Source organism: Mercenaria mercenaria, chromosome 8 (genome assembly GCF_021730395.1).
Source record: "Mercenaria mercenaria strain notata chromosome 8, MADL_Memer_1, whole genome shotgun sequence".
NCBI classification, from domain to species: Eukaryota; Metazoa; Mollusca; class Bivalvia; order Venerida; family Veneridae; genus Mercenaria; species Mercenaria mercenaria.
This window is the reverse complement of record NC_069368.1, coordinates 49391067-49535245: the sequence shown is the minus strand read 5'-3', so window position 1 is coordinate 49535245 and position 144179 is coordinate 49391067. Positions and strand designations below refer to the sequence as shown.

Below are 144179 nucleotides of genomic sequence, written 5' to 3'. Positions count from 1 at the left end.
GTACATTTGTATTTGAAAGTACATAAAAAATCACCTGGCGTTAAACGTTACAATACACTGTCCTGCCACGTACACGTATGTTTGGAAGAAGGTTGTCCACTCAAAAGATCAGTATTGATTATAATTCAGCTGTACGTATCATCTTTAATTTTCGGATAATATCTAAGAGACCGAGGGGAGCGTTGGTCTAGTGGTTAAATTGTCAGCTATGGGTCGTGGGTTAGAGTCCCACTGGGGTCACGACCGTACTTTCTCATATGACACCAGTACTGGTTTTCACAGGAATCGGACTCGTGAGTGGCTCAAATAAGTTTGAAGCTTTCATCATAATCGATATAAATAAATCAGCTAAACTCAAAGAGACCGACATTGACACATACGGTAATTAATAATAAAACTTTTAGACTAAATATTTGAATTTTACGACATCGAATCCCTCAACATTTTTTTTTAAATTCATTTTCCAATGAAACCGAGCTTTATACACAATAACTTAATAACGATATGATTATAGATTTTTCTAAAGACTTCCTTGTCTGTATCATTTGAGACCAATGATTCATAAATGATATTGTATGCATAAACAATTTAATATACAGTACAATCGCGATCCTACGAAAAGCCAATGGACCGGCCGTTTTTTTCGTAATATCGCATTTTCGTTCGAGCGTAGCATAGGAAATTTCGCTATACAACACATAAATATCTACACGTCGTAACCCGTGATATTTTAACGTGTGATTTTCATATCGGAGTACATGTATACCAATTTTATATGTACATCTGGGTTTACAACAAATCTTATTCGAATCTGAGCTCAGATGGTATGTAGAATGTAGAACGGGCTGTTTCTTTTTTTCACTTTTTATTCACTGTACATAAAACATATACAGGGTACATTGTTGCACGAGAAAAAAAATCGCACTTGCATATTCCGATACCCTCAGCTACCCTTTACTGAATTGTCTGGTATAATAAAACGACAATATACAGACGATTAGGACTTAAATATTGTTTTATTTTATGCGGTGATTGTTTGAGACGTACAGATATCGAAGCAAGTGTGACTTGTATGCCATCCGATCGGATAGTTATAGGAGACAAAAAGAACCACTAACTTGTGTCATAGTGTACAGCATATGTGTTCCGAATTTAATTACTAAGTTTTCACACTTTAATCACTGTATACGCCCAGCTAAATGATAGTGACACTTTCCACTCTAAAGCATTTTCACGCCGTTAAGGAAGGTGTGAAAGCTTAGACGATAAATTCGTAAAATCGCAACTAAAACAAGTTGAAAACAGGCTTTAAGGGCATAACAATACATTCGTAGGAGCGCATTTTTCGTAAAAGCGCATTTTCGTAAAACCGCGACTTTGTAACATAGAAATAAGAAGGAAAGCAGCCGGGTCCACAACACATTTTCGTAGTATACCGGTATTTCGTTAAATTGCGATTCGTAGCATCGCGAATGCACTGTATATTTTTTAAGATTTAAGATAAGCTAAAACTCTTGCTGTTTTAATCAGTCGCTTGGACCTTGTATTTGCTTCGAAAACTTTGACAACTCTGTCGGGCTATCGCCTTTCCTATACATGCAGATAATCCTTGCTATATTTGTCTCTGTATCTGTTCCGATGCCAATGCGTGTTGATGCCTATGAGTTTCTATGTCTATGGGTCTGTATGCCCATATACTGTAAAAGCATATATTTTCGCTGGGTCAACATTTCGCGAATTTGAAATTTTGAATATATTTGCGAGGTTTAATATTGTAAAGATGGTATCCTATTTGAATTAAAATTATACTAATGGTGGATATTTACGCGAGAATTAATTTTCGCGAAATGTAGGGCCTCGCGAATATAGCAAAAATTAAACCCTTGCGAAAATTTCTGCTTTTACAGTATGCGTTATATTAACTTTCTACTTTCTATCTATGCAACCCCTAAGGTAACGTAGCTCCCAAAAGAACATTGATGAAGGATATGGTAGCAGGCTTAACTTAAAAGCTTCAGATTAACCCTTAGCCTGCTGGCGACGATTGGTTTTGCCTTTGCTACCAGTGCAGACCAAGATCAGCCTGCACATCCGTGCAGGCTGATCTTGGTCTGCACTGTTCGCTATTCAGTCAGTAAATTTTCAGTGAACACCCCTTCGAATAATAAATGGTATTGCCCAAACTGAATGATAGAACAGTCCATTTTAGAAATTTAGCAGGCTAAGGGTTAATATGTTGATCAACCGCTGATATAAAAGCAGAATTATCTCTTACGGGTGCGGATATTGAAATAAGCAACGATCATAGCGCTCTCATTCTGATTTCCGCGTGTTTTATATTAACGTGTATAGTACTTTTATTATAATGAAGGTCTGATCTTATTACTTTATAGAGCGGTTAGGGAAACTATTCAGGTAAGAGTCAAATATACCTTAAAACGTACTTTAAAGTAAATCAAACATATCACGTGCCTGTTTAGGACCTTCCTAAATGACTGCAATATGATATATGAAATAATGTAAGCTTACTAATCTCATGACTTTTTCGTTCTCTTGACTAAAATTAAACAATTCGTCTCTCGTCCAACCTTGTTTTCACTTATAATCCTAAAAAAACCTGGTTCTGACTTTGATTCCTTATTCTTATTACTATTATTTTCTGATCTTGCGGACTGTTCTAAGTCTAATTCAACTTCTTTTGCGTCCTTATCACATGTCAAGGATATTACATTCTTACTTGATTCTTCCTTGAAGTTCAGACCCTCTTCATATTCCTTTGGTTGTAGCTTTCAGTCTCGCATCTTGCCCATTTCTGTCCTGTTGCTTTTTCGCATGCTTTTTTTAAGCACATAACTTCTATATGTGCAGTGCAAAACGGAATGACTCGCGTCTAATGCATACGTTAACCATTATGTAAGAAACGAAGTAAGCGTTGAATATGTTATAGTTGATGTTTGAGGAATAAGTCTGCATGGTGTTTATGGACTTGTCAAGGGATTTATGAATAGAACCGAGCGAGCGTAGCGAGCGAAGTTTTCCAATCACCTCACATGTCTACAAACATCATGCAGTCCTATTCCGAGAATGACAGCTATGACGTACCTACATTTTCCTTTCTTTTAAATAGTCCACATCGGTTTCGGGTTTGTAAAGCGTTTGTTTTAAGTACGTATAATTGAAAAACTACGTAAAAGTAGGAAAAATCACCATATGTTTAAAATCTTCGGGTACTAAATATGCCCGACTTACTACGAACCTGTAAATATACGACATTTGTACTGCATGAAAATCCGTGCACATTTTATAAACATTGCGATGATTACAGGTTAGCAAACACATCCTTAGAAAATACGGATTCCTCAAGATACAACACAGATATCATTTTATCACAGCTTTAAACACCTTTGAAATAATTAACTGTAAGTTTATCTTTTTATTACGTTGTCGTATATATGTACATGTATTTATATAGATTTATCATTACATTTTAAAAGATCGTTTAGAACACATGGCGCATAAATCGCTCAATCTCTTGTATGTTCTAGCAAAAACAGTCTGATTATTACATATCCCAGTCGGGGTACATTAACTCGATCTTTGACAACTTTGTAAGATGTTACAAATCAACAATTAATAGAGTGAGATTATTCCGAAGTTACTTGTTCAGATTTATTTGAACAAAAGCAAACTAGATAAAATTGTTTGCGGGTGATAAATACATATATCAGAAGTATTAACTATATTAAAATGTAGATATTAGCATTTTTCTAGAGATACTGAAACTTTTGAACACTCAGAATATACTGAAAGTTTATTGTTGTTGTTTGGAATATGACTGAAAAAGTATTTAAAGGGATTTACTTGTCATTTTTCATTCAATGATAAACGACATTTAGATGAAATGCGATGTTTCATCTGTCCTTTTAAAGGTTTGGTCTGACTTGGGTATTGATGATTATGAGCTTTCTTTAATAAGCTATAAATTTTTATGCCTCACCATTTAAAATGGCGATGGAGAGGAGAACAGGGCATAAAAATTACTTGTGGGCGTAAGTCTGTGTGAATACAAATATTTGTCCGACTGTGAATTGTCGGATTTTGAAATAACGTGGCAAAAATAATTGCAATTATAAGACAAAATCCAGACCCCAAGATCAGAGATAAAGGTCAGATTTGGAAGTCATTATGTTTGTGTATGCACACAATCTTTAATGACGGAGAACCTTTTACCCCTTGTCAGATCTTGAAATTATATGGCATAAGCAATCACCATTATAAGATGAAAAACACCTGTTAGTAAAAACCATATACTACTTGAAAATCTATTACCCGCTGGACTAACACTATTGCGGCCAACATCACATAGTAGGGACAAAATTCAACTGCCGCCATAGGGTATTAGGCTATAGACAGGTATACATTTTTTTCGGCGGTTTCCTGCATTATATGGAATATTACAACGAGATATAAGTAATTGTGTGTACATATTTACTTAACTATTTAACATGTTATGCAAGTAATTAAAATATACTGACGTGAGTTGCCATATTTAAATACATATTTTTACACAGAGGTATACTTATAAAATTCTCTACGTAATAATTTATTCAATAATTACAATAGAAATGAGAAATTTGATTCTAATGATTCGGAATAGCCACATCTTAACTTGGACATAATACCTTCTTTGAAAATAAAATAATGTCAGTGTTATAACAAGCTTTTGTCATGCAATATAATTATAATGCTGATATTTCTGTACAATTATCCAAGGTATTTGAGAAGGATGATTTTAACTATTTTTAATTTCGTATTTCAGGTCCAAGTGAACTCTTGCCTGTAATATGATAGTGTAACCCTGTCCTGCATTAAATGTGCCATGTTCTATGTGTTATTGTCTCCTAGTTTTTATTCAGTGTCGTTTATCAAAACATATTCAGCAAAACAATCACACTTATGTTACATTAAAGTGTTAGTTAAAAGTAAAGTAAAATGAATTCCGTTATCTACATAGACAAGTTTGGGTATATTCATAAGCGTAGGAGCTGCATGGGTTGCGTCTCTGCTTCCAATTTTGAAGGGTGTGGGGAGGGGGCAGCATATGGTTTGTTGCGTCGACGTGACGTCCCTATTCGGTTACATTTTTATATGTATCTCAGTAATCATTTGTGGGAACAGATTGAAACTTCACACTTATTCACTGTGATAAACTGACTTACATTGCGCAGATTTCATAACTCTATTTTGCTTTTTTACAAAATTATGCCCCTTTTTATCTTAACAGTTTTTGGACAAGTTTTTAATGTAGGCTGGTATCTCAGTGCACACTAATGGGAAACTCCACATACTTGTTCAGTGTGAAGACTTACATTGCATATAAGGTTCTATAACTCTACTTGGCTTTTTTATTGAATATTCCCCCTTTTCGGCTTCGCAATGTTTGATTAAATTTTTGTTTGTAAGCTTTTATATGTTTTTCTGATATTCTTGTATTACCCTGATTGGGTTAAGACATCTACGTAAGACACCCCCGATCAAGGTAATATATAAAAAAGCTTAGGTTAATATTTTCAACGTTTTGCCGACTTGCATATACTAACGATGTGTCGAACGATTTCGGCAGCTTTGTGACACTAAGTTTTCTATACACCGCTCCAAATTACACAGTACGGTTTCAGGATGCATTATATGACGTCAAGTTGTAATGAATCGTTTCATTTTACAATGCACGTACACATGTTTCGTTAAACGGATTCACATTGGGCAACATGGAATAAATTTTATAAGCCGCTCCAAGTTACACAAAACGGTTTAATAATTGCACGAACTCGTGTTGCGTTTAAAGTTTTCACATTAGACTGTATATTATCAAGTTCTTTTACGTCGCTCTTAATTACACAAAGCGGTTTTAATATGCATTAGACGGCGTCAGTTAAATCATTCAATTTAACACTGCACGTTCTGATGTTTGTTTAAATGATTTTAATTCGTGCTGCATGTTACCATGTTTTGTCGGATGATATCATATTTTGATGCATCGCAACAAGTTTTTCAATGGGCGGCATGAAGTTTTATGTAAATGTATAACGTTTTCACCTATTTGTTGTTTTGTGTCGGCTAATACACTAACATTTGATGTTTTCTTTTTACGTGTTCATTTCTATTCCTATAATGTGTATATTACAACATTTGTCATAATTTAAAGGACCAAGTAAGAAACATCCTTAGTGTATGTTTTCGGTATTGGTATTTATGTTTGAGGTTTTATGTTACTAAAACAATGATACTGCTTATGTATATCATAAGAAATTACTCTGATACATGAAATGTACTATTATATATTCTTGTACTTATATATTTCAGATCTGAAATAAAGTCAATTATGTCGACCACGTCTGTCTCTTTGTTTAAGTTATTTTAGGTTTAGGCCATCTCTGATGTAAGATACGTTTCTTGTTTGCTGATAAATAATATTTAACACGTATTTGCTAGTATTTTCTATTAATCAAGTGTCTGCCTGTTGCGTGTTTAAAGGTGGATAATCAGATTTTGGCTAAGTAACGGATTTGTTTTAAACTTTAACATCTGATCATTTACACTCATTTATGTTTAGTTAGCGCTTAATACAAGTTAGGTTTTCACTGGAGATATTTTTAATAATTAGTTTTCCTATTGCAGTTGCCCAACCAAGATCGAGTTATTTTATCATAAGTATAAATGTGATAAACATACTTTACCTAAGAAAATGTATAACTAACCGATATATTGTATTATATTCGTAAAATAATTGCATTAACAATTACATATATTGACTGAATTCATTAGAAATGTAAGTTTGAAAAATTATTATTACCTCCCTTTGCCTATCTTGGTTGCGCAACCAAGATAGAATGGAAAAAAAAATGAAATTCAGAAGCTACATGCATTTTAAAACCCATCTTTTGATTCAGATTGTTAAATATTTGGTATATCTATCCAATGCGAATGTAAAACTCGGAATTATATGGAAATAAAAAGAAATACCAAGCATTTTAAATATTTTCATATTAAAGGGGAGTAATTACAATTTTTTATGAAAATCAATAAAGTATAAATTTCTAACAGGGATCTAACTCTAAGTAATGGGTATTTTTGTTTCTTAAATAAATCTCTAACAGAATATACAAAAAGTAAAAAATGTCACTAAATTTTGCTTAAATGTGATTGACCACCTTTAACCTAAAATGTGTTAAAACACCAAGGGCTATATATCATGTTACCAAGCTCATACTGAATTAAACATATGCTACGTTAGAATTTATTTGACCTGTCAAAAAATGGACCCGGCTTTCATTATATTCTGTTAGAGCCTATATAAGATTAACATGAAAGCTGGGAACATGTTTTGACAGGTCAATTAAATAGTACAATACTTCCTGGATAAAACATTTGAATCATCCAGTTATGATCATTTCTGAGACGGACATATATTTTATACGATTTATTTCCTGTGGTTTGTTTCAATTTCGTAATCCAGACATTAGGCAGAATTTCATCTGCTTCATTCATTAATAAATTCATTCCGGTATCGTTTAAGACCCGATGTCACTTTCTACCGTTTGTCAAACTAAACACGATTTTTTTGGTGTTTGAAAAAGCGGAATTCTCTCTTTTGAAACTATTATCGGCTACGAATGGAATTTTACAAGACTATTTTATTACCGACTTTCAATTATAAGCGTTTTAAATATGTTATTGTTCTAAATCAATAAAAGGCTTGCTGTAACAAATTGTTTCAAATTCCCACTATCTCTACTAAAATTAAGGGGTTAAAATACCCCACCCACCCTACTATATTTTCGCCAATAACTGTATTTATCAATAAGATATCATCAAACAATTGTGTTAAGATCAATAATTTTATATATTTTCATGAAAATGTAATATTTTGCAATCAGTTTAGATTTTAGACCACTTGCATACAATTGTAATACATACGATGGTTATTCAATATAAAGTGACGCATACGAAGTAACCCCAAGGAAGCGTAATTAAATCGTCTTACCTTATAAAACTCCCTCAAAGTTATACCCTTTGTGTTCCGTGACCGATGTCCATCGTTTCGGCAGATCTTTTATTCTCGTTGCCAAGCAACCGTGCTCATATACCCGAACATGCGTGGCCACTGCGGCTACAAGGTCTTCTGAATCACTATAGCGAATTCTTTTAGCTTCGTGGGAAGTTCGTAGTCACATGGACTTATGTCCGGGGAATAGGGATGATGGTCCAAAAGCCCCCAGTTATACGGATCGATTAGTGACGTAACACCATCCGTTCCGTCATGACCGTTATAATGTTGTTTGAAGATATCGTAAAAACTCAACATAAATACAATTTGCATTTAAACATAAACTTTATATAACCTTTTAATTAAAAAAAACAAGAACAAAAACAAACAACATAATTTTTATACATTTTATACAATGATCTTTTTCACTTGACTATTATATCTTCGTTTTTTTAACTCTCAGGCTGATACACTAAATATGTAACATCTATCAGACAGCAACTCTGATACAAATAAATATTCGTTACATTCAAAACCCTTTGAATGAAAATTGAGTGAAATGTTTGGTAATTTTTATAGAAATAAAATTACATTTAAATTGTATTATTTTGACGTCTTTTTAGCTCACCTGAGCTAAAGGCTCAGGGTGCGCTATTATGATCGCTCACTGTCCGACGTCCTTCCGTCCACACATTCCTTTAAACAACATCTTCTCCTAAACCATCAGGCCAATTTTGATGAAATTTCACAGGGATGTTTTTTGGATGTCTTCTTTAAAGATTATTCAAAGAATTTAATTCCATGTAGAATTGCCATGGCAACCGAAAGGAAAATCTTTAAAAATTTTCTTGTCCAAAACCACAGAACATAGGGCTTTCATATTTGGTATGTAGCATCACCTAGTGGTCCTCTACCAGTGTTGTTCAAATTATTCCCCTAGGGTCAAATTTGGCCCGCTCTGGGGGTCACATGGTTTACATAGACTTATATAGGGAAAATTTGAAAATCCTCTTGTCCATTGCCTTTTGATTCCCTACCAAACTTTTTAAATTGTGGCCCTGGGATGAAAAAAGGCCCCGCCCCGGGGATCTCAAGATTGACATAGACTTAAATAGGGAAAAATCTTCTTGTCTGAAACCACAGGACCTAGGCCTCTGTTTAGTATGTAGCATTGCCATGTGGTTCTCTACCAAGACTGTTTAAATTATACCTCTGGGATGAAAAAAGAGGCCCTGCCATTGGGGTCCCAAGTTTACACAGACTTACATATGAAAAAACTTTTAAAGATCTTCTTGTCTGAAAGTTCAAGGCATTGGCTTTTGATATTCAGTTTGAAGCATTGCCTAGTGGCTCTGTAACAATATTGTTCAAATTATGCCCCTGGGGTGAAAAGAGGCCCCGCCCCGAGAGTCACATAGTTATTATATGAGTTATATAGGATAAATACTTTAAAAATTATCTGATCATATTTCCTAGACTGTTTTATTATAATAACCTTATGACCTCAAGTAATTAGGAATCACTTGACTGTAACCTTGACCTACTGACCTACTTTCTTGTTTTTTAAGATACTGCCATGAAATTTGGATGACATGTACAGTTTTGCAAGCCGATCTACAAACTGACTTCATTGACCATGAATATGACCTATTGACCTACTCTCTTGTTTTCTAAGCTACAGCAAAAATATTTAGACCACTGTAATATTTTTTTTACAGATTTCAAGAGTAATCTTGCATAATCTTTACCTTGGCCTACTCTCCAAATTTTCTTGTACTTAAATCTTTAGCTAAGAAATTTCTTTAATCAAACAACTTTGCTCAGGTGAGCGATGTAGGGCTTTCATGGCCCTCTTGTCAGGAATGCTATACTTATCCGTATGTATGTTTGCAAACTTGTTTCTGGTGGCCTTCTTTTAAAAAAGGGGGTATCTTTATTAGAATTATCTGAATAACCAAAATCTTTATTCCCTTGAAATGTTACTTATTTAAATAAATGTCGTTTTATAAATTATTATCATAATAAATATTACAGTTGTAGCTCATCAATATTTGAACGTTTAACCTATTTCGGGTGGTCATTTTGTGAGCGGTAAAATCCCCTGTATCATATTAAAATCAAAAAAGGTGATATCTGCTATGACCTGCGGAGGAACTATACTATATGGTCGGATTAACTCATTTGTATAATAATTTCGGAATAATTTCAGCTTGCCAATTTTAAAAGCTTACATTTTAAATAGAGACTTATACTGTATCTCCTCCACCTTTAATGTTCTCCAGTTAGAAACTTTCTTGAAAATGTTGCGCTTGTAACAGCTTTAAATTTGTAATCTAGCAAAAATATGTCTATCGGTATGCAAATCGACAAGACATGAAATACGAACCATATTTTAGCTGACTGACGTTAAACTGCAAAGGTATCTGATTGTTTTAGTTAATTATTCATTTATTTTGTTTTCTTTATCGCAAATATGAGAAAACTCCGCACTTTTCACTAACGTAGTGGGTGGGGTACATCAACCCCAAATTTGTATATTTTATTCGGTATATGATAAATAGCTTAATATTTTGTGACAACCGAAGTATTTTTTTTAACAATTTCAGGCATTAAAAAGATTTATGATAAGAAATGTCATATAAATTTCTTTTCCTTCATCCAATTAAGCATTATTCCAATATAAGGCTTCATTGCATTCATTAAACACCAACAGGAAATGCCATAAACGTGTAAAATTCTAGTAGTATCTTCCTCGCATGGCGTTCGGCATAATAGAAGGAAACAGCCTGGTGTCAGTACGTCACGTAGGGGATATAAAGTCACGTGTCTACGATGTGATATTCCAGTGAGTCAGTGCAATATAAAAAGTGAGGCATTACGCTCACTCGTCGTTCAAATGACCGATATAGTGCAAACCCGAACGCACTATAATGAAATTTATTTGATATTACCCCTTAAAATGCAACGTAATGTTCCTTTAGATTCGCGTTATTTGACATAGTTTTTGCAGGATTTCCGATTGATTTTATTTGTAAATCCAGTGTAATTTACTTTTAAATGTTTTGTGCAGAAGTTTGTTTCAATTAATGTTCCGTCTCTGTAAAATATCAGATATGTTCAATATTTGTTTTCATTTTAAATAAATTACAAACTTTTAGAGTAGCATGTGTTTTATACCAACGTTAACAAACACTTGTCACGTAAGCATTACTTGGTATTTAAATGTTTTCATATTACCAATACTCCTAGAAATATTTTTTATAATTCGATTGATTACAACGATGGTGACAATTTTCAGAGTACCTTTGCCTGTGGTTTACAGATGAAATTCCAATTCAAATGTTTTCATATTGCCAATACTCCTAAAAATATTTTTTATAATTCGATTGATTACAACGATGATGACAATTTTCAAAGTACCTTTGCCTGTGGTTTACAGATGAAATTCCAATTCATTTTTGTTACTTACTTAATAGCCTTTAACATTTGTTTTGCTTAGCCGTTCTTTCCTTTGCCTGAGCCAGGTGAGCATTTTATTACCAAAAGGTTCTAATAGACAACGCACTGCAATACATATCTATATTTTGTAAAGACATTTTTATCATTTTTTTTTCACTTTGTATATGCATATATGCATAGGAAAGAGAACGTTTTCCAACCGCCAACACAATTTTAACCATTCAAGTTTTATAAAAGTTTAACACTAGCATTGAACAAAATTAATGTTTTTGGGAACACACTTAGGCTTTCTTATTTATTTCAATAGAGTTGAATTCAATTCAGTTTGAAACGGAACTTAACTGTGTAAGTCAATATTCGCGGCTTGTAGCATTTCATTTAAATGCTGAAAAATCTGCTTGCAAGTAAAATGTTGGTTTGTACTTATTTGTTTTAGCTTTAAACTTGTTTGAACCACTCGAATCCGCTCTTCTTGTGTCATACCAGACGGTGTTGCCATGACCCCAATGCGGCTTGATCCCACGACCCCTTGTTAAGAGGCCGACACATTTACTACCAGATTAACGCTCCGCTTAATACATAAGACGTTAAACTTTGACTAAAACTGTCAACCTTGATAATGACAAACAAGTTAATATTGTTATACGTACTTAAATAGAACATTAAACATGGTAAAGGCTCGGAAATCTTTACTGTGTACATGTATAAGAAGAGTCGTTTGTCTGAAAAAAAAGTATTGCTGATAATAAGGCACGTGTTCTCCAATGTCAAGGTGGACATTTTGCAAGTAACTGCTTGCAAGAGCAGGATTAATTTGTAGGGAATATTGTTATAACAAATGATTAGATGTTACTACAGAATGCCACATTAAATGCGGAATTTCATTAGTGATAGTTTGCATAAAATATTGCGTACATTTCGACAGATATCTTGGCACTACCACAAATAGATAGTAACTTGGTAACACTAAATTAATAAAATCTGTCAGAATATCAAATCATTTGGACGCATAGAATGTCACGAACACAAATAACAGCATACTCGGTTGATTGTGTTTGTTCATTACTTTTCAATTTCTTAAATTTCAAAGTGCAAAGGAATTTCTAAACAAAATACATACATGTATTTGAATCATATTTCTGACCATTTGAAACTAAAATAATTCAGTGTGCTCAAAACTGATCTCATTTGATCAAAGATCGTCAAGGCAATGATCAACCAGAGACCGAACAGTATGTAAAGCCCTGTCTGCATTATGAAAGCAAAAGTGAACTGCGATAATTTTTACTTCTACAGCGTGAAAGTACCGTAGTTCGTTATTCCTTTCAGCCGTTCAATATGCTACAGCTTTTTTATGTCTTTAACAAACGAATTAATTTCTCAACAAAAGTAGGGTACATCAAGACAATATTTACTTTTTGTATTACGTCACTGTAACAAAAAAAAACAGCTTGTAATACCCAGTCGCACCAGACCAGAATGGAAATACTGTTGTACATCTTATACCTTACCCACTGGTATACTGTAAGACCCATGACTATACTAGCCCATTTCAATCGCACATTGTTTCGTTTATAAAGTCTTAGAGCAGAACAAGGACAAAACGATGACAAAACTAATAGTACAAAAACGTATTGGACAGCTCATTGCAACGGTCAGTGGCAAAATCACCGCTGTGGTATTCACACTCAGTCTGGCTAGTTTTACACAAAATAGTCACTCGTTATGCATCTCATGTTTTAAAGTAAATAAAAGCTCTCCCTTCCCTATGAGTTTGTTACATGCTTAATACATGTTTATCAATGACCATATATGTAAAAGAATTCCGCTTAAAGCGGCGCAGTGGTGCGTGAGAGGTGTTGCACTTTCCATTACCTCTCATCAACAGGCTCGATCAAACTGAGTCTACTATAATATTGCTTGGTTGAATTCTCTGATTTCACAGTTATTTTTTTAAACAAAAAAGATTGTAATGACATGTAGGGCTATTATCAAGAAAACGTACATGGACTGAAAAGCTTAAATGAGCCGCGCCATGAGAAAACCAACATAGTTGGTTTGCGACCAGCATGGATCCAGACCAGCATGCGCATCCGCGCAGTCTGGTTAGGCTACATGCTGTTCGCTAACAATTTCTCCAGTTCCAATAGGCTTTTAAAGCGAACAGCATGGAGCCTGACCAGACTGCGCGGATGCGCAGGCTGGTCTGGATCCATGCTGGTCGCAAACCCACTATGTTGGTTTTCTCATGGCACGGCTCATATATTATGCTTCAGATTTTAGTATTATGATCTTTCTTAAAGTCCCGTGCAAGTTTATTATGTGGTATAATTCGAAAGAAAATATTATATTTTGCAAACCACTGTGACAATGATCACATATTCTGCAAATAAGCTCTCGAAAATAAATGTTGTGGGAGTTTTTATTATCGGTTTGTAATTAAAGTGAAAGGGAGTGGGATGCGGGGTGAGTAATATAAAAAACGAAACAAGGTAAAATTAATAAAAACAGCATGTGCCACTTCAAGCGTAAACATCTTCAATCACTGACGCAGACAAATCTTCATGTAAGACGGTATGAAAATGCAAATAAATCTGCTAGATGCCTTATTTATTCTTCCATTCGCATCACTTTAGAGTCACATTTCTATAAAATGTGTAATTTATTCGGACGAGAGTGTTACCATTTTGTCAGAGAAATTATGTTTGCCTGACAGTATGCATACTGTATGAACCATTACATTTTTCGGGATGCAGCATCGAAATAATATAACGCACTGGTAATTTCTCATAGACGTATTCACTATGAAAATATTAAACAAATATTATATAAATATTGCTTTCCTGAGAGGGTGATATGAAAAATGTTCACCGCGAGATATATGAATATATTCATATTTCGAGGGGTGAACATTTTTCATATCATCCTCTCAGGAATGCAATATTAATTTTATTATACCGAAAGCTTATAAGGGTCAAAGCATTTACTGGAAAATCAACATAATAATAATATATTTAACATTAAAAAGTAATTACTAAACAAATAATGAAGACAGAATTAAAGAGTCTTTACTTGTTAGCACTCATAATTTGTGGCGGCTTTGCTGTGTAATAAGATTTTTTTGATAGATTTAGTCGAGACGTTTACATATAGCTGACCCCTATATTTATTCTAATATTTCAACATTGCGTCAGTCAGTAGCATTCGAAAAACGGCGATAACTTTCTTTTTTCTAAACGAAACATATATATGTGTGAGCACTGATTTTCTTAGTTATATCATTTCCAAACTTATTGTTGTAGTTGCGATTCAATATCTGATGAAAAAATTGTTTTCGAAATATTTTGCAAGTAGCATAAAAAAGAAAATTCGGCCGTGTTCGCACGGTGAGGTATCTGTTATAACAACAGAGATATGACCGGTGATAGAGTATAAATTGCCTTATTCTCTAAAGGTCATTGTTCTTTTCACCTGAATACACTATGTTTTAATGTTTTTTTTCTGTGTAAAACTATGTTTTGTTTGAAATTTAGGTAAACTGTATTTCCATCTAGCGGCTTTAGTATTTACTTGATCTACATAAAATTGGTAGAATGTTTGTCTTTATATCAATAAGTCAAGCTTAAGTCAAAAATAAGGTTACTGCTAACTAATGATATGAACCTCTATAATACGTGCGCATATTACACTTAAATCATTTATTTTTAGACAATTACGTTAAATGGTGTCTAATTATTTAAACTAAACGTGTTTGAAGAGCTACATTTATTATAAAATGTCAATTTATAACAATTATTACTTGGTTAAACTTCTAGGTGTTTAGTAGTAGTGCACATATTTACTTTGATTAGCTATACATGTATTAAGCAAGTACTACTTTAAGTTTGATAAACCGGACGTAATGGCGTAACGTCATTTATCCGGATAGCGCAGATTAAAGCCTAGATTTTGTATGGAAATGAAAATCGCCTTATAAATTTTAAATGACAACCCGTGATTGTGATTTTCCCCACAGACGCTTATTATGAAAACGTGTGTAAGGTACAAACTAGCAAACAATCAAGCACTCGATCCCATCTTTTTACTTGCCGAGTTTTCTTAGTATACTAGTATTCTTAAATTTGAAAAATCAAGGTTTAATCAAATTTTATATTTTAGAAAAAGTGCAAACGTGCAGAACAACAGTAAAGCTATCACCGATTATATGCACAAATTCGTAAACTTTATCTTAATATAGTTACGTTATCAATGGACTGTAACAGGGAATGACAGAAGCCATAAGCCAGACGCACGATCATCAGTCATTACTTAGAGAAAACAATTGTAAAAGTTATTAATGACTGATAATATCCTCATTTCGTTGGCTTCTGACCGTATACGTCTGTCATACCCACTACAACTAATTTATCAAAAGAAATGAAAATTACGACTTAGTTTAGTGGGAAATGGCCATGACTTTATTTATGTTTAAAGATTTCTCAGGAATAGTAATTGGTAAGATCAGATGATGTTTGAAACGCACATACTATACAAACATCTAAACATGTATATTGAAAATTTCTTAACATCATTTGCCCCAGCGAAAACTGCATAGGAACAAACAAAATGCATTACATAAATAAGACAAGATTTGAATCCAGCGAAATAACAATTATCCCCAGCGGTGGCTGCGAAAGGAAACATTGCTAACAATACACAGAAGTCATTAGAGAGTAAAAAAGTAATTTACCGATAAAATGAAACAATAATCACCAAGGTAAGAATCTGTTAATAGAAAAGCAAGCATACGACATATTGATCTTGTTGAAATATCTACAAACATTATACGGGATGCCGATTGCACATTTAGCCTTGAAGTATGTATGCGGAAGTCTACCCAGGGAAACCGTCAGAGATGACTATTCAGCTGGCAGTTTTTAGTCAAGACTGCCTCTCTAACAGTGCCTCTTACAATTAAGTGGATATTTATGTTATTTTGACCCCTTAAACCAATATAAAGCATGTATTAGTGCCCCACAACAAAAGAACAAAGCTGCAGAGATTATGACGACGTGATTGCAGGCATTTATCTACGAAACGCATTAGTATATATTTATCATTGTAATTTTAGCTCGGCAATTCGAAGAATTAGTAGAGCTATCCTATTCACCGCGGCGTCGGCGTCACACCTTGGTTAAGTTTTTCGTACCAGTCCACATTTTGATAAAGTCTTTTGAGATAAACCATTGAAACTTCCAACACTAGTTAACAATCACTATTACCAGTTTAAGTCAAGAGTACATAACTCCATCAAGGATTATGGCTGAATTAAGACCCCTTTTAACTTACAAAACTTTGGTTAAGATTTTCGTACCAGTTCATTCTTTGCGTAAAGTGGTTGACATATGACTTTGAAACTTCTGTCTCTTCTTTAATATAACAGTCTCTATTCACAAACAAGAGTACATAACTCTGTAAACTATTTTGGCTGAATTATATCCCTTTTGGGACTTGGAAATTGGTACAATTTTCGTACATGTAAGAGTTTTGTCAAAACTACTTGACATGTGGGTTTTATACTTTGAACACTTGCTTATCATCATGATTTTAGATCTGTAGGCAAGAGCACATAACTCTCAACTATTTTGGCTGAATTACGTTATTAGTCTTATTTATTTTTTTCTTTTGTCTGAAAATCTATGGTAATTTCTTGACCCTATACTTCGATCAATTTTTCGAATAATCGAGCGCGCTGTCAACAGACAGCTCTTGTTTAAAGCTGCCATAACCGCTAAGAGGCTGTGTAATTTTTTTTGTAATACATATGGACAGATAATTCCGCAAATAAGCGTTCATGCAGACATTTTAGTCATTACATCAAAAGGTACAATAGCCCAATGCTTTAGCCCACTGCCCCACCGTGAAACTTCAACAGAACGAGAGACAGCGCACAGATTTAGAAAACGTTCCCCAGTTCTGGCTAAGCTCTCGCCCAATTAATAATGTTGACCATTTTTGTTAATCATTGATCCCAAATGAGTACAAACAAAAATCAATATAAAAAATGAAAACTTATCCTAAAATAATCAGTGCTCAATGTGTGACTTGAACCTGTGATCCTCACACATCGGATAAAAAATAAACAACAGAAAATCATGACTGGATGCGCTTCCAACTGAGCTAGCTGGGCGCTTGTACTTGTAAGGAATAAAAACGGGCTAGTGAATAAAAACAATGAATAAGGTTATACACAGTTTTCTTTCTTTTCTTTTTTTAAAGTTCACAATAAAAATACTACTACTTTTGGCTCCAAGGCTGGTAAAAACGAAAACATGCATTTACAACAGTCTTACTGGGCCAAAACGTATGTGCAAGCTCAGGCTTTTTGGTTGGGGAGGGGTATATGTCTGAGCAAACATGTACATAGTTATACATGTACAAAATGCAATATAAAACCCCAATAATAGAAAGAAATTACTTTTTTTAAATACGAATTAGAGTTTTATTTGAATTTATGTCTAATATATCTGAATTAAGTGTTGCATTTAGTACATGCCAGATATGAAATGAGGTACAAATAGGATATATATCGTTATGAAATCTTTTTATCCAGTTTAAAACAGAGTCCTGATATGATAAACAAAATATATCTTTAAACAATATTTTGGCGTTGGTGGAGATTTGATGTACTGAAAATGGTGGATTATAATGTAGACAAGGAAGAATAACGTGAATAATATAGTTATTCTTAAGTTAGATTCATACTATGCATGCTTTCTAGTAATGCCCTCTTTAATCATATGAAATTACAATAAAATCACCGTGTTCATTTTGTCCAGTCCCGCTGTTTTTATTTGATGAAGAATTATAAATTTACAACTTTTATACGTTCTTTAAGTAGGTCAAACATTGGCTTAGACAGCTGCGCCGAAAAAGTAATACCCTTAGTCTGATATTAGAAAAGCATTGTTTAAATAAGAGATTTATTCCCGTCTGAGCTGTAAAACTCATGGAAGAATTATACTGAATCGCCCAGAGCAATGGATTGCAAGTCTAACCTAATATGAAAGGTTCCAAAATTATCAATAGTACATTGAGCAGGAATGATTCTATTTTCTATGCTTTAACGATTTATTATACTAAACGGACTAGAAAGTGAGACATAAATAGAAACACTGATATTTGATATTGACATAATAAACTAGAAACTTTAAATTTTTAAGATTTTGGGAGGTACATCTTAATATAACGTGAACGAGGTATTATTTAACACTTGAAACACAGTTTTCAAATCAGAACAATCTTAATCATAAGAATGTTTGAAAGCGACCAGGGTGCATTTGGTTATTGTACAATAATCAATGGACAGCACCGTTTGTGTTAATACTGAATATAGTGTAAGGTTCACCAACGCTACACATTTCCAACGCGTCAGTTGCCTGGCAGCATTGTTTATAATCTGGTTAAACCATGTCGTATCTGAAAAAGTATCTTTCATTACTGTAACTGCAAAGTTTAATGGTATATAATATATTAAAAACCTTGCAAAGGTAGTTACAGAAGCTGTCTGATATCTCGAACCTGTCTGTTTATTATCACAATTTCTTTTTATTTGGAATATTTAATGGTAGTTTAATTGATATTGTCTTCGGTCTATTTGGTCCACTCTGCATTTGAAGATAGAAATACTAGTACCGAGGTTCGGAAATTGATTTTTTTCTCTATATTCATATATAGAACATAAAGAAGTTTCAAAAGTCTACACTTAGCTAGTTATTCTTCTGTCACATCTGTTTTCAGTCATAATATGAACACTTGATGTTTATTTTAACTTTTTTTAGCTTGGCTTTACCCAGTGCTAGAGTGTTTGTGGACTGTTATTAAAATTACACTTTCGTATTAACTCTCGTGCAAAAGGCTCGATCCGATCAAGCTTTTTATTATTTAGCTGCGTTTTATACTTAGGTATCTTCCTCCAAATTTTATTTAATCCCGCAATAACTTGATAGAGTCCCGCTGTATTACGGATCAGTGTTGTTATATTGTCTGTTTCTGTCCATTCCGTTCGGTGATAGGGGCCTTAGGGGTGTTACGCATTTCATAACCTGTCATGAACAGATTCAAGCAAACCGAATTTCAAAGAAGTTGATATTCGCAAATAGTTCTTAACACAAGAAAAATGAGTCATATTATATAATCAAATATTTTTTTTTTTCATTTATTTTTCAAGAAAATTAATTTAATGTAGAATTTGAATGTTCCCCACAACAACAATAATGCTACATGAGTGAATGACTTGGCTGTAAATATTGTTAGCGGGTTAAACTAGTTGCAGAGTTTGTTACAAGTGAAATTTACCCCTGTGAACCACTTTTATTGACGCATTGTGCTGTTAATAGGTCTCTTTTATTTAATTTGAGATAATTAAGGACTTTTTTTCCTGGAGCCTGGTTACATTGTTTGTTTAATTAGGCACTACTCATGTCTTCCTCTTGGTTTTGTTGATATCCATCTGCTTAATTTACTACAGTAAGTAGTAAGAAATATATTCAAATTATAGCGACGCCATGGAAACCTCAATTAATGTAGTACGTATACAACTAATAAGACGTGTGGACGTCATCAAATCACTTAAAGCTATTATGTAGCCCTATATATTTACCACTACGTGAATAATACTTGACAAATCCATACTAATTGCAACTTTCCCAGACTTAATTTCAGTAAAAAGCTTGTCAATACGACACGCTTGCACCTGAAACAGAATATTTAGTACCCAATAATTTAATATTGTCACAGACTCCAGGAGGACTGGTCACCGTTTTGTGATTTAATAAACTGCTAAAATAATCTGTAGAAACAAATAAGCTAAAAGTGGAAAGCATTCAGCAGAAGTCGCTTCATTATTGTTAACATATACAACGTTACAAAAGAATGTCAATATCAGATGAAACAAAATTATTTTGACTCAAATGGAATGTGGTAATATCTGTTATTAAGATTTCATTCATAACAGTTGTGATATTATCAGTTGTTCTTTTATATGTCACCTGCTTTTGATTTCTAACATTATTTTGGACCGATATGTTATGTTCTTATTTCCTACTGAAAGTAAAAGAGTGTAATGGAACAGGACATCCCGAAAGCAACTGCAGTCACCCTTTCAACCCATCCCCTCAAACTTATATGATGCAATACATTGATTGTTTCAAAGAATGTTTAAATAATGATTACTTTTTTAAATCAAGAATTTATGTATATCCCCCTCCATGCAAATGTATACATATATATTAACACTAAACAGTACTTCAAAGTGATGAACATTTCATCATGATACATATAAATCAAATACGGATTTGGTGGCCTGACAACCAGGCCATTCAGAAGGTTTAACCCAGACAAATTTTTAACAAAGCAAGTTATATACCAAAATGTTCATAAATGTCTGAAGTTTATAAGACTGCCGGCATTAATTGGCATAAATGGTGGCAATCTGAGAAATCCAAAGTGACGTCCAAAATGGCCAACACAAAAGTGATAATGACTACAGTGTTTAAACACACAATCATATCTACATGATCATATAAATTTATTTTTTTCTGTGCAATATTTTGCTACGGTATGTCAGATTTTATGAGTGTGTATTTAACAGAAATTGCCTATTGTTTTATGCAGACAAAAGGTCAAAATGTCAAATAATCATAAAAATCGATTATATAGGCATATAGAAGTATATATTTAGCACATGATTTTAAGACAATGTTCAGTTCTCATGAGTATTTATGCAAACACATGTCCGAAAGTTCAGAAATTTTGCACACTGGATTTTATAGGATAAAGCGTGTTAAAACTCTATATAAATTTACGAAATGCCGTTTATCTCATTTTTATATTCAACATTTGTACTTTTATGCAGTAATTTAGTGTAGTGCCAAATGCCATGGGTATAATTTACCACAACGCAAAAGTTAAGTTGGACACAAATTCAAATTGAAATTATATTAAACCATGCATGTAAAGAATCATTTCTTTCAGAATATTTTAAATACATTCAAGTAAACTTGTAGAAGATAAATCAGTTTTATCGCATAATCGATGAATTCCATTTATTCCCCTCCCATCTTTAATAAATGAATTGATCATCTCGAACTACGTCTTAAATGTAATTGGTAAACAAACAATAAATGATCTCCACTAAGTCTATTTTTATTCAACATTGATATGTTGTTGCAAACAACCTGGAACATAGAGAAAATATATATTTATAACAGCTACTGACAATATTAAGCCATGTCATTATTCTTGCCCTGAATGTATTGAATGCTAGATAAATATGATATTTAACGATGTTTATGTAGAGCCTTCGCAAAGCAATACATCCCATTACTTAAATGTTCGTTCTGATAATATAGCTGCTTTAGTAGAAATACTTCTGAATCACACTGCTACACTTTTAGAATATACAAAATCAGAGATATAAAATTTGCTTAATGGCAAGAAAGCATCAGAGTGAAAAAGCAAGACCATTGACGAAAAGTTTAAAAAGTGGAGGTTATTGAGACACATCACAGTCCATCAGGTAGATGATTGAAACTTTCTTCTCCCTTTGCTAGACAATACAAGAGAAGTGGTCTTAAACAGAAATGATAAAAAAAGTTCTTGAACACATTTTCTTGAGAGTGGATTCGAGAAGAAATTTGAAAATGAGCTGAAGACAGCAACTAGTTATGATGAATATAAAGAATCTTTCAACATGTCTGTTGCCTTTGATGAGTAAGAAGTTATTTCTCTTTCAAAATAAAAAGCAAGAGGCCATAATGGAAGTTGTTAATTAAAGAGTCACTGACAGTCAAAGTTTCATGTGAGGAAGCCATCCAGCTGGCTTACGGAAGGTTTGGCGGTTCTACCCGTATGGACAATAATTTGCCTTGGCATCAACTTGAACAATAAGGGATTAATAATGATTTTACTGGACGCCTGTCCATGCAATAATCACAGGCAGTGAAATGCTAAGGAAGCAGCACCTGTGGCAAAAATATATGAGATGATGACCAGATAACAAGCTATATCGAGTTCTTGAATCTGTATGCTTAAAGAGGCAACGGTGGAGCATTGTAGAGTGTCCGACATTTTTTCCAGGTCAAACAACATTTGAAGCACTTGACTATCAGCTTCAGGTGGATGAAAAACCAGATGTTCATGCTTCAGCTTCAAAGTGGTTACTGTAGGAAGCATATACGTATTGAAAACCAGAGAAAGCGATTACATGATACCGTCGGAGATCCAACCAACAATTCTGGAATTTGGAGCAAGAGATTTCAACAAACAAATGATGAGCCCTGGGCAGAGCACTACAACGAACTGTCAAAGTTTTAGATCTATATCAATATTAGTGTATTCTGCCATGGAGCGTTTGCAGGGATTAAATGAGGCAGAATTATAATAAAAATGCACGCGAAGATTTACGAGTAAACTATATGCACGGCATATCAAAATTATGAAATGACAATATTTTACCAAAATTTATATCCAAACATAGCCGATATTAGTAATGTCTGTGAAAATGTAATCAGACGTTTACTAGATCAAAAACTAATTGTAGAATTAACAAAATCTCCTTGTATTTTACAGAAAAATAGAACAACAAGAGCATTTGGTGAGGCTGGACGCTGAAGATCTGCTTCCATATATCTATCTAGAAAAATTGTAAGTAAGCAAACATTACAATTTATTTCATTTTATAATCTGTTGGGAATGTATTTAGTTTTACAGAACAACTATGATTTTTTTTTGCATCTGTTTATAGAATTTTATTTAAAATTAACTTTATGCTCGGAGTAACCATTATTAGTTATTTCAAAGGAAAAATTTGGGCAAACAATAAATGTAATAAATAATTACAAATCAAACATATAATTACAGAAGTCAAAGTTTATAATATGATATTAGTAGATAATTCCAATATCTATCATTTCAAGCAAATTTGGTTGCCGAGACATTCATACATTGATGAACTTTTTGCATCATTTTTGCATCTATACGCGCATTTCAACGTTCTTTCAATGCCGAACTGGTATCAATAACATTCGACATTCTGATCGAAACGTGTGAGTGTGAATTCTCTTCTTAGATAGATTATTTTCTATCCAGTGATTATGGTTTTGATTTAAAATTTGCTATAAAGGTCTTTTCTAAAGTTTTGACGTGGAGACCAAAAGCATCGAAAAATGAAAAATCGCTGTGGAAATATTTTAACTTATTAGCATGTTTAATCCCTGCCTTTATCATACACATTAAGCATAACACCCCTTCTAGTCTGTATTCATTGTGTACGTTATTCACAAAGAATACAAGAAAAAATAATTTAATCCTATAGTACACAACGTTATATAGGTAAATAGATAAACGCTTACTGGCCAACCACCAACATTTTTAACCGAAATTTAGTGTTTGTGTGTTTTATTTTCCTTGAAAAAAAGACCTTACTGCCACATATTAAAAGAAATTAAAGTTGAAGTTGGCTTCGTTTTAAAACATTTATTGATTATATAAACAACCACATACTTCAAACAAATACTTGAATGATCGAAAATGTTGAATAATTCAGTTCAGAACAAACGAAAATCATAGATGTTACACAGAAATCTCGCAGAATACCAAAACCTGGCATGGGGCTCTTGTTAATAACATACTATTAGTAAACAACACCTCGATGGGCTTTTGTTGATAACATACTAATCAATGCCTCTGATGACACCGCGATATGGCAATATTTTTTATATTACACTAATTAGAATATTTATGATTTCTCTATATTGTTTAGGAAAATGTGTCATTAATAACAGAACAGAACAGAACAGTAAGTTTATTATCATTTTGGATTTAAACATAGTTTATCATCCATACACAGAGTACATATATACATATATATCATGTCAAACATTTTATCATATCAAATACTGACATCAATATAATTTGAATATTAAAAAGAAAAAAACAATTCGAATTTAATGAGGGTAGATGTACAACTACCATAATACAAATGGCAAATATTAGATGCGGAATAAATACAACTTCATCCAGATTGTCGTAAAGTATTTTCTCGTATTTTCAAAGCACAACTTATAAACAACATTATTTTTGAAACCATAACCTGGTCGCTAAGTTTAAACAAAGTCAACAGTTTAAACATGTTCGAACGACGTACATAAAACTCAGGAATGTAACGTTTGCGTACAGCCTTATATTTGTCACATATTAACATGAAGTGGTATTCGTCTTCCACTTCACCATTTCCACAAATCTGACATAACCGTTCAGATCTTTCTAGTCTATTGTTGCCATAACGTGCAGCCTCTATGCGTAGGCAATGAGAAGATACCCGCATACGTGTTACATATACTCTTTGTGACCGACTCAAAATATTTAAATAGTTTTCATATACAAGATTTTCTTTCACGTGTTTATACAATGTCAGTTTATCGTTACTATCTATATCACTTCTCCATTCTTGTATAAAACAGTCAATAACTCTTTGTTTAAAGTACGGTATAAACATTTTACCGTCTATGATACTGTCTTGCATTTCCCACATGTATCCAAAACCATATTTCTCAAGTAAACTTTTTACCTTATAAGCCCAGTTCTTTTTACCTAAAGCAACATCTTTCAAGCTTTGCAAGTACACAATCTTAACAATGTAATTTTCTGTAGTCAATACTTTTATCCATTGCTTGATAATTTTCACAAAACGATTCACATACAACGGATAACGCCCGAGTTCTCCATAGACACAAACATTACTAGTTTTTAACATTTTAACATTAAGGAGTCTTTTACAATACATTAACTGCACTCTCTCAATATCTTTTGATTTACAAAAGCCCCATATTTCCGCTGCGTATCCTAAAATTGAGCACACAAAAGAATCAAATAGTTGACATTGTACCTTGGGTGTAAAATCAAAATCCATTAAGTTATATATAAGTACATTTAAAGCTTTTACAGCCTTACCAATTAACAATTGCTGGTTATAATTAAAATTGCCATGTGAACCAAAAACGGTTCCCAAGTAGTTAAAAGAGTCAACAATCTCTAGAACTTTTCCATTATACTCCCATCTTTCGTTGTTTCTTATACGTCCCGAGCGCCTGAACACTACGATTTTTGTTTTATCTTCATTCACCTTCAGTCCCCACCGGCCACAATACAGTTTAACATTATTTAAATGTGCCTGTAAGTCTGCTGGTGTTTCGGCCAATAACGCCATATCATCTGCATGCAATAGCAAAATAAGCGTTATTTCACCTATATGTGTACCGCTGTTTGGCGAGCATATTTCACTCTGTTTTAAACCGACTGCAATTTCTATAAAATCAGATACTTCATTACAGTGGCGCACTTTACTTTTTACATGTTCATACATTGATCTGACAATGCGTAAAATTTTCCCGGAGATACCCAGTTGAACATATTGAAATTTCAACAAAGTCAAATTGCGCAATAATAATATACAGCTCATTAGCACTTTTATAAACTTATAGTTTTATGAATTTCTAACGCACTTTCATATTTTGACAATATCTTTCATCATTTTAAAAGTATATTTATCAAATTTCTTCCATATTTAAAGAAATACTTTCTTGAATATAATATTTCAATTAAGTAGAGCTTTGCAAAGACATCATGTCATTTATGTCACAATCCCTACCATTTTAAATTTAAACAATACGCCTACATGATTTACAGAGGCGGTACAATGTAATATCATTTACAGAGATCCAGAGGTGAAGATGCTGACTATTTATTGAAAACTGGTCAAATAGTTACAGGCGATTTGTTCTATATCGAAAAATATGCAAGAATTCTGCAGAGGAAATATTGCACAGCTTTGAGAGCGCAATGTTATTCCGCTAAAGAACGAGTGCATATTACTCGATGCAAAGCTAATAACCTTTTTTATTACATACGTATGTACACATATCTATCATATAAAGAATATGAATGTGTTCAATAGCCTGAAAGAAAATGAAACAAACCGACGTAAAATGAAAATATAAAGACATCATTTCATTACGATATAAAATTCAGACGTCAATATAGAAAATGTTGACGTTTCCGGTTTCACTGTAATACATAGGGCCTGGAGTATGAAAACGAGTAGAGTATGTACTAAGGAACAATATTTAAATCTGTTCCAAAGATATGACAGGATAGCGAAGATAATGTTGTTTTTCATCATGGTTTTCCTGTCATATACATTTCTAAATTCTAGATATTTATGTGCATTTTGGTGACTTTTAAAAATTGAAACCAGGCAGTAGAAAAATGTATAATGATTCCATAGGAGCATTCGATTGAGTTGCAGTTTTAATGTGTAATTTACATTATATTCTTCCAAATGTGTGAAATTTATCAAAAACATATCGTTAAGAAACATGATTCAAAACCGTATATTGGTCAAAATTATCGAGCGGTCGTTAGAAGTTTCTTCAGTTGTATTAACATTGTGACATTATATCAAATATTTCCTATAATATATATAATAAAATAAAATGAAAAATAAAAAAAAAGCATTTAAACAATTTTATTTTACCGATACAAATTATATAACAATTTAAGAATGTTGACATTTCTAAGTGTATGTTAATTTTTCCAGAACCATCCAGAATTGTGGGTTACGGTACATGACAGTGGATGTGTTCCAAGTGTTGACACACCTGACTTCTTTGTAAGTTTATCTTCTTATGTCTCACAACGTACTCAGATATGTCTTGATAATCAAGCTGGTGCAAGCCGTTGGAGGCAGTATATAGCAGTTGCAGCGTTTATCTGTCCGTTCGTTCGTCCGTTCTGAATCCTTGTCCAGTAGCCTCTACAAATGCAGGTTGATCTTTCCAGGGCTATCATAAAATCAAAATTAAGATGAGATCGGAAACGGAAAAGTTAATATCGTCACAACATGACAAATCAAATGAATATTACAATAAATGGAATGGATTCCCTCTACAAATAACTACATAATATAAAACTTGTGAAAATTTGTGGATTAGACTATGGCAGATGGATACAAAAAGTTGATATAAAATACTATATCTGCTGATATCACATATGTATACATGGTAATGTGTGAGTGTGTGTATGATTATGTGGGAGGTTGTTTGTATGAATATGTAGATTTGAAAGGTTGATGTGAGATTTCAAAAGAGATATTCTTGATGTACATTAAACAGATGATAGTATATGAGCATCAAATTATCAAAATGAAATTATAGCAATAGACACATACTTGATATATAAAACTTTGTTATATTGTATATGTATTATGTAAACGTTATTATTATTGTCTGTATGATGTACATGAAGAGAAGAAAATACATAAAAAATCAAACCAAAATAAATGTCAGGCTCTCAATATTTACAATATCGAGATAGAACAGCCAAAAAGAGAACAGCAAAAAAATCCACCCCTCAAATTGCATTTTACTTTCGGATAAAAAATCTGTTCCTGGTCTTATTTAAAATATGCTTAAACCAGTGACTAGTCAGTTTTGATCTTTTCCGTCAGAACAAAATGAGTTTTAGTTATAACTAACTGCTCATTGATTTCTTTTTTGCCGAGTTTCATTTGGCTTACGCATTTTGGTGAGTGATGCCAGAACGTGCGTGCAATCTCTCTGAAAGGTCAGACTTTAATATTATTGCACTAATGTTATATAATTATACTACTATAAACGTTGTTTTTTCATTTCTAAACAAAAGTTAATATTTATAATTATCCTGTCACTTGCAGTATTTTCGACCCGATATCAGGGTGCCGTATATCTTTCTTGATATACCGTCATTTGACACGTGACCAGTGATATACGGTCAGTTGATCATGTGACTTTATGATCGAAATTGTTGTCATAAGAAATTTTGCATTGAAACCATCACCATTGTGTTGGAAATGTCCGAACTAAGAAATGAGTGGTCAAATAATGAGTTTTTATTCAAAAACGAAGAAGTTATTGCGATTTTGTCAGTGATTACGTCATTATATAAGTGATGTCATTACGTATATGACGTCATTAAAACGGTTGTCGCACACTTATTTTTGTAAAATAAATTGCCAAATATCGGAAAATGAAGTAATGACAAGATAAATAGAATAATAGGTTAGTGCCTAAGATGGAGAAAGTTTATCTGGCTCGGCTCCGGACGTTATCAGGTTCGCCTTCGGCTCACCCGATAACCTCCTCCACCTCGCCAGATAAACTTTCTCATCTACGGCACTAACCTATTACTCTCTATTTAGTCAACACCGAAGTTAATCAGCACATCCATAGAGTATAGGTCTGTTAGAAACAAGTATGTTTTGCTCGTTATAAAATTTACTATTATTCTTTATTATGAAAGATATACCGATACATACAGTCTTAGTATGCTTGAGAATTTATAAACATTATTTTTCTTCACAGAAACCTGGCACAAAACCAACTGAGCTATCTACCATGGAAAATGTTTGCAACCAGTCAGTCTAATATGTAAGTTGTATTTGTTTTAGGGAAAACGTAATCTTATTATATTTGCTTTATAGAATTCTTTATATTCTAAAAAATGTCATTTTTAAAAAAAAACCCAAACATAACCAACTGAGTTATCTAGCATGGAAAATGTTTGCAAACAGACAGTCTTATCTGTTAGTTGTATTTTCTTGACGACTAGCATCATCATATTATATTTTATTCTTTCATATTCAAAAAGTAACAATACCTTTTTAAAGACCCACTACAAAAGAACTGTAATTTGTTTGTGTCTCCAGGGTGGTGATACATAATTTGCATGAACAAATTGAGAAATATGAGTATCTGATTACAAATTGGCAGTGGCATATATTAGGTCAAAACAGTGTGTTTAATGTCAAAACATTTTATTGAACTAATTTTGCAGTGTGAACAGTACTTGTATTTAGTCAAGTATAGACCACACTATATTTCTTTAATGTAATGTAGTTGTTTATCTATATTATTAAAACTATACTGAAAGAAATTGATTGGATAACTTAGTAGATGAAGCTGTGAAAACACACTATTGACCACCTGTCCTGTATCATATGATTTTCATGAAGTTTATGTGGGGGAAAAGTAGGTCACTAAGTTGCGGTGCATCTTTAAACTTTAATTTTCCATATAATTGTATTTAAGAAATATACATTGTGTCAGGAATAAACATAACATGGCAGTGGACTACAGGTTGGAATTATGTATATATACATGTAGTAAATACAAAATTTTAACAAAACATCGTTCATTCATCTTTATGTGACTAGACCAGTATCATAATTATATTATTTGCCAGAAATTTGGTATCAGTTTTTTTGTTTACATATGGCAGGGAATAGTCTAATCGTTGAATTATTTGATGCAATTCATAAAATATTTTCAACCGCACCATTCGTCACTTGCCTAAATTTGGAATGAATAATCTGCTTATCAAGTTATTGACATTATATGGGATATTTCAGACGCAGGACGGAGGACCTGATGACCCTATAAAATTGTTTTAATTATTTCCGCCATCATTCTTGATAGCCATAATCCTTGCTGAAAATATTGCAATCAGTACTAATTGGGATTTCCTTGTCAACAGAGATTGAACCGAGTTTACTCATTGAACTTGCTTCTCGAGAACAACAAGTTTCTGCTAACACTTGTATGATTAGTGTAATGTAAGACAGGATGTTGTTGTCAGCTAACTTTTTGTTTAGAATACAGATGACATCACAGCTAAAATTGATCAACCACTTTAAATTGAAAGAGGCACTAGTACCGTTTTTATTATAAAGCTACGAATTCTCTGTCTTAAGACAGCATGGATTTTACTAAAGAATACATAAACACTGAATTCAAGTTCCCTCGGATTTGGAAAATTATTCAGTCAGAAATGATGAAGTGATGGCGTCTCCACGTCACATACGCCGAAAATTTACCGCTTCAAAATCCAAATTTCTCTAAAACAAGCAAATTCGATGAATTGGTATCCCCCACCGAAAGGGTTTGTGGTGAGGAATGGCAAAAATATATCCGGCAAATAGTTAAGGATGTTACTAAGAAACAAATAATTTCATAAGTCAAAATCAATTTAACAGAAAAAGAACGTTTTAAATGTATATAATAAATGTATGTTATGTTGATCCTGACTAATTAAATTATTTTTTATTATATTAATGGAATATGTTTACTGTAATAAGCTAAACTTTTAGAATTAAATGGAGTTATTTTAAATGTGAGCTTGAAGTGTAACAAAAATGAAAGATTGTCTTCGTGTAGTTTACAATCAAGTAAGATATCTTGAACATGGCTGGCGGCGGGATGGGTGTGGATGTTGAAGGTTTGAACATTTAAAAAAAAAAAGGAATGGAAAAATGGGGGACGGGTTGGGGGAGTAGCGAGGTGGGGGAACAGTACAACTGTTGATAAATATTCATGGAAGGTTTGAAATAAATTTAAAATAAGGAATTGTGGGGCGGGGGGTTGGGGGAGGGGATTTGACCAAGGCAAGATGGTAACCAGGTGTGGGTAAACAACTTCACATGTTTATAATAAATGGCCATGGAAAAGAATGAAAGAAGTTTAATGAAAATCTACCAATATGGCTCCGGACGTGGAATTTCCATTAAATCAAGGGCAATAACTCTAAGGATAACTGACCAATTAAAAAAAACTGACGTCATCGAAGTATGTTGGTTCATATTTATTTCAAGTTTCAAAAAATTCTACCTGCTTGTTACTAAGAAGTGGCTGCAGACGTGGATGTTTCATTAAATCAAGGGCAATAAGTCTAAGGGAAATTGACCAATAAAAAACAACAAAAAAAAAAAGACCTGACGAGCATCATCGCAGTATGTTGGTTCATGTTTATTTTAAGTTTTATGAAATTCAAGTCTACCCGGTAGTCACTGAGAAATGGCTGCGGAAGGACGCAAGGACGCACACACGAACGGACAACGCCATTTCAATACCCCCCTCCCGATTTCATTGGCGAGGGATACTCATAGTCAATTTTGGCTGATATATCACTAGAAATAGGTGTATGTATATAATAAAAGACTCATTAAAACAGTACATGGATTTTGCTACCGTGGATTTTGCAAATCGCTTTGTGGTATACAGGCCTGAAACAATCCACTCGAGCCAAAAACAACATTTCATAATAAAGATACTGCTATGATAATCCTATTTTACATTCTTCTTGCTTAAGTACTGTGATTTTTGTGTAAAATCACGGCAGGCAAAGCGAATGCTACTCATAGTTTTCTCATCTAGAACGTATTGTCTTGAGGCTGCTAAATCATTTCAGAATGACTGACAGTATAAGGCCAAAATTCCCATTTCATGCACACCGAACTAAAGTGTTTTGCATTTATAAATGCCGACAAAGCTGATTTGGCACCAAATGTCAGATTACCCTCGTGCTGTTAAAGATAACTAAAGATTCATGCATTAGTTAGTTAATTTCTCGCGCTACTACTAGAAAGAAAGTATTTTGATTCGTATTAATGATACGGTATACAAGAAGAATAATCTACCATGGTTTGTAGATTGTATACATGCGACTGCACACCGGGACAGGTTATAATATTCATCCCTTATATCCATCCACTTTTTTAAAATATTAAGACAATCATGAACTTTCACATATCATATCTGAAAGGACTTTGATAAGTCGCCATCCTGAGCTGTTCATTATTTTTGATAGGCTCAAAGATTCTGATCATGATAGAACAATACCTAAAATTGAAATTTTTCAAGAAAACACATAAAAAGACTATATCGCGAAGTATAAGTATCTTATTACAAATCAGCAATAGTTAAACACTTTCATGTGAAAAAATATGTAAAGCCTTGTCATGAAACCACAGTTACTGTAATAAAAGTTATGGTTTCAAGGCTTCAACTTCTGTTTTATCCGCCATTTGTGTATCAAGCAGGATACCGCTTTGTGTAATTAAGAGCGGCGTAAAAGAACTTGATAATATACAGTCTAATGTGAAAACTTTAAATGCAACACGAGTTCGTGCAGTGTAAAATAGAACGATTCATTAAAACCTCGCGCCGTCTAATGTGTATTGAAACCGTTTTGTGTAACTTGGAGCGGCTTATGAAATTTATTCCATGTTGCCCAATGTGAATCCGTTTAACGAAACATGTGTACGTGCATTGTAAAATGAAACGATTCATTACAACTTGACGTCATATAATGCATCCTGAAACCGTATTGTGTAATTTGGAGCGATGTATAGAAAACTTAGTTTCACGAAGCTGCCGAAATCGTTCGACACATCGTTAGTATATGCAAGTCGGCAAAACGTTGAAAATATTAACCTGAGCTTTTTTTTATATATTACCTTGATCGGGGGGGGGGGGGGGGGGTGTCTTACGTAGATGTCTTAACCCAATCAGGATCAGTGAAAATTATAGCAGGAAATATTAAAGAAAATCCTGTTATGGATTTGGTGACAGTAGGGGTTTCAGAACGAGGACAGTCACTGCAGTATGATACATGATATTCATTCATTTCATTATTTATTTTTGATGATTACTGTGGAAGACATCACTTTGTTTGTTTGTACATAATGTTATCTATAGTCGACACCGAAGACTTTAGAGCGTTTAAATGATAGGAAGACAATATATAGCCAGGTAGCCTAACATGTATACCTACCAAATAAATATCTTAGATGTTATGCTTAAACAGATAAGAGTATGTCACGAATGAGAAACCTGTTTGTTTTTAATAGAAAACAGCTGAGTGGAATTGAGACTCCTTCACTTTCTTTTGAATGCCATGTTCGCTTTATTTTATTGTACAAGACCTATGTAAAAGAATATTTATCAGCTATATTCTTATATGTGCTCGTAATACACACTGATGTGCTCATAATATAAACCGTTGGATTTGATTTAAATATCAATTTGCCCATCTAGCTTCCTCATAAAATAGTTTTATTCAAATTAGAAAACTGAACCTTCTTCTTTCGAACTAAATTTTAGTGGATTTAAAGAGATGAGAGAGATTCATTAATACCCAGACAAAATAATGTTGTTTTCGGTGACTTTGATGCATAACATCGAGATTCTTCTACTGTTATTTGATACAATTGTAGAGATAAAAACATGAAAGGGAAGTTCTCAAGAACAATATCACTATTTAAAAGAATAAATTATTGAGTTATATGACATTTAAAGACAAAAAGGCAAGATTCATAGCGCCCTTGAAATAAATTTATTTGTGTTACATGTACTGGCACATTATTTACTGGCATAGGAAATAACGCCTATTGTGGAGGTAATACATGATATTATATCTCTAGTTGTATTTAAACCTTCATGGGTCAGTCACACTATACCGTATGGCATTAATTAACGCCCAACATATAGGAAAATTGCGGCAGAAAGTATCCGGTGACGAAAAGCATCCCATGCAGCTGCTTAATGCTCTCGCGGTCGGTGTACGGGGCGCATAAAACGCACATGACCGCTAGATCAACGCACATGCACAGGACGAACAACGTTCAATTAATGAACATCACCGTACTAGTAACGGACTTGTACCGCGTAAAACGCAAACGCAACGCATGAGGAACTGACAAAACGTTCTTCGAATGACGAATGTATTGTCAGTTATCGTCCGTTGAACATACATTGTACGTTACATCCGTTGCTTGTCCGTAGTAGTCCGGCCGTGAATCATGTCCGCCGGACAAGAACGGAAGCGAACCAGACAAGTGCAGAAAAATGAACGCACGCGTACATCTAACGGACAATTTTGTCCGATGGTGTACGTTCCAAACTTTGAACTAGCTCAAAACTTTCCACCGGATGGAACGAACATCGCCGGACAAGGAGCGTAGGCGCCGCATAAGAAACAGAAAAGAAACGCATGCGAACGGACACGAACGGATTGAAAATTTTGTTATACGTTGGTCGTCCGTTACCTCTATGCGGTGTAGTGTGACTGACCCATAAGTCCTATGCTCACAGTGTAAATGGTGGCTTACTAGCTACTAAAGAAGCTATTCTTCTAGACTTATTTGATAATACTTGGCTTACCTTTGTCCATATAGTTTCAATATTACCGTTTTAAGTATGTACTTGGCATAAAACGCAATGCAATTTAACGTGAGCATATACTCAAGTATAACATTACTTTTCAGAAATATCCAAGGCAATCCGCTGGTGTGCAATTGTAGTGCCTGGTGGATAAAACAGGCTGTGAAGAACAAATTGCTGAATGGTAGCAAAAACACAATATGTCAAAATGGAAGACCTATTGGTGAAACGGATATAGCAGAATGTGGTAAGTACATTACTTTGTGTTATTCTTTTATATACGTCATCGAAGCATTTGTTAACCTAATTTCGTTTCTAAGAAGCACTAGTTGATATCAATTAAGTAAGAAACTACATTATCTTAAAAGCAAACGATGACCGAATCCAGAAATCTTGACTTCTATGGGAAGTGTTCAACAATCGTGCCGATTTATTCATTCTAGATTTTCCGAGGCAAACATATTGAGGTTCGTATCGTCTGAAACACGTACATTAACCCATACCCTACTAAAATTCTATAATGAACAGTGCATATCATGATCGGACTGTACGGGTGATCTACACTGGGTCACAAAGACAGACTCAATCGTGTCAAGCATGATAAGGGTTAAAATCGTGCAACAGCAATCGATATCAATATCCATGAAAAGACATCAGTCCAAACTGAGATGTATTGTTCGTGACAAAACCTGTTATAAAAGGTTGTTTTTGGTCTGCCATTATAACGAAGACGTTTTGTCATAAAAATATTCTACTAATCTTTTCCTTTTGAAACAGACTTCGTTTATAATTTTACAACACACTCCTTTCAGATTACAGGCACAATTTACATGCTGACTTTTAAAAATCATGTATTAATGTAGACTTACGCCGTATGAGCTTCTAACGCTTCAATTGTGTCATCTATTCTTACCTTAACTAGTATTTCATTACTTTACTTAGACTGTAGTTTACCAAGACGGACTTTGATTCCTCTATACCATGAAAAAAGGAAAACTATAATGCTTAATGAACTTAGATATATTGAAAATATATTACTGTGCTCGAGGAAAAGGAATAACGTGTTTTCGAATGTCTTCAAAACATAAATTTCAATCTGAACCAGTGCAAATTGATAGCTTCATACTTGTATGCTCTGATTAATTCTTACAAGAATAAGTCCTTAAAATAAAACTGGATTCGGAAGAAAGCATCCTTTCAAGGAATTTATGCCAAACAGATGAATTTCTTGTCTCAAAGGAAATTACTGTTTTTCTTTTAGCTATCTTCTCTTCGCTCGTATGTCTACACGTTCAAAAGTTATTTACATAAAACAGTTCGAATCAAAAGTAAATATGCATTAAAATGATGAAAAATACAGACAGAAAACTAAATAAGACAAACGGATTTAGAATTGAAACATGTAATTTAATAAAGTTGTAAAATTGCCTTTTTACACTTTTATATTGCAAAATTACGCAGAAGTGTACACTATATCTTGTAATGTGATGAACCATTAAAAACGTTCAGTATTATTCGTATGTATATGCAATTACTCAATGTTTGTTTGTACGTTCTCCAGACATTGATCGCGTAGCTAAATAGGAATTGCCTCTACTGTAAGAAATAAAACTAAAAAGGCGCTTAAACAGATGAAAAAGCACAATTGTTATACACCATATTATTTTGCTAGAGTCTCAAATTTTCAAATCGTAAAATGAGAGAAACAATCGCAAAAGCGAGATACCGTGCGATATGGACGCAGTAGTGTTTGAAACATACATGTATCATTTTGCTGAACATTAGTTCAGGGAAACTTATGTTCAGATGTTATTTTCATTTATAAGCCATTTTAGTTTTTGGTAAGAATGTACCTCTACATATATTAAACGGAGTAATACACGTTGTTCTAGAAATATTCCGACCCATCTCGAGAGGTCGATACTACGATAGGATTGTTGTTTTAAATTTAAAACAACAAAAAAGACAGAAGCGATGCTATTTTACTTGCTTGATGTATTGAACAAAATGCAATTGCGTGCAAACTGCGAATTAGTGTCGTGTTTTAGTTAGAAAGAAATTTCATTTTTGTAACTCTCGAATCCTTCATCGTTGACTTGTTTTATAATTATGTTTTAGAGTTTGTCGACTTGACTTTTTTATTTTCTGATGAAGACATCATGAATTTTATACAATTTTTTTTAAACATTTGTTACAATAAAACGAATTTAAAAGTTTAGAATATCTTTCCGAAGCTCCTATCAAATTTCTACATGATATCAGTGAAGACGAGCTTCGGAAAGATATTCTAAACTGTAAAAAACCTGCTTTTTTATTTGAACGAAAAAAAAAACAAACTGTATTTTAACAACAACAAAAAACCCCCAAATCTGACTAGATAAGAAAAGGATTTACAGAGATAAACATATCAAATCCAATACATAAACACAAATAGATTTAAACTGAATAAAAACGGTTGGCCAATCAGAGCAGGCGGAACAAACGAGATCTATATTTGAATTTAAAGGGAGAAAAAGTTTAGTCTCACTAATTACCGGTTTAAATTAAACAATTCGCCTACATTGCAATAGCATTGGCAAGCTGAGAACCAGCTATTGCAATATATAAACCCAAAGAGACTCTTTCTAAATGAAAGTTGTTTCTAGTTGGTGTAACTGCTCGATGATATACTTGTATTATGAACTAACAAATATTTCCGTCTAGTTTATGTTGAACATAACAAACGGGCTGCAGACTAACTTTTACAAAAAGCTAAACTTGTGATCAGTTTAAGGTACTGCCAATCCTCAAAAACTCATGCATGATTTAAGGTTTAAGAGTATATCATCAAAACACAGAAATATTTAATAAATCAGCAATCTACCGGACCATTACATATTCTTTCGTACTGTCTCGTACGTTGGATATATTTGAAATATTCTGAAAAAGTTGTCCCACTTTAAAAATGAATTCTATTTGTAAAGCAATAGAAATAAACAATTGTTGAAAACTATGTATTCATGTAGTTATATGAAATTTCAGAACTGAGACATTTTTGCAAATGCACCAAAACGACGATATGTTTTTTGAAAAAGGCGCTAAACTATCCGATATGTGACCCTTTATGCAGGTCTTAATATATATATATAAGGAAATTAATAACTGTTCTGTAGAGTAATATATATATATGTTTTATATGCTATTAAATTTTCACGTGAAACAACCATTTCCTTCTATGATTTGGTGTTGTTTAAATTGTTTTTCAAAATGTAAGTCTAAGCGTTAATATCAGCCTGTGCGCTTCTCATTCGTTCGAAATTGAGGTTATTGTGCCTCAGATAAGACAAGAAATGTCTTTAAAAAGGAATTCGGCGTAGGTGGGCATTTGATGTATTGAAGATATTTGATTGCAGTAAAAATAAAGCGTTGTTTACGTGAAAATGCAATGCTTCTACACTTTACAAAATAGTGTAAATATATCTATGCAATTCTAAAGTAACACTGCATTTTTGATACTTTTTGAGATATACACCAGCAAATAGACTGCATTTTGTAATTCAGTCACATCAAACACCTACATTTCTACTCCATATTACATATATAAATACCTACTACCTAGAGTAATACTTGCTCTTCTCCGATGAACGTCATTAGAGACGACAGTATATGTTGTATCTAATAATAGTATGTAAAATTCTTTTGTATTTGTGAAACATTATATTAATTTCAGTCGATAAAAGTTTGCATGTATTTATTGCCGTCCAGTCACAATGCTTTTACTGGTTGAAGAATTATAAAATTACAATTTAAATTGGCTCTTTAAGTAAGTCAAAAGTTTGCTTAGCCAGCTTCACTGAAAAAAAAAGGAAATTAGTGGCTTCATTAGATAAATTTCGGTAAACAAATAAAGAAGATCAAATACATCTGCTACACGTGGTTTTTTAATCTCCAAAGCTCCGTGACCATTTACATTACGGTCGGGCAAGACATCTGGGTGGAACTGCCGACATTTCGTGAGCCAGCTGGATGGCTTCCTCGCATGAAAAATTTAACGCCCTGAGTTACGCTTGAGCTCACATCGGTGACGGCAAGTGATTTGAAGTCAGCGACCTCTATCCCGGCCATAGACGCCCCTTTTCATTCAAAGAATTTCATTTTAGAATACATTCAGAAATGTATATGATTACAATTCTATTTGAATATCACTATTTCATAGCTTCTTCACATCATTTTAAAAATTTTCCGCATCGTTTTATCGCGCCATCGCATCGTTCAGTGTACAGTATCTTTGCATCATATGTTTTGTCGCCCTCACCAATCTTTAGAAAAATTAACAAAACAGCGCTGTCTCTACTGAAACACTGTATCTGTATCTGTATCTATAATAAGAATATGCAAAGCTGCATTTGTCATACATCAAAGTTATGCACAGTGTCTCATATTTTATATATGCATAGACTAGTAAATGATTATGTAGAATATTATAGATCAACGCTGTTCGTGTCGTATGCAAACAAATGATCGAAAGTACGGAAAAACATGGCGTCGATTTCTTCGATTCAACCCGTTTCGAAGGATTTGTCCGCAAGGTAAATCGGTTTTGTCTTCACTTTGTATCAAATGCAATTGTTCTACAAAAGATAGTCGAACTTGCCCTTTCCATGTACCTATGCATTTTGCCTTTGTTTGTTAATGATGTCCTGACAAATGAAAAGAATGTGACCTAAAATGCACTTTTACGTTGGATAAGAGTCAAGGGAAATTTCATTTTCCATCTTTTTCTCAGTAATAAGCTAATCTTTCCACTAGAAATCTTACTTGCTTATTATATGTTTTTTTTTCTAATCGTAAGGGTTGATCAAGTCAAAGAAAGCGAACGTTTCGACGTATTGGGGGAGATATTAGGAACTGATAGGTAGGACGGAGTTTTCTCAGACAGATAAATGATCGGATGTACAGATAAAATACTCCGATGCCTTTATTTCGACTGAATATTGCTTCTTAGATATGCATGATAATGCATCAAGAACTCAAGTGCCTTATTATTTTTTTATATTTTTTTTACAGGTCTTACATTCTGTCACATGTTAATTTATGCATGTTAAACGTTGTTTTTGTTCTAGCTTATTGATCTCGATTTTAAGTTCTACATTATGATACTATTTGGCGGCGACCAATTGATTGCGGTAATCATTTCTGCCAAGTTATTTAAGAACATGACCATCCTTGCCAAGTTACAGTCCAGACAAGGAAACTACATAGTTTGTCTATGTCCCCAAGTGTATATTGTTCTTTTAGGTATAACATTGACAGACTTTTATTGAGGCAACCATGTGCATTATTTAAGATTTCAATCATGCTGAGCTACATACCGGCAAGGAAAATGCCCTTTGAGAAGGACGGCGTTTGCGCACGACATCCGTCTCAGAGGTGAAAATTCACGCTAAGAAAGAAAATGCTCTAGTATCAAAGTTTGCTGAATTCTAGTCACCTTTGACTTTAGTAGCATGGGTTTGCACATGGAACTCACTCATTGAGTTAATTTTGCAAATAAACAAGATTCACGATGCATGTCAAGTTATGGGACTGGAATATTAATGACTTTGACTCGACTGTGACATGACCTTGAGAGAGAACTGGGTTTGCGCACGCCACTTTCTACTGAATTACATTCTGCCAATATGACATAATGTTTAATGTAAATATTCCAACAAAGCCGGATCGAATCACGCAGGACAGAATCTGCAGCAGGACTACACGACAGCCCGTGACGATTTCTCGCTTTCAAGGCACGACAAAATTGCAGAGTTGATGTTTTTACTGAAACTAACATTGATCCACTATCACAAACATGGATCAGACAGCTTAGTATGTTTCTCTGACAGACACATGGCCGAAGTCAACAAATAAATAAGCAGGAATTATACCGTGTCAATTCTTGTTTGCGAGAGGATTAAAGCTGCAGGTTTAGGTGCACGTACAGGAGCTGTTTTCAGAAATAAAATGGACGTTTTGAGCATGTTTCGCTTTTTAATTTTCATGTTACATTATGTGCTATATACAAGAAAATATATGTTCAACAATCCGCTTACCTTCTTAATATTTAAATCTTCCTGTCCTCAATCATCTTGGCTAGTTCAAGTCATTTCAGGGTATTTTGAATTACTGTTGCTGTAATTCAGTTCTACTTGTAGACGTATGTCTATGGAAACTAACTTTAAAGTGACTTCGGAATGTTTTGGCAATTTATGTTCATGTACTTATACCATTGTGATATAATTACTTCGCATGTGCACTCTGAACAATGATTTTATTCAGCGACAAATCACAAAATGAGATATATTATTTCTTGAATAAAAAGAAGAATATAATGCACACTGTAATTTGTTTTCGTGACGCTTAAACCATTATTCTATATAATACAACAAACAAATCTTTTGAAGAGAGCAGTTCTTTGTTTGAACGGCAACAATTTGCAGTGTGTATAGCTGGAAAAACATGGAAATGTAATAACCTACTGCTTGATGTGCACAAATAGTCCAAACTTACAAAATAAATGTTTTCTAAGTTTTTGTCGTTGTATTTGTTGTCATTAGCTGTAAAACGTGGAGTTGCCCGCATGTTAGACTAGTCTGAAATATATATCATGTTATTTGAATTATCAGATGTACTTACATTAGATCGTATTTTTGTTACTTAAGTAATATACTGTAACTTGTAATGAAAGATAAGTAATGTTTGCCTTGTTTACTCATTTAAGTTCTTTGAAGTCCGAATGGTTCATTGATTAAAATATTGCACACATATATAACTCAACTTTGATTTGAGTGATAGCAATATAGCAAGTATGCCTAAGTCCTTTAAACGTTTTGAGCACTTATCCACAGTGCCAGCACTTTGGTTGCTTCAAATGAGCCGTGCCATGAGAAAACCAACATAGTGGGTGTGCGACCAGCATGGATCCAGACCAGCCTGCGCATCCGCGCAGTCTGGTCAGGATCCATGCTGTTCGCTAACAGTTTCTCCAATTCCAATAGGCTTTAAAAGCGAACAGCATGGATCCTGACCAGACTGCGCGGATGCGCAGGCTGGTCTGGATCCATGCTGGTCGCAAACCCACTATGTTGGTTTTCTCATGGCACGGCTCATATGATAATGGTCACAGCTAATATCGTTTTGGAAATCGTTAGATGCCTGACAAATGAATAAATAAATTGAATGCACGGCCGTAATTACTTCACATTAATACGGATAACAGGGATTTTTCTCAAGCTTCTTCTTTGTGTCTTTCTTTTTAGATGCTTATAGAAACTGTCAGCAGGAACTATGTGTATGAACTATCACTGTTGCGCGAAGGATAGAAAACAGACATGTTTGTTTTGCTGAAATATACATTTTCAGAAAACAACGAGAACTGTATATTGTGGGAACAAAATTTAAATTGAGCTTATGCTTTCGTAGACAACCACAACACATACATACATACATACATACATACATACAAGGTTTGCAGTGGTAACTGACCCTTTCCTTTTGACGCTATCCCAACCTGTCCCATATCTGGAAACCGTATTTGTATCCTGTTGAAAGTTATAGTATGTTTATTTATATACCAGCTGTTAAAACTCTGTAACTCGTTTGTTTTGATGAAATTATCCCCCCTATCACATGTAAAATTTCCACAAGTTGGCATTTCTTTTAATATTTCTGAAATCTATATTTGTGTTTGAATGAAACAACACACAAATAAGAGCTAGTAATGTAAGTTTTTGAAATTAAGTTTAAAGATTTGCTTTTTTATGGCTTAAAAAGGCATGAAGTGTTTTTATTGTCTTATCTTAACCATTTTACACCTGTCAATTTCTCGTAACTGACTCACGTTCATACTTGTTCATCATGATGAACAAAACTTATATTTTCACATTAAACTGGTACTTTTCTGAACCCATTTAATGAAAATGAGGAGCTCTTGAAAAATAACACTTTTCCTGGAAAATGTGTCGAAATATATTTTTCAACAAAAAATAAACTACATTGAATTTCTTCTTCCCTGTTTTTCACTGCTTCACGACATCCATTAAGATTTCAAGCAAATGGGTTTAATCTTCTACAGTCTGCGAAAAAATAACTTGTTCTGTGTGGCAAAAAATTCCCTGTCTTTTTAATCTAAGTGTCGTGTAAAGTACATTTGAGATTGGGCTGCGGATATTTATGACTATATGATCTCATACATTTGGAAATATCAACAATCATTCCGTGTTAAAAGTGATTGATGAAAGTTTAATCAAGTAATGAAAATATTTAAAACATTACCATTAATTCATTTGCACTATTTATGTTTACTGAACACTTTAAACATGTTACATTTTCACTGGCTGGATACAATTTCAAAATGGAACAAAAATTCTAATATGCTTGTCTCTGTTAAAACTCTCTTAGGCTAGAATGACGTCACGTTAACGTGCGATGAGGTCAAAGTTTTTTTTTGCGACCAAGAAAGAGCGCTTCTATATTTTATTTAGTGTTTGGAATTAATGGCATATTAGAATCGAAATAATTTATAGCACAAGCGTGCTTTAACACTATTTATACACTCGGGTGGTAATACGTCGTTCAAATAATTTCACTCGAGCTGCGCCCTCGTGAAATTATTACGCCCGACGTATAACCACCCATCGTGCATAAACAGGGTTAAAGCTCTCTTTTGCTATAAATTATTTCTTAAATAAAACTTCTATTTCTAACAGAGATCTATAACGGTGCAATGGATGTGTTTGTTCCTTAAAATGCACGCTTTACAATATATATAAAAAAGTTAAAAAAAAAAGAAGAAAATGTTTCTAAAATATGACTGACAACCTTTGAGTAAATTTTACAAAGAAAAAAGAGGGACATAGAAATGGTCTGCGTCCGTCCATCTTTCCGTGATTCCATCCGTCCGTACATTCATTTCATGATGTTGAAATGCTTTGGTTCAAGTTTTCAAAATATTAAGATCTCGTGTCGAAGCATGACCCAGTCCCTTATTTTCAAGGTCAAGGTCTCGTTAACTGGGTCTGTATCTCAGTAGAGGGTAGTTATTTTGGTCCGTACAATATTTCTTTTTTGTACGGATGGGTATTTAAGTAACTTGGCACAATCACCATAACAAAACGATTTGTGGACCCATAGCTTGGAGGGCAAGGTCACGCGCTAAGATATACGAGAGTTTTGATTTTTGTAACATGGATGAATATGGGTTAATATATTCACAATTAAAGGACGATGTTTCACATGCAATACCTATACTCCTATCTCAAGGTCAAGGTCTCAGACACTCTTGTTTACTTTCGTTTTTGTTGGTACATGCAATTAATTCTTTTTGTGTGAAAATGTAGAGTACAAGATTTTTTCATGAACAATTTAACCAATTTTACCATTAATTCATGATACAGCTTTTACATCGCAAAATGCCTATTTCGATGAATCTCCTGTTCCAAAAAGAGTTTGAGAAACGCCTACATTGTAAAATAAAAGTCTTTACTTATGTTTATGAACATACCTGTTATTTAACAAAAATGCAGAAAATTTGAGAGCAAAAATGTAAACGTGTCATTACGCATAATGTTTATTAGAGCGGGCTGTGAATTTTGTATGATAATATTTCAAGTATCACAAAAGAAACCACCTTTCCGTATCACACTTAATGCAAAGTAATAAGTGAATATAAAAATGTTCAAAATATTTGGAAACAAATTGCAGCAATATATGTAATACTTGTACTGCTGGGCATAAAGCTAAATAAATCATTGATAGGTAGCGCAGCAATATGGTTGCAAGGATTTAGGTAACGTTACACGTTTCAGCTTTCGAAAATTTATAGTTTAAAAGACAATCCTTAGCACAAAATAAATGTTGTCATACATTTCATTTATTTATCATTTGCTTCCCTTTAATATGATAAAAGAGGCAGTTAATGTTTGTGCCCCCCCCCCCACCTCTCCGGTAAGATGTAGGAGGGGGTGGGGGTGGGGGGGGGGGCAGGGTTTTGAGGGTTCGTGCGTTATATGGCGTTCAAAACTAAGTTATTTGACTTTTCTGAACGCGTTATATTTTAAGAAAAAAAAAATCATTTAGAAAAAAAAAATAAAATAGTTCCGTACGTGGCGTAGGTCCTGAGTCTCTGAGAGATCCATTAATACGGGTTTCCTTTTTTCGAACTTTTAACGCCGGAAACAGATAATGAATATTTAAGAAAAAAACCTGTATTCTGGTTCAGTTATTTGGAATGGTTTCTCTCAGTTGTTTTAGAAAACATTCAAAATAATTATGATTGTTCACTATAGAGCAAATCATTTTATACGTCCTTGAAATGCCACCTACGTTAGCGGACAGTCTGTTTTTTCCGACATCCAGCTATTGCCATTGAATTAGCCTGAGAAAATTGACATTTAGTCTGATAAATGAGAAGAGTATTTAACAAGAGAAAATTTATTAGTTGTGTAAAAGATTAGCTTCTTCTGCTTGTGTCGATGAAAGTGACTATTCATGGAATTAATAGCAAATTGACATGCTTAAACGTGTGTCCTCGTTAAATGTTTCAGAATCTGTTATCATTATGAACAATAAAATCTACGATAAAATTTCCTGAAACCGCGTTTTGGTGCTGCGTTAGATCAATTTTCAACTAGTATTTATTAACACTTTTTAAGGAAAATGTTAATCAAACTGTTTTTGCTCGTAATAAAATGATTGCGAATTTCCTGCTATTTAACAAGGTTAACTGTTCTTGAAAAAAAATCAGTGTTCAAATGTATGTCTTCTGTACATTTAGTATATTCTTCAGATCTTTTTTTCCGATGTGTGTTGTTTTGGTTCTGATGTTGTGTAGAGTTTTACTGTCCGCTTAGTAATTTCTAAAGAGATAACTTGCACCTTTAATTCGTTTCAGCCACATATCAGTACAATCATGCCGGAAAATAAGAGAAATGAGCGGTGCCACGAGAAAACCAACATAGTGGGTTTGCGAACAGCATGGATCCAGACCAGCCTGCGCATACGCGCAGTCTGGTCAGGATCCATGCTGTTCGCTAACAGTTTCTCCAATTCCAATATGCTTTAAAAGCGAACAGCATGGATCCTGACCAGACTGCGCGGATGCGCAGGCTGGTCTGGATCCATGCTTGTCGCAAACCCACTATGTTGGTTTTCTCATGGCACGGCTCAAATTACTTTTTTAATGATCATCCTTGATACTGGAGAACAATAGCAAATTTTAAATATACATCAAACGGACATAAACATGTAATCTGCAATTCTGTCACATTAAAAAAAATAAATTTACTTTGTTGGTCTCAAATTAGACGGAAGTTTACGAAAACAAACGGAAATCACTGCAATTATTTGATAAAAATCAATTTGGTGAAGTATAACATAAAAATAGTAGGAAAAAGTGCGATAGAAACGAAAATCAATTTAATTTAGTTTTTGTTGAGCCTGAAAGCGGTATTACATTATGCTTCGAGTATATTCAGCAAAACAGCGTCAATAATTATTGCGTACCTGTAGATTTAAGCTAAGCGTTTCGAAGATCTTGATAATTGTCAAACACGAATGACTTTTTAGCAGTGACTGTACCTTTATTTTGTTACAGATTGATTCACATGATGTATTTCATTGATTTTTGAACGTGTTTAGTGTAATCTGCCCTCACAGAAAGCAACGTAAAATAGCCTTCATTAGATTCTATAGTTTCAGTGTTTCCCGTTGTTTTCAAACAAAAAGGGCTGGACTTACACATCATTTTTGTTGCATCATAAATGATTAATTAAAATAGCAATGTTATGTCAATAAGAGCCCTCCGTAATGGATTTTAGCATGCCTATTACTTAAGCATAACAGTACACGAACACTATCGATACATGTTATGATGTCCTCTGAATAAGTTATAGCTTTATCGTGGAGTGTGCACAGATTACGATCTTCCACAAACCAGGATAGATTCTTCACATGAAGTCTGTTATATTTTCTGAATAGAGTTTCGGACCAACAGTGTTAATTAAAGTGAATCTAAGACTCAAAAACCGACCTGTATGACCCCTTAAAAGATTATAAAACTTTTACTGAACAAAGCGGCTAAAACCTTTGCGGTATTGTTGGCAATCATAAGGCCTCCGGATAAAAATCAGAGTATCTTGAAAACATGTCAGAAAAAGTCTCTGGAATATGAAATTATAAACGGATATCATATTAAATTATTTTCATTGCTTTACTGCATACTAAGCCTTTTTGAGAGCTCCTGTATATATTGAACATATTTAACGAGTGGTGTTTTTATACTAAATACGGAAGACTAAATCACAAAGTTTATCACAATTACTTGCAAATGAAAAGTTATTCATTTGGTTGTATACAAAATTAAGTAAATTCAATCCTTCTATATATGATTGTGCCGTTGGTAAAAGACATAATAGGAGACAACAACGCTAAAGAATCTATAATGATTGTTTTACTTCGTAATTGAATAAATCCATGCATGTCTATGATTATCTTATACCGATACACTGTCATACGCACATTACCGCATTGAAAGAAAATGCTCGATTCAATACCGTAACAAAGCCCAAAATAGGGACGAACAAAAAATTAAATTGCTAATGTCTTGCTGATGTTGATGTTTCGTAACTAATTTTGTCGTAGAGAAACAGTTGGAAGTGTTGAAAGCACAAACAAACTAGTTGTGGCTGTCCTGTCCAGAATGGGCCTTAACACTCGACAAAGTCCGGCTAATATGCGCAGGTCCATTTTATATTTATGAAGTACAACCCAGTTCCGTTTAAATTTAATAGAAATTGTAGGAGGTGAGTGCACACTTACTTAAATATTTCAAAATCTGAAAAAGAGAAATAACTCCAAAAACGGTTGTTATTGGACAAAAAGCCCCTACAAACTGCACATGTCAACTCCATATTGATTTTTATACCATCTTCAATTTCAAGAAATGAGAAGTCTCAGAGGTAAAATTTGCATCTAAACAGTTCATGGAAAGTCCAAAGGGCCATATCTCCAGGAGAATAATATGCTTACGTCCCCTTTATGTTGATGATGTGCACCGAGATGTTTATAAACTGCATATACGATCTTATTTGTTTCCTAGTTTATTACAATTTTTTGGTCGGGCACAAACTGACCTATATTCTCTAAAACAAGTGTTCAGCCAGTACGTGTTCAAAGCACTAGATTTTTTAATTGATGTAAATGCTATCGGAAAGCCACGTTGAAGGACTTGTAGATCTATTTCAATCTTTTGAGAAATAAGTGTTTCTTATACCATTACTGACAGGACAAACGGCTTTTTCCAGAAAAGGTGGTTAATCAAAATGTACTTTTCTTAACTTCAGTATGCATAATGACATTAAAAGTAATGACTTTACAAAGTAATTTGCAAATTAAACTAAAGCATGTTTTTTCCAGACATTATGTATCTGTGTCCATATTCCTTGAAACATTTCTTTTCTTTCGATTCTCCCAATGTGCTCCTTTGCATGTAGACCAATGCTGCAAACACCCGTGAAACTTTTGAAGAGCATCTGAAAAGAAAATTAATAGCCATTGTTAAAATGGGGAATCCGTGGCTGGTTAGGGTTGCTGAGTTAAAATCACTTGCTCCTCACCGATGTGGGTTCGGGCCTCACCCAAGGCGTTGAATTCTTCATGTGAGGAAGGCATCCAGCTGGCTTACGGAAGGTCGGTGGTTCAACCCGGGTGCCCGCTCTTGATGTAATAATGCACGATGGGGAACCTGGGGTCTTCCTCCATCATAAAAGCTGGAAATTCGCCAAATGACCTACACTTGTGTCGGTGCGTCGTTAAACCCAACAAAAACAAAAACAAAACAAAAGCATCGTTACAATAGTATGACTCTTTCAGGTATCGTATGCTCATTAAAACTAAAACTTCTAGATGAAAATAGAAAAAAACGTTTTATCTTACAAATAAGACATTATCAGTCTTACAGATGTCTACTGATTAAATAAAATATGACTTGAAGAGTGCTAAACCAGTACCTCAAAAATAATTAATACGTCAAGTACTTTATTGTCAACCTGTGAAACAGTTAAAATATTTTCAACATATGATATATACTTAACAAGTTTTCAAACTCCACACCAAGCGTTTAGGTTTTTATCTGATAAAAATGGCAGATTTAAATGAATATTGGACACAATGCTTAATGATTATCTTATGTTTAATAATCGAACGTAAATTCATTGAGCCGTGACGGTTTCAAAGAGTTGACAATTGAATCAAAAGTCACATATCATTAAGGTAATATGCGCCACCTAACGAAAGTCAACGGACCGTTATGAAATTTTGCCGAATCAATATTGACGATATTTCCGATTGACTGGTATTTTTTTCATTTTTCTGTTATTCTCCATTTTGCTGCTGTAAATCATCAAACATGGCCACTAACGTCATTTTTTCAGCAGAGCGCAAAATGACGTACTTGACTGGTTTTTCGAGTATCGTTTTTATATACAACTAAAAAACGGCAAAAATTCTTTATTTTCAAGTTTATATTAAAATTATCTTTCCAGTGATTTATAATTTGTCATGTTTATTTCAACGTCACATCAGAGGCAAACGATTTATGAACGCAAAATACGTAAAACTGACGTTGAGTTTCACCCGAAATTTCGCGTAAAAACGCCTATATCTTAAAACTTGTGAAATAGTTTTTTGAATAATTTTCAACAGAAGTACAAAATTTCAATTGCTATCGATTCCTTAAAAGAAAAATGGGGGTCACGATTTAGATTTCGTCTATTTACCGTGCGCTTCCCCTACCCCCAGTAAAAATACGACGTTTTCAATACTTATTTCGTAAATATTCATTAATTTCAAATTCAGTTTCTTCTATGTTGGGAGGTTATAATGACTAATATCAGTTTCGCTGTTTGGATATAATGAAATGATATCACAATAATGATAAAATGAAGACGGTTTTTTGTTTATTTAAATTTTTTCAATACAGATGATGTTTTCTAGAAATTTTTCTTCACATGCAAAACAGACTATGCTTTATTACATGAAATTTGCCTAAGTGCCTGTGCCTTTGATTAGTTTTTCGAGATGGTGCAGTAATGATTCATCTTAACATAAAAAACAGTTTATATAAATTTAGATTACGCATACAGTACTCTAATGAGGAGAGAAACGGATTTGTCCAAGAAGTTTATTTAGGGTGTTAAGAATCACATGTACCTTCAAGACGTTCACACTGCAAAGTTTCACTCGTGGTACTTTTGATTAATGTCGAGTACTTTAACAAAATACTTGTTTTGTTTATATATCCCGGTAAACAAATGTTACAAACAAAACCGAGGATAGTTTCCGCCTGATATCAGAAGACGCAGGTTCATACATGTGCTATATATCCCGACAAAATTATAAACGTCTGCTGGAAATTAAGCAGTAAATCGAATAAATGCTCACAAAACGTGAGCACGGCTTTATATATTACCCTATTTTATAATTTAATTTTATACTACAGTCATGTTTTACAAAGTCTTCATTTTATTTTCTGTTCACATTTGCTTAATTAAACTAACTACCATGCGCATGTTTTCAATGCCTTTAAAATGAGACATTTAAAATTGTGGTATCTGTTTGGTTTGGACCTACGTCTCCTGATATCAGACGCAAACTTTCATCGGTGTAGTCAGTCTAGATGACGATCTTAACATTTGAGCCAAGCCATGAGAAAACCAACCAAGTGCGTTTGCGACCAGCATGGACCCAGACCAGCCTGCGCATCCACGCATTCTGGTCATGGTTCATGCTGTTCGCTAACAGTTTCTCTGATTGCAATAGACTTTGAAAGCGAACAGCATGGATCCTGACCTGGCTGCGCGGATGCGCATGCTGGTCGCAAAGCCACTATGTTGGTTTTCTCATGGCGCGGCTCATTTATGTTTTGACGTTTAAGTGACAGATATTGAACAGTCACTGTAGTAGTAGCATGAATGACAAAGCAACTAAAATATAAAAAAGAATGTGTAAGAACAAAGAATTAGTCTTTATGTTTCCAAACTGCACTTTTAGCCCCGATAATCTATTGCTTTAATAGAACCTATGGAAAAACTGCACTCATTTATCGAAATAACTACATTTTTATTAAGACCGCACCGTCTTCTGCGTTTTCTTATAAACCATTTCATCTTGTTTACCTCACACGAACCGGCCAACTGAACTTCCGGCGGAGAAGTTCGAACTTTTACCTGTTTCCTCTCCAGATAACGGTTCGTGCACACAAGTCACGTGCAGTATTATTTTCTAGAACGGTTTCTTCTGTCCCTATCATGCGTTGGACAGAATACCAAAGTAAGATAAAAATACACTGACATGGAAATATCCAGTACTGGCATAAAGCATACTTGCGTGAACATAAATTTAAAACGAAGTCTTAGATGAACACCAAAATATCCGGTAATAGAATCTCTTTAAGATTGACTACAAACATTTTGCTTAGAACTTTAACATTTGATGTGCTTCACTTTTCTGCTAAGGTTTTAGCGTTTTGACAAATATTTTAATTTTATTAAATTTAAACAAAGTTTGCTTAAGAATTGAAGCTGCAACTACAAATAAAAATCAGCGTATTCTAGGTGAATACAACTTTCGGCTAAAATGCACTTTACCGATATGTATATCCTGTTTCAATAAAAATGACTCTTTGTGTTTCTGTGTCATGTATAGGAGAGCAATTTCCTGAAATCATTCATTTATTTCAATATTTTCATTTAATCATATCTTCTTTTTATCATTACTGGAAATTAATAGCATTATATCCACCAACAGAAACAGAAACGGAATTAAAATTTATGAAAATTTACGAAATAAGTATAAAAACGTTGTTATTTTTACTTGGGGTAGGGGTAGCGCCACGGTAAATAGAGCGAAATCTAAAACGGTGACCCCCATTTTTCTTTTACGGAAACGATAGCGATTGCAATTTTGCACGCTTGCTCAAATTTATTCAAAAAACTATCTGGCAGTTTCTGAAATATAGGCGTCTTCACGCAAAATTTTGGGTGAAGCTCGACGTCAGTTTTGCGTGTTTTGCGTTCATAAATCGTTTGCCTCTGATGTGACGTTGAAATAAACATGACAAATTATATATCATTGGAGAGATAATTTTAATATAAACTTGAAAATAAAGAATTTTTGCCGTATTTTAGTTGTATATAAAAACGATAATCGAAAAACTAGTCAAGTACGTCATTTTGCGCTCTGCTGAAAAAATGACGTTAGTGGTCATGTTTGAAGATTTACAGCAGCAAAATGGAGAATAACAGAAAAATGAAAAAAATACCAGTCAATCGGAAATATCGTCAATTTTGATTCGGCAAAATTTCATAACGGTCCGTTGACTTTCGTTAGGTGGCGCATATTACCTTAAGTGATGAAATTCAAATGATTATTATATTATATAAATTCTGTTTTATTTTTCAATATTGTCAGTTTGAACGTGTAAATTTCATATCAGATATGTGATTTATTACTCTTCTCTGCAGAACTTGTGTATGCTTCTGTATATCTATGTAATATCCATATTCATGCGCCAATTGTCCAGTTGACGTCTTGTAAAATATTCATAAAAAACACTTAAGCACCGTCGAAATATTTTGTAAGAGTTTAGTGGTGGCTTCTTAAATTCATAGTCATTTCGGTCATTCCAGTCTTAAATAAAAAGAATATTTTGTCAAGGTCAGTCATACGTTATCTGACATCAAATTGACGTCTCAATGGCGTCCAGAAAACTGAGAAAACCATTTAACAGTGCAAGAAATGTCGACAGAAACTCCTGAAACACTGAAGAAATACGAGATTTATTTGACTTGTCTTTAGAATGTCATATATAATAATTCATTAGCAAAGATTTAAACAGCTTGGTAGACAATGTTTTATGGTATCCATAGAAATAGATGACAAACATCTACAGTTTACATGCTTCAGTTAAAAGTACGTGACTGATATCTTTGGAAAATCATCCTTTGTTCTACTGTACAAGGATGGGTCGTGTTTTGTTTTTCCACCGTATCATCCTGTAACATAAAACAGAGACAGACATACACATTTATCTATAAATAAATAGCTACAATTTCTCTTCAAAAATAATTTGCTGATACTGGATATTAAAAACAATTTTGAGAAATATATAAATCTATAATGAATAATGATAGCTTGTTTTATAAATCTTTATTGTCATATACTACCAAATACTAACAACTAACGCTATAAAGATTTAAATGGCCAATTAAGTTTTGTGTGCGGTTATTCTATAAATAGCGTACAAGGTCCTTTGTTTTCTTGTCTGCATCCGAAATAAGTATTGTACAGTCAAAAACTATAAATACAAAATTTACATTACCTTTGACATTTTTATGTTGAATGAAGTTTAAATTGTATATTTACTGCACGTAGACCTGTTGATATACACATTTAGTAGAAAAAACATCTTGCATGACATGCAATGTAAGAAATGATTATTACCCCTTTCATTTTGATTCAGAGCGACTTTGGTCACCTTTTAGTGCATGACAAGTGTCTCCCTGTCCATCTCCATCAGAGATGTTCCTTCTACTTCTATACAGATTTGGCATGGAGAACATGCCTTTTTTGTCAAATAGTATTTTTAAATAAAATACTGACATTTGTGTTTTATATTGTCTGTTGCCATTTTTCATTCTTGCTAAATGAGAAATACGCCGAGCACCAATTCTGACCAATTGTTTTGATCAATGAAATAACATGTCCACTTTGCTTTAAACTTTTCATCTAAATCCGGTTTGGTGCATTTCCAGAGATTCACGCATTCCATTTTTATCCAGGAAAATGCATTTAATTTAAACTTTAGCCATAACCCGGCATTTCCTTTCCAAATCTTGAAATTCAGACTGACTTGAAATATATTCATATGCATATGTATCGCATGTAATTTCCGGCAATCAGCGTAGAAACTAGAAAGTATCCAAAAAAACATTAATTTTCCGTACAGTGATGTACATGATGACACAAAAAGGTCGTATATCGCCGAGAACATGATGTATCGCATATATGATCTTTTTGTGTCGATTCGCCGTAAAATCCAACTTAATGTACATCATGTTAACCTAAACAGAAAATTTACATTTTTTGATCACTTCCTGTTTCTACGCTGAGTGCCGTTTACATATTCCATAAGGCCTTGTTCTGAAACCTGATCACACACACAAGCACAAAATGTATGAAGAAAGTGATTTATTTTTCATTTTAGACAGTGAATTACTTTGTGACAGAAAACATTTATGAAATAATGACACAACTTACCTTTTTGTGCATTATCTTTTTAAAGAAATTAAGGACTTTTGCTGCAAATACGCATGCGCAGAAAATTAATAATAGAATTAAATAAGAACAAATTCAAATTGTCTAAAGTGATCGACATGGACACGCTTTGAAACTTATTTGAAAATTAATTGTTTTTTCGAAAAAAAGTATATTCTTCTAGCGTGTAGTTGTTGTCGATTTTATAAAAATGGCCTCCAAAAAGTTTTTTTTCGTCGACCAGCCTTTCAGGTAAAAAACATTTATTTTTCAAAGTAATTATATACTTTAAAAAAAGAGCTGAATCCGGTTTGGTGCATTTCCAGAGATTCACGCATTCCATTTTTATCCAGGAAAATGCATTTAATTTAAACTTTAGCCATAACCCGGCATTTCCTTTCCAAATCTTGAAATTCAGACTGACTTGAAATATATTCATATGCATATGTATCGCATGTAATTTCCGGCAATCAGCGTAGAAACTAGAAAGTATCCAAAAAAAAACATTAATTTTCTGTACAGTGATGTACATGATGACACAAAAAGGTCGTATATCGCCGAGAACATGATGTATCGCATATATGATCTTTTTGTGTCGATTCGCCGTAAAATCCAACTTAATGTACAACAAGTTAACCTAAACAGAAAGTTTTTTCCTGTTTCTACGCTGAGTGCCGTTTACATATTCCATAAGGCCTTGTTCTGAAACCTGATCACACACGCACAAGAACAAAATGTATGAAGAAAGTGATTTATTTTTCATTTTAGACAGTGAATTACTTTGTGACAGAAAACATTTATGAAATAATGACACAACTTACCTTTTTGTGCATTATCTTTGTAAAGAAATTAAGGACTTTTGCTGCAAATACGCATGCGCAGAAAATTAGTAATAGAATTAAATAAGAACAAATTCAAATTGTCTAAAGTGATCGACATGGACACGCTTTGAAACTTATTTGAAAATTAATTGTTCTTTCGAAAAAAAGTATATTCTTCTAGCGTGTAGTAGTTGTCGATTTTATAAAAATGGCCTCCAAAAAGTTTTTTTTTCATCGACCAGCCTTTCAGGTAAAAAACAGTTATTTTTCAAAGTAATTATATACTTTAAAAAAAGAGCTGAATTATTTTCAAGATGGGGGAGGATTAGTAGGGGTGATAGGGTTTTCTTCTATTAAAATTGAAATTTTCGCACCGAGTGTATGAAGTCGCTATTTCAAATCACTTTCTCCTCACCAGTGTGGGTTCCAGCCTCACTCAGGCCGTTGAATTCTTCAAGTGATGAATAAAGTGTTTTAATTGAACCATCTGACATATTTCAATTTGTTGAACTGACTCAACTACATACTTGTTTTATATTACACAAAAATCACTCTTTCACATAAAATTAGTATCTTTCTAAACCCGTTAAATAGAAATGAAGAGCTCTTGAAACATAGCACCTTTTTCCTGGAAAATGTGTCATAATATTTTTTCTGAAGAGGAAATGATAAAACACCTTCTTTTTTCCTGTTTTTCTTTGCATTAATTAAGATTTCATGCAAATTGGGCTAATTTTCTTCAGTATGCGAAGAAATAACTCGTTCTGATTCCTGATTCCTCTGGTTTGAAATTTAATTGTCGTCTAAATTAATTTTGGAAGTGGGCAGCGGATATTTAATATTACATGATCCTACATTTGGAAACAACAACAGTCATACCGTGTTTAAAATGAATAATTGGAGTTTGATCACGTAATGGATTTGTTTGAAACTTTAACATTAAATTTTGTCCATTTGCACTATTTATGTTTACAATGCACTTAAAGTATGCTAAATCTTCACTGGAGGTAATTCATTTAAAACATATGTACTCTCATTTAATTAAAGGCATGTAACATTTTATATATTTAGGCAATAACTTTATTTTGTACGGATGGGTATTTATTAATAAGAAACATGACACAGTTACCACAACGAAATGAAATGATATGTGTGTGGCAACGTTAAATGTCGCAACGCCGCTAAATGTCGCAACCACCGTTAAATGTCGCAAGGCTGACGTTAAATGTCGGTACCACCGCTAAATGTCGCAAAATCGTCTCCCGATAAATGTCGCACCTTTAACGTTAAATGTCGCAAACATTTACCCACCGTTATATGTCGCAACACCGACGCTAAATGTCGCAATTCCTGTTTGACACTATAATTATCATTTCCTTGTGTATATTTACTTTTTTGGGGGAAGAAAATTAGCAGGTTTATGTAATACAAATAATTATCCTAATGATAAGTGCTGTTACGTATAAAACAAGAGGGCCTTGTTGGCCCTATATCGCTCACCTGAGTTCCACACCTTGCTTGAACAGTCACGCAAGAAAAATATTTGTGAAAATACTTTGTAATAGGGCCAGTATTTTAGGACAGAAATATTCTGAGGTTTCTTGTAACTAAATACGATTTTGGTAATAGTGTTGTATGTTTTTTGGGGTTGGGTATGGGTGGGGAACGGGGTGAATAACGACACGGAAATCTAAGACACAAACACACAGCACCAAGACAATTAATAGAAAATATAAATATTTACATGTTTGAAGGGGTGGGGGTGGAGGGAGAGGGGGTTATGTGTGGGTAGGCGGAAAAGTAGTATAATAAGGGGAATGAGACAAAAGCAAACAAAGACTAAAAGTAAAATATATCAAAATTCCCGCTTTACCTGAAAGAATGTACAGAGGGCCACATAGGATCTTTCTCCGCCATAGAAGCTTGGTAGTCACCGTATTGCTTTAAATGTAAACCTCTAAACAAAGAAATAGAACCCATGGCTGATTAATAGAAAATCTTCGTTTTCTACAGCTGGTACAAAACACAGTCTTCGTGTCGCGTAGTTGAACATCCTGTTGTGTAACAGGCCTGGATTGTTGCCCGAGCCGATTCCTCCACACCAAACCCCACCTTTGTTGGCTTACTAGTGTCTTATACTCATCAAAATTGCACCCAACTATTTTGGAAATAATATCTTCTCAAAATGTAGACCCAAAACGACCCAGAGGCGAGCATTTTATACTTATATTTCAAAATGCCCCAGGGGGAAGAACCCTTGACCCCTTAAAATGGGGGAGTACCCCTCCAGTACCTTAAAATAAAGAAAAAATGCACCAGAGGCAACCAGTTTATACCTGTTTTTCAAACTTTCCCAGGAAGAGACACCAAGCCCTCGAAAATGACAGGGATACACCAAAATTTGAACAAAAAATGCAATAAAAGTCCAGCATTCCATACCTGTATTTCAAACTTGTCAATGGGAAAAGACCCTAACCACCTAAAATAGGGGGAGTGCCCCACTATTACGTACCTAAAAAATAGACAAAAATGCACCATAGGCCAAAATTTCATACCTGTATATAAAAAACTTTCCCACAGATACGGACAGAGGAACCTCGTATCTACCGCACGTCGCCGGTGACGCTTTAGTTTTAAACTTGTGCCCCCCCCTACCCCACTCCCATCCTCAATCAACAAGTCTGGCCCCCGGCTTGTTGTGGAACGAAATTCAGGTCGACTTATGACATGCGATACAACGCGTGACAATACGGAGCGCGAGCGAGCTTAATGTCTCATCAGCTAAACAGGACTTCATAGAATTACATAGTTCAGATCTGAAGTAAATCTAGTACTGTGGCGAGTACCACGTTAGTGTTCAAACCTATAGATATTAAATATATAACGTATGTGTGGTGCAGAGCCACTGAAAAGCAAACGTGCAGATTAGAGTGAAAGGTCAATTCTACCCTTCCCAAATCAAGCATGCATTACCTAGTCTTATCTCTAAGTTATAAAGACTGTTTAACTTACCTTATTTTGCTGTGCGACATTTAGCGTCGGTGTTGCGACATATAACGGTGGGCAAATTTTTGCGACATTTAACGTTAAAGGTGCGACATTTAGCGGAAGACGATTTTGAGACATTTAGCGATGGTTGCGACATTTAACGTCATCCTTGCGACATTTAACGATGGCTGCGACATTTAGCGGCGTTGCGACATTTAACGTTGCCACAATGTGGACTCATAGCTAGAATGACAAGGTCACATGCTAAGATAAACGACATTTTTCAATTTTTTATGACATGGATGAATATTCAAATAACTTGCCAAAATTATGCATCATTACAAGACGATGTTTCACTTGCAGTACTCATTCTCCTATCTCAAACGTAAAGGTCACATGCACTCTTGTTTACTTTTGTTTTTGGTACATGTAATTGCTTCCTTTTTATGTGATAAAGTACAATACACGATTTGTTTCATAAACAATTTAAAAAATTACCATTGATTAAACCATTAAAAAATTACCATTGATACATGATACAATACATGTTTACATAGGAAAATGCCGAACTCTATTTTCGATGACTCTCTTTTACTGAAGTAATTGGTTAAAAAAGAATTTGAGAAACGCTTACATTTTAGAATAAAAGTTATTACCTGTGTTTTTGAATATACTATTTATCTAATAAAAATCCAGAAATTTTGAAAACATCAACGTGTAATTCCGCATAGTGTTTATAAGTGCGGGCTGTGAATCTTGTATGACGTAAATTACAGCAAGAGTTGCACGTGTACATGCGACAACTGGTACGTTTTAAGTACCATCTTTTCTGATCATATTTAACGCAAAGTAATAAGTTAATACAACAAAAAGTATATAAAATGTTTGGAAACAAATTGCAGCAATATATGAAATACTTGCAATATATGGATAAGCGTTTAGTTTATATATAGCTAAATAAAGCATTGATGGTAGCGCAAGGATTTAGGTTAAGTTACACATTGACATGCACAGGTTTCAACTTTAATGGATGCATAGGTTAAAAAAATCCTTAGTACTAAATAAACGCTGTCATACATTTCATTTACTTATATTTTACTTCCCTTTAATACGATAAAATACTTCAGTAAATTTTTGTGCCCCCCCCCCCCCCAAATGTAGGGGAGGGGGCTGCTAGAACTATTTATAATCAAGATTTTGAGTTTTCACGTGTTGTATTTCGTTCATAACTAAGTTGTATTTAAGGCTTTTCTGAACGCGTTATATTTTAAGAAAACAACATTTAGAAAAAGCAGTTCCTACGTGGCATAGCTTCTGAGTATCTAAAAGATTCACTAATGCTTCTTCTTATCAAGGTTTTCCTTCTTTTTACGAACTTAAAACGGCCAAGTCAGATTATAAAATGTTTAAGAAAGACCTGTATTCTTGTTCAGTTAATTGAAATGGTTTCGCTCTGTTAAAATAAAAGTTTTGGAAAACGTTTTAAACTATTATGATTGTTTGCGGTAGAACAAATCATTTTTATACGTCCGTGTTAGCGGACTATCTTTGTCTTTGCTGATATGCAGCTATTGCCATTGAATTTGCCTGAAAAAATGACATATAGTCTGATAAATAAGGAGAGTATTTTAAAAGAGAAAGTTATTCAGTTGTGTAAAAGCTTCTTCTTCTGCTTGTGTCAATGGAAGTGACTTTTTATGGGATTAATAGCACATTGACTTGCTTAAACATGTTTCCTAGCTAAATAAATTATTTCAGATTCTGTTATCATTATGAACATTTCAATAAATCTACTACAAAAATCTACTGTTAACACCTTTTGGTGTGCATTAGGTCAATTTTCAACTAGTATTTTAATAACAAGTTTTAAGAAATGTGTATCAAAGCTTATAAAAACGTATACAAATAATGTTCCTTTTTTTCTACCAAGGCGAACTATTTTTGAAATAAAACTTTTTTCACTGTTCAAATTTATATCTTTTGTAAATGATATATTTAGTATATCATACAAATATTTCTTTTCCAATGCATGCTATTTTAATTACCGGCTGCCAACTTCCCTACATGAATCAGAGGTGAAAAAATGAATTCATAATTTTTTTCGATAAAATCGTCAAAAGAGAAAATACGCCTCGTCTGGAGATCGAACTCTCGAACCCGCGATCTGTAGATCGGCGTTGTCCCTATTAATCTTAGCGGGCGGGTTCGTTCACACAAGTCGTAACAGACTACTTTTCAGTTACTGTAAATGAAAATAGTACACGGAAATGTGTTTCCAGTTGTTATCAGATATAATAAGGGATAGTTCTTTTTGCTGTTTACTTGAAGGGAGATAATAATTCTCGATCGTTGTTAATGATCCAATACCACTATTCCAGTGGTAATACTTTAAATTTCGACAAATCAAACATGGAGGATATTATTGAATGTTATGTCAATAGCGGCCCTCGGTTAGGTGTTTTAGCATGCCTATTAATTAAGTATGACAGTACACGAACAATAGTGGTACGTGTTATGGTGTCCTCTGAATAAGTCTGAGCTTTATCGTAGAGTTCATATCTGGATATTTATGCGCATAATTGGGTACAGATTACTATCTTCCACAAACCAGGCAGATAGGTTCCTCACATGAAGTATTGTCTATTTCCTGAGTGGAGTTTTGAACCAATGTTATTAATTGAAGTGAATCGAAGACTCAAAATCGACCTGAATGACCCCTTAAATGATTACAAAAAACTAGATGTATTCTTGAAAATTTTAAATAATTCAAGCGGCTAAAACCTTTGCGCTAGATTTGACATTTTTAAGACCTCCGGGTAAACATCAGAATATTTTGAAAACATATGTCAGAAAAAGTATGTGGAATATGAAGTCTTTTAGAGAGCTCCTGTATATATTGAACATATTCAACGAGTGTTTTTTTACTAAATACGGCCCAGAAGTCACTAAATCACAACTTTTATCATAATTACTTGCAAATGAAAATATTTCCTCCCGACTGCCAAGATGCATTCATTTGGTTGTTTTGCTTTCGTTGCGTGCTTCTTATACTTGGTATAAGTATTTTGATCCATATATGCACACAGCCATAGGGTTTCGTTTTACATTGCAGTTTAGAAACAAGGTTACATGAATTAAAGAGAACATACTAGCATTTACATACAAAATGTATTAGTATACAACATTTAGTAAATTCAATCCTTCTGTATTAGGTTGTGCCGTTGGTAAAATACATATAAGGAGACAACAACGCTATGTAATTTATAATGATTGTTTTAGGAATGGCATAAATGCATGCAAGTCTGCTGAGATATATGATTATTATCTAATACCAATACACTGCAACAAGCTTTCTCCCCTCCAACCCCGCAAGAAAATGCTCGATACAAATACGTTAAAAAATAGGGACATAACTAAAACAAACGAACAAAAAAAAAATACAAACTCAAAATTGTAATGTCCTGCTGATGTTGATGTTCCTTAACAAATTTTCTCGTAGAGAAACTGTTGGAAGTGTTGAGAGCACATACAAACTAGTCATGGTTGTCCAGTCCAGAATGGGCCATAAAAACTAGACATAATAATCAATATTAAAAGCCCTGATAAGTCCATACCCAGTTTCATGTAAACTCTATAGAAAATTGTAGAAGCTGAATACACAATTTTCCAATGTTATTCAAATATTTCAAAGTCTGAAAAAGAACAATTCCTCCAAAATAGTTATTATTTGACAAAAAAGTCCCTACAAAATGCGCCTGCCGACCCCATATCGATGATTATACTAACTTCAATTTCAGCTGGACGGAAAATCCAAAGGACTATATCTCCAGGAAAATAGTTTGGCATAAAAACTCAGAAAATATCCTTACGTCCCCTTTATGTTGATGTTGTGCACCAAGATGTTTATAAACTGGATTGAAACTGTAAGAATATTTTTCTACGGCACCGTAGACATCAACGTTTTATATATAAACATCACCTCGATTGAAATAGCACCCTTTTCATAATGTAGTAAGTTGACATCATCAGCATACTTTGAACATGACTAATGTTTGTAGGTCAAAGGTCAAGGTCACTTTTGAAGGTCAAGTAAAAGTGTGTCTGCTACATAACTTTTATATGCATTGACGGATTATCATAGTGCAACACAAAAACGTTCCCCATGATGAGACAGTGTGTCATCGCATTAGCTGTGCTTGTGGGTTTAAGGTCAAGGTCACCGTTCAAGGTCAGGTAAAAATTTGTATCTGCTCCATTGCTTTAAATTGCACACAGAAAGGTTTTCCATGATTAGACTATGTGTTGCGCACATGGCCCAAGCTTATCGGTCAAGTTCAAGGTCACTGTTGAAGATCAAGTAAAATTGTTTTTCACCGGTAGGAGACTTCTGTATTGCCACTGCCACTGCAATACTCACTGACTTAAGAAGTGGCGAACAAATACCTAACAAAATCATTTAGTCAAAGAAGCCCTTATTTTCAGCTCTTTTTATTTTCAGCCCTTAAATTTCAGATAAAAATATTTTCAACATATGATGATATGAGGCAATTTAATGTCAAATGTCAGCTGTCCTTTGTCAAGTTTACATTTTGTTGAATCTATAATAATACATTTTTTGCAACTGAAAATCTCTTAAACACCGTCAATTATATTTTAGTGTTGTCTCCTTAAATTTAATGTCAATTCGGTCAAACGAGTCTTAAATAAAATCGCATTTTGTCTAGGGCAGTCATAAACTGACGTCTCAAGGGCGTCTAGAAAACTAAGAAAACCGTTTAATAGTGCCAACAAGAAATATCTTTAAAAATGATGGTCGGCGAATTGTAATAAGGAAAGAATTTTTCATCTAACATTCATCTTTCATCTAACAGTTTTCAAATTGCAAAACAAAACACCGCACTTTAACAATTTAAATGGTTCTCTTTTAATTTTTCGCAAAGGTTTCGTATGGTTGCAATTTTGTTTCGTTTATCCTTAGACGAATAATTACAGCAGTAGTTTGATGAAGATTCATGAAGCTGTTCATGAGAAGAGGTCATTAAACGTGTTTATATTTTAGCTAAATTGGTCCCTATCCCCATTTGTAACAAAATAGCAGGAGACCTTACGATATTGTTACACATCGAGTTTTATAAAATTCCATTACATTTTAGTGGTTAATGCGAAGAAAGGCTATCTACTTTTAGCTATAGTGGTCCCTTATAGGGCCCAAGTTCCTATATAAATAAATTTGGAAGAGGACCTTATAATGATGCTCCAGACCAAGTATGACAAAGATCCACCAAGCTGTCCATGAGACGCTGTATAAAGGCAATTCTAGTTATAGATCTAGCAGCCCCTAAAAGGGGTCAAATGTCCCAGCTGAACAAAGTTGGCTGCGGGCCTAATAAAGATGCTACAAATCAAGTTTGATTAGAATACATGAGAAAAAAATCAATTAAAGGATTTTTTTATTTATTATTTTTATTTATTTCTAAAATAGGCCAACTGATCCCGCTATAATAAATAGCATATTCGCTATTCATGAATCTTTGGACAATGACGTCACACCTATAAAAAAGTGAAGGTCAAGCAAAACATACCTTTGTAATTATTTCAATATTTCTGTTTCATAAGCAAAGTTTTACCATAATCATATCACATAGATAAACTGTATGCAGCGTCCCTTCATTTCAGTGTAACGAGATTCAGTCATTATATAGCATATATATAATAAAACAGATTTCAACTGAGTTCAATATTTGCATACCATACTAAAGAAAAATATTCATATATAATAAATCAGTTAAATAATTTATAACAAATATATCAAAGCAAACAAGTAGTCATTTTAATATGCAATCTGAATAAGTCACAAAAGCAAGAAACCTTTTCATATACAGACGACAATTGTAACAAGGAAAATCTTTTAAAAAGCACTTCTCTACATAAAAGACTCTTATCACACCCTTATTCATGTGATACGCAGACCGTATTCAGCTCTTTCTTTAATTTGATATATGTTGGTATTGAACAAGTTTTTATCATATTTATTAAACTGACTTATCATTTTGAGATATATCAATATTCTTGCTAAATATACTGAGCCAAAGTTAGCTTTAAAACTGTGAACAGCGTCGTTTAGGATAAACGCTTTGTCTACATTTCACTCAGCGTAGCACAATCAACAGAGTGAAAGAAATTGACACTCTCGTCCAATAAGGCAGAGTGTTGCATAAATCTTTCAATTTGATAAATTATCTACAATGCGTTATCAAGTAGTTTGATTTGCAAACTGAAGTCACGTGGCATAGGTAACGAAAACGAATTTAGACGGCGTCGCCGAAAAATACAGACAGAATCCCCTTAAATTACTGTAGAGTTAAGAGTTTCAGCTGACTTATCTTGAAGGATGTCTCAACAGTTTATGGATAAAAATTTCAATAATCATACTGTAACGGAAATAAGAGACCAACATACAAATTTAACTTGAAGCAAAGATTATGCAATTTCTCTTGCTGATACTTTATATTAAAAACAACCTTGAGAAATACATAAATCTAAAATTAATAATAATAGCTTGTTTTATGAATCTTTATTGTCACATATATTACCAAATGCTAACAGCTAACATTATGAAAATGATAGAAGTTGCTTTTGGTTTCGGTTATTATATAGATAGCAGACATTTTTCCTTGTTTTCTTGTCTTGATCTGAAAAAAGTATAGTACAGTCAAAATTGTAAACATAGTACACGGATATAAACATTACCATTGACGTTTTTATGTTAACTGAAGTTTAAATAATAAATTTACTTCACACAGACCTGTTGATCTACAAATGTAGTAGGAAAAATTATTGCATGACATAAGAAATGGTTATTACGCCACTCATTGTCTTCATAGGGAATTGGGTTACATTTTTGTGCGTGACATGCTGCTGCCTAGCGCGCTGACCATCAACATCAGATGTATTCCTTCTACGTCTAGACAGTTTTGGCGTGGAAAACCTGCTTTTTTGTCAAATCGCCAGAAGTGCTCATGATGAGCAATGTCATCACATTGTGTCCGTCGTGTGTGCGTGCGTCCATCCGTCGTCAACAATCTCCTTTAAATGACATATCCTCCAAAATCACGGAATTGGTTTTTTATGACATTTAGCTTGGATGTTTCTTGGTAGGTCTTGGGTAGTCTTCTATCAAAGTTGTTCAAACAGTTTTGTTTGGTACCACATAGGGGCCGCTAAAAATAGAAAAATCTTCAAACGACATCTCCGCCTAAACCGCTTGTCCGATTTTGGAATGATTTCACACAAATGGTCCATATGTAACCGTCAACCAGGATTGTTTAAATTATTTTGATTCGCGAAAAACATAACCGCCAGAAGGCGTGGTCACTTTCCCCTATATGAATACAGTGGACACTTGTATGAAATGGCTAGCCGGATTTTAAAATCAATTTACACAAATAGTCTACCAAGATATTTGAAATCATTTTGGTTTGTCAGCTATCAAAATTAATCTTCCCATCTGAAGCGATAATAGCTAGAGCCTTGAATATTTGGGGTGTGATATCATGGTTTGACTCTCTACATTCATTGTTAAAACCACTGCTGTAGGATCCCCGGGCGGGGCGTATGTTCTCAGTGACGATTTGATAAAAGACATTGCGTCTGAAATCATTCGTCTTTCACCTCTGATAATTCATGTGGGGAAGTTGGCAGTTACTTGCGGAGAACAGGTTTGTACTCGTACAGAATCCAGGAACACTGGTTAGGTTAACTGCCCGTCGTTACATGACTGGAATACTGTTGAAACAGCGGCGTTAAACCCAAAACAAACAAACAAACAAATCTTCCTGTAGGGTCAAAATGGCCACACCCCTGTGAGTGACATGTACATATTATAGGCTTATATATAAGAAACTTTGAAAGTGTTTTCTCTGAATTCATAATAGCTACAGCCTTTGTATTTGGCGTGTGATATCAGGGTTTGATTGTCGGTAATTGTTCAAGTCATTGCCAAAGGTTCAAAATTGTAAACCCACAGAGAATCACTACTCACACACAGACACTATTTTATTATTATTATATTAATGCTATATAATTTTTCTTTTTTAATTGTACTTCTACCGTACTAGAAATAAAAAAAAATAATAATATGTAAGTCTCTTTCACAATTACAGCGAAATTACTTGTCTGTCACAGCGAGGTGTTTTTGTCATGAATGTACTTATGCTTACGAGTATATTTCCGCCATCTGCAATCCTTTTCAGAATGTGAGTTTTGATCATGGGTCATGTTGGCTTGCATCAAATATATTGGGTAACATGAATAATCATGATTGAAGGACAAACTTTTACGCACAAATACAATATGTCTGAAGAAACTGCTTAAATTTTATATTAGACAGTTAATTACTTTGTGAAAGAAACCATTTCTGAAACAATTGACACAACTGACTTTTATAAGAATTGATTAAGGATATTTGCTGTAACTGTACAGTCAATTAATAATAAAACGAAGACAAAAGGTAAAAATATATATTGTCTAAAATGATCGTCATGGACACGCTTTTAAACAAAACTTATTTGAAAATTGATTGCTCTCAGGAAGGATATATTTAATTTAGGTAAGGTTTGGTCAGACCTTTAGACAAAATACGCTAACGTGTAGTAGTCGATTTTATAAAACATTACCTCCAAAAAAGCTTTTTTTTTCAGATACAAACTGGCATTATTTTAAGAGATATATACTTTGAAATAGAGTTGAATTATTTTCAATGTGGGAGAGAAGCAGGCGAAGTGTGTGTGTGTGTGTGTGTGTGTGTGTGTGTGTGTGTGTGTGTGTTAGGGGGTGGGGGCGTTCCTTTATCAAAAAGTGCATTATTCAGTTAAAATTCGCAATAAGGTAATATTGACAAGCACTAAAATGGCAGTATTTTCTGACGGAAGAATATTCCTTAAATGCGCATCCATGTTATTGTGTTAAATAAGAGTCAATATACAATTAAAATCCTTTATCACGAACTGCAATGGATGGAGCGTTTTACTTCAAGATAACCGAAATTCGACTTAAAATGATATTTTGAGCACATGTTTTTCGGACGGGATTTGAACATTTCTTCGAGATAGCCGGAATTTTGAGATAAGCTATATATCGAGTTTCAGCTGAAGTTAAAAAAAAACTGCTCGCTCGGTCCGGCATGTTGAATATACATTAATATCATAGTCTCACTCCAGGAGAACTACGTTCCAACATAAGTCAAGTCTCATCGATTTAATGTGACATATCTCAACGATGAAGTTACGGTGTCGCTCCAAATGACCTTGTTAATTCATTTATTTTGTGCAATAAACAATTGATTCTACGTTTTCATTACTTAAAAGATGAGTTTGATGTGTGGAACCTATACTAGCTATTTGCAGCAGTTTGGAAGATACAATGAACTAGTTACAAATAAACTTATGTAAGCTACATAAATGTTACAAGTCCGCAACGATTACAGACAATATGTGACGACGTCTCACATACAGTGTTGCAAAGTCTCAATATCATAATTACCATTTGAACTTGTAGAAAATTCTTATGTTCATTTCATCTTTACGTCGAAAACATTTTTGTGACACTTTAATAAATGACTGGATGACGCGTACGCCTGAGAAAGGTACAACAATTTAATCAGTACGACAAATGTATGTGACGTCATCATTTTACACGTTATAGTCTTACGCAGGCTGGAGTAAAATTCTTTGAAATGGATGCATAAAATCATAATCAATTTCAGCATCAAAATTTAAAGGTAAAGTTTATGCTCTACAATAGAAACAAGTATCTTCAGGTGTTCGCTATAGAATTACTTTCATTTATATCAAATTCCATGGCAATGTTGTAAGCATTGTTGGTGGTTCCTACACAATAGTAGTGTTTTGCTGAACCACTACTCATGCATTCAGTTTTGACAAAGTGTATACATGTTATGCATTTCATTTTATATTTTATATTTATCAAAAGCGGTCAGAGAACCTGAAAGATTTTAATACTTGGAACAACATTACAATTTTATTGTTTTATAATTTACTGCACGTCTTTCTTCCTCGTCCTTTTTAAACAGGCGCATTTCCTGAAAATTTCATTATTTCGCGTTGTTTTCATCCCCCAATTTTCTTTTTAAATTCACGAAAATTGTGCATTTACTAAAATACGCCAAACTTATGCAGCTTATTGCATCACCTTTTTACTTTTCTTTTTCAAACTCAATTCATAAAAGTCGTGCAGAAACTCGAATCTCTTTAATTTGCTTTGTCGTTTTACGGAATCTCCCTTTTCCTTTCTTTAAATTGAAAGTCATGCAGAGATTAGCATTATTTTAATCTCAGACAGATTTGTACTTTACTGCAGCCCTTCCTCTAAAAGCAGAATATAACTTGCTCTTTATCTGTCTCGTTAAATATTTTTTTGTCTTCCCTTCATTTATGTTCGCAGCGACTCAAGTATTCATTCGTGATCATTTCGCTATTTTTCTGTTTAATCCCTTTGCTTTTTTTAAATTCACAATTAGTTAGATCTTTTGATTATACTAAAATCCTGTGTAGTTTGACATTTTTTACTTATTTCTTGTGGAAAGAACTGTTTTGTTGCAATAGATTCCTTTAAAAGATCTTGTTTTAGAGTTAATTTATATTCAGCAAGATTTATAATATGATTTTTATGAATTTTACATAAATCATTTAAAATGACATTGTATATTTTGTGCGCCCATTGTAAGTTAAAACGTGAAAGGCCAAGGCGGCCAGTTGTTGCTGACTTCGAATCACTTGCCCTTTCAACTATGTGCTTGAACTTTAGCTTTGAATGTGGGATTTTTATGTAAGAAATCCATCCAGTACGCTTGCGGTAAGTCGTTTGCTCTACCAAGATGCCCGTCCGTGTATGGAATAATGATCAGAGAAGCACCAAGGACTTTCCATCACCACGAACCTTAATATCTTTAAATGTCTCGTAGAGACGTAGACGCTTCTTTGTTACTAAATGGTCTCAAAATAGCTTTTATATTCACACTTATTAAATAGTACGTACATTCGTACGTCGGTAATCAATATTGTATTTATAATCAGGATCTTGAAGCATTACTTCCAGAACTTTGCAAATAAATTGGCTATTTCGTAACAAATAGTTTCGTCATCATGTGCAGGCGTATTCCTCATTTTGTCCGCACATGATAATCATTATTACCTGCGAAGTAATTTGGAGCCTGAGACGTCTTAACTCGCACTCAAGTGCCCTCAGGACGGATATATCTATCCAATTCTTTAACACATGACTGCAATTTTTCTTGCATATCGTATACAATTATGCATTTCTAACAGATCTTTTTTTGTTGCATATGGTATTTTACATATAATAATATATCATGTTGAAAATTCATAAACCAACACAGTTTTGTCAAAACATGTTTCGCTTTAATAAGCTTCTTCAGTTGACAATAACATACACAATTATATAATAATAGAAATTCAAAGCAAAAAGAAATTCTTTATTTGCAGTACTCTTTCTTATGGTAGAGTATGTGCGCCCAGCGCAGGACATTCCGTAAACTGAAGTTATAACAATAACAAAGTTTCACTTTAGCTTTATCCTTTGTAGCGTAACGGTATGTTCTTTCCATAATATAACGTATTTTGGACCGAGAAATATACTACATATAAAAAGTTCGGAGGAGAAGGTCTCAAGGTACATGATATTGTCTTAGTTCACATGTAAAATTCTTTTGTTTCAATGGACCGCGATTGTGCAATATTTTTCATTATTAAATATCTAAAATTATTTTCCATTTAGTTTCCTTAAGTTGCGCAATATTACCGCTTCAGAACAAGTGCATGTATCCACATAAAAAGTTAATAACCTATACATATTGACGTTTCAGTTTCATATAAGTTGCGTGTCGTCAATTGTGACGTCAGTTTCATGGATGTCATCACGTTTTTAAGTTCTTTAACTAGGACATTTTCAGTTCCACTCTAGCTAAAGAACAAAATTTCTATGATCGTTGCTATAATGAATAATACACGTGTAGTAATTATAAAAAAAGATTTTTAGAATTGCATCGACTATACATTCATTCTCCCTAAAGTCGCGCTATGTTCAAGCTTAGTTGCGTCATGTGCTTCAAAAGAATCTTTTACATACTTTATAACAATTAGTGTGCACATATAATAGTATAACTCAACTCCGCGTCACCTCGTACATATTGCTTTCATTTTGAGAAAGATATCTTGGGGATACCATTAAATGAAAAAAAAAAAAAAAAAAAAAAAAAAAAAAAAAAACTCGGTCTACACACTTGGAACAAAATCTGATTTTCAGTCACAGACTTGCTGGTATGTTTTACTCGAACATAAGTAATGCGTTAAGTCACAAGACTTCGATGAGTGTCAGTAACGTTTGCCTGTGTCGCGCTTAGAGTTAGTAACATCATCGGTTAGAATGAGAAACATGATATTAAATAAATATTGCGTGTTTATGATAAAGCAGTTGCAGAAATATATTTCTAAGATTAATACTGGCATTGCCTTTAAGCGATCATTGACTGTCTGTAAGGATTGCTTTTAAAAAAGTGTAGTATATTGTTTTATTCTGGAAAATAGCAAAATGTTTTTTTTTTTCTTAATAACAGACGCCTGTTTTAAAAATCTAAAAGTTTTAATCAATCTATGCAATTACTTTTGGAATCTGAATTAATATTCATGTCAAGACACAAGTAAATATAATCAAAGTAATTAATATATATGAAAATTATATAAGCCGTGTCGTATTGAGCGATATCGTAACCAGAAGTCGTTGAGATGTGTCACAGGATATCGTTTAGACATGACTTGCGTTGGAACGTAGTTCACACGGAGTGGTCTGGTTCAAATATTTCTTTTTTTTCTATTTTTATTAATTACGAAAGTGTTCTTGCAAATAACTAGTTAACTGGAGATGTTTGTGTGAATCAAGTATGTGCATTTGTGCTTACAAATGTAAACGAATAGTGAAACTAGGTGCCTTCTCCCAACAAATTGCTATACGCAATAGAAAAATTATAATAGCATGATCGAAACTACTAGTATAGCACATTATTTGGATACATCTGCGTGAACTTATATCTATATCCCAGGAATAATTTGGGAGAAATCAAACATCAACTTCGAAAAAAAAAAAAAAAAAAAAAAAGAAACAGTAAATGCTAAAACAATTTTAAAAACAGTAAATGAATTAATTTACAAGTTAATTTCTACAAAAGTGATACAATATACAAGTATGTTCCATCTTTTTGTAATGATATGGATTGGATTGTGAGGTTAAAATACATTATGCCCTTGGAAGGATAAGCCTGGTTGTAAATATACAACAAATGGTAAATTTGTATTCTGTACTATTCACACCATTGAAAATCCATCAATGTTAAATGTGTTGTTAACGATCATACAAGAACTTATATTTTATGGTGGGTCTACCTTCTTGACCTTATATGAAATTTTAGTGTTCTATACGTTCAGACACATATAAATTGAGTTTATTTGTTATTTTGACATTATAAAAGTTGGGACATCCCTAAACCTAAATGTCATTGACTTTAAACTGTATTCGTTTTGCGCATGGTTGATTAATTTGAACTCTTCAACGACTTATGACAGTATTACACAGTATCTATAAAGCCATAATCAAAAAAGCGACTACAAAACACTGTTTTCAGGTGCGACATTAGTTAGAAGCATTGGTTGTTAAATAAACAAGTATTATATGTAAACAAAATCTTTACCAAACAAGGACGTTCTTGGCCAAGTAGTTAAAGGTCCCTGATTTCAAATTACTTGCCCAACGCCAATTCGGTTTAAGCCTCGCTTTGAACATAGAATTCTTTATATAAGGGACCATCTAGCTTGTTTACGGAAGGTCGTTGGGTTTACTCAGGTGCCTGTCCGCGGGAGGAGTAAATTTGAAAGTTTGTTTTATCAAACCCTCAATTACTTCCTATATGCCCGTTTCGGAAAAATGGGACGTATTATGTGATGGCGCGTGCGAGCGTGCGTCTGACCGTCTGTCCGTCATAATTTTAGGTGTATTTTGACATATCTGTACCTGGTGAGGATTTTTGCGGACTTAGATTTTTTAAAAGAATTTCTTCCTTTTGTTGTTCATGTCCTTTGGGCTTCAGCACTCAAGTTTGTTAAATTTTGCCCCTATCCTCCTCTAATATAACCCTTCGGGTGTATATTGACCCGCTTGATGGAGCTCTTGTTTACTCTTAAACAGTTTATTTACAATTATGGGTGTATTAATAAATTCACGCAGCTAAAGTTACTTGCTTACAATATTATTGTGTCAACAGTAAAAACCATCTTGCACTATATTCAGCTTGTTAAATTTGTATTTGAACACGTGAAAGAGAGCAAATTTGTGTTTGTTTTGGAATCCGTATTTTCAGCGAAGTAAGACTGAACACAGAGCACACTCATTAAAACGCTAATAATTATATCTTGTAGCACTTCTAAAACGATGAAATGAAATGATAATTGAAATAACATTCTACAATGTACATAGGTTATTCGTAGGGAGTTACAAATATGAGGTGCCAGTTTTAACTTTATTAATATGCCTTATTGAGGGTATACGTTTCATATCAAATTTTGTGTTGTGTAAACATAGCTATCCGCACTGAGCTCAATTATTTTTAGATAGAAAGCCAGTAATTAAATATAAAAAGTTACGATTATTCATTTTTAATTTTGACAATAAAACCACCAGACAGGGCCTTGGGAGGACTTATTAAGGTATTGTTAAATGTAAGTAATTACAAAAGTGCGCAGGTTCGTTATCGATGTCAAAGAGTTTTAAACAAACATACATTATTTTGTCTACCTTATCAGATGTTGAAAAAGGGGTTTATCAAGTTGACAGGCTTTAGTTTATTATTATTATTTGGTCAGTTATTTCCATTCAATCCATTCAAGTTGGAAAAGTCTCAATTTCTTGTATTATATTATTTGTCAGAAATGTTAGTAAACATTTAATTTGCATTGAAACATCCTGTCATTATACATAGACCCAAACTCTAGTTAAATCATGCCATCTCTATCATACCTTGGCCAGTTCGCTATTTTTACGACAATCAAAATCGTATTTTAATTTGTTATAGGGCCACCGAAGATTGTGATTGATCCAGTATCATTAGAAATCAGTGCAGGAGAAAATATGTCAGTACTGTGCTCAGGGGCTGGTAATCCATCACCACGCGTTTTTTGGAATATTACTGACGTTACTTCCGACGTAAGACTGACGTCATTGGAAAATGGTCGGGTACAGAAGCTTCAGATAATGAACGCAAGTACTGACGATAATGGGAATATATCATGCGTTGCTGAAAACGAAGCACTGTATAGAAAGAAAGTAGTTCAACTTCACATCAAGGGTACGTCAAAAATTTCCACTGTTTTATGTTTTATTTCTAAATGCAAAAATCACGCAACCTAGAATATCATTGAAAAAAAAAGCTGTTATGTACTGTTAGGTATTTCAAAGGCTGCCTGTGACGTCGTTGGTTTTGAATGCGTATACTGTATATGATCCATACTTATACTAAACCAGCTGAGTATGACTTTGTCTGAGTAGTGCAATCCCAAATAATGTTGTTGTTTTTTTTTGTTTCAGGAGCACCAATAATTAAAGCAATGTACAAAACAAAGGGTGTCTTCGAATGTATTAATTATGTGATTATCAGTTACCCTGAGCCGAGCATACAGTGGTTCCACGACGGCAAACTCCTCACTACAATAGGCGACCATTCGTCAATAGACCACCAACGACGCAAAGTTATAGAGAATAATACAAACGGTAACTCTTTGTTATTGTCAAATAAAACACCAATTATCTTGATGACGTCTCGATATGCCTCATATGTCAAATGAATTATTTTTATCAAACAGCAAAGGTATTTAACAAAAAAGAAGAAGGTATATTCCTACGAAAGACCCGTGGTGACATTTCAACTTCATTATTTCACGATTTCTGCTTCCTGATTTCACGATTTCAACTTCATGAATTCACGATTTCACGATTTCCACTTCATGAATTCACGATTTCACGAATTCACGATTTCACGAAAAAAAAATTCACGATTTCTTGATTTCACGATTTCATGATTTCACGATTTCTTGATTTCACGATTTCCACTTCATGAATTCACGATTTCACGATTTCTGCTTCCTGAATTCACGATTTCCACTTCTTGAATTCACGATTTCACGATTTCCACTTCATAAATTCACGATTTCACGAATTCACGATTTCACGAAAAAAACTTCACGATTTCTTGATTTCACGATTTCCATTTCATGAATTCACGATTTCACGAATTCACGATTTCACGAAAACAACTTCACGATTTCTTGATTTCACGATTTCCATTTCATGAATTCACGATTTCACGAATTCACGAAAACAACTTCACGATTTCTTGATTTCACGATTTCCATTTCACGAATTCACGATTTCACGAAAACAACTTCACGATTTCTTGATTTCACGATTTCCATTTCATGAATTCACGATTTCACGAATTCACGATTTCACGAAAACAACTTCACGATTTCTTGATTTCACGATTTCTACTTCATGAATTCACGATTTCCACTTCACGAATTAACAATTTCACGATTTCCACTTCACGAATTCACGATTTCACAATTTCCACTTCATGAATTCACGATTTCACGATTTCCACTTCACGAATTCACGATTTCCACTTCACGAATTCACGATTTCACGATTTCCACTTCACGAATTCACGATTTCCACTTCTTGATTTCACGATTTCAACTTCATGAATTCACGATTTCACGATTTCCACTTCACGAATTCACGATTTCCACTTCACGAATTCACGATTTCCACTTCATGAATTCACGATTTCCACTTCATGAATTCACGATTTCACGATTTCAACTTCGTGAATTCACGAATTCCACTTCACGAATTCACGATTTCACTATTTCCACTTCACGAATTCACGATTTCCACTTCACGAATTCACGATTTCACGATTTCACCATTGTGAAATCGTGAATTAATGAAGTTGAAATCGTGAATTCGTGAAGTGGAAATCGTGAATTCGTGAAGTGGAAATCATGAAATCGTGAATTCATGAAGTGGAAATCGTGAATTCAGGAAGCAAATGGTGAAATCGTGAATTAATGAAGTTGAAATCGTGAATTCGTGAAGTGGAAATCGTGAATTCGTGAAGTGGAAATCGTGAAATCGTGAATTCGTGAAGTGGAAATCGTGAATTCACGAAGATGAAATCGTGAAATCGTGAATTCATGAGGTGGAAATCGTGAAATCAAGAAATCATGAAATCGTGAAATCAAGAAATCGTGAAGTTTTTTCGTGAAATCGTGAATTCGTGAAATCGTGAATTCATGAAGTTGAAATCGTGAAATCGTGAATTCATGAAGTGGAAATCGTGAATTCAGGAAGCAGAAATCGTGAATTCGTGAATTCATGAAGTGGAAATCGTGAAATCAGGAAGCAGAAATCGTGAAATAAAGAAGTTGAAATGTCACCACGGGTCTTTCGTACTCCAGAGCCATCTTACATGCCATCCAACATGACCTTAAAAGTATGAATTGAAGATTTGAACGTCTGTCCATTATAATTTGACTGTAACATTTCAAAGTTGATCGATAAAAACACGCTGATGTAAGTTTTAATTCTTTCCTTCATTTAACAAGGTCGAAATTATTATTCATATCTATTATAAAGTTTACGTTTTGCAAAAACAAAGACGGAATGGCACATCACTAATACACTTAAATTGTTTCCTGTTCTGGTAGAGATTCTCTGTATTTGCTGCAAGAAATATGCAGCGGTGTTATAGAGTTTATTTTCTATGCGCATCGCCATGATCTCGTATAAACCGAAAACGTTTCCAGCCTTAAATTGCCAAAAGGAAATAATTTTTGACTGTCGTAATGGCATTGACTTCCTTTTCCATTGACAAAACATTCCAGGAAAGAGACAACGGAGTGCATCTATTTACATTCACAGCGACGTTTTATAGAAATGAGAAACTGTTTCTTAGCTTCTATTTATTCTAAAAAAAATCAAATCCATTCGTGTAAATAAGAATTCTGCACGTATGCCATTTTCGAAAATAACTGGCTTTAGAAATACTCTTCCTTAGAAAGATAAAACAGGGACAGTCATCTCCTGTAAGTTTCATTTTCAAAATGTTTGTGTTTAATCAGTAATCAGTTCCTATATTTTTAATTGCTTCTTTTAAATGTTCGTAACATTGTACTTCTACATATTAAATCACTTAACAACGTGATTCGAAAGTCGTATAAAATAAAGCAGAATTAGCCCGCTTAAATAATCATCGATTTGACGGCTGTTTAAAGAAGTAGCTAAACTAATTATTCCTAACAGTACGTTGTTTATTTAGACGTAAGAAGAAAGTTAATGAGTTATTCTAGGAGGAAAAAGATAACATAATTTAATCAATTTTAATTTGTTTTGAGCATCCATGAGTTTAAGATACTTAAAACTAAATAACTTTTCATGCTGTATCATAATTACATTCGCTAGGTATTACATAAGCGGACAAAGAGACGGAAACATTTCTCGCGCAATCTGGTCAGGATCCATGCTTTTCGCTTTCAAAGCCTATTTCAATTATAGAAACCGTTAGCGAACAGCATGGATCCTGACCAGATTGCGCGAGAAATGTTTCCGTCTCTTTGTCCGCTTATGTAATACCTAGCGAATGTAATTATGATACAGCATGAAAAGTTATTTAGTTTTAAGTATCTTAAAATCATGGATGCTCAAAACAAATTAAAATTGATTAAATTATGTTATGTCTGGATTCATGCTGGTCGCAAACCCACTATGTTGGCTCATTTAAGAATGATGCCAGGTATCTGTGCTTTCATGAGGAATTGGTTCAAGTTTTAATGTTTTCTTATTTGGCGAAAGCTCACCATTATGCGATAGTTCACCATTATGCAAAAGTTCACCGAATGTTCACCATTATGCGAAAGTTCACCATTATGCAAAAGTTCACCATTAGCGATTTTAAAGCTCTAAAACATGTTGAAAACCATTTTATAAAAAATTCTTTATAATAATTGCAAAGTGGTAATTAAGTCCAATTTTGATCAGATATGATTTCGACGAGTTTAATTTCAAAATCAGTTAATATTATTACTTGATTAAAATTCTTTTTCACTTAATGCGAATAATTCAAACCCATTATATGCAGTAAGTTAAAATAATATCATTTTTTCTAGATGGAACAATAGGTATGACTTTATGCTTGAAAACAAACAGATGAACTCCAGCTTTGTTAATTGTGTGACATGTCGCACGCATGTTCTTGTGCTTTATCCAGACCAGTTAATCAAACTACTTGTTTCTTGTGCTAACTGTATTTGTTTTGTAAATATCGCCATGTAGCGCCAACATCTACAAAGTATATCTGAAATATCTTAACCAAATTTCCGTGAGAAAAAGTATTAAATGTCTTTGTAAATAAAACATTTTTATTAAACTTTTCAGTCTAATTCCCCCGTTAAAATGCTTTAGGAAACAAATTACATTTTGATATAGCCAGGACTAAAACAGGAAATCGTTTCTTTTATTTTGTTGGGTTGAACGTATTAGGTCATATGGCGACTTTCCAGCTTTGATGGTGGAGAAAGACCCCAGGTGACCCTCCGTGCATTATTTCACCACGGGCGGGCACCTATGTAGAACCACCGACCTTCTATAAGCCAGCTGGATGGCTTCCTCATGTAAAGGGTAGCGACCTTAACCACTCGGAGGCACATAACAGGAAATGGATGATTTTGCAAAACTAATATCGGCCAAAATTCTTGTAAATAGGAAAGATAAATCCAAATTAAATAATAAAAGTGTTTTATTACACATAAAACAACTTTGATACATGAAATCAGGCAATTTTAAATTGTGGGAATGCTATTCACATTTATGTTTATGTGTGTATGTGTGTACCTGTTGTATGTGTGTGTTCATTGTTTTCTCGTTTAGGGCAAACTCATTATTTTAATGTGGCACCATGGGCTTTTCATGGAACTGCATTCGTGTATCATTGAAAGTCCATGTACGTATGAATGCATCTGTCCCCAAATTGTATTTGTACTTGTAAATGTTGAGTTCTGCTCAACCCAGGGCTAGAGGGCGTGGACGGTAGCTTGCATTTCAACTACCGTCCGTGAACAGGCCCAAACAACCGACCTTTCATTTATGACGTGTTGGGCGATCTGTGGCTTTCCACTTTTACTACTTTAGTAATCTAAGTTGAATAATACGATTTTCACGGGTAAATGTGATTACTTAAATGCAAACCATTTTAACTATTAGCATAACCATATTGTAACAACGCACTAGGGTAGAGGAAGTAACGCTTATATTGCAAACACCTTGTGTAATCACGGGACGATTAGAAACTATCCTTATTAGTCCCCTACTGGTTGAAAACCAGTTTCGGGGACTATAAGAATGCGCTTTCCAGTCCGTCGTTCAATTTCGTGTCCGGTCCATAACTCTATTATCCATGAAAGCATTTTAATATTTCTTGGTACAAATGTTCCCCATGATGAGACGACGTGTCATGCTCAAAACCCGGACCCCTAACTTAAAGGTCAAGGTTCAGTTGGGGGTCAAAGGTCAACAGGGTTATCTTTCTGTCCGGTCCATAACTCAGCCATCCATGAAGGGATTTTAATATTACTTAGCACAAATGTACCTCATAATAAGACGATGTGTCATGCACAACTTTCAGACCCCTAGCTCAAAGGTCAAGGTCATACTTTGCAGTCAAGTGTAAACATGGCATGAATAAGGTCTGTTTCGTGTCCGGTCCATAACTCTGTCATTCATCAAGGGATTTTAATATCACTTGACATAAATGTTCCCCATGATAAGACGACATACATGCAGAAATCCCGTACCCCTGGCTCAAAGGTTAAGGTCACAATTGGAGGTCAAAGGTCAACAGGGCTTTTTTCCTGTCCGGTCCATAACTCTGCCATCCATGAAGGTATTTTAATATTACTTGGCACAAATGTTCCCCATGATAAGACGACGTGTCATGTGCAAAACCCGGACCCCTAGTTCAAAGGTCAAGGTCACAATTTGAGGTCAAAGGTTTTTATTTTCCTGTCCAGTTCAGAACTCTGTCATCCATCAAGGGATTTCAATATTACCTGGCATAAATGTTCCCCATGATGAGATGACGTGTCATGCGCAACACCTAGAACCCTGGCTTAAAGGTCAAGGCCACACTTGAAGATCAAAGGTCAATGGGACATTTTTCCTGTCCGGTGTATAACTTTGTCACGCAAAACAGGATTTGAACATTACATGGCACAAATGTTCACCACTATGAGACGGAGTGTCATGCGCAAGAACCTGGTCCCTAGGTCGAAGGTCAAGGTCACACATAGAAGCCAAAGGTCAGATACAAGAATGACTTTGTCTGGAATATTTCTTCTTCATGCATGGAGGGATTTTGATGTAACTTGACATAAATATTGACTACCATGAGACGGATTGTTGTGTGAAAGAACCAGGTCCCTAGGTCTAAGATCAAGGTCACACTTAGAGGTAAAATGCCAAATTCAAGATTGACTTTTTCCGGAGCATTTCTTCTTCATGCTTGGAGGGATTTTGATGTAACTTGGTACAAAGGTTCACTACTATGAGGCATCCTTGTTTTTAGAATTATGTCCCCTTGTTCTTACTACAAATAGCTTATATGTAACTTATTTATTACAGGCCGTAGGGAAAAATCGAGACCAGTTTTCTGTGGTACAACATGCATGTTACATCCAATTTTAGGTGTATTTTGACATATCTCTATGTGGTATAGAGTTTTATGTGGACTTGTATATAGATTTGTTTTACTATAAATAACTTACCTTTTTGATAATTTTTTGGCCAAAAAATGCTATATGAAAACAACTATAGGTTTTTATATAATTATACAAGTTTTAATCCAAGTGTTTTGTTATTACATATTGTATATATAGTACAATATTGTTTATAAATTATTGACAGATATCGGTTCATTATGTTATACTGCAGTAGAGAAAATTAGGTGCCTTCCAGTAGGGGACTTTGTATTGCATGGCAATACTTCATTCACTTGTTATGTTAAGGACACCCTAAGGGGTCCTTTTACATTTTTGGACACTTTTTGTTTTTCATATAAATTCAACATACTTTTCTCAACTAGATACCAAACAAAATAATTTAAAAATTCAAAATCATAACATTTATTTGAGGAATTTCCACGATTAACACTGAATATATGACATATGTTTACAATAACACCCTTCTGAAAAGAACAGCCAGGCTATAAATTTAGTCACGGTATTATTGGACCATCAGCTTAGCATTTGTTTTCCTGAATCTCAGTAATTATAATGTGGTCATCCAAGGCTCTTGCTGTCTTGGTGGAGCGGGTTAATTATTTTGGAATCATTATTAATAATGTTCAAGTTGTGGACCTATAAATACATGGAATGGACGAATGAAGTAATCTGATTCGTTAGCAGATCAATAAGGGAAGATCACGCTTCGAAAAAGATCGGGCCTAAGGACTTAGTTCTCATTATACATTTTCTTCGTTCTCTCAGAATAGAAATTCACAACTTGGTGAAATGTTTGATGTGATTCAATTCCTTTATTTGTGCAGAAACAAAAGTTGGCAGGTCTGTGCCTCTGACGGGTGTTCCATAAAAGTGTATCGCAGTTTTTTAAGAAAAGAACCCATGTTTGAATTATATCTCTTTTAATTTATTGGGGAAGGAAACAGATAATAAATTATAATTATTTTGTCTGAAACACAATTTTTCTGGCAATATACGGTAAGTTTTGTTATAAACTTTGGAGGCCAATAGTACACACAATATTTATATTTTGGCTCATTGAAGTACTGATGAGATACTACGCTTTGCAATTGAGTTTGCATTTTCCGAATAAATCAAATCGATAAAACTGGGGGTGTATCTGTATGTTGACAAAAACAGCCGAGATGAATTCGATTGGTCCATTGAACGACCATGTTAATCTTGGCTCCGCTCTTTAGTTGGTGACAGTTTTTTTTCAATACTTGTTGAACTTTAATTGTTTGGAGGCCATTGAAGGTCAAAGTGATATCGAAGGTATTAAAATCTATTATCAATATCATGGGTCGCAGAGCTGTAGCGTATTCCAAATTATATTAAATGAATTTTTGTGATTTTCTTGGACTATCTGCACGAAGAAGTTCCGGAACTAAATAAGTTAGATTCCGTGAAACGTTGCACATTTCTAGACGATGAGAACACTTATGTTGACATCACGCCGAGGAATTTTCATCATTTTCTAAGAATAGAAATACAGGAACCGGTTCGGTAGGTTAAAGGTATAGGTCATGAAGTCAGGTCAAAGGTAAAATGACACTAATTGCGGCGACAAAACCGTTCTAATGTTGCAATCACTTTAATATACACACGTGGATTATTTATGTTTGGCGCTAGTCCAAATAATTCGACGTTCAGCTTGTTTTATATTTGTGACGGGCAGTCTAAACGTCAAAACTTTGAAGGAGCAAAATAATGGAAGATAAATCACAGTACATAGTCATGTAAAGTTATTGGTTTTATCGCTTGCGCATATTGGCGAGTACACACGGTAAACGTTAATAGTGTATAGAACATACATAGGTTTAAATCACCAGAAATTTCGTAGTTTTAGATATTATTTGATAATTTTTACATTAATCAATGAGGAATTGAATCCCCTTTCGATACATATAAGTCTTATTTGAATTAATGGCCAATTCGTGAAATAATCGGCATTTAAACCTATAGCATGTAAAGCGTCGGCAGCGATGAAAATTTCATGGGAAATTGCTTCAACTATTTTGGTCTTTCGAGTGTCTGACGCGAGTGAGGATATTGCACATATGAAAAGATTATTTCAATATTTCCTAGGATCGCGTCAAATTAGTTGGACTAAAACGTATCCATACTGATTTCACTGTATTCTTGTGAATTCCAAGACTATGACTTATATTCGCTAATGCAGTGCGAGGAAGTGTGCCGTTAATTTCACTTCCACCAAATTCTTATCATTATTATAATCTTATTCACAATTGTTTGACTAACGTCACTGCTGTACTTTTTAGCTCGCGGCATGATGACATAAGATGGCTCTATCACGTATTTTGGCGCGTTTCGTCACTTGGCTGTTTAACGGAAGGGCGGCGTCAGAATTTCAATCGAGATACATATAAATGAGACAGTAACTGAATATTGGCTTTTCGATGAGACATTATATCTGTAAAGGGCAAACTCAATTGCAAAGCTGTTTGAAGATAACAATAGACCTTTACATATTTTTTATCTTCAAAGTCATGATGCATAAGATGTTGTCACAAAAGTACCATATTATAGTTCAATCTGTCACCTTCCTTTTGGTATGCTACACAGTATGTTTACTCTTCAGAAATATAAAGAAAAGTCATGTTAAAGCAGGTCACCTCTCTATTCCTTATTGTGCCCTTAATATTAGACATTGAAACGTAAATTCAGCAGTTCAACATGCACGTGTTATACATGTAGTAAAGTATTATCTACAAACTTTAGGACAATAGAATAACTATTTAAAAACAAATATATTTGAGCCGTGCCATGAGAAAACCAACACAGTGGGTTTGCGACCAGCATGGATCCAGACCAGCCTGCGCATCCGCAATACTTTACTACATGTATAACACGTGCATGCGGACGCAAAGCCACTATGTTGGTTTTCCCATGGCACGGCTCATTTACAAATATATTTCAGTTGTAGCTCATGTAGTAAAATAAACATACCGACCCTTCTTCGTTTTATTCAAAGAAATAGTTCAAAAGACCATACGAAAAAGTATCTAGCTTATTATTTCAAATTTCTTTTATCTAGTATTTTATTTTTATCTTTCAGATACAAGAAGGAGGCTTATTAAAGGATACCTTTATTTCAAAATGGATAATTACATGCACAATGGTATTTACACACTTGTTGCCACAAATGAGTTTGGATCAACAAATGGAAGTATACGTTATAATAAATCAGTACCTCGTAAGTATAGATCAGAAGGATTTAAAATTACCAAGACAACACATTCTTGCTAGTTTCGACCAGTAAGTATGTAATATGAACGCTTTATTGTACCCCCCGACAACAAAGTTGTAAGAGGGGGGGGGGGGGGGGGGTATACTGGTTTCAGGTTGTCTGTCCGTCTGTCCGTAGACGCAACTTTGTGCGCACCATCTCTCCTCATCCCCTTGACACAATTTGATGAAACTTCACACAAGTGATCAGTACCAACAGTAGTTGGGCATGGGTCATGTTAGGTTCGTTTAGAAAAAAAATTTGCAGAGTTATGGGACTTTGTTTTTTTGTTACTATACTATATACATAGACACAATCTTGTGCACACCATCTCTCCTCATCCCCTTGACACAATTTAATGAAACTTCACACAAGTGATCAGTACCAACAGTAGTTGTGCATGGGGCATGTTAGGTTCTTTTAGAAAAAAAAATTGCAGAGTTATGGGACTTTGTTTTTTTGTTACTATACTATATACATAGATACAATCTTGTGCGCACCATCTCTCCTCATCCCCTTGACACAGTTTAATGAAACTTCACACAAGTGATCAGTAACAACAGTAGTTGTGCATGGGGCATGTTAGGTTCTTTCAGAAAAAAAATTTGCAGAGTTATGGGACTTTGTTTTTTTGTTACTATACTATATACATAGACACAATCTTGTGTGCACCATCTCTCCTCATCCCCTTGACACAATTTAATGAAACTTCACACAAGTGATCAGTAACAACAGTAGTTGTGCATGGGGCATGTTAGGTTCTTTCAGCGACAAAAATTGCAGAGTTATGGGACTTTGTTTCTTGTTAACATACTATGTACATACAGTCTGCATATGCAATCTTGTGCGTGCCTAATCTACCAAACCCTTACACACAATTTAATGAAACTTCACACAAGTGATCAGTACCAACTCTAGTTGTGCATGGTGCATGTTACATTCTTTTAGATAAATATTCTGCATAGTTACGGGACTTTGTTTTTTGTTACTATACTGTATACATACAGTCTATATACATACAGTCCACATAATTATGCAATCTTGTGTGCGTCAAATTGCAATGTACTGTGTCAGTGCATGCGGGGGTACATTCATCACCTTTAGTGATAGCTCTAGTTTAAGAAATAAAATTATTTTTTTCGGTGTTCATGCGAAATGAACGACAGAATAGGATCGGCAAATCCATGTGTCTCGTCAGATTCATGTTTAATTTGCCGATCCTATTCTGTCGTTCATTTCGCGTGAACACCGAAAAAAATAGTTTCATTTCCTATATTTACATTATATTTCCTTTCCTTTTGTAAACAAGATAATATTATAAACTGCACTTATTTTGTGGCATTTAACATTAAAATCAGCTTCCCGGCCATACTGTTCACCAGACGGAACAACTACGACGACATCTAAGGAACGTTCTAACTGACTATACGCGGACACCCTCCAGACAGCGGTCGTTTATCACTAAGCAGCGACGACGTTACCTACGCGCATTCCCCTTTGCTGTAAATAGGAAATGAACGTCATAATGTTCAATGGCAAAGAATAGGGCGAATGTAAATATTAGGGCTTGTCAAACATTGCTCAACTGCATACTAGTGTTTCCAGTTCAACATTTAAAGTGTTGCTATTTCGAATGGTAATAATTTTGTTCTCTGAATCATACTTATCTCACTATCCCTGTTCTCTGTTATAAATTCATATTGTTAAGTATAAGTTTACGTTGATAAGATATATCAGTATTGTGCAAACAGTTCTATTTATGGAAAACAGGAAAGTTAACAAGAAAGAGGAAATCACACTCATTGTCATATTTATGGGATCGTAGAATTGTGCATGACACGTTTTATTACAGAATTTTCCGAATGACGTCATTATATTTCCAAATATTTGTTTTCTATTTGAACAATATGAATGTGAACTCGGTGTATAGAGATTTATTTTGAGTGTGTTTTTTGTTTCTAACAATGAAAGCAAATGCTGCAAATTTTGTGGCAATTTGCAAGTTTAAAAATTATTGATTATGGCTGTAAAACAAGGAAATTAACTAAAGTAATATTGACAATATGAAAGTTAGATATATTATAAAAATTTTAATATTTAATGGCATTAAAGAAGAAAATCAGGTATACAATACTGTGACTTCTGGTCTACAATACTAGATTATAGTATCTTTGTTGACTACATGTGTATATATATATTCGTGCTCTTTATTGATTCAAGCCCCATGTGGTTCTGGGACGATCTGTTTATGAAAAGAATTGGAACCGCTACCTTACCCTTGCATGATCATAAGAGGCGACTAATAGGGTCTTAACACTTGGTTTTGCAGTAACTCTGTTATTCCAACAGGTATGCAAATTTTGATTCCATATCTCATGTTTTTTTTTCGATGTAAATGAGATGTGGAACCAAAATTTATAGTCCTGTTTGGCGCCATATAACCTATACTGTGTTGGTGCGCCGTAAAACCCAAATAAATAAAAAAAAAATCATTGATTCAAGAAGAAGCACCTTTTTCGCCAGTAAGAGGTGTTTTATGTATATTTCTTCTCGATAATCTTTCTCTTTTTTAATTTTTAGAGTTTTATAAAGTCTAAAATGACCAAATTTGAAATCATTTCTGTTATAAGTTTAATGTAATAAAAGTCAAATCATGTAAAATTGTGATTTTTAATCTTCCGTTGACAGAAGTTTTTGGCGGGGGCGGGCATTCCAAGGGAAATTTTGTATTAAAACCATCTGAGAGTTTTGTCAACGAGATCAGACAAGAAGAGAAAAAAGAGGACAAGCGCGTTCAGGTAACCCTTTTAGCAAGTGAAAAATCTATACGATCGATTTTTTATACATTTTCGAAGTGGATAGCTTATGTGTCTTTTCTTCTGTCTGTCTTATGGCAATTTGTATAAGTCCGGCTATTTTCTTGTCAAAATTATGTCTCTTTTTAGATATAATGAAACCGAGCCTGTTCATTCTTTTCTTGTTGAGCGGTCTGTGCGGGTTCCACGTTTGGTTTTTCATATAAGGAAGTTTCTAAGAAACTACCTAAAATGTATATGAAGATCTTTTGACAGCGAAGAACGCAACCTAGCAGCATAATAACAGATTCGGGTTGACTTAGTCTGTTCATGTAAGGGTATTCTTTCAAACTCGTCACAAATCTTGAGAACTATGACTTGATTTCAAAAAGCAGGTTTCATAAATCTATTTTGGCAAAATTATGCCCCATTTTAACATAGAATGTTATAAATGTTTCGCATGTAGGTAGGTAGTTTCCAAAAACTGCTTGACCAAATGTTTTCAAATTCTACACACATTTTTGGGCATCATGAAAGGGCCCCACATATCGCTTTAAAAACAGATGTGTCCCAATGTGTCCCTTTTTCATCTAGAATTCGCATGTAATAAGGTTTCTCAGGAACTGTTGCACTTGATTCTTTCAAACTCTTCATAAGTCTGCGGCATCTTGAAATGACCATTCCAAACTAGGATCAGTATCTGACCAACAGTTTACAAACTTGCTTACAAACAAGTCCAATAGCACATTATTGAAAGTGTTGTGTGCGTTTTGTGTTACAAGTATTATGTGCTAAATTAAAATGAACCCAGTATGAACTTTTATAACGACTAAAAGTTTGGCAGTATTTTCAGAAACGGCTATTAGTAAATGACATTAAGTTGCGAATGCAGATGTATATTCACAATTATTTTCAAATTATAACTTTAGTCAGGTTAGACATGATTAATGCTGATTTTCTACATTTAAGCTGGAACTAGTATCTACTGAAATCAAAAGTTTCTGTTAGAGTACAGTATATATTCAATATAATCAATCCTTTCATTTCCATAGATCTATATCATCGTTGGTGTTGGTCTCGTTCTCTTCGCCTCTACTATGGTGATTTCGAGTCTTTGCTATATAAGATTTAAGAAACGTGATCCAACACGGTTTGCAAGAGACGTGTGTCCACATTCACCTCACAGCCACGAGACCATACCTCTAAAATCGTATCAAATAATGGAAAACATGAACTACAGCAGTAAACCGGACTTTCTACATTTAGGTAATGATATACGCAGACAATCGCAAATAATAAAATACCTTTACGTATAGCATATAGACCGGCTGTTGAGCTGCCAGCTAGTTAAATAATGGTTACTGATTGCCTTCCGGGCTGGTGCCCAGCATTGAAAAACAGGAATCGGGAAGTAATGCTGTTCAGTGTTTGTAGGTGTCTCATAAGCCAACTTGTGGCCTACAATACTAGATTATAGTATTTATAGCGAAAATGCAGGGAAACATTGTCTTGTCATAGACCAATATAGTCGGTTTTATTGTCCAGAACAATAACTGTTTTAGCCTGTTATATCTCTGATAATTATATTGTTTTAACAATTATAGGTGTAAAATAACAGAAACTTTGTTTTCGAATATTAAAGGTTTGCTACAATAATTACATTTTGTTCACTTGATTATTTCAGATAGACATGTTTCAAAATTTATGCATGAAGGAAGTCTGTATTATAGACCCCATCGATAACTTTTAAATTACCAGTTATAATGTGACCGCTGGTTGATAACAATATTCAGATTCTTTACAATAACAATTGACTGGAGTATTAGTATGAGACAAGTTTATTGTTTGTTATAGCTAGTCTAGTTAATTGCATTTGTTATAGGTCATAGATGATTCTTCCAAGTTTGTATAATGTTTTGGAATACAATCAAATAAAAAAATTCTTCACATTAGTACGTAAATCTACAAACACTGTTCCTTTACATAGGACAGATAATTTGACAAAGTTGCGTTATGAATCTTATCAGAATCGGTATGTAAGTAAGATGTATTTGTTAAGTTAAGTATGAGCATGTTGTACGTATTAGATGTGAGATTTTAATTTGTTTTGACCGGTTTTAGTAAGATATGTCTACAAATTTCTTGTATTCCAGCGATTAAGCATATCCGTCCGGAGTTCGTGAGCTGTATCGAACCACTTGGCGAGGGGGCCTTTGGGAGGGTGTATCTTGGCAGGTGTGAAAACATGCCAAATGAAGGTGAAAATGTGATGGTTGCAATAAAAATGCTCAAGAATGATATGACTGAAGACTCAGTGAAAGACTTTGAGAGAGAATGTGAGGTGCTGACTAATATGAACCATAAGAATATTGTGACATTCTATGGGGTGTGTATTCATGAGGATACGTGTATGATGATATTTGAATATATGCAGAATGGTGATTTAAACAATTTTCTCAGGTAAGTGCAGTACGATCTATTTGTTTTACACAATAACTAAACAGAACTTAGGGATGTCTAGTTAATTTCACTTTTTCATATTTCTTAAATATTTCATACTATTTCATATCATCAAATCATATGTTAATTGTTAGTATTTGAGAGGTAGCAATTTCCAAAGTTTACTTGAACTCCTCGTTTTTGTAAATTTTGATATATTCTAGTAACTGTCTGCAAAACTGCGTCAGAATCATATAATCGAGTTACTCGATACAAGTAAGACTTTGAACTTCGGTTCGTATTATCTCAGTAATGATTGACATTAATTGATCTCATCGATATTTTGAAGAAGTTTATTTGGATACTTTAGTCATAGGTCAGTTTCTCTCTTACTCGAGAAATGTTCTTAAATCAGTGCCATTTAAATATATATAAGAACATGATCTATGCATGGCCTGTTTACTGACTTCAAATCACTTACCCCTCATCGATGTGGGTTCGAGCCTCACTCGGGCCGTTGAACTCTTCATGTGAGGAAGCCATCCAGCTGGCTTACGGAAGGTCGGTGATTCTACCCAGGTGTCCGCTCGTGATGAAATAATGCACGGAGGGGCACCTTGGGTCTTCCTCCACCATTAATGCTGGAAAGTCGCCATATGACCTATCATGTGTCGGTGCGACGTTAAATCCAACACAAACATGACCTGTTTACTGTTTATTATAACAGAATCAATAAATTACGAATGCACATGTGGCTTCATTATGGTATTGTAAAAGAGGACATGTAACACAGTCATAAAATTATCATATAGCGTACCGAAGATAGTAACACTAACTTGTATCTTACACACCTCTTTATAAGCACACAATGTATTTATTTTACATTGTTTTCCAGAAAGCACGGCCCTGATGGTTCTATATTTGGTAACTTCCGTCCAAATTCAATGCTGAACGAGGCAGAATTACTTCAGATCGGTAAGATTTCATGTTTGTCAAAAATTTAAATCCATTAAGGAAATCTGTCTTTAGAATTTCCAAGATAACGATATGTTATCAATATGTTTTGTTTTTATCATGAAGGCTTATGATGTATTATCTTTTGGTGCTTTGATACCATAAATTCAGTCGGTATGTCGGTATCACAAAATTCCGCTTAATCTGATGCTAGTGGGGAGCTGGGTGTGTGGGGTGCCGGCGCAGACTAGAGTTTGCATGTTGCACATTTCATCACCTGTCATGGAGAAACTCTTTCAAATCCTTGACCTCGTGCTAGGTTTCAGAAGGACCCGCTTGTAGATTTTAATTTTATATTTGAGTACCTTTTTAAAGTTCAACGTTAAAAATTAATTGTTTGCGTAAATATTTTCGTACTGACGAGAAAGAAGTCGTTTCAGATGAGGTTTTCTCGGTGCTCCGAGGGATCTACTTTTCAGATTTAATTTCGAATATGTTCTTTGACTTCTTTGTTCTTATTAGATTTTGATTACCATACTTACGTTTTACTAACATGAAAAGTTGTTTAGGCTGTGTCTGTAAGTTCTCATTTCTGTTTTATCAAACTGACATACAAAGATAATGCTGGATATTAATAGTCCTTATTTTCGTTTTCCTTGTCGTCAAAGAAGCCTTCACAAATTTATCTTTGAAGTGGCTTTGTTACAGACTTCAAACCTGGTGCTGCTTTATAAGACACATACGTAGAGAAACTTCCCTTAGTCTGAAATTACCTGTCTTTACATATGTAATGAATATTTCCTTGTAAGAAGACTAATTAGAAGAAGAGTGATTATAACTCCTAACGTCTGAAACGTGTTCTTTACCTCCGTCCATCAGTATAATGATAGATGATATTCGGAATATGATGAAGTGTCTCGTTATGAAGCTATAATCAATATTCTCCTCGTTGGAACACCTGCCACTTGTAGCAATCATTCTGTCGCTCATTTGTCTCAGAAAATAAGAAGCTTATGCCAAAAAATATAGCCTTGACAACGCTTAATATTAAATGAATATATATAAAGAAAGTGCTTACATCTACTTCATTTAGTCTATGATATTATACAAGCAGCTGATATGTCATAGCGTCTAGATATCATTCCATAAATCTATCTTAATTTTAATGTAAAAACAAATATGTTATTGGAAAAAGCTAGTACAGAGTAATTGTATGTGCCGTGTTTAACTTGCAATACCCAAATTCTCGTAATTTAGTAGTATTTACTCTTTGCTAGAGATCTTTGTGATTAAGTTTATTCCATACAATACCATAAATAATATTTGAATTTTGTACAGAAAAAAACATTATACCTGGATGGATTCTAATGTTATACCTTTATAAATTCTGCCAAAACTATGGCTTGTATTTCACAAGTAAATACGATCAGGCAGAAAAAAAAATCCATATTGTACCTTTTGTATTGTTTGTTGCAGAACCACTAAATAAATATGCATAACCCGACACAGTTCTATAAATAGCACATACAGCAAACTTCACTCAGTTCTATTTTATCATCGGTACAGTAAATATTGAATTCAATAACAAACCAAACAAAACGTTGGAGGTATATAATAAAAGGGTCATTATAACAGTAGCCAGGGCTAGGATTTTGTATTCGGCTCCCGTGGATTTTGCCAGATCGGACCAAACTCGGCGCGCCTCATGTAATCCGACCTGGCAATATCCACGAAAGCCGAACACAGCATCCCATTTTCATTACGTAACCCTCTACCTCATTCCTTCAGAATAGTCTGAAGTACTTTCTCGTCTTCTCAAACAGCTTTTTCTATCAAACAAATGTTCTCTAGGTAATCTCTAACAAACTCCTTCACACTGCAGCTCACATAACAACGTCAGCACTAAACTTCTTTCTTCTGTCAGCATATTGTATTTCTTGAAATTGTTTGTTAGTATCATATTATCCCATGTTAATATTACTCTGAATATTACCCCACTCGCACCTCCCTTCATAAAAATTAGTAGTTTTATTACTCATAGTACCTTATGTCATCAGCTCCAACCCCCACCCCTTCCCCACACACAGACATTACCCATCTGTACTTAGTGGAGATTTCTGGACAGTGGCCTTATTTCAAAATTATTTTGCAAATATCTTGCTTGTATGACTCTGTCAAATCAGTGAGCGATCTAGGCAAGCATGGCCGTCTTATTTATAAAACTTATGACCTGTATCGACAGACAATGTGGACCGTTTTTGTTGGGCAGATTAGCCATGACTTAAATACTTCGTGGAATTGTCTTGTTCAATTTCGTTTAGGAGATCGAGGCATGAATGCAAAGATGGGATGTAAATCGTTTGTGACTTTTCAATTGTTTACCCTCACGCTTCAAATAAAAAATCTTTTATTAGATTAAAGCGGAACTTGATATACATGGCGACTTCAACATTACTGTTTGTTGCGGGAAAATGATATTTTCATTTCATATTTAGTTAAAAGAAAAAAGAATAAAAATTGGTAAGACTAAGCTGGAACCCTGTAGTTGTATATGTATGGATATGTGCATTAATGTACGCACATAAAATAACAAAAAACATATGGACAACAAGGATGGAACAAACAAGTGAACAGATACATTAATTGCGTATAATGCCTTACAATACACTACTTTGAAGGTTAACTAGTTAATTGTGCACAAACCCACACCATAATTTCCGCTATGTAAGAGCGAAATAAAAGTAATCCACAACATCTCAGCATCTCATACACAGTTTTAACTAAAGGCATGCTATTTAAAACACAAAAATGATCCTAAAGATATGATGTTCGGAAATTATGTTACAATTGTTGAAATACTTTCAGGTCTGCAAGTCGCTGAGGGAATGTCTTATTTGGCATCCCACCATTTTGTGCATCGTGATTTAGCCACGAGGAATTGTTTAGTTGGCGAATCTTTGATTGTCAAAATTGGAGACTTCGGCATGTCTCGAGATATATATAGTACAGACTATTACAAGGTATAAATATGGTTTTAACAGTTAGTTATTGCTTTTGTGCCTTTTGATACGGAATTCAGCTCGCTTCTTTTGTGTACTAAGTAGACTGCCCTGTATATACAAGAAAAGAAAAGGATTTCTCAAAAATGAAAACTTTTTTACGACATTGAGGCTAGATGTCTCTGTAATACATTAGTCAGATTTCTTAATGGTTCTTTAATGCGATAGTTACTAGTACTTTTTACACATACAAATGTATTTTAAAGTTTGTTTTCATATAACAAATGTATATTGCTTTTGGCTGCAGGTGGGGGGAAGCGTAATGCTTCCGGTAAGATGGTTGCCTCCAGAGTCGTTACTTTATCGGACATTTACTATAGAGTCAGACATTTGGAGTTTTGGGGTTGTTTTATGGGAAATATTTTCATACGGGAAACAGCCTTGGTTTCATCTGTCGAATCATGAAGTGAGTAAATTATTTGTGATTTCTTATATCAAAATGTTTTGATAGTCAATAATAGAAACATCTATTGTGTCATGTATTGGAAATGGGAATAACACAAGAGGTGTCTTAATGAGTCATATGTCAGAACAGCAGAAAATACATTAAAATTGATGATGATATTGTATATACTGATTTATGTGTATGTAAATAAACTATTACCGGTACATCATTATAACGCTTGAAAGTGTGACAATGAGCATACCTGGTAATTTTATGTTTATTCGTTATAACAGTATATAAGGTAAAATTATACGAGGGTGATTCAATGAATTCTGTCATTAATGGTCTTCCATAGAAACTTGTGAAATAACAATTTAACCAGTAACAACTGACCAAGTTACCCATTGGTGAATTATACAAACTCATACACAGTGGCTATATTGTATAACGAAACGGTTATGTTGTATAACGAAACGTGAAAGAACAGCAGAAAATACATTCAAGGCGTACTTTTAAGTGTATATGGCCATATTTTATTTCTATAACGAAAAGAAATCAAGGCGTACATTAAAACCTGGGTTTCTTTGCACGTATTTTCAAAAGGGATATTTCTTAGTTTTATTGCATCCATGGTAAATCTGTAGTGACGTTACGGGTGAAAAATTCAAGGGAGTCATAATAGTATTTAAGGCAGTAGCCGTCCAGGCAGCAAGAAAGAAAATAATTGCCCCTGTTAAAGGTATGTTAGAAGAAGCTGGTCGATATACTATTTTCCAAATAGCCCATAATATAGGCATTTCAGAAGGGACTGTCTATCACTTTGAATGAACGTTTGAAGATAAAGAGAGTTCGTGCTAGACGGACCTCCCAATTGTTATGTCCACAGTCATCAAAAGTCAAAGCGTTAAGACTGCGCCAAAATATGATGAAAAAACATAAAAATCATTATCCCGAAAAAAAAACCAACAATTTTCGCCTGAGAAGAATTCCAGTGAATTGAATTCCGAACTTATTTAAACTTTCAAGTAACGTCAAAAGTATTCAGAACAAAGCAAACGTGTATAGAAAAAAGAAGCGTTGTTATTTTAGTTTTTGTGTAAACAGATTTTGAAATTCAGCAGCAGAGAATCAGTAATTCAGTGTACTTTATTCAAAATAATGTACATATGTGAGTACAACATTAAATGCTGCACAAAGTTAATACCATAATTCTATACTGATCAGTATTTCGTTGGAAAAATAGTGTAGAATGTGTATTTATTTACACAAATATTTCATACACTCAGTTCCTAAAGAAAGTGTGCACTTGGTTTTCTGTTATTTTTTCTCGGTTATTTTCATGAAAACTTATAATGTTTGGTACCAAAATTTAAATCAGTTCGTAAACAGATTAGTGTGCATTTTAGATTTTGAGTTATACCTGAGAGTTAGTGTATGAAAAAATGAAACAAAAACGTCGGGGAATTTTTTGAAATATAAAAAGTGCACACTTTCTTTTGGAACTGAGTATATGGGCAGTCAATGTTATTCAGGAGCTACAAAGTAGCTGAGACAGAACCCAGGACCCTTCTATTGACAAAGCATTTACTTCGTCTTTAGTTGGAGAAATAGGATAAACTTACATGGTCTAAGATTGGTCAAAAAGATGGGTAGTAAGACTCCGAAAATGTATTTCTGTGCATGTACTCGTAGAAAACTTTGAACGCATGATCCGAATTTTGTATTGATCTGATTTGTAAGTTAGGCATACAAAGCTCAATTGAGCCGCGCCACAAGAAAACCAACATAGTGGGTTTGCGACCAGCATTGATCCAGACAAGCCTGCAGATCCATGCTGTTCGCTAACGGTTTCTCTAATTGCAATAGGCTTTGAAAGCGAACACACGATCGACAACTGCGATCCTTCCAGAACCAGCGACTGCAGCCGATGCTTTACCAGAAAATCGTTTTTTAGTTAACGTCCACGCCCTCTAGCCCCGCGTTGAGCAGAACTCAACATTTACACATGCTAAAAGTACAAAAAAAAACAATTTAGAGACATCGCAGATGTGTTCATACGGCGGTGCACATGGAACCTTCAATGATACACTGGCGTGTAATTCCATGAAAAGCGGTGTATGGTCCTCAGGTAAAATAATGGGCTTGCCCTAAACGAGAAAACATGGGCAGAACTAAACAAACTGGAATATGAAAGGGTATCTGAGATCCACGAAAGAGAAAAAATAAAGGCTTAATCCATTACATTAAGGGTTCATTTTTCAACTACAATTTGGAATGTTTTACTACATACTGTGTGTAGATGGATATGAGTAAGGTGTTCGCAATTTCATTTCTAGAGTGATTTTTACCAAAAATGTAATATATATTAATTTGAGACTATTGATTACACGAAATTTAGAAGTATATTCGATTACGAACATTACCTGGATAAAATTGGAAATGATTCACTTCGTATTAAATTCTCGCTTAAGGTTAAACTCACATAGTTTAGAAATTGAAATGGGTACATTTAAGGGGATAGATAGATAGATAGATAGATAGATAGATAGACAGATTTCAACATAAAATGTCTAATTACATGGCAAGTATGACATCAATAATACAACAAACAATAAACAATGTATGAATTAATATAGCCATGTCAATCCACATTATATGTCAAGGATAACACAAAAAGAGTTTGAAAAAAAATTATTTCCATTTTGGTCCTTGAGATGTAGTGTTGAATGACATAGGAAGAATCAACGAATGAGAATTATTCCGAGTTGCCGTGAAACATTAAAATGACTAGACTATACTAAAATGTAAAACTGAAACATTTAAATGACTAGACTATCTATCTGAACAAATAATAACACATGTTGAAAAGTTAAATAGAATTTAAAAAATTACCTTGACCCTGGATTTAAAAGAAGAGGTAGTTCTAGAATCCCTGATTTATTGAGGCAAACTGTTCTGATAGAACTGATTGATTATGTAAAATACGTAATGCAAATGTCACAGAAACTGAACATCATTTTTTTATTATGCTGTACTAAATATTCGCAAATCAGAAGAAACTGCTTGAATCATATATCATGGCCTACGATTAATAAATTTAATACCCAAAATGTCGTCTACAAATAAAAACAGATAAAATCTGACACGGTTTATTAAGGAAGTTTTTGAAGTTCGTAGAAATACTCAAGAAGTTATGACTTTTTCATAAACTGAACTATTTATGTATATATTCTATGTGTAATATATTGCTGTGCTTACTGTCTTTGCCATACTTCTTGCTTATTATTTGTAATTGGCCAAAGGCAAATTGTTTTTGCTGATTATGCAAATAAACCTTAAACTTGATAAAAGTTAAATGTAATCAAGTTAATCGGCATAAATTGGTTAAATTTAATTGTTAAAATTTATAAATTAAATTGTAGGTTATACAGTATATAATTGACGGTCATCTGTTAGACTGTCCACCAAAATGTCCCGAAGAAGTTGGAAAGATCATGATGAGCTGCTGGAAACGAGAGCCACAGGAGCGAATGTCTATGTCTGTAATTCAGAAACATCTACAAAGACTTTCTGCACAGAGGGATGACTACACAGCCGGACGCTCACCAGTGTTCGACTGTCAACCAAAGTAGATAATCAGCCCTATGTTGACCACCACAGTATTAATGTGTAAAGACCTCGCTACTACTAAACCAATGTATAACATTAATCATATTGTATAGAAAATAAGACGTTTATAATTTCTCAGAAATGCAAAATTTTGATACGCATGTTGACCTATTCCATCTTGTTGAAAGTCGCTTAATTCTAAATATTATAACGGAGAAATACCATCAAGCCCTTTCTATAGTATTGAGAAAATGTCGGTTTTGTAAATGAACTAACAGATAATAGCACTAGCATTTTTGTCAGACCAACAAGCAATGTATGTGTAAACGGACTATAGATACTGTTATGTACAACACATGATTAGCTTCTGTATGTATATATGTATATGGTATACAAGTTGGAAATGCAAGGGCAGCAAGTGGCCTACCCACTTAGGATTACATTTCATAGTGAATAATTCTTTTTTCTACAACGATGCAATTAAAAGAAAACTTTCAGCGTACAATAACTTTCATTTGTATAATCAAGAAAACGATATAGAGTAATCTGTTGGAAATTGCTACTTGTTTTAAAATGCCAGTATGATTAAACTTACCTATCCGTTTAAGTAATAAGATGTTTTACTACACTGCGCACCATGAAATACGAAGTGTTTGTCCGGGTATCGAAAAAAATACTCAAATAAACCCTGATTTTGCAACCAGATCTTGATATTTGTTCATAGGATCAATTCCCATTTTGACAGTTAGGTAAATTTGCAAAATGTGTTTAGTTGGGTAATATCCCAACATCAAATGTACATCTCACCGAGCATTAGCTTTGTATGGTGCGGGTAAAATCAAATCACGAACATTTCTGATAATAAGAAAGATTTCGAACTGTCATATTCGCAATGCTTATGGTGTCCTTGCAAATGATTCATGGTAAATGTCATACAAATTATACCTCAGTCAAAAGGTAATTATCTATGTCTGTTCATTGGGAGAATGTAGGCGTTTTACGCATATAATGATGGCATACATGGTTCTATTCGTTAACTTAGGCAGAATACATCTTTTATGGCTGTTAAGTGTTGAGCAATCTTGCGAATAAGATTTTTATTATTTCAAAAGATAGCTTTTTAGAAAAATAGGAAAAAATGTATAAAGAACCTATCCCTATACTCCGTATCAATACCCATATCACGTGAGCTGAAACAGGTAAACATTCTCTCTACACTGCAGAGAGAATGCCTTTACAATGGGTTTACAACCATGTCAGATTAATAACCACAGTTATCTATTTCTTACCACTTGCTAATAAATAAACAATTAGACCCTCAACATACACAGAATCCTAATATAATCCCAGTCTTTACAACATTCTACAGATAATTTCAGAAATGGCCTCTAGTGGTTCTTTAATTGGATTGGAGTAAAAATTTAATGGAATTCTAAACTATTGCTGATTACGTAAAAGAAAGAGGAAATAAAACAGGATCATTGAAAAGGGATACATCTTTTTTATTGAAAGTTATATACACGATGCGTTTGTTGTAAAACAGACAATAAATTCCTTCTAAAAGCAAAATGTTGTCGAAGTCAGAGGAAAAATGAATTACCACATACATTGTCTAAAAGAATCAAACGTTCTCGACGGACAATGCTACTGTATTGCTGGGTAAATAAAAAAAATGTGTACTTGCATTTAAACAATTGAAACTTAATTAAATTTTTCTGTGTTATTGATCCAAGATAATACTAGTTAATCTTTGCAATGTGTACATGTGGTATGTATATAAACACACTGGCTGGGAAAGCTCTGTTTACCTGTTTCGGATCATGTGATAAACTTTGTCGATATGGAGTATATGTAAATCGTTAAATTTCGTGATTTTTAACCTTATTTCGGCGATTTGATACTCTGCATCAAAATTTTACTTGTTTGTAAATGAATAAATAATGCATCGGATGGTCATATATTTGGTGTAAAACGCGCCTGTATTAGCACTTTATATATGTAGTCCAGGCAATTAGCGAAGAAATATATTAGATACGTTACATATTTGTGGGAAAGTGCAAAAAGTATTCAATTAAAGGTAGTTCTGCACGTTCGGATCGAAATTCGATTAAACGCTTATTTTTCAAAACTTCAAAATATACTTACAACATTAGGCAATAAAAACGATAGGGTCGTGTACTTAATTGTTTGCTAGACTGAATTGAAAAAGTTGGATCTCACCCAATGTGTCATAATGGGAAATCACAATTTTCATATCATTTTCGCGAATAGAATTGTTTCTACAAAATGAATGTAGATGTTAATGAAACTTCTAACAATCAAAAATATACATATTGTCTATAATGTGGTGAAATAGCATGTATAGGTCCTTGTGCTTTCTGAGATATATGACCATGATTAAAGTGAACTGCAAATTCAAAGCTAATTCTAAGACATTATTTTGAACTATTTAGCATGTCAAATGTTTTAATATCACATTTTAACTTTAGATAGATAGTAGATATCTGGAACTCGCTTATCTCAAAATTGCAAATCCCTTGGAATTCGAACTGTATTTATACTCAATGATCGGTATCCATTACGATCATTGATCAATATCTTTCATTGAACAAAGGGTCTTTATTGTATTTAAAACGTATACGATTCAGTTTTATGATGCAGAAAGTGTTTATATGTTTAAAAAAACACTTTTCTTTCTCCAAATTTTATTTAATATACGTCCCATAACAAAACTATGTTAGATATGCATTCAATCCTGTTCTATAAAATATCTGTAGGAATGCACACCTTTTTCACCCTAAAACAACTTTATTAACTTTCTAAAATGGATGTCAGTTGTGCCTCAGTTTGTCACGTTGTTTAGCTAAAACAGCTTACATATTTTTGTGTCTTATTTCTAACATAAGCTAGTGCGTAAAATATTTCCCGATCGATTATGTACACTATTATTATACCATTATACACATGTACCAGATTTATATAGTGCCCTTTTCATGATAAACACGTTCAAAGGCGCTTTACATATACCAAACACTGGGCGCGAAATTCATCCTCTACTAGTACAGACACAGAGCGATCTGACCAGAGGGACAGAGTGCGATAAAGCCCCCAGAACAGATAGAGAGAAATCATTTTAGATACAGGCCTGTCCGGTTAACTTAGCCGGTAGCTCTTTGCGAATAGACAGTCAGATTCTTAAACGTGCCCGGTGTATAGCACCGATACACGTGAAGCCGTCTTTCCTGTGAAGAACCAGTACAGGCCTCTTAGTTATCACTAATCAGAATACCATTTTTTTCTCTGTTGTCCAAAATATGCAGATATAAGAATTAAATATTTGGCATATAACCAATGACCCACATTGCAAAAGTTTGCAAATATATTGTCAACAAGTAGCAAAAAAACTCGTATGCTTAAGTGTGCTCACTATGTTAACAAGGCATTCAGAATGAGGCGACATTCTCTTAACCAAGTAATCGCTCCTTGATTTGATTATTATTGTACTATTTGTGATATTATCTTTAAGAATTGAATTTTATATGTGTTGAAATTTAATACGTAATAGTCACGTTTATGTTGATTTTCTTGGCAATATTTGTCAATTAATCTTGTAAATGGCCAAAGGTAGTGTATTTTATCGATTTGCCAAACAAAATGAATGAATGAATTAACGTTCGGTATATGAAAGAACAAGCATAAATTGCTGTATGTAGAAATGTATTATTTTGGTATTTATGGTTTCAGTTATTATAGTAAATATATTGACTTTTTAAAGATATTTTCAGTTAAAGTAGAACTTTAAGGTTTATGATTTGTCACCAGTTTCGACATTGTTTCTGAATATATTAGAGGTGTTCAATTTATATTTGAACAGACCATTCGGAAATTCAAGGATCTGAATTTTATTGTAACAAGTGTTCGATTCGTTTCTGTCATAATTCATTCCGAAACGCGTTTAGATGTATCAATATTTTATTGGTCCAGTTTACTTGTTTTTGAACAAGATCTACGCAACATGTATGCTCAATGTTCAAGGATGTTTTATTGTAACACCATTCTGCAAGGAGTAAAGATGTACTTATTATATTTTATTGTTCCAAGCTGTTCCATTTGTTCTTAAGATCAGTTTTAGTCAGTGGTTAAAGGGCATTTATAAAAAGCTCATGATTATCCTTATAATAGTTTTTCTATATGAGCCGTGCCATGAGAAAACCAACATAGTGGGTGTGCGACCAGCATGGATCCAGACCAGCCTGCGCATCCGCGCAGTCTGGTCAGGATCCATGCTGTTCGCTAACAGTTTCTCCAATTCCAATAGGCTTTCAAAGCGAACAGCATGGAGCCTGACCAGACTGCGCGGATGCGCAGGCTGGTCTGGATCCATGCTGGTCGCACACACACTATGTTGGTTTTCTCATGGCGCGGCTCAATTATCATTGTCACAAGTTCTTTCGCAAAACAACTGTTTCTGCACATAGATACTTACTAAGTAGAACAGACTCTGGGCAGAAATAACAGAATTGTTCCAAATAAGATTGTGTAATTTCTTATACAGCATCTAGGAGTTTGCCCTTCGTTTGTTGATTTCTGTCGAGTTTCGCTGATTAAACCTTAAAACATACGGGTAAAAGTTCCGAGAGAAATAAAGCAGGTCATTTTGAATTCCGTCAGTTCTTTTAATTGCAAAAGTTAGGGCGGGAGATGGTTACTAGGTTGCAGAAATGTTGTATACTAATTCCTATAATTATCACTTTTAAACATGCATGAATCGTTAACCTTGTTTTGAACCTCAATAAGTAATACCCCAGTCACACAAACGGCGCGGATAGCTACGTCTGGCCACGGATAGAAACGTAGTAATTCGTATCGCTCCGTACCTGAGCCGTACCTTAAAGTAGTAATCCGTATCAATCCGTACCAATCCGTACTGCTCAGGTACGGATTGATACGGATAACTATGTTTCTATCCGTGGCTAGACGTAGCTATCCGCGCCGTATGTGTGACTGGGGTATAAAGTCACTATACTTTCTCTACCTTTCGTAGATGAATTTGAGTTGATATAGTACAGTAGTTACTTGTTTTTAGTATAGAACAACGAATGTCAGCGATAGAGATATTACTCCATTGTGCCTATGACTGCAGTCGAACGTGCTGTCGTACAGAGCTATTGTTTTTATTGAGCTTTAATGTAATTTTAGGTCGTAAGTTTTATTAGTTTTTTTTAATTAACGATTAGCAACAACAACTTGGTTTCAAAGTTGTAATTACATGTGAGTGGTAGACATAGTGTAGTATACAAAGTTCTCTTGTAATTCTAATGTATTGAATGACCGTGTACTGATGTTTATAATATGTTAATTATTTTTGTACCTCTATTGTATGTACACAGAGGAGACTATAATAAAGACTAAATATATGAGCTGTGCATTGAGAAAACCAACATAGTGGGTTTGCGACCAGCATGGATCCAGACCAGCCTGCGCATCCGCGCAGTCTGGTCAGGATCCATGCTGTTCGCTAACAGATTCTCCAATTCCAATAGGCTTTAAAAGCGAACAACATGTATTCTGACCAGACTGAGCGGACGCGCAGGCTGGTCTGGATCCATGCTGGTCGCAAACCCACTATGTTGGTTTTCTCATGGTGCGGCTCATATATCACTTGGTATCGCATAATACTCTGTAAAGTTGTCATAAATGTGGCAATCACAAGTCTTATACCAGGCCATGTATATAATTGTATTTAATAATTATTGTAAATAACAGAATCATTCATTGGACACATACATATAAAATCTTTATTGCATAAAGTTATTTGCCAACAGTTTGGGTGAATATTTTTCAACATGTTCATTTCCACCAAGTTTGGCTTACTATGTATATATATGACACTGAAAAGTGATAAAGTGTCTGAAAAAAAAGTTAGATATTGGTTAAAATTCAAAAAGAATGTAGATTGCCTGAATTATTTCAAAAGCGTTGCAACGGTTGACTACTTTCCGCACAATGTTTTTGGTTATTTATAAGAATACCTTGCAAAAGTCTTTTGTCAATTAGTTTGTACCACTAGTAATTTTTAGAGTACTCACTTTTTACGGATGTTTGACAGAAATTATTTTTCGCCTAAAATGTGTGGGTTATTCCCTTTAATACTTTGACCAAAAGAACTTATCTCAAATATGCAGTTTGTTGTTCAATAGATAATGACTTGCAAATACTATTACATGTATATTAGCCGTACCCATAATAAATGTACAGCTAGTAATATCTTCCTCGTGGTAGGACCCTAAGGTTTTTATGTACATATGTAGAAACTGCAATTGTTGTGTAAAAACTTAAAAAAAATAATTGTCATTTTGCTCATTACATGTATAGTGGATTTATTTTAAAAAGGTCACATGTGATATTTCATGTTAATCATATCAAGTATATATATGTTTTACTATAGATATATGTAAATACAAACTTAAATAGTTACATGTATAACAGATATATATTTTTTTCTAAAACTCCTGCTTCAAGGGAGAAACGGGTTATAGTGTATGTTCAATGACTGCTTTGACAAGTCTTTGAAGGACCGTTTTCGAGAGTGTGTGATAAATGTAACATGACTATGTTCGACCTTTCAACTAAAGCTTTCACACTTTAGTCATACAACTCCTTTCTGTAAAGAAAACTGCAGAACGTTTCGCATTTTTGCCATGTACATAATATGCATATCACTACTTTTTCACTCAAAATTCTTTCATATAACAGCTAAGTAATTTTAGTTGGTGTTTATGATTTGGAAAGGTGTTACATGAAACAAACATTTTCATTGCACTAAATTTAAATGTTATGTTTATACGTAATTTGTTTACAGCAACTAAGAAAAAATAAAATATATTTAATCCATACCTAATCCTCAAAGATGTATAAGTCGTGATCTATCGGCGTTCCGTCGGTGTCATCATTGGGAGTTTTACCGTCTCTTAGCGTTTCAGTTCAATAGCTGTATAAATTTAATTAAATAATTAATTAGTCATACTCTTTAGAATTGGTTTCACTGAACTGCAATAATCAGTAATGTAGAATTCGGCATTTTGCAGTTTTTTAGATTATATAATAACATAATTGCCAAGTTAGAGACAACGAATGTAAATCATGAGTACATTACAAGCGTTTTATTGCATTTAGCAACTATTTTTATTTAAATCTAAACTACTTTTAAATGTTAAAACATAGTAATTTAAGTTATTTTTATGCCCCCGAAGGGAGGCATATAGTTTTTGAACCGTCTGTCCGTCTGTCGGTCTGTCAGTCAGTCCGCAATTTTCATGATAGTGCATTCGTGTCCGGTCCATATCTTTGTCATCCATGGATGGATTTTCAAATAACTTGGCATGAATGTGTACCACAGTAAGACGACGTGTCATGCGCAAGACCCAGGTCCGTAGCTCAAAGGTCAAGGTCACACTTAGACGTTAAAGGTCACATTTCATGATAGTGCATTGATGGGCGTGTCCGGTCCATATCTTTGTCATTCATGCATGGATTTTAAAATTATTGGGCATGAATGTGTACCACAGTAAGACGACGTGTCGCGCGCAAGACCCAGGTCCGTAGGTCAAAGGTCCTAAACTCTAACATCGGCCATAACTATTCATTCAAAGTGCCATCGGGGGCATGTGTCATCCTATGGAGACAGCTCTTGTTTTTTACTGAAATGATTACTTGTTTATATATATGCACTTATATCTGTACAAAATTTACGAAAGAATATTGTTGTTAATAACTTTTGTTTGCATATTGTTTTTGAAATTGTCATGGTCTTTAGAAAATTGTATGCAGTATTTTCGCAATGTCTGTCACATTTGGATATTGTACATTACTTATCATAATTTAATGTAATGACGTTAATGTTTTGAATAAAAATATCTACTGCTTCAGTACTGATTTATTTTTATTTCCTGGCAGATTCAAGAAAAAAGGTACTTGAAGATTGGAAACATATTTAAAAAAACTGAGTGGAAAAGACTAAAATATTTTCAATGATCAAATATGTTTTAAATAAAACATTCATTATCAGATGACTTTAGTAAAATCTGATAATCTCCGTCATTCTTTTGTTTGTTGAATACGGCTTGTAACTTTCCAATATAAACAGATAATGTCCTCAACAATAAGATCTATATTTCCATCCGATAAATACCGTACATCTAATACGTTCCACCTGATAAAATAACATCCTTTACGACAGAAATCTCCAGCCTTTTCAAATATTGCCGGCCCCAATTTCACAAATAAAAAAACCAACAACAAAACATTAAGTAATTACTTAGCTAATTCTGTTATTTCAAAGCTTGTTTTTGCCCTTTATGCGTCTTCAATGTTGACTTCATCTACATAAGAACCATTACATTCCTTTTTCATAGATCAAAACACAACGATTTTGAATTTTACATATTTTTTTTCTTTTGATTTTGTTGGATTTAACGTCGCACCGACACATGATAGGACAAATGGCGACTTTCCAGCTTTTAATGGTGGAGGAAGCCCCCAGGTGCCCCTCTGTGCATTATTTCATCACGAGCAGGCACCTGGGTAGAACCACCGACCTTCGTAAGCCAGCTAAAACGAAACAAAGAAATAAGAAATATACTTAAGCAAATACTTATGCTCGTTATATCGTGCTTATAGTATCATATTTGCATAACTGAAATAAGTACTGCCTATAAATATTATTAACCACAATATACGTTAGCTATACATACATTTGTTATAGAAAATTCAACATTTAATAACAATAACTTAAGCAATAGCACAATTTTAAAATAACAGACTTAGCAAAGTAATTACTAAAGCTTTTTCGTGCAATCGGGCCAGGAAATATTACTTTTTGACATGATCTGTTCAAGAAGTATGAGTGTACGGAAAGCCTGCATAACCTGATACTATGCCCCAACGATAACTTGATATTTACAAACATGACTATAGATAGATTATAATGGAACATAGGGAATTCAACATTTTCCTAACATGTTACAATATAAATATTTCCAGGTTTTATACCAATTACGAATTAGCTCAGTGGTAAAGCATACAGTCCAAGTTCAACAGATCTTTTGCCGTGTGGGTTCGAAACTCGGCATCGACATTTAATTTTTCTTTTAATTTTTATTTCACTTTAAATTGCATAAAAATCAAGATTCCTTCATGAGCTCCGTGACAACACAACAAAGAGGTATCTAAAGGCGATATGGCATATCAGAATAGTTTATTACATAACAAAGATGATATTGATTAAATGCATGCACTTAGCCATGCAAATAATGAACATACTAGTGTGTTATATAAAGACATATATACAAATACAAGTATGCCCACGAGCAGAATGTCGAGCCTAACAGCACCTTTGACCTCTAAGTGTGACCTTGGCCTTGGACCTAGGGACCTGCTTCTTATGCATGACACTCCGTCTTATAATGGTGAACATTCATGCCAAGTTACATCAAAATCCTACCATGCATGAAGGAGAAATGCTCCGGACAAACTTCAATTTGACCTTTGAGATAGGAACATGGGGTTTGTGCATGACACGCCTTCTCATTGAGTTAAACATTAATGCGAAATATAAACAAGATTGGTCCATGCATGTCAAAGTTATGGTCCGGACAAAATCGGACGGACGCACGCACGCACATACACCGAAAGTGGCGACTATATCGAGCTCACCGCAAGCGTGCTCGACAACAAACCATCAAAGAAAGAAACAAAAGTACGGAAGCAAAAATGAAAACGAATAGGGAAAACAAAAAAAAATATGAAAAAAAGAACAACCCTTGTGAGGATTCGAACCCACGAAACGATCTGCTTACACCCAATTATTGTCTGCATTTTAGCCAACTGAGCTATGTTGCCATAAAATTAGTGAATATTTGAAATGAAAGAAATACTAATATTTGCTTGTCAAGTAATGTGCAAGCATTATGAATGGTTATTTCATCAGTTATCATGATTTAGACTCGTCCTCGCGTTTCGGCGGGAATCACGTTATCATTGGGGACTAGTAGCATTTCGTGAACTAAGTATGTAAACACATTCACTAAGAATGTAATTTCTTTACACCTTCAGGTATAGTGTGGTTTATAACCCTTGCGTGAGGGGTATTGAACATTCCATTATATCTCATGAACAAATACAATCAGACCGAGTCTTTTATAATGTAGCTAAGTTGCGTTCTATTCATCCAAAGAATCTTTACACGGATTTTAAAACAGATCGAAAGGTAAATGTTTTTCATTTTATACCATCAAAGTACTCCCCATATGCATATTTTTAGTAGTATGTGGATACATACAGTATAATGACTATTGTATAATCTGCAGTTTGTTGTAGGATCAGTTCATCTGTATTCAAGATCACTGATAAGTATAACAAGAGCACCGCAATGCGTGCGGAGCAATGATATGACCTTTGTTGGTTTAATCTTTTTCCCCTAAGTGTGACCCAAACATTGTAGCTATTCATCCCGAACATGCGTTCTGCACATTGTGTTGGTGTGATGAACATTATTGTCAGGTTTCTTCGAAATCCTTCAAGGGGTTCAAGAGTTACAGAGCGATGACATTTGACTCCTAAGTGTGTCCCTGACCTTGAAGTGAGACGTCCAAAACATGCACTCTGAACGTTGTCTTGATGTGGTGAACGTTTTTCGGCGACGCCGTTTAAATTCGTTTTCGTTTACCTATGCCACGTGACTTCAGTTTGCCAATCAAACTACTTGATAACGCATTACAGATAATTTATCAAAATGGAAGATTTATGCAACACTCTGCATGATTGGACGAGAGTGTCAATTTCTTTCACTCTGTTGATTGTGCTACGCTGAGTGAAATGTAGACAAAGCGTTTATCCTAAACGACGCTGCTCACAGTTTTAAATTAACTTTGGCTCAGTATATTTAGCAAGAATATTGATATATCTCAAAATAATAAGTAAGTTTAATAAATATGATAAAAACCTGTTCAAATACCAACATATATCAAATTAAAGAAAGAGCTGAATACGGTCTGCGTATCACATGAATAAGGGTGTGATAAGAGTCTTTTATGTAGAGAAGTGCTTTTTAAAAGATTTTCCTTGTTACAATTGCCGTCTGTATATGAAAAGGTTTCTTGCTTTTGTGACTTATTCAGTTTGCATATTATATGAGTACTTGTTTGCTTTGATATATTTGTTACAAATTATTTAACTGATCTGTTATATATGAAGATTTTTCTTTAGTATGGTATGCAAATATTGAACTCAGCTGAAATCTGTTTCATTATATATATGCTATATAATGACTGAATCTCATTACACTGAAATGAAGGTACGTTGCATACAGTTTATATATGAAATATTGAAATAATTACAATTGTATGTTTTGCTTGACCTTCACTTTTTATAGGTGTGACGTCATTGTCCAAAGATTCACGAATAGCGAATATGCATTTGTTGAAGCGGGATCAGTTGGCCTATTTCAGAAATAAATAAAAATAATAAATAAAAAAATCCTTTAATTGATTTTTTCTCATGTATTCTAATCAAACTTGATTAGTAGCATCTTTATTAGGCCCGCAGCCAACTTTGTTCAGCTGGGACATTTGACCCCTTTTAGGGGCTGCTAGAGCTAAAACTAGAAATGCCTTTATACAGCGTCTCATGAACAGCTTGGTGGATCTTTGTCATACTTGGTCTGGAGCATCATTATAAGGTCCTCTTCCAAATTTATTTATATAGGAACTTGGGCCCTATTATGGACCACTATAGCTAAAAGTAGATATGCCTTTCTTCGCATTAACCACTAAAATAAAATGGATTTTTATCAAACTCGATGTGTAACAATATCGTAAGGTCTCCTGCTATTTTGTTACAAATGGGGATAGGGACCAGTTTAGCTAAAAATACAAACACGTTTAATGACCTCTTCTCATGAACCGCTTCATGAATCTTCATCAAACTACCGCTGTAATTATTCGTCTAAGGATAAACGAAACAAAAATTGCAACCCTACGAAACTTTTGCGAAAATTTAAAAGAGAACCATTTAAAGTTAAAGTGTGGTGTTTAGTTTTGCAATTTGAAAAATGTTAGATGAAAGATGAATGTTAGATGAAAAATTCATAAACTTCTTTCCTTATTACAATTCGCCGACCATCATTTTTAAAGATATTTCTTGTTTTAAGTTTCTTTGAAATCCTTCAAGGGGTTCAAGAGTTACAGAGCGGACACTAAACACACTCATATGACATATCACAAACAAGCCATGAAACTAACAATGCTCAGATTCTATCTTAAAACATCAAGTGAATAAAATGATTTTGAAAACAAATAAAACAGTCATTACATATGAGTGGAAATATATTCTTTGCAATGGTTTTCTACCTGTCAACGTCTTAAATGTTTGATGAATATAACTATCACAGATAAATTATGCGAGTTTTTTTTCCAAAAAAAAAAAAAAAAACAAAAACAAAAAAAACTGTTTCGTTATATAAGTGTAAATAGTTTCGACAGAGACATCACTCTATTTTTCTGTAAAATCTCGAAAATCTTTTTTCTTTACTATTGGAAAATGAATAAAAATGAATACTATCAAACACTGTTTTGATCAACCACAGCCCAAAAATATATAGAGGATAAAATAGAATTGTTTGGCGCCGAAAGTGTATAGTTCCTTTTCGAGAATATTGGCACGTAAAAACAGTTTTACTTTAATTTGTTCAGTGATATGTTTAAGTTTCCATTTTATTTTCACGAAAGGTGTTGGAATATTACAGCAATTAAATAACAAAAAGTCAAACTGACTTTTTCACGTTTTACACATGATAGAAATGTCTGACATTTACAATGGAAAGTAACAAGTCAAAACCGTTGTTTGACAATAAATTCAAATCTAATCAAGATATTTTGGGAAAAAAAAGTTGCTACCTTAGTGTTTTATAATGAAGTATAAGGCGAGTCTGTTATTACTCTGTTTGGTTGCATTCTTTGCAAGAGACTGAGTTTTTAAAGAGTTTATTATATTTTATTATATAGATACAATTTGAGAAACTGAAATCGAAGACGGTTAGAACGGTAGGACATTTTTGTTAAGAACGGAGCGATTTGATTTTCTAAGTTTTGTATGTCAGATGCATACCGTAGTCCACTGGTTGAACCTCAGGCACAATTCTCTGAATCAGGTATTTTCAGTTTATTACATTTCAGAGTAAACGTTTCAGCCAATCAGCGACGTTTGGCGACAGGTACTGACGAACCAAACAAAATCGTCCCTGAAAAGCGTGACTGTCAATGTTTTAAAAATAAAATGTTCTAAAGTGAATTTTTAAATGTTATAGCGGTGCGCTGGAAAAGAAAGCCACATAAAACTGGCAAATGTTTGGCAAATTTATTCAAAGTTGTAGGTTATAACCCTTGATAACGTGTTAGAATCAAAATAAGATATCTTTTTTAGTGACTTGCTCTTGAATAAAGTCAATGTTTGTCGTTCAGATGCGTAATTGCTATTTTATCACTCGGTCAACGCTCTCGTGAAAAAATTCCTTCGCATCTGAAGTCTAAACAATGATTTTATTCAACTACAAATCACGAAATGAAATATATTTTATTTCCTAAATAAATAAGATGACGCCGTTCATCTCGGGATTATGATTAGATGAGAATGTGTTGTTCCAGAAATGTATTAAATGGTTGATGGTCAAACTGAAAATATGCAGTAAATTTCATGATTTACTATACACTTACTTGTTTATGATACTATGTAGGTCATAACCGGGAATATGTAACAGCAATATCATGGCTCTGTGCATGAGATGATACTAGTTATATTCAATAAGAAGAATTGTCGAAATTTTCTGTTAACACACTCCTATGTTAATTATATGAATGATGCTGCAGATATTAAAAATAAAAAAACTTTCAACTAATCTTGTGCAGATCGAAGCAAGAATGTGTGATGCAAGTTTACCTTAGATTTTCACTCGTTTTATATAAAACAGACATTATAAACGGTATAAAATTATAAATTTATCAAGACCTAATGCAATGCAAGCTACAAGCTGAATTAGTAGTGAATGATAATTTATTATTTATAGAAGTCATACACTTTATCCTGTCGGCCGTTCTCAAGTGTTAAATCTCAGAGAGTGTGTTTGTGGTCCCGTCTCTCCAAATCAGTTTCCCAATGACAAAAGCAGCGTATAAATCTACTTTAATAAAAAACTAATTGCTTTGAGTATACCGTAATGTCATGATAAAAGTAATTTGTTCACATACAAATTAGGTAATATATTACCATGACGTACTAATATCAACATATATATCAATTAAACTGTGTAATGATATGCAAATTGATTATGGCAACAACATACCGATTGTTTACTAATAATAGCTGGTCAGTAGTACACAAAAACATTGTAAGTAGATTACTGGAAATATACTGTTAATAGTTAACTAAAAGTATAGTATTTACAAACAACTACATCTATAATATCAAAGAACATATTAAGATTAATTAAATTGTGAATGCTGTTTTGAAGCTAAATATAAAATGTCCGTAACTGTATTCTAAGTTAAAGTTATTGTAGAAATAACTCTCGGAAAAAAATGAACTGGGTACTGAGAAAAATTGGTTCTTGATGAGTAACAAGTGTTACTTACGTTCAATACGCAATAATTGTGACTGATAACCGCTTAAGTTTTGTATTTCAACATTGTTTATGTACATCTATGTGTAACAAATTTTCCATAAAATAAAAACAATGGACTTTCAACAATATATGCACATAAAAACATGACCTCGGGTTTGTGCATGTACATTGGAGATTCAGTGTTTAATTAGAAATAAACAAACGTAAAACATGAATATGATAGCCTATTCAGATCAAACAGTGCACTGACATTAAAAAGGTAAATATTTTTTTTATCTAAAACTGTTTTAACTTGCAAAATTGAACCTTCCGGTGTGTGTGTGGTTTTTTTTTAAATGAAATGCCATTCATATTTCCACTGTTTTACATCTTTCGTAATCTTTATAACACTTACCAGAGAGCAAACTTTTAACATTCATACCTAACACTAATCATATAAGAACTAACAGCCTCGTTGTTACTGAAAACCGTATTGTATTATTATATATTCTGTCTGTAATAAATAAAATAGATATGACCGGAAGTATTTGTAAATTTGCTGACATAATATACCAAGAGTAAGAGTGAAATCGATTTGACTTTTCTATACTAGAAACAACAAGTACAAATGATGCACTTGGAAGAAAGAAATCTAGATAATTATGATACAATCAAAATTACACCACACAGAGTTTAACATTAAAATGAGAATGAAAATGGGTTTTTTCCTTAATAATTAACAAATCGTTATGTAATGATCACATTGAATACTAACAATCTTCCCGTTTTGCATTCTACAAATAGATATTACTCGTTTGTTTTGGGTTTAACACCGTTTTCCGACAGTATTTCAGTCATGTAACGGCGGGCAGTGAACCTAACCAGTGTTCCTGGATTCTGCACCACTACAAACCTGTTCTCCGCAAGTAACTGCCAACTTCCCCACATGAATAATCAGAGGTGGAGGACGAATGATTTCAGACAAAATGTCTTTTATCAAATCGTCATGGAGAACATACGCTTCGCCTGGGGACCGAACTCGTCACCCCGCGATCCTTAGACCAACACTCTCCCTACTGAGCTAAGGGGGCGGGCTATTACTTGTTTTATTGGATTACAAATATGCTTGCCAAGTATTACTGATTGTCTAAACATTGTGTGGTATTTATACAAGAAGATAGATAATGACATTTCGCTTCTTATCAGTCGCAAGATCATTAGATCAATACAGTTATTAGGATATCTATGAATAAATCAGGATTTTGTCCTGAATTTCTGGACATTAACTAGCTGCAAGGACTGTTTGTTGGTTGAATATGGGTAATGCAACAACGCAAATGGAAATGCTGGACATTAAAGGTTAGTCAGTCAATAATGATGAAACATATTTCAATGTCAAGGAGTGTTCCAATACTAGGACACCTCTCATATTACTGAAGAAAAACACTTATAAGAAGACTTTTATGTCACATTAGTACTAGGTGTCATCAACAGATGTTTCAGAGATATTGTAGATGGTGCTGTCTTAAGCAGAATGTAGAAAATATCAACATGTTCGTGTGTCATGTCTCTGTCAGATGTTATTGATAATGCTGCCAAACTCATATAGCTCTGAGATATTGTACTCAATAGTTTTTAATATAATATTTAATGAGTTTACATGTTTAATGGTGAATATACTGCAGCTGAAATCAACAATAGAATCAATGTCTGAGACAGAATTCCCAATTACACAGGTATTTTTCTGACTTCCCTATAGTTTATATTTGAGCCGCACAATGTGAAAACCAACATAGTGCATTTGCGACCAGCATGGATCCAGACCACTCAGCCTGCGCATGCGCGCAGTCTGGTCAGGATCCATACTCTTCGCTAAAGGTTTCTCTAATTGCAATAGGATTTGAAAGCGAACAGCATGGATCCTGACCAGTCTGTGCGGATGCAAGCGCACTATGTTGGTTTCTCATGGCTTATATTATGACTTAGTTCAACTTACCAAGGAAGTAAAGTTGGAAAAAACACGTTTTATTTAAAGATATTAAAACGGCTTCAGTACCATATTAACATAAGCTCTCTAACTCTATGAAGAGATGACAAACACCTTTGTTTTGTATCACCGTGGAAGATACAATTCAATAAAAATGATTTTTTTTACTCTTGAAAATGGTCAAGGTGGGCAAATTATTTCGAAATATTTAAGGAGTGTATCAATAAGTTAACTCCACTGTATTTACACACACAAAAAAAACCTTGTATACAAGACTGAAGAGCAATAATTGTGTCAAGCCGGTGCACTAGTATTACTCTCTGTCGTTACATTTTAACAGCGTTCCTTACAGTTTTGAACTAGAGAATAATTGTATTTATTTTATAAAACATTTGTTGCTTAATTGACATTTGGTGGAAATATTATTTTGCGTATATACATGTACATGTACCCTTTGTTTCACATAATTTGTGATATCACTGAATGCGTGTGCGTTATATGAATCCATCAATACAATAAATCTGGTAATGGTATTGTCCGTAAGTATTGACCTGGCACTCATCAATCTTCGCCAATACTTTAGGACGTTTTCGTTAATTTACGCAGTATTTAAAATCTAGGTCGGGTTCGAAAATGGGTCATCTTGCGTTATTACTAAAGTAACATTGTATGAAGTTAACCGGTGACACGGTGGCGTAGGGGTACAGTGTCTGATTTCTAAAGTGCTATGCACGTCACCATGGGTTCGAAACCACCTTACACCTTCTTTTAGTGTAATGTAATTGTTATTGATACTACTTTTATTTTTATATTATTTTATGTATCATATTTCATGAATTCTAATTGTTTTCTCCTGTATTTATTTTCTGGAAACGCTGGTGACAAGTAATTAGTCTTTTTATCTAAAATACATTTAAAACAATCTTATTCTATTTTTCCTACAACGGTTAAATATTATAACTTTCGAATAAATGAACCATAAAATTCACGATAAGTTTGATCAGATAAATGGTAAGTTTGCATTTAAAATTTGGAAAAAAGAAAGTATGGTAAGACGCAAGACTCGAACCCACAACCCTGAGATTGGCAAGTAATCGCTTTGTCCGCACAGCTATCTGTACATGTGACATTATACCAATAAAGAATTAGATCTAGATATGTACTAGTTATATCGCTATTTAGGTTCGGACACCGAAAATTAATTTACGGAAATATACGGAATATTCATGAGTGCCAGGTCAATACTTACGGACAATAGCACAGAATTATGTGATGAATTTAAAAACAAGTAAACAAAACATATTGCCTCACATGTGCCAGGTGTTTTGTAATTTCATCGATTTTATCCTTTATAGCTTCACTTTTCCATAATCAATTCATTATAACATCTTATTCTAGATCTCAAAATACGGAATTATATTTCGCTCAAGCAAAAGATCTTGTTATATAATTGAAAGCGTGAACATATTCTCGATGAAGGTTGCCTATTCAGTCTAGATTCTGTGTGTCAATTTGTTCAAAATGTAAACTTTCAAAGGAATATGTTGTCACTTTTGTTTGATGCGGCCTTACAAGAAGCAACATCATACCCAGAATGAATGATATCTTCAAATGAACGGACCAGTTTGAACTATAGCCTGTCTCGAACAAGATTTTATTAGTGAAACTTTATCCTGTTTCTAGATCTTATTTGAGCCGCCCCATGAGAAAACCAACATAGTGCGTTTGCGACCAGCATGGATTCAGATCTGCCTGCGCATCCACGCAGTCTGGTCAGAGTCCATGCTGTTCGTTTTCAAAGCCTATTGCAATTACAGAAACCGTCAGCGAACAGCCAGCATGGATCCTGACCAGACTGCGCAGGCTTGTCTGGATCCATGCTGGTTGAAAACGCACTATGTTGGCTTTCTCATGGCACGGCTCATTTAAATTCCCTAGTGAAACAATTAATCATTATGTCAATCAATAAGCAAAACTATATAAATGACCTAGAGTTTGATGTAAAAGAAACATACCAGTCAAACAATATTTAGAATAAAACATTGTTCAATGTTGCAGTATGCTGACTGAACAGTCCTAGGCGTTCTGCTTCTTCTGAAACAGAGTTTGTACACTTTACAGTTTCCGCTGTTGCTCATTTCAGATTCTGTAATAAGTTTAGCCGAAATATATTACAAGTAGCTAGTTAACAAAGTGGGGGAGGGGCTTATAACGATACACTGTAACGCAGTTTCAGTTGTAGATTACAGTTTTCTGTAACGAAGGTACATGAGATATTTTTTAAAATAAAAGTTCTTCAATATACAATATGTATTTACTATGTAGAATGTTAAAACAAAAAAATGCACTATACCATTATGGAGGTCGATTATTTATTTCGATTATTTCTTTGTTTTGTTGATTTCCTTGATTTTTTGAATTATTGATATAAAAACACTTTTTTCCAGGTGCCGGTGATATGGCGTATTTCAAACAAGAACCAGAAATACATCCCTTGATAAAAGGATTAAAATGTACCATGTAATTTGATTGAAAAAGTCTTCCAACAGTCATATATGGCATTTTAATAAAGTGAACATTGTAAATGTACATTAAAATGACACTAACTCGATCAGACAAATATCTTCTGTCATGTTATTACAGTCAATTTGCTCATGGAAAATTATATTTTTGCACCAAGATTGAAATTTCGACGCTCAATCATTCTATATTATTCATGCCTTACCGGCGTTATATTTTTTCGATAAAATGTCAGCCAACTCTCAAAGACACATGTTTCACGCTGCAGATAGACTTCGTATAACTGGATTACCTTATAAAGACATACTTATCTTCATATAATTCGATGGCCAGAGGTATTAAAGTTGTCTAATTCTCTTATATTAGTTAAAAATAGACATTGTCTGTATGTAGGAAAGCCTATATATATGATGCTGCCTTTTGCAATTTCTGTGATCAAAAGAAAATACACTTATTTTACGAATCAGAATCAATGTCTACTGTTGTATTGCAGGTTCATCTAAACAGATTCGCACATATATCGCAAATTATATATTTGATTTTTACATTATTTTGTGATATTTTGGCCAGTATATAGTAGAAGAAGTAGCGCGGTTAGGCTGGCTTTATTAGAAATAAACCCATTAAAACCGTACAATTTACATTCTCAGCATTCGTTCTATTGAAAATGATGACGTTCATTTTGTATGAACCGAAGTTACAATAATGCTGCTTAGTAAAAACGTTCTGCTGTTGACGACGTTTAGTCCGGAAGAACTTTCTTTAGATGACGTCTTAGCTCTTCTTTCCAGTGAACAGAATGACCGGCAAGTTGATTATGATGTTAAACACAACAAATTATGTGCAATTTGAAAAAAAAAAGAAACACAAAATGTGTGAACTTCCAAATACTACCGACGCAATCCTTTTTGAACGAATTAGACGCTTCTGCACTGAAGTCCAGTCAGAAAAAGTTATGTTATTCACGGCAATCAATGAAAAGAAATGGTAAGAAAAGTTTGATACCTTAAATTAATTCCAGTAATGGTTCAATCGATTTGAAAGCTGGCTACAAGTAATCTTTACCTTCCAATGAACATACATGGGCCGTCCTATATAAGCCTTGTACATTTGGTTTAAGATTGAGAAAATTACAAAGAATCAAAATTTAATTTTGAAGACAGCGAACTTAATCCCTCAGCCACGAAGTCCCAAACTTAACTCATGCTGAACTGTTGCTTTATGCATTTGTGCAGTGACAGAGGGATATGATACACCCCCTCAACAAAATTAAACATATCTTTTTCAGAACTATTTACACGAGAATACTGAATCATATGACACAATAGTGTAGAACATAGGGGATTATTTTCAGCTGTAAGGCATTTTAGATATTCTTAGTTTATACATAATTTATTTTAGGTCGATTGTGAAGGAAGTTCTACAACTTCTATTAATCACTCTCGACACCTCATTCCTGATGGAATCCATCGCCACGAGGGTATGAGAGAAGAGGCCAGTTTCCCTTTTAATGCTGAGCGCCAAGCAAGAGAGCTACTGGTACCATTTTTCACGTCTTTGGTATTCTTGCTTATAGTTTCTGATATTTTATAGAAAATGGTTGGAAGTTTATTTGGAAAATGTTCATTTTCAAGTTTGCTGATCCCTGACCGAGCAGATATAAACTTTTCTTTAATATCTGTACCTAAATGTATGTAGTTATAACCAACGTTACATAAACCGTCATTAGCAGTTATATGTTTACGCTGTTATTGTCATTAAGTGTCATGTACAATCGCCATTCACACACTCTCTCCGTATTCAGAGATGACAATAATGTTTGTCTAATCGTAATGTACATCATTTGAAGTTGTGTGCGCTTTACTAGAGTCACATTTTAATGTAACTGACGAAGAAAAAAACTTATATATTTTGTTACCGTTTGCGAATTAATCCGATACCGAATCCGAGATTGTAATCCGATATTCATATTGTTTTTTGAGGGATAATTTCAAAACATTTATGTGGTATAATTTAAATCAATCAGAAATATCAGCAAAGTGTTATATATGAGGTTTTTAACTTGAATCTATTGTTTTTAGTAGTTAGAGCTAACAATATAATGGTGTTTCTTTTTCTGGTAACATGCTCACAAAATTGGGCAGGTAGGTCGGTAATTTTGGTGTTTTTGATAATTTTCAATTGAGTTGGACCTTTGTTTTATAAAATGAATACAAATAGGAGACTGTGCCTTTAGAGCATCAGTAAGTTGCATTCTAACATCACTGACACTATTCAAAGACTGTTAAATATTCTCAAGGGCCATAAAACATTTAGGTTAGATTAATTTGTGTAGGTCGGGAAACCAGAAGCACCCATTTTTGCCAGGCCTCATAATATTTGGTGTTTACGAAATTTGGTTAACACTATTCTGTTAAATGTTAGGAAAAAAGACACATGTCTCATATGCTATGACCTATTATCCGTGAAAACAAAAAAAAAAAAGGCAGACAGTAGACATCTTTATTCCTATTTCTGGCATCATTCTGTTCGTTATTAAGTGAATTCATTGTTAAGTTTTAAATAAGGGATGCATATTATCCGGATACCTTTGTAGTTCTGTGGGGCAAATAAAAAAAAGTTTCTTTTTTAACTCTTACGGATCTTTACGTCATTATGTATATAAAAATTAATTTTCTAAATAGGTTCAATGAAGAATTTTGCAAAACACGAAAACGTGTTATAGTTACATTCTTATTTCTTTCACAGATAATCCTGGACATATTAAGTTCACCTATCATACCGTACTGGTGGTGTATCTGTGATTATGAGATGTCCATCGTACATCCGTCATCAGCCCCCTTACTTATTTTTATGAGCATCTTTTCCTTAATCAAAGAGTCAGATTTATCCAGACATAACAGAAAAAATTCTTGTACATGTTGTAGTTGCTTTTTCAGTACATGAAATATTGGTTCGTCTATGCAGAGTTGAGATGGCAAACCAAATAAAGAATTATTCTCCTTAGTTACTCCCTTTTCAACACTTAGTCTACTTAAAAGCAAGGTTACCTTCAACCTAATTTTATTACGTCCTGACCGCAAGTTACTTGTATAGAATATTCGAATCTTTCAGATTTCCTTATTATATATGGCTGTTCTGCATAAATTTTTATTGGATGGCCGTCATATCATTGGCTATGTTAAATATGGTAAATATGGCCTTGAGGGGAAAAATGGTTCCCTTATAATCTATAACCATAACTGAATTTTTGAGAATCGCCTTTTACAAGCGTGCTAAGCTGATTTAAATATGTTTCCATGAAAACGTTCCTTTTGTGAGTCTAAAGAATGTGACTGCCAGGGTGTGGAGCTGGGTTTCCTCAAACAGCAACATAGTAAATTTCTGAGATCTTCTTTTACCCATCCCCCATCCTAAAATCGCCGGAGCACAAATAATTTGACTTCAGTTCTGGGTGAAAAATATAAAATACACATCTCTCTCTCTCTCTCTCTCTCTCTCTCTCTCTCCGCTCACATGTATTATTTATCTATTGTTCTGTGTGGAAAATATAAATGTGCATTTTATCTCTCTCGCTACACTCGCATAAGTAATTTATTGTTTGTTCTGGGTAAAATATATAAAATATGCATTTTTTCTTACTTGCTACGCTCGCTACAAAAAACTTGACAAAAATTCCGTGAGCTCCCGTAACGCTCTTTACCATTTTTACGTTAATAGCCCCTGGTAACACTTCCAAACAAGAAATATCTTTAAAAATAATGGTCGGCAAATTGTAATAAGGAAAGAAGTTTATGAATTTTTCATCTAACATTCATCTTTCATCAAACATTTTTCAAATTGCAAAACTAAACACCGCACTTCAACAATTTAAATGGTTCTCTTTTAATTTTTCGCAAAGGTTTCGTAGGGTTGCAATTTTGTTTCGTTTATCCTTAGACGAATAATTACAGCAGTATTTTGATGAAGATTCATGAAGCGGTTCGTGAGAAGAGGTCATTAAACGTGTTTATATTTTTAGCTAAATTGGTCCTTAACCCCATTTGTAACAAAATAGCAGGAGACCTTACGATATTGTTACACACCGAGTTTGATAAAAATCCATTACATTTTAGTGGTTAATGCGAAGAAAGGCATATCTACTTTTAGCTATAGTGGTCCCTAATAGGGCCCAAGTTCCTATATGGATAAATTTGGAAGAGGACCTTATAATGATGCTCCAGACCAAGTATGACAAAGATCCACCAAGCTGTTCATGAGACGCTGTAGAAAGGCATTTCTAGTTTTAGCTCTAGCAGCCCCTAAAAGGGGTCAAATGTCCCAGCTGAACAAAGTTGGCTGCGGGCCTAATAAAGATGCTACAAATCAAGTTTGATTAGAATACATGAGAAAAAATCAATTAAAGGATTTTTTATTTAATATTTTTATTTATTTCTAAAATAGGCCAACTGATCCCGCTTTAACAAATGCATATTCGCTATTCATGAATCTTTGGACAATGACGTCACACCTATAAAAAAGTGAAGGTCAAGCAAAACATACAATTGTAATTATTTCAATATTTCTGTTTCATAAGCAAAATTTGACCGTAGTCATATCACATAGATATAAACTGTATGCTGCGTACCTTCATTTCAGTGTAATGAGATTCAGTCATTATATAGCATATACATAATAAAACAGATTTCAACTGAGTTCAATATTTGCATACCATACTTAAGAAAAATATTCATATATAATAAATCAGTTAAATAATTTATAACAAATATATCAAAGCAAACAAGTACTCATTTTAATATGCAATCTGAATAAGTCACAAAAGCAAGAAACCTTTTCATATACAGGCGACAATTGTAACAAGGAAAATCTTTTAAAAAACACTTCTCTACATAAAAGACTCTTATCACACCCTTATTTATGTGACACGCAGACCGTATTCAGCTCTTTCTTTAATTTGATATATGTTGGTATTTGAACAGGTTTTTATCATATCTATTAAACTTACTTATCATTTTGAGATATATCAATATTCTTGCTAAATATACTGAGCCAAAGATAGCTTTAAAACTGTGAACAGCATCGTTTAGGATAAACGCTTTGTCTACATTTCACTCAGCGTAGCACAATCAACAGAGTGAAAGAAACTGACACTCTCGTCCAATCAGGCAGAGTGTTGCATAAATCTTCCATTTTGATGAATTATCTATAATGCGTTATCAAGTAGTTTGATTTGCAAACTGAAGTCACGTGGCATAGGTAACGAATTCGTTCTTAGACGGCCGAAAAAATAATTCAAGTATGTGTAGTTTCAATCAAACGCCATTAATACTTTCTAAGTTATACTCCGGACAAAAGTGTGACGGAATGACGGACAAAGCGACAACTATATGCCTGTCCTCCAGGGAGCACAACAATCAATAGGTTAATCAAAAAAAAAAAAAAAAAAAAAAAAAAAAAACAGCTCAACGTTAAAATGTTAGTCAACAATTATTTTTATTATTTAAACCACTAAATGTTTTGAGAAAGTCCCTACAGTATACCCGAAGTCTGATTCGGATTCGGCATCGGATTAATTCGCAAATGTCTATTATAACCGTTCCGAGAATATAATTGCGCGTTCACAACAGTTTATAAAAAGGGATAATCAATTCCAATAAAAACAATCTAAATAATTTTAATGTTCAATTTAAATTGTTGCCGCAGTTACTCTACATTAACAATTATTTCTCACCAGGGCTTTCAATTACATAAATAGCTTAAGGAAATGACACTCTGGGAAAAGCGATATTGTGTCACAGCAGTTCTTTAGAAATTGACCTTAATTGGTATATAGTGTGTCCATTTTTCAATTAGAGAAGCCGTCATTAAGGAAGTTATTTCATGTGTTCCTTGCTACGACGCTCAAATAGCTTTTAGGGTTGATATTAATACTCAGACAAGAGAGAGAAAAAAATGTTTGGGAAAATTAATTGGAAGCATTTAACACAACTACGCCACAATAATAGCAGTTCTCTTATACCACCAAGTACCGGCAAAAGCGAATTTGTATTATTAGAATAGAAAATTTAAATTCTTTCCTTTTTCTTAAGGACCAGGGTATATAAAAACAACGGGTCCAACTATGGGGAGAATTTTTACAGTCGCCACACGTTAAGTACTGTGTTTAATGTGTCGCTTGGGATTTTGCAGTAACGGTGAACTTATGTATTCATGTATATCACCGAATTCAAAACAGAATATGAAGAAAATATAAATGATATCTTAACATATTTGTTCCCCTGGTACATAAATATTTCAACTTTATCATATACACTGTATCAATTATTTAAAGTGTAAAGTTTACGCCAAACAGTCATGTTAAACGTGTTTCTGTTACATTTTTATGAAATTTCATTGACATTAAAGTCGCATTGACGACTAAACGAACCGTTTCATCTAGAAATTAAAGAAAACAAACAGCATTTTGCACGTAAGTACAGTATCTTTTGGTCTGGCTCCTTTCATAACACAAAGATAGGAGAAGCTATTGCATGACGACGTCGGTGCCCACTTATCGACTGGTTAAGTTTTCGCATTCAAGCTGGTTTATCTGCAACTACTTGTAAGAATGGATTATAAATTCACTGACGTATTCACGGTGCTGATTTTCCTTGCAATGCATAGCAAATATAACAATATTTTGCTTTTGCACAAAGTTTTCCCCCTTTTTCGACTTACCAACATTTGTTAAAGTATTTGCACAAAGTTATTCCCCTTTTCTAGACGTAATAGGATTTTATTAAGTTTCTGTATGACTCAATTTTGTAACAAGGCTTTAGAGGAGTCTAGTGTTGTTGTCCTTATGCTGCGCCATTCATCTGCGACATTTGTTGAGGTTTTGCGGTGAAAATTTTAAGACACGCATCTTGCACAAATATACTCTTGCAATGCATACGTGTTTGTTGTTTTTATTTCAATGTTTCGCCTGGCTATATAATTTCAAAATTTTAGTAAAAAAACATATTTTTTACAAAATGCGCATGCAATTCATGGCTTGTAATTAAATGGTGGAGGGGCAGATTTCTCTAAATATTTGTACATGAAATGGTTAAGAGTGCATACTGTAAATAGTATGGCTTCTGGTTGAATGAAAATTCCCACACTTGTTCATTGTGATGACTCAGCGTTTCGTGAAGCTACAGTGCTTCCATAGCAAGTTATTCCCCTTGTTTCGACTTAATAAGTTAGGATTAAGTCTCTGTTTAATACAACCTTAGAAAAGTCTAGCCTTGTTGTCCTTACACAGCACTTGCGGTTCGGTAGGGTATTAATCCAGCAAAATGTCAAACATATAAAGTCTACAAAAAGACTTTGTGTTTGAAACTACCTAAGAATCTGTCATTGTATTTGCTTTAATTTAGAATAATGAATCACAAATCCCCTATTGAATTATGTCGTCGTCAAACTATGAAAGATTTCGTCGAACATGTCACTTGTGTAATATTAATTTTTTAGGTGATGAATTCTATTACCTGTTTGAATGTCAAACATTTTTCGGGTGATAGAAAGAAAAATATTAAATGTACCTTTATCGTAACTCTAATTGTATTAAGTTAGGTCAATTAATGAACAGTAAATGCAAAAAAAGAAGAAAAGAATTTGTTAAATTGGCTATATTTTGTAAGACTCTTTTTATCTTAGTCAAATAGTCATTCTCCTTTAAAATAATGCAACCGTTTTGTCTTGATAATTCCTATTATATGAAACTGTAAGTTTTGTTTGTTTAAATATATGTTTAGTTACTTCTTTGTTATGGTGTTACTGTTCTGATCAATGGTTGTAATAATCCATGATCTAAATAAAATCTTGAAATCTTGTTCTACGTTCATTTATGCCAATTCTAGAGGTTTCATGGAGAACCGTTTTAAAATACGCATCTTGCACACAATATTCTTGCGATGCGAATGCGTTTGATTTTTTATTTCACTGTTTCGACTGGCTACATAAATTCAAATTCAAAAGTTTAATTTGAAATTGCACAAAGACCGTGCATTCCACAGCTATTTGTTATAAAATGCGCACGCAAATGATGAGATGGTGGAGGTAAGAATTTCTCTCAATAAGCGAACATGAAAATGGTCAAGAGTGCAAAATGTACATTGTGCAGCTTATGATTATCACACAAAAAAAAACCCCAAAAACCAAAAAAAAAAAAACAACAACAACAACAGCGTTTTAGAAGTTTTATTACAATTATGTATGCAAATACTAGAAAACGGTATCTGAAATATTAACATTATAAAACGAATACCAAATTCGCATAATATACTCTTGGACTACATGTAGAAACGAAATATTTTGTTTAAAACAAAAACTGTTTAACCGAGCAGGTTGCTATATATCGACCTCATGTAATGTATTTATGACATCTGCGTCAGTATCTGATTGATGGAATAAGTTTTACCATTATTGAACTTCCTTTTAAATTTGAAACAAAGTGGGGGTCAAAGTATGTTATGGGGCACCCAAGCGTTCGTGCGTTGATTATACATCTTCTTTTATTTAACATTCTGGCTGTAGATGCAGGCGGAAATAGTTTATTGGATCTACATCCAGTGACACATTATACGCTCTCTCTCGTGTAATCAATTCCCATCTACATTGACAAATTTCAAACAAAGTTTATTAAAGTAGATTCTTATCTAAGAGCCTCAGGGCGATTTTGATATTGCAGTAATATTTCGCGAGGAATAATTCTTTTTTTCACAGAATGACTTCGTCATATCAATAAACATTTTCTCACACAAATGATCTCGAATGGATTATTCTACCTTGTGTTTGTTATCGGACAGAATCTCAAATGCAGGAGGATTGTGTCCTGTTGTTGGAGGATCTAACAAGATGCATGATTTTTAGATGTGGATTAATTTAAAATTTCCTTCATTTAATTTAAAATTTATTAAATGTTGCTTGTTTTTGAGAGTCTCATTCAACGGCCAAAAATTGAGAGAAAGCCCTGGATTTGATTAAAATTAATGACTGTGAGTAACAATGATATTTCTGCAAATGAAATGCAATTCTTAACTGCATGAGATAAAGAATGGTCACAGTGAGTCCAAAGATTAGATCTAAGTGCTTAATAAATTTTGCAAAGGAGTTTTGCAAATGAGGTTTTCATCAATAACTTTTCAAAATGCATCTTCTTTTTTAAGTCTGACGAAAATTTTTATTTTATATACATGCAGTATTGTTATGATTTACAATTCGACGAGCACATTCGCGAGTTATATGTCATAAATCTAGAAGTAAATAAGGATCTGCCGTCAGGGTAATTGACATAAAATTGTTATTCGTCTTAAGAGATGCCCATTAACTGTAACCATTAAAATTATCATTTCTTTGTGATATTACAGATGATAATATGCAGTTCTTTTCTTGCAGATACTAGTTCATGTTGGTGGTTTAATTTCATATAATTTACAATAATTGAGCCGCACCATGAGAAAACCAACATAGTGCGTTTGCGACCAGCATGGATCCAGACCAGCCTGCACATCCGCGCAGTCTGGTCAGGATCCATGCCGTTCGCTAACGGTTTCTGTAACTGCAATAGGCTTTGAAAGTGAACAACATGGATCCATGCTGGTCGCAAACGCACTATGTTGGTTTTCTCATGGTGCGGCTCATATGTTTTGTCTGAATTCTTTTAAAACATTTCAAATGAGTAAAGATTTAGTGTTGTTAGTTTTGACTAATAAAAGCTTTAAATTTAGTTTGTCGAATATTTGAATTCATCAAACTTTACAAAATGTTAAAAATCAATTTTCAAACTGCAAGTTTGAGAAAATAACTGTAGTATTTTTCCGTTACAGCTTCTTTTTGTTGTGGGTCTACCTTGCAAATGCGTGGCTCTAAGGCTGTGTTTGTGGTTCTATGTGCTTCAGAGAAATCTACCCTTACCTTTCATCTTTTGGTGAATAGTTGGTAAAGAAAGTGTTGTTCAACAAAATAAAGTATCTAATTCAAAATATAAATGGAAAATACCGTAGGTACTGTCATAGTGCAAGAACATAGTCCCAACCCCAAAAGAAAACATCCAGCGATGTATTATGGATGTAATGACAATAGACACTAGCATCAATAAAAATAATAATGTCATAATGTTTAACTCATGTAAATTTAAATACTTGAAAAATGAATAGTTCACGTGCATGATGGAGGTATGAACTATTTATTCTTCGCAAACTGCTCGTATATACTGATTCCTGAACGTATTAATATAATATTATGCTGTTTATAAATCTTCAGCTTGGTCTAGTAATTGCGTCTTTAATACGCTCTCATACATTCCTGTTAGATTTAACGGTTATTAAACAATTTTAATTAAATAAGCTATGGGCTAGTCATGTCACCTCTTTGTCTAATATTTTGCTATAAACCAACGGAAATTTGTATCTTTCGTAGTGGAGCATGGATATCAGTGATTTATAAAAAGATTGCAAATTATTGGTACTATAAACATGATATATCGAAAGTCGAATTGTTTTGGTAACATCAATATATTCAAACTGATGCAATTAAAACTCAAAGACTTCCCTTCTGTGCACTGAGAACTAATTTCGTAAGGTATGTATTTATAGAATATGTATAATACATAAGGGTATGATGGTTGTAAATTGACTATTTTCAAACGAAGCGTGTTTACTGTTCATAAAGCTACGGTGTTCCGTTTGGACAATCGTGACTTTTTATTTAATACTAAACCGCGATGCACGATGGTACGATGACGAAAACGCGATAGCGCGATGGCACGATGATGAAACAACGATGGTACGATGGTGAAAATGCGATGGCAGGATGATGAAATCGCGATGGTGCGATGGTACGATGGTGAAATGTCGTTGTAATATCGCGTTTTCATCATCGTAGCATCGCGTTTTCACCATCGTACCATCGCGTTTTCACCATCGTGCCATCGCGTTATCACCATCGTACCAACGCGTTTTCACCATCATGCCATCGCGTTTTCACCATCGTACCATCGCGTTTTCACCATCGTGCCATCGCGTTATCATCATCGTACTATCGCGTTTTCACCATCGTTCCATCGCGTTATCATCATCGTACTATCGCATTTTCACCATAGTACCATCGACTTCCGGTGGTCATGCGCAATGGTACAGTATATGTGTCAGTGAAATACAGGCTTGATAATATCATTTTCACACTGCACTATGTATATTCTACATCCTAACAAAAATAAGCTGAGTTTGAATAATACCATGTGACTATTACACCCAGCTTTTTATTTACTCTCATGCATACATAAAATACAAAGGACGTGGCCTTGAAGATTTTACAGTTTTAATGAACTGAGCACTGAACATTTTGTAATACATTTTGCAAAATAGCAGAATCTAAATGGTAAATTTCTTCTCACAAATTAAATTGAGATACATTCATCTATTGTTGACAAAAAAAAACAAGTGTACGGGACTACGCATTTCTAACAGGAAGGCGAATGTACGATGGTACGATGATGGTACGCGGTTTAGTATTAAATAAAAAGTCACGATTGTTCAAACGGAACACCGTATAAAGCTCATATTCGGATTATCTTTATTCGTATACACAGAGGCCGGCAATGTATATCGAATATAAACAAACAAATATACCGCCAAGTCCTCATCTGAACCTTTTGATTTTTTTTTGGTTTAAAAAAAAATTCCATATCAATGTAATTACCATTACGCTAAGCATTAATCATTGATTCAAGGACTTGTTTTACTTTTAGATAGGCTATTTGTATGTTATGCTTTGCTGTAGACATCTCCTTTGTGAAATTAGGTTGTTAGTCGTTCTGTGCGTTATGCAATTTGTTCTGCATAATATAGAAGTTGTCATATGCATTTATCAAGCTGTTTTATACATATCTCAAGTTGTATAGTGTGATATGCAATTTGCTCTGTATAATAAAGAATTTACAAGTTGTTTTATACATCTATCATGTTCTTTTGTGCGTTTGCACTTTGTTTTGTATAAAGAAGATGTAATACGCATTTTACAAGTTGTTTTGTACTTCTCTCAAATTACAATGTGTCCTTCTCTTGCTATTATGTGCATTTCGTGTGTAAGTTAAAGATCATTTATTGATATCTAATTTAATCAAGTTTTGCAATAACGAAGAGAAGGATGATGGAGGTAATACAATTTAATTCAATAGAATGCCAGTAGTTACATCAATTAAAATTTTGTTACTAGTAAATATGAAAATAGAAAAAGTGGAAACTCAACAGGTCGCTCAACAAAACGAAAACGAACATGTTGCAGGCTCGGGTTTTATTGAGCATGCTCATGGACGGGAGTTGAAATGCATGCTACTGTCCACGCCCTCTAGCCCCGTATTAAGCAGAATTCAACATTTACACATGCTACAAGTGCAAAAACCAGATGTGTTCATACGGCGTTGCACATTGAACAAGCGTTTAATTCCATGGTCACCAGTCAAAGTAATGGGTTTGCGCTAAACGAGAAAACAATGGGCAGAACTAAACAAACTGGAATTTAGAAAGGGAACTTAAGGCCTGCATATCACAGGAATTGCCAAAAGACAAAGCAGAAGCCATACGAAAGAATGAATATTGAATACTAAACAGAAATACTGTGTATATAAGATTGTTATGCAATGTCTGAAAATTGTGAACTGTTTTTTACCATGTCAATCAATTTCACTTATTCACAATAAATATGACAATACTACAACAAAAGCTGTGCTATCAGCCTGTTCTTTAGAAAATTATCAGGAAGGTAGTGTGCAAATATTAAATCAAGAACGGTATAAAGCAAATAACGTATCAAAGTGAATTAATCATTAATTCATTTACTGAGCTCTTTAAATGAATTTACGATAGAATCAAACAGATTGTTGCTATCTGAAATGCAGTTTGTGTGCAGACTAATTGATTTCAGAGAAGATAAATCTTGTTTTACACCAGTCATAAACATATTTAAACATGGCGTTCCTTTCTACATATTTCATGAGAAGGTACAATAATTCGAGAAAGGATCAGATATTTCCGTGTCTGTTAATTAAGCGCAACAGTATCTGTTGTTGCTGCAAACATTATATAGAAAATAAGGCTAAAAGGGGTTACAAGGTGTACATAATCATTAGATTGGTCATTTCAACTTTTGGAGTTGAACTAATTCCAGCATAAAAGTTTTGGTGTAAAATTAGTGGTATGTATTAAGGAACTGAAACATGGAAAAAGGTCCTCAAAAATACCATGGCACATTTTTAAGTTTGTTTGTTTGTTTGTTTTGGGTTTAACGCCGTTTTTCAACAGTATTTCAGTCATGTAACGGCGGGCAGTTATCCTAATCAGTGTTCCTGGATTCTGTACCAGTACAAACCTGTTCTCCGCAAGTGACTGCCAACTTCCCTGCATGAATTATCAGAGGTGGAGGACGAATGATTTCAGATTTAGCATGTGAAGTAACGTCTAATACGTATTGCGGCCATCACTGTGGATATGCTCTCTTGTTCTGTTTGCTTTGAATACCATAGAAATAAGATAGTTTAAGATTTCTATCAAGTACTGATAGGCTACCTTTAATATTTTACAATCTTTGTTAAAACGCAACGGAGTGTCAAAATTCAGACCATTCAGAGTTTCGCTTGGATTTCTTTTGAGGAATCCCCCCCCCCCCCCCCTCTGTATTCATATAATACTGTGACTGTATCGTTAATAAGAGTTTTAATTGATTTTATCTTTTTACTAAACTTGAAATTATATTCATTTACTTTAAATTAGCTCGACTATAGTAAAGGCAAGACTAATTTAAGGGTCAGCAATTTTAGATAAAATATGAGAAATGCCACAGTGGTATCTATTCGGTGTGCGGATATTTATCACTATTATATGGTGTTACTGGATAGTTTTCCTTAAATATACCTTGTTAGAATATATTATATACTTAATCCACTAAAATGGCAGGAAAATTGTCAGCAGTTGACACATTATCCTTTACGGTTTTGCTATATAATCCTGGTCTCTGTGACACACTAGACTTGGTAGGTAGGGTGAGAGAGCACCTTAGCTATTCAGCGCTTTAGCTGCAGAGACCTCAGCTGCCGGACATAGCTGTAAGATCATAATGAGTGTCTCTCAGTTTTGGCAATCAAGATTCTAAATTATCATATTAAATTTATTTTACTTTGAAAGACTAATTCTGAACTATGGATAAATTAATTTAAGATAGAATTATTTATTTTAAATGTGCATCTAGAGAGAGAGAGAGAGATTTTATGTATTGATTAATTCAGGATAATTTCGGGCTTTGGAATGAATAAATCATATTATTAAAAGAACTTTGTACTTTATGTTTTATGTACTAGATAAAATCCACTATACGATCGACTAATGAACTTATAAAACGACTGATAGGGATGCATTCACAAGTAACTTAAGGTTAAAAATCATCAATAAAACTTTATGCTTGAATTAGTTTAGGGTTTTGACATTATTTCTAGTAGTATAACCGGCCGTATATCATTTTTGACGGTAAGCAAAATCCAAGCAATAAATCAAAACTACTTAAATTGATGTTTACGAGTCTTTGATAAAATGCAGCAAACAAATTTTACTGCGTGATCAGTGAATTAGTTCCCGTTTTGATTATTATGTACAATTTGTTCACATCATCAATGGTACGTTATATGAGATGATATATTTTCTCGGGTTATGCCCCCTTTAGACTTTAATATCATTTGTACCTTCTGTACTGGCATACAGACACTAAATAGAAAAATGGCGCGAAAAAAATGGTAGTCGCATAATGGCGGACACAAATAGTCCTCAGTTTTTTTTGCTCTGTAGACCTATTTTCCTTATTTTCTTTGCAATTTTTTGGCTAAAATCACATGACAGATCTATGCTTGACATGTAGGTAGCATTTTCATAATGAAATAACAACATGACAAATTTTTTCATGGAAACTTAGATCATACACCACCAGTATAATTTGGGGTCTCATTTTTTAGCTGATTTTGCAGTTTGTGTGTTTGACTGAAATTATTTTTCTTGCATCAAACATGACCCCAACTTTTCTTTTGATTTTTAGTTAACACTGACAATATTCTTCAAGAAAATGTAAGTTACAGAAATCTAAAATGGGTCCTGATGTGTGCTGCGGTCATTGGAAATAGGTCAGTTTTATATAGAATAAAGAACAACAACTGTTTAGTGTGTTATAACCTGAGTACTCAACTACTCCCTCACTTTCTATCTAATTTCAATGAAACGTGCGTGTTATACAGCGTTTTTATTAAGAGTGCATATTTTCAGGACTTATATATTTATTTCTTCTTGAGTTTTGTTCCTTTTTTAGTTTACAATATTTCATAATTACCATAAAAGTGAATATGTGCATATTGTAATGAATTTGTTGAGTTATGCCCATTTTACATTTTTATGTTACAATTACAATTATTGTAGCTGAAATACGCATCTCCTTATAGTTTTTATACAAATCATCGACAAACAGTGGGCATGCTCATTTTATTGCCGCGACTTCTGTGTCGCATTATTCTTTCTTAAATTATGCCCTTTACTTTACAATACCATAACTATATATATATATATATTTATGTCTCATTCTTGCATACATACATTTCATACAATTACATTATAATAAAAACATAAAATCATATGCAAGACCATTCTATTATAGAATTATAAGAGACTAAATTAAATACTACACATGTCACAAAATTCTATCATATTCTATCATATTACTATTATTGTATTAAGAAAGATTAAAAAAACAAAAACACATTATGATGTGTAAAAACCGAGAAGCTGGTATTAATCTGGGCTTTTAATGGCCTAAAAACTGCCATAAAACTGGACAATTACATTAAAAAACTGAAAGGCCAAAACACCACTAAGTGTTTCTAATACAAAAATGGTTTAAAAGAACAAATATTATAACAGATCAGATCTGTTATAAACTGATTAATACCAACCTCTCTTTAAAACATAATTGTCTACTACAGTCTTTCAATATTTTACATACAGTACCATGCATAAATACAATCGTTCTTTACACAAGCTGTCCTTAAGGCAGTGTGCTCCACTCTTCGGCTATTTGACAGTAACATGGAAATAATTCCATGTATAATAACTCAGTGACCTTGACCTTGGGTATAATAGGCCCAGCCCCTTTGACAAACTTTAACCAAGAAAGCTCACGCCGACGCCAGAAAATAACAAAGATATTTGACGTTATCAAAAATTTAACCCAAAGTTCTAAGTTAAAAAGGGCATAACTATCAAATTCATATCAGTATATATCTGTACATTATGTTACTTAAATTTAAACTAAACTTAGTATACATCATCATGATGGAGTGGACATGCGTATAATGTAAAGAATTTTGTGTTCATACAGCCCCTTGATTGTACGTACTAATATTAACCATTTGCATCAAAGTAATAAAATTTAGACATTCTTGTTTGAAAAATTCATAGTACATTGCCTGTGTTTCCTCATATTGTTTATCAGTACACGTACACCCACACATTACTACCCTTCCCAATTACACATACGAATAAAAGCATCTGTGGAAAACACGTATGCACAATAAGGCGTTACAGTGCAGACGGTGAGATACAAACGTAGAACTTTGACACTAAATCATTATAAGGAAATACTGGGAACGGTGAAGCAATACATATGCTACTGAATGCATCAAATATCGAATACCGAATATGTAAGCCATATTGTAGCAATACTTTTTCTCTGACTGAATGTCGGTAATAAAGGAAAGAATGGAATGCGAGTACAGCGACTAATTTTGTTGAATATTCTAAGATATCATTAAACAAGATTTAGCTTACCAAAAGGTTCCTTCTAGCGCATACTAATTATTTTTTAAGGGATCTGTTTTTAGCATCCTGTTACAGATTAAAAAAAACAATAATGAAAAAATGTTAGTTTACGTGCATTCTTATCTAGATCTATTTAAAAACATTTAAAGTTATTTCGCACAAACATATATTTTAACTTATAATAATAATCAAACACCTTCTACTTAAATATTATATCAGCGGACAATAAATAATAAAGACCATCATTCTATCAAAATTTCGGGAATCTTCCCTAGTTCGGAATTTGGCCGTATGTTAGCCTCTTTGTAAATTTAAAGTTTCACATAGCAATACATGGACAGAAAAGTGCTGCCAAACGCCTTGCTTGATTACATCGCATGATTGATACTTCCAGCTCTAGAACGAAATACGGCCGTCTGGGACCGTAGAAGTTAAGCTAGAAGAAAATGAAACCAAGCAGAATAATAGCAGACGATATTTTTGACGGGAGTCTATTTTTAGATGATGCTTATTTAAATAATCTCCATTCTTCATTATGACAAGTTAGATTTAGGAGTTATATGATTTTAACTATATTATTGTTTCTTGAAGATTTGTTATTACATAATTGTATTTCACTGAACTTTAGTCTAAAGATTGACTTTAAGATGCGTAAATACACCCTGGCAAAGAGGCTATTTGTAATGAATATGCATGAGTCCAAGATGGCGGCGCCCTACTGCAATTCGGATGCCTTTGATGATACCCTTGTATCCATTACCTGCTCAGTCAAGTGTGACATGTTCACCATAAGTGTTCCTTCCCTTGAGAAGGAACAATTAGGCCAGAATATTTCATTTCTAGCTGTCTTTGATCAGGAATCAGTAGGAATTGTTTAAAGATTAAAGTGAGTTTAGTGTTTTTGAAATCCCCGGAGCTGAAAAGCAGATTATTTACCTACTGTACAACTGAGACCAAGATACTCTTTATTTTTGAGGCCAGAGTGCATATGCACTCGTATGTATTTTCTTTCTGCTAGCACCACCCTCGAGTTTCTAATGGTCGTCAGCTTCGTATAGGTACAGTCGTTGATGGCTACATGTTTCCTATATTATACAGCGTTGACAGCAAATTTGTATAAACATTTGACATCATTGGCTGACAAATTTAAGGAGTGGGCAGAAACAGGAAGTCGGAAGACAAAACCAGTCCTGTTTTACTTTTATCCTGTATTCAAACATTGCATAGTACAGACACCGTTAAGACATTAATTTTGAAATTTACATTTCCTACAATTATTCAATGGTTTGGTTAGGTACAAGTGAATTTAGGACAACATATTTGAATAAGACAAGAGAGGTATGAAATAAAATATCACTTTTAGATAAATAAAGAAATAATTGCGCTTGAAATCATATATTTAAGGCATCGCTACTAGTGTCTAATGAGGGTATAAAACTTACTTATGGTATTATTTTCATAAAGTGACGTAGAGATATAGTAATTATTTCACGGTTATTCTCTACTAGCTCAGATAATTGACAGTTTCTTTGCTTTATTTATCGGTTTGAAATAGTCCTTTAAACTTCTTCATGATAATTATATAAATTGTTGAAAGTGTTATCGGTACTTTTTCGTGATTTCCTTGTTAACATGTTGGAATAGTTTTATCTATGACTTTGTATAATTATAGTTTATCTCAGAATTATCAAGAATCAAGTTTAACCACCTAATTCCACCTCCTTTAAAAAGATTTTATTTGTTTCGTATACGATCTTTTTACAAACAATCGTGGCATTACAAAAAATGACTATAGACCTTTTTGCAAAAGCTATCGTTTGCTATGCTATTTCCCGGATGTTTTTATTTTAACGCGAATGTGCTCTTTACGTGGGGCAAAAGAGCGCTAAACAATAAGTTAAGCTACATAAAATTATCAAGATATTACGAATTGTTTTGCCACTATCTATAAAGATCATAAATCAAGTAATTTATTATACAGTATGCATTGATTAAAGACATGCATGTTATTAATCATATCTTACCTGAAAAACTTACTTTATTCTTATTTTCCTCAGAAAAGAATAAGCATTTCCAGTCTATTTCCATACATCATGCAAAGCCATCAGTACCATAATAAGAACGCACTCGGATTAACTTAAAGTATATCACGTGGCGGAGCTGTTTTGTGAATCAAAAAAATAAACATTTCACGTGATATATAGTATTTTAAAATCTATAAGATATACTTGGAAACTTTAATCCGTTATTATGGACATTTTCTTTAAAAACGACGAAAGTGTAGTTATAAAAAATCTAAATTTGTAAGTCAATGACTATAACTACATACTGAAGGAAAATATCTAATATAAATCTCTATAATTTTTTTATCTCTTACATGCTGGATCATTTTCATATCGAAAATGTATCGTTCGCAAGTCATTACCCGTTAATTAATAGAATAATTATGATAAACTTGAATTCCGCAAAGAAACTAGAACATGGTCTAGCAACAGATAAAGAATAAAAGTGTAGAACATCCCTCCCAGCTACCCCCTCCACCCCTCTCTATTTAAATCTGACCGCCGTATTCACCATCCAAGCCACTTTGATATTATCAAATGAAAACTTTAAAATTCAAATAATCAATAGAAATTAAAAACAACAATTTTAAGATGATTATTAATTTTTTGAATACGGAATGTATGAATCCTCATTTGGGTATAACTGGATACAAAATCAAAGGCCGGACTTTGTTTAAGAATTGAACATTTTATTTTAAACTTCGACTTATAATTATCGTATTACAAGTATCATGTAAGCTAATTGCAACAGGTGGTAAGTTCTGTGAGATCATGTTAGAAAATCAAACAAAACCTTTTTTTAATTCATGGAAAATATCGTCTTTTTCATTTTTCTCATTGCAACCTAAATTTGTCGAGATCAAAATTGCTGAAAAATAGTTTATTACCTGTTCATTATGAATCCAAATCATCAATGATAATGCGCATTTAGTTAAAGTATATCAGGTGTGGGTTTGCAAAGATCTACATATATTTTCCTTTGTCTTGCGGTGGATACTTATTATAAAACAGACTCAGAATAGTTGAAATGCAATATAACTCTAACGTAATTTATAATGTGCGGTTATGTGTGTTTGCCCTACGTAGAGTGCGCATGCGCGAAAATTGTCTTCCGTTGCTAAGGAAGTAGCACCCTGTAAAAACATCTACAATGTATATTAATATACGTATTCTTACTGATCGTGTAGTGTAGTATTCATGTCATGAGCGTGATACTTTGTGCATATAAATTAACACAAATGAGAGTAAATCAAGGTGCTGTTTCAAACCGTGTTAAAATGTTCAATATCCCCGAACAAGTAAAGTGCCTACAGACAAAGAGTTACAAGCGTTTTCATCACAATAAAAATATATCAGAATAAATTGAAACATCCTTAATCCTGATTTATGGAATAACATGGTTAATACAAGCTAGCCTGACCATCCTTTAGACATTGTTTAAGTGCTATTCAACTTGTATGAAACAACACATGCCATATTAGAAGGTTGTGTGTGTGTGTGCGCGCGCGCGTGTGTATGTGTGTGTGTCTTTTCAACAATTTTTCAGTCATATAAACGACTGTGTCTACTTGTAGCAGTGAGCACAATGCCCAACTTTATAATGCTGAATCTCTGGAATATCGCGCCGTAGTCACGTGACATGATACCCCACCCAGTCTCATCATACTGACACCCAGTCCTAGCACTATCCTCCTAATGCTGAGCGCGAAGCTAGGAAACTACTAGTGTATGAGAAGGGAATATGTCAAATTATAAAACTGCTACTATATTAAATATTTAATTAATCTAAGAGGTCATTTTATAATCTTGACATGGATTAATATTGTAATAGCTTCATCCTTATGGATGGTGTCTACTTTAGTGTACATCAAAGAATTTACATGCAGAGTGAAATGACTTAGATAAAAGAGAGAAAAAAATAATGCAGCTATATAGGTAGAGTGGTTTTACAGTTCATAGTTATCTTGCATCAAAAAGGAATTAATCTTCTTTTATTTCTGTCCGGGTTTTATAAATGAAAGCGACTTTTCCGATCCCATAAATTTAAGACTTTACGCAATGTAACAATTAGTTCATGTTCCATCTAGAATTACAACATTTTAGGCGTTGAATATGTGAGGCAAATATATATTAATCAGTATCATTTGCTTTTATTCATTAGTTGAGACAAATGTAGACATAGTCTTTACTGCTGTACTTCTTTGTTTAAAACATCTTAAAGTTTTATAATGTATGTATTACATGTGTACCGAACCTCAGAAGAAGGAAAGCATACTAAACATACGTTAAGGCTCATAAGTACCGTATTTATTGTTAAGTGTACCTCTTTTAAATGTTATCTTAACAATCTTTGTTTGCAATGACACAAAAGAACAACCATGTTCACTAAACATCTCATTTGTTCATTTCTTTCAACAGTTCATTATACAATACACTGCACTAAGAACATGCCTTACAACTTTAAAGCAGCATGCCTCCAGATTTGGCTAAAAAAGTCTTTCTTTCAAATTAAAGTTTGTCAGTAATTAAGTTTTAAAGCCTTCTTAAAAATATAGCATTTATTTCAAGATATCTAAAAATATATTTTTATCACATAGTCATGGTGACAATGCCCTAAGGGGACCAACCTTTCTTTTCTGTAACTGTAAAGACACAATTGTTAGGGACAAACTTTGGAAAAAAAATATATAAAACAGCTGACACATACTTATCATTTTTATAAAATTTAAGTCGAAATGAAAGGCTGTAAGATATTTATAACTGAAAAGCATTCCTAGGTGGCATCATATTACTTTAAACTGGAGAAAACAATATCCAGGGGCATAGGAAATAGATGGAAGTAGTAGCTGGTGGCATATAAAAATCACAAACATAAATGTTTCGGCCATTACTTATGGGATCAAGTCTGTAGACTGAGCAGTATTTGTTATATTTGCAAATGACAGTAATTGTGGTAAATAAACTTAGTTTAGGAGAAAAATAGAACCAATCTATTAAGTCTTTTGTCGAGTATAAAGGGTAAGGAAAGTCTGACAATAAGTTCATTCAATATGAAAGCCGTCCTCAAGTCTTTCATAACACTGAAAGAATTTTTAAAATCACTATTGAAAAAGATATGGCTGTTTGAAATTTAAGAAAATGGCTGATCATGGAGGCAGCCATTTTAGTGTGTTTAAGACGTCATTTACACACTGCTGATTCTTTATCAAGCAAATACATGTAACCTCTTAGATAGTTTAATTTTCATATTTTCCTTAAGTGTAAGGTGTAAAACATGATGATTTCTTTCATTATATATAGTTGGAAAAAGCGGAGAAATTATTTTACAGAAATAGTTAAATGTGTAGCTAAAAATTATGTAAATCCGCCATTTTGTTTTTTGTTGCCATGGAAACAAAATGGCCGCCAATTTGACCAAATATTTGAAATGCTCGCAACTTTCTCATTTTTTTCTTCTTCAAATTATTTAAGAAATCCCAGCCGACGAAATTTGATTTGGTCAGGATCCATGCTGTTCGCTAACGGTTTCTCTAATTGCAATAGGCTTTGAAAGCGAACAGCGCTGTCTGGTGTATGTGCAATATAGAGAAGAACAGAGTAGATTTAATCGATTGTCCAACAATGATGAATATTACTTATACAAAAGGGGATTTCGATGTTCGTTTACTGTAGATTGTAGTAAGATTCTATTACAAAATCGAATCTATAAGAAGATGTTTTGAAGCAAGTGCAGACAATCAAACTGTAAGTAAACGCAGCATGATCGAGCCTGCTCTTGATATATTCTGAAATATGAACGGAAAATAATAACTTATGTTATGACAATTTAATGGATGTTGTGGTATGTAAAATCTATCAATTTTAATTTTTCAGAAAGTACATCATGCACTTCCATGCCATCTGAGTAGACTTACAGTAAACTTAGCTTAGGATTCATCCTTCAAACAGTTACTGAACAGGCATTAATTTTTTGCTGAATTTTAAGTGGGAAATGGACCTTGTCTCCACTAGAACTAAAATTAAATTAGATTTGCGGTTATCGAACTGGCGACCAAATCTTAAGTAAAAAACGAGCGAAATTCTAGTAAGAATTGTGCATTGTAACCAAAAATAGAGTTCATAATCATGTACCTGTCTCCAAAATGAATTCAGTCATTGATCAAGGGTTATCAACCGGTCATCGCCATTTTTCTAAATTTTCAGTAAAAAGGAATACTAATAATTATTACTGGACTGTAATTTAAATCACTATTGACTGTTATGGTCCACTCTTCCTTTCATGAGTTTCACACGTGGAAGGACAGATAGATGGACGGGCGCAACAACATGGTGGCTCTAGAAAACCTCTTCTTACACTGGGTTTGAAGACAGTAACCTAATATTCTATATATAAATTTACATTAACGTTAATTTATACATGTACTTTCTTTAGAGCGTAACAAATTAACTTGTATATACCTCGGTTAATTTGTACTGTATATAAGTAAATAAACCGTATATCTTATGGTATCATAGCTCGGTGTTTTTTCTTAACTAATTTGGTGCAGGTAAATTGTATACACCGAGTGCAGGGTGCGGTAACTAAAAGCGTGCAGGTATTTAATAACCGCATGCTAGTTACCGCACTGTTGGATAGGAAAGTATGCCAGCGTGTCTAGAACAGTATACAGCGAAGTGTATTTTATTGATTTTCTGCTCTCGCATTGGTTTATTTTACCTGGGCTTTACACATTAAAATTTTGTAAAGCAAGGATTTTAAGTACTCACTGAACTGCAGCGGAACGCCTACTGAACTACCATATATGGATGGCTATGATACAAAACAGAAAGAACATTAAAACTCTTGGGTAAACGATTTATACTCGGGGGCTACGCCCCCTCGTACAAATCGTTTACCCTCGAGTGTCTATTACTAAAAAACAAAGAAAAATAACAAACAGGGAATGCCACGCACCAAAAACGTAGCCTCCTTAAAACGAAACCCCCAGCACGCAGACGCGTGCACCACACACACACACACACACACCCAAAGCCAACACATAAGGACAAAACGAACAACACACACGCACACAAAGCCAACACATAAGACGAAACGAACAAACAAAGGAACACAGTGGGGCACCGCCTTGGAACGGTCAGTGGCAAAAACACCACTGGGGAGCTTAAACCGGTTTATGGTGCACCTAACCTCACTCTTACCCCCACCATGTTCCAAAGACATGGGACAGTGTAAATAAAAGTAATCCCCTCCAGGTGAATCTCTTACACACGTAATGGAAACAAAAAGGCATGGCATGTAAAACACAAATATGCTCATTTATAAGTATATAAAAACAAACCTTAAGAACCAAAAACGTATGTACTCAATGCCTTTTCAGAAGACAGAGCAACAAGAGAAACACCCTTAAGGGCCCGACGAAACAGGCCAGAAGACAAATATCGAAACAGTTCAGTCCTGGTAGGATTTAAAAACTGCTTATCATAGAGTCCTCCCCCTCTTCCGTCAGACGCAATCAAAGAGGGAAGCGTAGTGTCCAACTGTAAACGGGTTGAACACTTAACATGCGGTATGTCTCAAAACAGCTGGGTCGTAACCTCTTTTAATAAAACGTTTGATAATCTTTCCAAATACATTTGGAAAATTACCGTGACCCAAGATCTTACGAAGTTTGTAAACCACATCCCCATAAAAAACGGGTTTAGAAATCCCTTCTCGCAGAAGTGTCTTTAAATTACTATTGAATTTTAAAACTAAATCAGAATTACGATAATAAAATTTAGCAAAACATTTACGCAATTTGTAATAACGGTAGCCTTGCTGAAGAAGTTTACCTGTAATATATTGATTCCGTTCATTGAAATGCTTGACATGACTACACGCTCTGACAAACCGAATTAATTGAGAAATATATACCCCATAAGATGTAGCCTGAGGTACATCCCCATCCAAATGGGGAAAATTTACAATACTAAAATTAAAATCATCCCTCTTGTCTTAAATTTTGGTATGTATAAAATTGTCATAAATAGAGAGATGTAAATCTAAAAATGAAACATCAGTATCCGAATTGTTAGTTTTAATTAACTGAAGCTCCCTAGGATAAATAGTACCCACCAATTGACCCAATAACGGATTATCCATATTAAGAATATCATCTAAATAGCGTGATGTATTATTAAATGCCGTTATAATATCTGCCTGCGTATCTGGAGAGAGGCTCAACATAAAGTCTCTTTCATAACAATATAAAAACAAATCTGCGACAAGGGGTGCACAATTTGTTCCCATGGGAATACCAACAGCTTGTCTAAAAACTACATTCCCAAACCTGATGTAAATGTTATTCAATAAAAAGGAAAGGGCTTTACAAACTTCGTCACAGGTCCACATTGTATAATGTTTAATAATATTGTTAGTAAGAAAAGCTTTATCAAAATTGCAAGCAATAAATGTAGCATTCTCTCTGGCAAAAGTCTTTTGAATTAGGGCAGTTAATTTGTCATTTATTAAGTTATGTGGTAAAGTGACCAACAGCACGACGAAATAAGAAAATAATGCACATACCCATCGGAGACTGCCTGTCTGCAGATTTCACATGCCGCTTGGTTAATAGATGTCTACTGACGCTATTCTTATCTCTGAAGTCTATATTAAGCAAACGAAATCAAAATGAAGGAAGCATTAACAGTACAAATTGACGTTTTCAGGCGCCAAATTAGGAAGGAACACGGCTTCTATTATTTGCAAGTTGAAAGTAGAGGAGAGTACCGTGGATAATTCAATAGTTTTGATTATATGAGCCGCGACATGAGAAAACCAACATAGTGCTTTTGCGACCAGCATGGATCCAGACCAGCCTGCAAATCCGCTTTTCGCTTTCAAAGCCTGTTGCAATTAGAGAAATCGTCAGCGAGAATATCTTGCAAAAGACTTATGTCAATAAGTTTGTACCACTAGTAATTTTTAGAGTACTCACGTTTTACGGATGTTTAACAGAAATTATTTTTTCACCAAAAATGTGTAGGATAGTCCCTTTTATACTTCGACCAAAAGAAATTATCTCAATTATTCAGTCTGTTGTACAATATCTAACAACTTACAAATACTACCGGTATTATATTAGCCGTACCATAATAAATGGTCTGGTCAGGGTCCGTGCTGGTTGCAAATGCACTATGTTGGTTTTCTCATGGTGCGGCTCATTTATTGATTTTAGATCGATTGTGATGGAAGATTATTATCTGAAGCGTTCTCGAGTCCGCTTTCTGAAAAAAAGCAGTACTGGTGTCATACGAGAAGGCATCACCGCACAGCCACTTGTGCTCGAACCCACGACCTTTGAGTTGGGCGGACGACACTTTAGCAACAAGACCACCCTTTGCATTTTGATACTCAGAACAAAATGTTGAAAGTCGACAGCAATGTTCCGCATACTTTATCATTAAAAATATAGTATTTATAATAATTTTAGTCGTAGAATCTTTTTGATATAGTTACTTTTCTGTATGAGCTGATAAAATTCCAGTGCAATACCTTCGTGGGTTTTAAAGCTATTTAGGGAACATAACATGCTTTTCAAATGTCGAATATGACCTTTTGATTTTTATGCATAAAATGTATATAGCAAATTAGAAATTAATTTTTATAAGAGTGATAAATACCACACCAAGTTGGTCATATACAGGTTTTACAACTGGATGACTTTCCATCTGATCAAAGAACCTAGTTTCAGCCTTATTTCAACTTTGCATAAGTAGTTTACTAAGCATTTACGACCACAAACAGGTTTGCGGAGCATTGTTGTCGACTTTCAACATTTTGTTCTGACTGTTAAAATGAAAAGGGTTGTCTTCTTGTTAAAGTGCCGTCCCCCCAACTCAAAGGTCGTGGGTTCGAGTACAACTGGCTTCGCGATTATGTCTTCTCGTATGACACCAGTACTGTTCTTTTTTTCAGAAAGCGGACTCGAGCATGCTTCAGATAAGCTTGAAGCTTCCATCCTAATCGATCTAAAATAAATAAATGAGCCACACCATGAGAAAACCAACAGAGTGCATTTGCGACCAACACGGATCCGAACCAGCATGAGCATCCGAGCATTCTGGTCAGAATCCATGCTGTCCGCTTCCAAAGCCTATTGCAATTAGAGAAACCTTAAGCGAACAGTATGGATCCTGACCAGACTGAGTGGATGCGCAGACTGGTCTGGATCCATGCTGGTCGCAAATGCACAATGTTGGTTTTCTCATGGTGCGGTTTAAATATAAACTATAGGGTAGTCAGAAAAATACCTTTGTAACTGGAAATTCTATCTTAACCATTGATTCCATTGTTGATTTCAGCTGCAGTATATTCACCATTGAACATGTAAATTCATTAAATATTATTTTAAAGACTATTGAGTACATATTAAGTCAGAGCAATAGGAGTTTGGCAATATTATCAATAACATCTGACTGAGACATGACACACGAACGTTTGATATTTTCTACATTCTGCTTAAGACAGCACCATCTTCAACATCTCTGAAACATCTGTTGATGACACATAGTACTAATGTGATATAAAAGTCCGCTTATAAGTTTTTTTTCTTTAGTAATACGAAAGCTGTCCTTGTAATGGAACATTCCCTTGACATTGAAATATGTTTCATCATTATTGTCAATTTGACTGACTAACCTTTGATGTCCAGCATTACCATTTGCGTTGTAGCATTACCCATATTCAACCAAAAACAGTTCTTGCAGCTGATTAATGTCCAGAAATTCAGGACAAAATCCTGATTTATTCATAGATATCCTAATAACTGTATTGATCTTATGATCTTGTGACTGATAAGAAGCGAAATGCTATTATGTCTTCTTGTATAAATACCACACAAAATTTTAGACAATCAGTAATACTTGCATATTTGTTGTCTTACCTTATTTCATCCAATAAAACAAGTAATATCTATTTGACTACAACTAAGAGATGTAAGATAAAGGAGTCCAAACAAGTCTTTAGCATGCAAAACGAGGAATTTTTTTGGTATATTCTGTAATCATTACATGCCACCTTTTGTTCATTATTAAGGGAAAACACATTTTCATTCACATTTTAATGTTAAACTCAGCTGAAGCGTGAATGTATAATTCCAAAATATCGAAGATGTGTGCGGTAATTGTGTTTGTATTATATCGTAATTTCTTTCTTTCAAGTACATCTTAGCACGCCTCGGTAGCCTAGTGGTAGAGCGTCCGCTTCGAGTGCGGGAGGTCGTGGGTTCGATCACCGGCCGCGTCATACCAAAGACGTAACAAATGGTACTAGTAGCCTCCTCGCTTGCCGCTCAGCATTAAGAAGATAGTACTGGGACTGGTCAGCCCGGTGTGAGTATAATGTGACTGGTCGGGGTATCATGCCACGTGTCTACTGCGTGATATTCCAGTGAGGCAGCACTATAAAGTTGGGCATTGTGCTCACTGCTACAAATAGACACCGTCGTTTATATGACTGAATAATTGTTGAAAAAGACATTAAACCCGAACACACACACACTGGCTTAAAACTTTTGACTTCTGTACTCTTGTTGTTTCTCAAATCATTTGCATTCTTTCTCTTGGTGTATTATGTCAGAAAATTTACAAATACTTTTGGTCATATCTATTTTATTTATTACAGACAGAAAATATAATAAAAGCATACGGTTTTCAGTAACAACGAGGCTGCTAGGTCTTTTTTGATTAGTGTTTTGTATGAATGTGGAGATCGCTCTCTGGTAAGTTTTACAAGTATTAAGATGTAAAACGGTAAAATATGAATGACATTTCATTATTTTAAAGAAAACCCCGACCCCGGAAGGTTCAATTTTGCAAGTGGAACTACATTTTTTTTTTTAATTTAAATTCTAACACTATACTTGTCAGACTGTCTCTGTTCATATTCTTTTCAGAAGTGTAATAT

The 144179-nt window shown here is 33.9% G+C and overlaps 1 protein-coding gene and 1 long non-coding RNA gene across 2 annotated transcripts; both read left to right on the top strand.

Annotated features, from left to right (window-relative positions):
* Positions 1–23116: 23116 nt before the first annotated feature.
* LOC128559175 (uncharacterized) lies at positions 23117–29010 on the top strand. The gene is made up of 3 exons (XR_008372234.1): positions 23117–23191; positions 27144–27215; positions 28945–29010. It is a non-coding gene; the product is annotated as an uncharacterized LOC128559175 (long non-coding RNA).
* Positions 29011–34217: 5207 nt separating this feature from the next.
* Positions 34218–96556, top strand: LOC123565360 (BDNF/NT-3 growth factors receptor-like). Its single transcript, XM_053549143.1, has 12 exons — positions 34218–34375; positions 34683–34825; positions 72874–73146; positions 73386–73568; positions 82728–82865; positions 85587–85696; positions 86746–86959; positions 87847–88153; positions 89028–89107; positions 91952–92106; positions 92393–92551; positions 95953–96556. The coding sequence occupies exons 1-12, from the start codon at positions 34218–34220 to the stop codon at positions 96160–96162; spliced, it is 2130 nt and encodes a 709-aa protein (XP_053405118.1). The 3' UTR covers positions 96163–96556.
* Positions 96557–144179: the final 47623 nt, after the last annotated feature.

Excerpts from the sequence above, each read along its gene's own strand:
- LOC123565360 (XM_053549143.1), top strand. The coding sequence starts at position 34,218 with ATGTCCGCCGGACAAGAACGGAAGCGAACCAGACAAGTGCAGAAAAAT. Across the intron at positions 88,154-89,027 it reads GATTTAAACAATTTTCTCAG|AAAGCACGGCCCTGATGGTT; the intron begins GTAAGTGCAGTA and ends ATTGTTTTCCAG. Across the intron at positions 92,107-92,392 it reads ATAGTACAGACTATTACAAG|GTGGGGGGAAGCGTAATGCT; the intron begins GTATAAATATGG and ends TTTTGGCTGCAG.